The sequence below is a fragment of the Sinohyriopsis cumingii genome, chromosome 18, assembly GCF_028554795.1.
Source record: "Sinohyriopsis cumingii isolate HCF-2022 chromosome 18, ASM2855479v2, whole genome shotgun sequence".
NCBI lineage: Eukaryota > Metazoa > Mollusca > Bivalvia > Unionida > Unionidae > Sinohyriopsis > Sinohyriopsis cumingii.
The window spans coordinates 33967446-34111624 of record NC_142978.1 but is presented as its reverse complement, the minus strand read 5'-3'; the positions used below and the strand labels follow the sequence as shown (position 1 = coordinate 34111624).

General features: G+C 37.0%; 2 protein-coding genes across 3 annotated transcripts; one reads left to right on the top strand and one right to left on the bottom strand.

Moving 5' to 3' along the window:
- Positions 1 to 3716: 3716 nt before the first annotated feature.
- On the bottom strand, positions 3717 to 25334 carry LOC149776358 (uncharacterized). Its single transcript, XM_089941294.1, has 9 exons — positions 25251 to 25334; positions 23124 to 23279; positions 13078 to 13270; positions 9726 to 9854; positions 8627 to 8752; positions 7968 to 8087; positions 5946 to 6157; positions 4845 to 5079; positions 3717 to 3814 (listed from the first exon to the last, which is right to left on the bottom strand). The coding sequence occupies exons 1-9, from the start codon at positions 25332 to 25334 to the stop codon at positions 3717 to 3719; spliced, it is 1353 nt and encodes a 450-aa protein (XP_089797420.1).
- A 66861-nt stretch (positions 25335 to 92195) lies between these two features.
- LOC149776357 (uncharacterized) lies at positions 92196 to 141052 on the top strand. Of its 2 annotated transcripts, none has more exons than XM_089942894.1 (6): positions 92196 to 92295; positions 102862 to 103325; positions 110158 to 114277; positions 118751 to 119079; positions 131951 to 132058; positions 133152 to 141052. In XM_089942894.1, exons 2-6 carry the CDS (start codon positions 103041 to 103043, stop codon positions 133266 to 133268), a joined length of 4959 nt encoding a protein of 1652 aa, XP_089799020.1. In that variant the 5' UTR covers positions 92196 to 92295; positions 102862 to 103040; the 3' UTR covers positions 133269 to 141052. The 2 variants fall into 2 exon arrangements, with proteins under 2 accessions (XP_089799020.1, XP_089799021.1); XM_089942895.1 differs by having other exon boundaries at positions 131951 to 132116; positions 133152 to 133281.
- Positions 141053 to 144179: the final 3127 nt, after the last annotated feature.

Below are 144179 nucleotides of genomic sequence, written 5' to 3'. Positions count from 1 at the left end.
TACGTATTTACGTGTGTCTGCTACAGAGGTAAATATCTAAAAATCTAGATGGTTGAGGGGTGATGAAAAGTATGCTGATTTGTAACAGTAGTGAACTTTATTCATGCTTAAGGTACATACTGATTTTTTTAGCTGCCTTGTCACAGGAAAATATTCAAAATAGTTATTTCCTGTCAAAAATTAATGAAAATTTATGGGGTTGTTGGCAGTGTTGGTTCAGTATAAAAAACGTCAATTGCATCAGGAATTAACCTGATTGGTGCAGTCGAAATCTCACATGTATGCTTTCTACAAAAATCATTAGTTTATTTTTATTTGTATCTTCAGTGTAAAATTATTCTCATTTTTCTGCAATAGGTCATTGTTGGATGAAAATTCACCAGAAAAACTGTCCAGTGAGACCTGAGAACAATTCCTGATTTCAAAGAATTCAACATACTGATTCAAACGCTGTTATGGCCTAGATCAAATGCGAATTGTCTCGTTTTGTTTAGCGGCCAGTGGCAAATCAGCAGGTTAACAATTTTTGCTGAGATTCTTTGGTTTAAGTCCTGCTTCATTACTGTTTGTTTATAATTATTTATTTAATGGAGGGAGTTAGTTTAAATTAAACAAAAGTGACTTGTTCTTGAATTACGTAGATAAATTGTTTTTCCCATTCCGTATTCCATTTGGCTAATGCGCAATCCTTATAAATGGAAGCCCGGTTCAAATCATAGGACCTAGATTTCTAAGCATGTCCTCTTTGAAGCCTTAGAATATTCCTTTCAGGAGGAGTACAGTTCAAAACATAAAAAGAATATCTACTCTGCATGATACTTTTACAATCCACCTTTCTTTTATTGTATGCTGTAAGTAAATTTTTTGATAAAGGTGCCTAATAATTCCCGTACCATGTTTACTTCTAAGTACACTATTTTGCATTGATTCTATATTACAATAAATCTGAAAACAATTAATCTGACGACAACCTGACACATTTTTGACGTTTTTGAGATATTGATGAGTTTAATCCACCCAGCCATTTTCCCCTTCAGCAGTGACCAAAGTTTTCGGCTGGGTGTTGTTTTGGAATGCAATTATGAGCGAAGGCTTTGAAACCAGTGACCAATAAAAGCAGTGATTCAAAGGCAATATCCATTTGATGCGTGCATGAAGTTAAGTAGCATGACGGAACTATACAGTCTAGCATTATATCTTTCGACATGTATTTGTAATTTCCTCTTATTTGAACCAAGTTTCACCTGAACTTGACCTTTCTTTGTCGCTTATAGTGATGGCACAGTGACGTTGATGTGAATGTTCGTGCTGACTCCACAGTTCAAATAAAATATCAATCAGTCACAATGTTTGGACTATTGACCACACCGTGCAAAATTTAATGGAAAGCTGAACCAATACTTTTAAATGTCCATGACCTTGTTTTTCGGGGGGGGGGGGGTGTTTACAGGGAGCAGACCCCTGTATTTATATGGTAATGCAGATCGCCTTTTGTAATCTTTGTACGACTGGAACTTGTAGTGGAAACAAAATTGAAAGAAACATAAACAAACACTTTATGATCAGACATCGTTGATCATACCTGAAAATTACAGAGTTTATAAATATATAAGGACAGGGCTACTGTATTCTACATTCGACTTACGAATGATCTCTCTGTAAGGTATTGGAATATTTTGTCTATATAGAAACTTTCACAGAAAACATGCTAGATTTCCAATCACCTTGACTTTAATTGAAAAATAAGTAGAAGGGTGGGGATGCATAGGTATGAAATATTGGTGCTAAGAAACCCAGAGCTCCAATTATGGATAACTATCATATAACTGTTTTGGACATATGATCGTTCTGAACAACTCTGAACACAGACTTTCAAATGACATTACTTGTTCATGTGTTCAGAAGGAGAGTAACGATGCGTAAATATGGAAACATATTGCTTACTGATTTTAATCCATATGCCTTACACTGTTTTACATCCATGGTGATAAACACACATGCAGACCACAATTGTAACAATTTTTGTCGACACAAACACCAGTGCTATCTACTAAGTCTATATGCTGACGCAAGCAAGACAACAAAATATTAAAGGCAATCGTTGTATTTTGGGGTTTTTTGTTGTTTTTTTTTTAAAGCACACACAAACCTAAATATTTTATTTTGAACAAAAACAATTAAAGTTTTAAATAGGAATACAGGTCATAATAAGCATTTTAACATTAAAACTGGAGATAATAAATGAACGTGTTTAAAAATGTTCAACAGCGGAGAGGTGCCGATCCAAAACTATGTTCCATCTTGACAGGTTCTCTTTCTGGGTGGAAAATGCCAGCTAAAGTGGAAGCGTTGCAAATGTTAGTACTAGATCAGAGCGACCTGGACGTCTAAACTTTCGGTGGAATACCCCAAAAGGCCCTTGTCAAATCGAACAGAAGATTTAATGTGAATTCATCATGTGAACTGGTGTAGATGAACTATCTCGTTCATACATGCAGACTTCGGTACTTTTCCCTTACGTAAGCAAGGCGGTAATGAAAAGCATAATGATAGTAGTCCGTCGACCAACGATTTAACTAGATCTTTTGTAACCCTTACTTTGGAGCATTTCAGTTATTTGTACAGGCCCTCGCTTTGTGAAGATACTTCGGAATCATACGAGAGTCAAACTGAACAAGACTAAATAGAGAAGGCAAGAAAACACAAGACTGAGTATCCTAGATATACCATTAACTGACCTAAATGTTGTTCACTAAGAATATTCTTACTTGTGTGGCAATATTTAGCTTACGATATGGACTTAGTATACATTTTAGGGAAACCCTCTTTGTTAATTGGTAAACAAACGAGATTTAAAACTGTACAACTCTGTCTGAGCATTCGTCCGCAATGCCGAAGATTTCTATTTACACAGCCAGTCCAAGAGGACGTAACTATGTTCCGCCCTAATAATGTACGTTTCTCTGTCTTATTGCAAGCACTCATGGATTCGTCTTCTCTCATACCACTCACCCAGTATCAGACCTAAAGTCTGTGACAATAAGCCTTCTGGAATCTCAGGAGGCACACAAGAAAATGATTGAATTTAAGATCTTCAAACATCCTCTACAGAATCGTATATACTTACAAGAAGCTTTGATTTGATTTAATATAGAAAACACAACAATTTAATATCAATAAAACTACAAAACTAATCATGAATACAAGACGTCTGGGGGCAGCAAACGCATTTTGAAATGCAAAAAGTATAAACTGATTGATACCACACGAAGAAACATATTCGATATCAGTTAGGAAAAAAACATCTTTCTCTTTTGTTTCCAGCAGTAATCAGTCTTCCATTATGCAGATGCGTTCATTGTTCGAAATAATCTATATAAACCGGAATAACTAGCCAGCTCTGATCCTGTTGTCGCTGACAGATCAAGACTTTCACGCTTATAATCATCCGAAAAAGGACAATGCTAGTTAGTTATTTATCTATGTGAAAAAAGTCTCGATGGAAAGAAGGACACGTTGTTTTAAGTATTTCGTTTAGTTCTGGTTCAGATGCTGCAACCTTTGAGCTCTTGCACGTGACAAAACAAAAACGACGAGAACTGAAGCAATAACGAATATTTCTAAACCAAAAAACATTTAGAAGAAGGCTGTGGTTGTTTGTTTTATGTTGGTGTGTTTGTTTCTTTCCTTTTTGTTTTTGTTTTACAAAGTACAATTCAAAGAGCAGCTGTCCTAATCAACATTGTATCATTTTTCGACATTGTCAAGACAACTGAGTCGAGTGTGTTCTCAAAGGTGATTGAGCTACGGGTACCTTGTACAATAAAAGTCATTAACAAAGTTGTAGAGGTATTCAAAAGGTGTCAACTCTCATTCCCGTTCGAAGCCGTTCGCATTGTAAAGACATCACACAAGTCAGCCATTCTCACTGAGTATTTACACAAAGTACACAAGACCAGACTTATTTCCATATGAATTAGGATGTTTCCAATGTTAAAACACATGCGAATGCAGATTAACAGATGTCAACATTACATACAGAAAAATAATCATAACGAAACATTTACGATGTAAAATAATACTCAGGAAAATGTGTCGAAGAAGGAAGAGAATACTTTGAGGCCTTCCAATGATCCATTTTCTGAAGGTATATGACTTTTGTCTACAAATCTCATCTTCTGTGAACTTTAAAAAATGTCCCTGTAATACACTTATCATATCTTGCCTCGTATTCTCGAAACTTTTAAACAAGAAACCTCCAGCATAAACCCCAAAAATCAGATGTATTACTTGGGGTGCACGTATATTGTCAAAATGTATCAGTCTAGTAGAGAAACCCAAATTATGACAAATTTGAAACTTATACGATTTTAACTTTTTTTCTAAAATAAAGTTATAGACTATCGCTATTTTGGACGTTGAGCCTGGGCTTTAACTTCTTGCTCAGATTGTTCTTTGATCTGGGATTAGGAGATTTTCACTTGATCTGCGATTAGGTGATTTTCACTTGATCTGGGATTAGGAGATTTTCACTTGATCTGGGATTAGGAGATTTTCACTTGATCTGGGATTAGGAGATTTTCATTAGAAACCATACAAAACTTCATCTTAAGTTACTTACTTGTACTGTCACTCTTATGCAACTCACAAATCGAACTTTAATTAATGCTCGGATGACTCTACTCGAGTGTCACTATTAGGATAGTGTCAATCTTAGTTAACTGAAATTCCAGATTGGTCTTTGTACATCGTAATGATATCCAGAACCTTTTTAGTGCTACTTGTAGGTATTTATCAGAGTAAGTTTAAGTTGCACATACTTTTAGTTAACTTGTTTTACTTACCTTTCCAGATCGTAAACAGAACCTGTGCCGTCTTTGAATACTGTGATTTGTTTCCATGGCCCCAATCTTCGGTTACCGCAATCAAATAAGTATTATTGGCAACAGGGTGCCAAACTCGGATCTCTTTTTCAGAGTAAGCATAAACCAGTCCGCCAAAAGAATTTAGCGTATCTAACATGACAGCTCCGCCTCCGTTAAAAATGAAACCTTCATTTTCTCCGTCAAGAGCCCTTGCCTGTGATTTTTATAATAAAACAATATAGAAAATTTCTTGGTAAATTATAAACTGAACTTAAATATTTGTTGCAGTGCATCGCTAGATCAGTTTTAAAAAGTTGCAATACGTTTAAAAGGTAACTTTTTTGTTTTATTTCATTTGCAAGTTAAGGAAATTAGTAAAAACATGCATGCAATATTGTTGCATTCAAAATTTAATTTCACAAAACTTACAATCAGGAGCAGATATGCCACGAAATATACCCTCCACCTTCGTAATATTGTGCTCATCAGAACATGCCACTTTTTGTTTGCCGGCAACTGACAGTAACGAAAATAACTGGAACATGCATTCACTTACCTCACTTTCCTTCCTACAACCGTATGATACGGTATTTTAGCCTAGATATTATTTGTTTATTTGTTTATATTTTCTTTTCTTTTCTTCTTCTTCTTTATTTGTGTGTTGGTATGTTTGCTATTTTTTTCTTTCACTTTTAGTCGAGTTTTGCTATATCTCGTGCAAGGGACATGCATATTCCTCAGTTAAATAGAGGGTAAGTATAACAACGCTAGCATTTTATATCTGTGTGAGTGTTCAAACCACACCGACCAATTTACACCAAAACAAAGTCGTCCATAAACGAAGAGCATGAAGATAACAACAAAGTTGAGTAAACTTCTGTATAGATTCTTTCACTGGTTTTTTTATACTATTGTCACACACCCCCCCCCCCTCCGTCATACCTTTTCTATTCTGAAAGTGATGGATGAAGAACTAAGATTCAAAAAGTCGGAGATAAAAGAGTGGCAGAAAGTGGAGGCTAAAGGACGGTCCCACGCACGAGAGAGAGAGAGAGAGAGAGAGAGAGAGAGAGATATTACCTGTACGGATATAATATCCTCATCTAAGTCAAATAAGAAGGGGAAGGTCAGGTTATGATTTTGCAGACAGGTGATACTTGTACTATGCATACTAGGCGTTTTATGGAACGAGAAGTTAGACAGCGATAGCCAGGCCGTCGCTCGGACATACGCAGATTTGCTTGAGGTTAGGCTGCCATCTCCCCATCCATCATCTCCGCTCATAATGGAAACTGTTATTGAAACGTATTAAGAATATGCAAAGCTTTATAAGAAAGGGTTGTAACCTAAAATTGAAATAATGCAATTGTGTGATTATTTGCAACTGACGGAGAACATTTATAACCTAATAATTTTAAAATACGTTTTGTTAGGTAATATGTCAAAAACCTCTCATGACATATCACTTGTTGGAACCATCAAAAGAAAACGAAAAACGACTAACCGACGAATCAATAATTGGGAAGGAAGATTTAAACCGGCGACGATCTTCTAAAATACAGAGATGGGAACATTCTTGAAGTACACCGCTGGTTCGCACATTCAACCCAGATATAGGCTCGAGTTGGTCGAATAGTACGAAAACACATGCTGGAGATTGTGCAAGAAAGGAAGATTATCCCTAACAAAGCTGTCATTACCTATAGCAAACATAAAACTCTAAAACACACTTGAAAAAGCTCAAGAAACGTCTTGAGTAATATACAAATATAGCGCGAGCTGGAACAGTCAACCATAGTAAACCAGGAAGGAAGGAAGGAAGTAGCAGAATAGTTTTATCATCTGTCCCCAATTTAAACATAATTGTCATAACTGGTACAGCTCACAATCTAAGCTAGAAGCTCGCCACCAGAAGATAAAAGCAGGATTTTCGCAATTTGCCCATAAGAACGTCCAAACCTTCAGTTTCGAATCAAGAAGCGCAAAAGTGTAATGCATAACAGTTAAAAAGACATAACCTTGACATCTGCTGGATTTTTATAAAAGATTTTTGCTGGGACAATGGCATTCCGGTATAAAATTTATGAGGTTACGTATTTCTCATCAAGCACTCGATGCCCCACATTTTTTCCTATAGCCTCTTTCGGTAACCTTATTTTACGGCCTTTCTTTTCGAGCTCTTTAGTATTTTGAGGTTGCAAGAGAAGCATTTTTTCGTATAAGTCTCTAAATTTCACACGAATATAATAAAGATTCATCTAAAAGAATTTTAGTTCTACCATACGACACAACTTAATAATAATAATAATAATAATATAGAGGATATTTACTTTTCCTGCGTTAATCACGGATATATTTCACCGTGTGGTACCAAAAACATGATATGAAATATAATAGTTTTTTGTTTCCACAAATGAAATATATCCGGTAGTAAAGTAGGAAAAGAACTTCTTTATTAAATACTAAAGTTTCTCAAGAATCGAAGTTTTGAAGTTTAAAATCATTGTTCCGTACAACATGCTAAGCCCCACCTCCTTTTCTTCAATTCACCTCACTTTCATAGCCGGTTTATATCATTATACTTGACATAAAAAAAGCGGCAGCATTGGGTTGATCTAATCTATCGCAGTAAATTACATTTTTAACAATTTATATATTTTTTACCCTATTTAAAAATAATGTAAGTCCGATTCAGTAATGCATCACAGCGGGGTTTGTTTTGGTCGTTACTGTAAATGAAGTAAGCGAACATAACTTCAGAGAGACGCGAAGGGCGTCTGGTCAAAGGTCTTTATTAAAGATTAATTTCCCAGGACTGTAGTGTAAAGAAGTTTATATTTATTTGTTCTAGGTCACAAAGGACTGGCTTTTGTCACTGCCGGTACAACTGTTGTGGGAACGTACAATCAAGTTCGCATGGCATGATGGGAAGTCTTGTATTTTCACACGTTTAAATATAAGCATATAGTTTCCACGTATGAAAATATAAGGATATATATTTCACATGTGAAAATATAGGAATGAAATAAAAAAGAAAAAAAAATATTTCGCTAATAAGTTTATATATTTCACACTTAAGTATTTACTAAAAGGCGATATTACCTTTGGGTATAATAGCTGAAGGTGCCCAGATGTGAACGCTGGCGTCATTATAGGCAAACAATACACCACCCCACCGCATGATACTATTCGCCAAATAACTCGGTACTGACATAGAATATCCTGAAATATACGATATAACTAAGCTTTAATTGGCTCTAAATTAGATAGATTTTAAACGGAAGAGTTTTAGTGAATTTCTTTTTAAGGGATAACCCTCTTTTGTGTTCATTCATACTTAAGTTACAATAAAACCAAACGAAATAAAGCTCCAAAGTGCTAAAATGTTTTGTTCAATTACTATCACAAACATGAACTAATGACCAAACGGGTCTCGTTAGTTTAATTACACCTTTCTAAAACGGTGCGTGGATGATCAAAATCTTGATCTGTGATCATTTGTCACATCATGTCACGTCATGCCATGTTACGATCTGATTGTTTGTTTGTTTCTGCTTTGACTTGTTCTGACACTATATTGGATCTTCGATATCCAAACTTTATCAATGCAAACACATCTGTGCTGTTATCAACAAGATAAAAAAAAGTGCATCAGGTCACAACGTTGTCAACGTTTTCAGTCTATGCATCAACTAATTAACTAATCACACTTTCAGAAAATATCACCCCATGTTCATCCATTTTGGAACCGAAATTCTAACCTTGTCCTTCTCCAACATAGCTCTTCAAGGTTCCATCGTCCCCTCGTACCTGTACAACAACGTGACCAGGCTCCACCCCCAGCATATGATCTAACACTTTGAATGTTGACGTGGATGGGGATGTTGCTGTAAGTGAATTATCATCGGTTATCTCAATACAGAAAATTTTGTTACAATGTCTTTATAAATAAAGAAGAAGTAAAACCACTAGCATCTTGCTATAGCTTATAAAATATATATAGAAAATATTACGGATCGGACCTACTCCAATATTTTCTCACATAAATGTGGCGAGGCTGCTATAATCCAACATTTCTGAATTGTAAACTTCTCAGGTAAAAGTTCTCCGATATTTTCTTCGAGCCTCGATCTCTGGAAACTCTATTTCCAGCAAAACAAGATAACATTGTATTTAATTCACTAAAATTAGCCAGATCAGCAGCAAGAAAAGCTTATAAATATCAGTAATACTACTTTTTACAATCCTCCTTCGTTTTCGAGTAATGTACATGAGTGAAAACCTAACTAGCAGTACACGGCGCACCACTGCCGTCAATTAAACAGTGACGATCACGAGGAGTAACGGGAAGTATATGGCGTACCACTGCTGTCAATTTAGCAGTGAGAACATTACTGTATATGTATTGTAATTTGTTTCTTACTTATTTAAGTGATTATACTGCTGGAAGTACTCATTGCGCCGTCCAGCACCCAAACGTTTTGGGGTGCTGGTTTTCGCTTATTTTGTTTTTCACCATGCTCATGTTTGGGTTTTAACTGCACAGCGGTGAAGGCTTAAGCAGGTTGGGCAACCAGGCTAGTATAAAAGGTCGTGCATTTGTGGCAATAGGAAAATTCAGAAGAAAGGCAAAGACTCCATTTGGATGCCAGTGTAATCCTCGCCCCTTAGAGGAAAATGGACAGAAAGTGGGAACTATAGGTACAAAACAAATGAAGCGATATTACGCATTAGCAGGAATCAAAATAATTTCACGTTTAGCCTTAGAAAATACCATGCATATATTTGTGACAAATTTAAAGTTTTTTTTGAGAAAAACTAATGAAATTGATATGTTCATATTGTGTATTAGGAACATACATCCAGAGGACATGAATATCCACACAGAACTGAAATCTGGAGCTGGAAGGTCGTCTGGGTGCCACACACGCACTCTGACGTAAGCCGTTGAGCTGAACTCTTGGTTTTGTGGAGTCCAGTTGTCTCTGCCTGAAAAGAGTATTAATACTGTATGTTAAAACCTTCCATTACTTTGTATGTTTCACTCTTTCGAAAGGTTTGTAAGGTTCCATATAGAACAAATCGGACGATTTATTCATGGATTCAATGGGAGACCCATCTCCATTGTTTTGCTGTAGGTTTTCTTTTTTTTTGGTGGGGTAAGTCTTCGAAAACGTGCGATTAAAGATCGTTTACAAAGAAAGCATCTATTAACAATATGGCTGCCATTGCGGCCATCTTGAAAATGGTGTCATCCATATTCCTTCTGTATGGTAGTATCAACATGTGGTTTCACTACATGGTTTCTGGTTGGTCTTAAATGAAAATAGTGCTAATCTGGCACATTGTGATCGCAACATTTTCTGAAAGAATTGTCGTATTAACATGAGGTTTTCAATAAAAGACTTCATATGAGTAACAATGGTGCCACTCAGGTTATTATCCACAATTTCGCATTTTACAGAGTGGTGAATTTCTAAGTAAACAGTGAATTACGACATTTGAACAATATATTCTTGTCTTATTTGCAGTATGATCCAGAAATGCTTATGTTGACGTCAATCAGTCCTGTTTAGGCATTGGAATATCTACCAGATGCTGTAGATATCTAATTTAGCATGATTACCGCCAAGTACGAATGCCAAACTTTACGCTCAGAGTGAATGCCTGGTTTTGAAAAGCAAAGGTATGTATCAATTTTGCTTTAGATGAAATCATACGTTTAGCTGGAGAGGTTTTCTTCAAATTTTGCATAGATAAAGGCAAATTCAGGTGCTTAAACATCCATAGGAATGTAGATGAAGGCAAATTGGCTTGTCAGAACAGAGACATGGCACATGTACCGAATCTTGGCTATTTTCGAAGATGGATTTAAAAGCGTGCGAAATAAATTTGACCTAGAAATACAATCAAAAAATAAGCTAGATAGAGAATTTTATTTTGGATCGTAAAAATGAAAAAGGTCCCCGTATTTGGCAGTTTTCTCCGCAATGATAGAACATCATGCACACTACATACACCAGATCTTGTTACGTCTACTTTCTAGATTTTACCATTAACCGAGTATGTGATTATTATCCTGACATTATCAATGACAAGCATTATAATTATTTGTTACTACAGTTAGTATGTTGGAGTTTCTCAAGAATATAAGAGATGATTTCAATACTAAGCGGTTAAAATGTTAAAAAGCCCGAGTGTCAGTCCTATCGACGGACTCTTGTTCGTGCGTTGTACGATTATAGTGACAATGTACAAGAGTCTATCAAAACTTTCACCAAGAATGGCAAAACCAATGCAAAACTTAAGAATAACCCATTCTTCTACAGACGTACCAACATACATCCGTACATACGTACGTACATCCGTACATACATACATACATACATACATACATACATAAATACATACATACATACATACATACATACATACATTGCTATGCTGTCCTGAGAAAGTAAACATTTGAGCTGCCAACCATAACTGCTTGATAGAAACGCATGTCAAATTATTATTTTCAAAGAGAAATTTATATGCCCGTACTTCACAGATTATATGCTGTCTGAGATCTGACGGAAGAACTGATTATCTTGGGCACAGTATATTAAGGCATACACTTTGAAAATAATGTGAATTTAAACTGACGACCTTAGTCGAACTTCTTTAGTCTTAAAATTCCTGAGAGGAAGTGGCCCCGAGGACGCCTATAAAGAATATTGCTTTCCTCGTTAAACAAGAAAAGGGGACCAGGTGCCTGTCTTGTAAGAAAAGACAGGGTTTAATGCTAGGACACACAATTTCTGAAAGAGAAAAACATTAAGGTACGCAATTTTAATTTCCCACATAATTTTCTATTTTTGATTGTTTTTTATGCAAATGTGTTTGATATGATTAGGATTCATATTATCTATCGTTTATTCAATTTCATGGAAATCTGTTGATGCTAGAGTTGTTATGCAATGGATATCTTTAATTTTACAGTTACTAGTTTATTGATATAATCGACGATTGCATGCCATCCAAGTTTATATAAGTGTCGGGGTTCTATGAAATAATTTCCTTTTCCACTGATTATCGTGAGTTAACGATATTCGCATATTTATATCTGATTTTGTAATGTTTAAATAATCTTGTAAGTTAGGGATTGCTGTGACCTAGAATTTTGTGAATTTTATGGTATCGTGGGTAAAGAGATACGGCATCTTGAGAGATACCGCTAAAGCGTTAATTATGGCCTGTCGCTGTAAAGCGAGGGTAATGTTCTATCGGATTAGTTTAGAAATTATGCAGTGTGGATAACTAGTATGCTTCTGGTTAACGTAAATGAGGGAATTTTATGTACATGTAGAAAGTGGTACACAGAGATTTAGGGGGTAATTTTGACCTTTAAGGAACAGCTTTCTTGGGAGAGACGAGACGGTCCGAAGACAGAAGTCCGGAAAAGGAAGTGACAAGATCAGAATAAAGGACTTGGAAGTCCAGGAAGGGGTGAAGCGTAGAGATTAGGAAGGCTCGAGGAAACATGAAGAAGTTGATACATGTTCAAAGGAGAAAGGTGATGCAATCAGTCGTGAACATTGCGCTCTTTTCACCACTCGGTATTATCATGAAATAAATCCAAATTAGACACTGCTATTAAATTCTGTTGACATAATTTAGACTGAATTCGAATTGCCGCTATTAATTTGTTTTGATTAAATTTGTTACTTTTCTTGTCTAAGAGGAGGCTCATATTGTATTTTTTCTTCGCAATATTCTTGCTCACTTCTCTGTTGAAATTCTATCTTCCACTCCCATTGGGCTATAATATCGAGGGAGGTCATCCTCTAGATAACGCCAGCCTAATCCAATTAACCACCCCTCTTGACATGAGGGCGACGTTACAAATATATTGTATCAAATTACATTGTTGGGATTTCATCTGATGATCGATTGGTCAAGGTTTGCTCACGCGATTTTCAATTTCAATATCATATGTATCATATTTTATCGAGTCGCTATATTTTTAACCAGCCGTGAGTTATCCATATTACATGATGCAATATCAGATGTAAATAACAAACTATAGTATTTTTCTCAACAGTTATAAGTGTGGATTGTTGTTTTGTAAGAAATGGTAATAACTGAGTCACCGCTTTTTACTTAAAGTAAACATTTTCTGACTTATTTCATCGTAGGCATTTTGAATGTAACTGTGTCTTATATATTTTACCTGTAAAAATTATTCCTGATTCAGCAGCTACAGCATTTCCAGTTAAACGTTCGTTGTTCGCTCCGTAAAGCACGACGTGAGTTTCGTTGTAAAAGCACAAAACACCTCCCCTTTTGGTTTGCATGTCATTATCATTATGGCTAGAACCAACACCCGGAAATACGAATCCTTTATTCACATCGGATGATTTTACCTTAATTTTAGAACAAGGAAAAGTTAGTAACACTTTTATAAGAGTGTAATGGCAACATCAAAAGTGAACATTAACATTCATGTGTGTATGGTAACAACGGTCGGGCAATATAAAGACAGTGTCATATTCTAAACCATCCACTATGAAAAATTAGACTACATAACATCAGCTATCAAAATAACACTGCATAACATCTCCTATCAAAATAACACTGCATAACATCAACAATTATAAATTGTCAACTCATTAGAGATTTAAAACAACCAATTTAGCAAACAGATTTGCACGGAAATACAGATCCTAGTATAATTAACCCCTTTTGAGGCACACCAAACCCTTATTTTAACTACCTGAATATCAATACACTTTTATAATGTATTTGTATAACTAAGCAAAGACCTGGAAGTTCTTACGCTTACAACATTTTCAATGCGTGCATGACATGATTCGAGAACCGAGACAAAACCTAATGTTACACTACCTAAAGATTTTGCTGATTTCAATTTTCCTGATCCTTAAGCCTTAAATGTATCACCATGTTAGGTGGATTTTCCATGACGTAATCAGACATTGTTTTGTTGTCTTGTTTACTAGAACCGTCTCAGCTGATGCGGTGAATGACTCCACATAAGTATATCGAATTATTCGAAGAGAAACCTTTATTAATATTGAGAGAATGTTCCTTAAGAACATAATACGAAGCTGAATTAGGGTCTGACACTTAACGGTTTCACGATGGATAACGACCGAATTTTCATATCGAAATACCCGAATGTGCAAACTGTGTTATAGGGGACTGACCATTTAATTTTGACTGGGGCCTGGACTTTTATAAAATTACCGACCATCAAAAAGTTTTAAACAATATTCTGGTTTTCATTTATAACAGCAAAAAAAGCATAAAGAAGAACCTGTTTTGTTGTTTATAAAAATATACTGAGGTAAAAGAAAATCCAGTCTAGAAAGAACATCTCAGCCAATTCCACCCCACCCCCCAAAAATGAAATGGTCGGTTCATAAACCTTAAGCCTTACGTGGACACTAATTGACAGGAAGAACATCAAAAAATATCAATTTTGATATGGTGGAAAAATTTAAATTTAGCGTTAAATAGGAGAGAATCTAAAATGAACTATTTCTGCAATATCAGTAGTTGTATGGGTCGATTGGGGGTCGTAACATAAGTATATATGCGCCCGTCGGTTAACATGTGGGTCCAATATGGGGTCACACGGGAAATCCTGAGTTAAAATGGTCCATTGGTTTACCATTGGGATGGTATTATGGGATCAAAAGTTCTTAAAGGGTCATACTTGTTATGTCTCAAAAGTGTTTATTGATTCAAAAACATGTATGGGGTCAAAAGTGTTTATGGAGTCAAAATTATGTATGGTCAAACGTTTTATAGAGACAAACGGGAATGGTAATTTTAAAAGTTTAATCTACAATCAAGTACATTACATATGCTATCCAAAAACACCATATATTCAATTCAGCACCTTCTTGTCGATCACTATCTAAGTATACACCCTACCAACGAAAAGGATAGGAAGTGAGAATTTCCATTATTTCAAGCAAACATACAAGTATATTAAAAACAAGACAGAGTAGCATTAAAAGAAGGGGATGAAATAGGCACACACTTTCATACATATATACTATCACACACAAGAGCAGAAAGTGTTTGTAGACACATCACAACATCCTTACAAACATTCTAATACAAGAGAATGGATAAAGGGTTTTTTATTTTTATGTTGTCAACACCATAGACATATATAAACACATACATGCACAAAACATACATAATAAAAACTTTGTTTGGCAATTAAGGTTAATATCTCTTTCTTCGTGATCTGGGTGGCCATTTTCAGTTGGGCGTAAACCAAAATTAGTAAACACACCATACCGCTTCACTGTTCTTCTCCTCAAACGTCTTCGCATGGCAGGTCGATACACCAATACTCTATAGACACCCTTGCCTCTCCACATAAATTGTTCACTTCCATATCAGTATCGCTGTGTCCATAATCTTGGTGATGGCCCATGATGCCTAATACAGTGGTATACATGTTGACGTGGTCTTTAGAATAGGTGCAACAATGCAAAGATGCACTTTTATATAGAGCCTAAGACCAGATCAAAACTATTTAAATGTTCCACCAATCAAAACGCCCGTTACAAAATCGAGGAAGGACGTGAGGTCTGTCTTATAATCAGAAACCAGCGGACGCGTGAAGTGTCATTCAGCAAATCGTCGCACTAGCGTTCTTTCCGTTTACCATTGCGGCACAGTTTGAGTACCATATCTATGGCTGAAACAACGAAGACGACATATTGGGGTGCACTTGCTGCGGATATCTCATACTCGGAGTAATAGTCCCATGATTAATACTACTAATGCAGCTGTAATAAGTAAAATTCTTCCTGAAGAAGATTACTCTAATCTATTTTTGCCTGCCACGAGAGCGCTAGTTTCACTTCCTTCTCTGCCATTACGATTGATGGGTGATTTCAGATAGAGACAGAAGGAAGAATTGGAGCTATTTTTGCAACGATAAGCATAATTATTTAGTCAACAACAGCAAAAGGAGGAAAGAAGAAGATAAAAAGATGAGGAAAACTTTAAAATACGAAGGATAGAAGAAAGTGAAAACAAAATTATCTGTGCTACAAAACCTTTTCGCGGAGTAAAAGTATGAGACAAATGTATCAGACTTCCTGAGCTAAATCCAATAAAATAAGACCTTCACGTCTCAAGAGTTTTAAGAGTTCTATCACTGCGTCAACGCTCACCACCACTGAGACGCCATCAGCAGTTTGAACTTCCCCTACCAAAACTGCAACATCAACAGGAGAAGCAGTATGACTCAAAAGAAACGCCCAAAAGTCTTTTTCAGGGCCACCTATATCTCTTAGAAAATAGATACTACTCAATGATTGCCAAATCACGTTAAACGTCAGTCGCTTTCTCCGCGCTTTGATGGTGCACATGTATGAGTGTGTGTTTAATTATGTATCAATAGTAATTTTATACAATGAAGACAAAGTAACAGAACTCTCCTTCTCCTGCTTCTCTTGCATGTTCTATTTTACCTTAGGACATTGTGAAGACCAATGTCCTTTTTTTCCTGACAATGATAACAGGTATCTTTATCTTTGTCTCTCTTTGCTCCTGTCTTTCCTTTGCTTTGTCATTGTTGACATTCTGGAGCATGTCCGACTCATGAGACATATAGCAGACATATTGACTTTTATTTCGAGAGGAGTCGTTCGTGGTTTTATCTGAAGTATATTTTTATTGGTTCTCTGTAAGTCTCTGACCAGAAGAGATATCAGTTTTGAGTCTTCCATATTGTTCTTAAAGTATGAACGCTGAATAAATGATATACTCGTAGGGTGTGCGGGTTAGAATCAAGATGAAACGATCACACTAATCCAGCGATAAACCAGAAAAAGAAACCAAAGGACGACATCGATTATTAGCGTCACCTCTTACGCTAACTGAAGTGTTAGTCCAAGTACATGCCCGTGATTCTGAAGATGAAATGAGTTAGACTGAACCAACACCCTCAACTACTGCAACAAGACCAAGAGAGTCCAGATTCATCAAAATAGAAAGTCGTTCGTAAGCGCCAAACAATTGTTAACACAGTCGAGAGAGACACAAAGACTCACTTGCAGAAAATTCTGAACCACTGCTTATACTTACACGGTAAGATTTAAGGAGTTCAAGTTTGAAGTTCAACACAAGAAAGCAGCACGTTTTCTAACAGATTTGTGTGATTCGTTGTTAGAGACACTGAAACGATAATGCCAAGCCAAAGAGGTCGATCATTTGAGGCTCTCCATTACTCACGATAGTCTGAAGTCACTGTCTTGATCGAGTTTAGCACACCGGCAGAATTTGATACCGTCCAAAGTGATCAAGAGAATTCAGAACGTTAAACGATACAGTGACGAGATTAATATGACCAATGTAAAGGATACTCTTCACATGACCCAATTTTGTCTGCTAAAGGTAGCTGAGCACGCATAAAAGTGTTATTATTGGACACAATTCGCTGTTCAAAATACAATATCGTCCAAATTAACAACTCCCAATAACAGATATGTTTAGCCTGTGTCATCGTCTTGGGGCTAACCTATGAGAAAAGAATGAGACCACAGAGCGGTAAAAAATATGGGAGAGCATACGACAATCAGGCCGAGCCAAACAATAAAATGAAATTGAACATTTTTGATTTTTTTTCCAAAAGACACATTGTGTGCCATTAATAAAATGCAAAACCTTCAAGACGTGTTGACACCTCGTCATGCCTTAACAGTGTACCCTCAAGCTGCTCGCGGAGCTCGCGTGATTCGAGGACCTCATTTTCCAGATGGAATTTACATTCACGTGTATCGTCATCAAAAGCATTTCAATTAGAAATGTGACCAAGAATTTACTAGTCAGGAACAACGCATTATTTGTGGAGAGAGATGTCGGGGCTGTTTAGCGTCCAAACCAAGCATGACTGAAGGTTGTTGTTGTAGTTGTAGGGTTTAACGCCATTTTTCAGCACACGATAGGCTATACATGGCGGCCAGTATTAATGGTGGAGGAAGAACCCGGGAAAACCTCGGAAAGAACCACCAACCCACGAGAAGCTACTGGCAAGCTTTCTCACGGACCCACATTGGTCGAATCCGAGACTCGAACCCACGCAGACAGGTGAGATGGCAGTGATCGGTAACGGAGAACGCTTTAGACCACTCGGCCACTCGGGACCCCCATGACTGAAGGAAAGGGCCGAAATCATTGCTCTTTTTCAATGCGAACCTTCGTCAGTCCCACTTGTTTGGAGCAACATCGCATGAAACAAGATAACCAACATAAAAGTGATTGCTAATTATTGGCATTGGGTTCCATTGCTAGACATCTTATTTGAACAAAAAACTAAAAGGTAGGGGTTGATAAAGGAAAAAAGATGCCGTTTTTGTGACAAAACCTTGGACTTTGAACATCATTGCTAGTCGGGGACACCTTGCTCTCATCGATTTTGCCAAATGAATTTTAAATTCTAACGTCAACACTTGGAAAAAGAGGACATCCAGCGTTTAGTGGACTGCCATCGATATTCCACAGTCATAGCTCAGAATTTCTCTGGATACGACGGACAATTTCTTCTTAAATATTCTACACAACAATGCACCGAATGTCTCGCAGTCACCATGAACGGAGCAACACTCATTACATGAAATTACGATAAATGCAGTTTAAAGATTCCATGGTTTTTAGCCGTGCTTTTGATGACATTGCCTAAAACGTTTTGAATGACAGAAATAGCCGAAAGTTATCTTCCACACTTTTTGAATACGGAAGCTACTCAACGCGTTTTACTCCTGAACTTGGATGAAATTCGCTAGTACGTCCCTGACTATATGAAGACTTGAAAAATTATACACTTTTTATGCTTAGTACCTCACTCATGAAACCCTGTTGACTTTCAAGAAAAAATGCTACAATAGTGCCTATCCAATGTAGACATTGTACGCCATTACTATGGAAAATTTCGACAATTATTTCTGAATATCGGGTGTATCGATCCTTTGAAGGAAGCTTCTACCGTCTCGAAAGAGTGTACATTAGTGTACCAAAAGAAGTTCATGCCCGAGAACAAATTAATCATCATACCACTTCATTCTTATCTCTATGCCAGCCGACGATATTGTGCTAAAGCTTTGTTTTGGCTGCATTACTTGAGTGACATTGAAGTCAAATGGATACAACATGCTATAAAGAACGGAGAAAGAAAATTATAAACCTTTCTATGAATGGCTGGGATTTAGAAATTAACCCAGGTTGTCTACCAATTCCAGGGATGCTTACTTATCTGCTGCACCACGTGTTTCCTACCACTAAATCTGAAAAGTCCTTTCTCGTAGTTCGTCATAGAAGACTTGTAAGAACAAACAAACAACGACGCCTGAGATTAGAAAGGCAAGAATACCAAGAGTATAAATGTTGCAACACGAGTTTCGAAATGAAATCATTGCAGTGTACATGACATAAACTGTCCATTTAAAATTATATTCTTTAAGAAGATTGAGACCTTTACTCTGATACCGACAGTTTCATGTACATCCGTGGCCGTCATACCCATCATCTAAAATTCGATGGTGGCTGTTTAGGTGTATGTACAGAAAAGCACCTATAAGACACTATCACTAGAGGTACCCCAAGAACTACCAATAAACATATTGAGACCGACTTGGATAAAATTCATGCCAGATACAAAGTCAAAGGACAGTCAACTTTCGATTGAGTCAAATAGTCAACTTTGACGTCTTGATTGTAGTTTAACAGTCCGACAGGTCGTGCAGCCTATATGCGATAACTTTAAGAGCAAAACTTGATTTGCACGAAACAATAAGTAGAATGATTTCTTGAAACAAATACATGTGGTATTTTCAAGTTTAACATATATGAGATCTTTTTAAGTCACAATGACATAATAATAGGGTTTCATTTAATGGTAGATTAGTTTTGATTGCTCCATAACAAAATATATACACAGTACTCCAAAATGGGGAGAACATGTTGTAGATGTGTAAATAGACCATCCTTGATCAACTTTTTCCCAATTTTAAGGTACCTATTGTGTTTACATGATATGATGAGTTTGTTACGTTTCAAATCACACTGTTTAATTTTGCTTTGGTGGTGAATGGAAACATTTTAAAGGATTAATTCAGAGCATCACACAACCTCTACACAGATCCTCTTTTTGTCCTCAAAGGGTAAATAACAGAGGAAAGCACCTCCTGTTCTTTTATGCGTTTTGAACTAATTACGTAAATAGTACATTGCTTATACATTTTTGAAAACTATAATAAGTTTTCTATTGTGCGGTATCACTATAAAACACAATGTCAAGAGGTGTTGGACTAAATTGTTTGTTCATAGAACTAAAATTTAAGAACCCCTGGATCAGGCATGGGAAAGGGGTAACCTTTTAGCATGCAGAACCTAGCATTTCATAAACGTAGTACTTACTTTTGTGTCAATGAATTTAAGTTTCAAGCCACAATGTTTAATTTTGCTTTTGGATAATTTTTATTAACATGAACGCAATACATCACACAATCTCTACACAGATTCTTCAAGTTGTCTTGAGATGCGAAACAGTGGAGAAAAACCGCTTCGTGTTATATTTTATGCATTTTTAACTATTTACATGAATATTATATTGCATTAAGTTTGTGAATACTAGAATAAATTTCCTATTGTGTGTTATCATTTTAAAACACAAATTCAATAGTTTATATTAATAAAACCATTTTCTACCAAGGTAGTCCTAACCACAACCGAAAAGTCTATGAGGTCCGAAATCCTTTGACTACAGTTCGAGCCGTTAGTGCACAGGCATGTGCTCCTTGCCAAGGAAATATTGATTATGTGAACAATGAAAATGCTGCGAATAGGGAAATTAACAGTACAGCATTACCCTAGCGGAACAGGCAATGGCAAAGAACTAAAAACTCTGTTCATTGATGCATATATTCATTAGGCATCTGTGTTTTTAATTTTTAATATATATTTTTATAAAAATCTATTGTATTGTTTTCGTAATTGTTTTCGATACCATCTATCCTCTATATCTTCCCACATTTATACTTTGCTTGACAATCTTTCTAATTCTTGAAATGTGTATGTGTGCTACATGATATTGTTTGACATATAGAGATATTGTTCCCTTTCTCTTTCCCCCTCTCTGTCCCTCAAGTTGTACATGTTGTATGGTTCATACAAACATGGAAAACCCTTGCATCTGATCGTTTACCTTAATACTTAAAATCAAAGTGACTTTACTTTTGAAAAGAATGAAATACTTTGAATTTACTAAAGGAAATACAAATCAGATGAAATGAGTTTTTTTTGGCTGCATTTTAGTGATAATTACTTACAATTTTTTTTCTACCTTCTTTTATTTTTACCTATTTATGAATACGATAAATAAATTTTCATGGATAATGTTCAATTTAGTTATAAAAAGCACACTCCTTGAACAATTTGAAAAGTCCTAAACTTAAAAGTCCCAGCAAAACAACTCTTGGGCGGTAGAAAACTTAAATTGTTTTAACCAACTGGGGTGAATTTCTTATGTATATCTAATTACTATGAGTTTTTTTCTTTGCATATCCATGAAGTGTATGATGTTATTCATAGATAACTGGAATAAACATCCAACATATCCTCAACTGGAGTCAGTTCCTTCATGTGTTTTAATTTTGCAAAAAGGGTGAAAAATATTTATTTTAACACAAAACTTACTAGTATATGTATGTAAGCACAAAACTTACTAGTATATAAAATAAAGAGAAATTGTTGTTTCATTTTATTATTTCACGATTGTATCTTACGTGAAGAAATATATTTTAGACTGGAGAGTATTTCAAGAAAATTAAATGAAAATGATGTATAGTCGCAAAGTTCGTTGGGTAACGTTCCGATTAAGGCAAATTATTATTTCTGTAAACAGTTATATGTTTTTGCTTTGAGTGGTCCTCGTAAAAAATTTGAATCAGTTGCAATCGCTTTTTTTAATTTGTTCCTTACAAGACGGTCTATGTCGTTTCTTCTTATAGTTAGAAAAAGATCAATAACGTTCTCACTTGCTTTCGCTGGGCTCGTAATCAGTAAAATCCCCCACAATAGCTCGAGATCGAGGTCATTCCACGAAAGGAAGCCTGAGTGAAACTATGTCTCGCGAGAGAATAATTAAAAATACACGGATATTTGCATTTTCTCTACATTAATAGTGCTAGCGATGGAAAAAATGATGCCCGCGCAAGACTGCATTGGAAGAGAAAGTCAGAAGATTGTGTCATCCAGATTGGATGATAGTGTGGAAGGAGGGGTAGGAAAAGGTAGACTGTGTGACCAATTTAGCCCAGTTCTAGGCACGTGGTCTTCACCAAAACAAGAAGAAATGGGGACAAGGATGTGCGCAACTACTGAGGAGAGTGGTGGCTAAAGAACAAACATGGCCCTTTTCAGAAGCTTTTGTAAATGACTATGTTGTTGACAAACTAAAACATTAAACTCCCTTCATCATGTATATTGTGATACTGTGTTTGTATGTATGTAAGAGTATAATAGTGTGTCATAACACTTTTTCCATTGTTTGTGATAGTATGTTTGTATGTTAGTGTCTATGTCTATTTCATCTCTCTTTTTTTCATCCAACCTCTTTTTGTGTGATAGTATGTTTGTATGTTTGTCTGAAAGTACGTGTATCTACATTTCTTATCCTATTCGTTGGATTCTAGGAAGGATGGGTGTTCGGATGGTAATGAAAGAGGGGATCCAGGATTGTATATGTGATGTGTTTGAATACTAGATGCGATGTGTTGGAATGTATATCAAAATTGTATTAGCACCATTCACGCTTGTTCCGATTAAAAGGTTTGGCCCCTCTGTTACGTCTAGGGCTAGACATCACTATAAACTGCCACACCGCATACATCGTAGCGATATGACTGAAAAATTGTTAAAGCTACGTTAAAAATCCAAATCACACACACACAAGCATAGGATTTCCGGTGGATCCCCATACCGGCCCCAACATGTTAACTGACGGGTGCCTATATAAATATTATATGACCCCCCCCCAGCGGCCCATACAACTACTTATGTCAACACTATTCTATTATCTCCTAAGCACACTATAATTATAATGAACAATACAATAAACTGCATGCAATAATATGGAAACATACACACATACATACATAGATACATACATACATCCATACATACATACATACATACATACATACATACATACATACATACATACATACATACCTGTACTTCAGCTTTAGCTGGCAGGACCATAAAGTTGTGAGAGAAAGTTCGTTTTAAGGTAGATCGATTGTTTGAATCCATAAATACGTAATCGCTTATAAATCTAGGAGGCGACAAAGCAACTGCATCTGGTGGAAACAATAAAAAATAGATACACTGTAAAACAAACAAAAAAGAATCATTTTTTTTTATTTGCTTTGGCGAAAAATGTTAAAAGCATTTCTGAATAAACTGCGTGACCTGCAGGGCTATCGGTATTGTAATGACCATGGATAGAGTCACAATGACTCGAATACTATGTTAAGTCTTTGCTTCTATTAAGTTTGTTTTTTATAAATATGATACACTTGAATAGGAATTATAATATTAACTTACGAAGCATAGCAATTATAATTATCTCTAATGTATATGGACTGGAAAAACTAGCAGACTATCATGGCAACCGATCTTAACATATGTAGCCTATTTTCGATGGTAGAGATTCTTTCGATAAAACGTCTTTGAAAGTCTGTCACAAAGTTGTCAGAGTGTACTGTTTAGCTTATCCGCTACACATATTATCCTGTTGTGCATTTACTATTTGTTATTTATGTAACATACCTACAAAATCATGCCGAGTAAAGTCCGTGTATAGCCTTGTATCACGATGTCCGCCATTTTGAATTAGCATGAGTTTCGTATTTAGAGATTCTATATTTTCGCATTTGCAATTATTCTCCCTAATGATAGTAGGGTAATGCTAAGAATGTAATTTGCATGTTTTAGTGGCAACATCATTGCAATACCGTTGTATCGATGTATGCAATTCACGTTTTGATACGACAATTGCGGTCATCTGCATCAAGTGCAGAACTCGCGTCTATATGAATCGATTCACTTATTCTAGGCTTAAGTTATCATCATAAAGTTTAATTTCACATAAACTTGAGCTCATAAAATGTTCTTGTTCGTTTCATAGACAAGCCCTACAGTATTAAAATAATTATTGTTATGTAATTTATGTGTTTGTCATGTTGACATTGTAACCATGCAAACCTGTATTGTTTACAATGCAATCCACGGCACACCATACAAGACACAGATTGGTTACATCTCTTGCCGAACTTTCAGCGATTGGTTGAATTGTCTCACGTGGTGTCTGCGGAAGGTTATAAATAGGGGAGCGCTGTCATAGTTGGTCAGACAACTGACGGGTAGAGTCGGCGCCAAAATTTAAAGTGACAGAGAAAGCAAAGTGTCGCGTTAGTATCTTTAAAAATAGCACTACAATATCAATATAAACAAGAATAATAGATTTATTCCAACAAAAATAGATTGTAACAGTTGTCTCCCACCACACCTGACAGCCTCTCCCCTCCAGCTTGTTACATTAGAATTACATAATATGGTTGTACACAATAACTATAGCTCTTATTTATTTATTTATTTGTTTATTTATTTATTTATTTATTTATTTATTTATTTTTACAATTCATGAAACATTGTCAAATTGTTCTCGATTTTATGTTGATGATATAACCCTTCTTCCATCGCCCTAACCCCAAGCTTTTGATCTTTTCTAACATAACACTCTCTGTTCCTATGTACAAATATATGTAGCACCCTTAAGGACCAAAAAGGACCTTACATAATTATGAACTGGTTTAACCGGTGGAAAAAATATCACTAATAGTACACAATGACTTTAGGTTAATGGTACTGATTTTAAATGAAAACTAGTATTTAAATATTCAGGAGCAATCTGTTTTACGAAAAAAAAAGTATTTATGTCGAAATAAAATAGTCAGTTTGATAGTGTGCATTACGGGCAAAAGATCACGTCATTGAAATAGTATTCGGCTATTGCAATTAATTCTTTTGTTGAATGAAGACTAAGCACAATGCAGCGAGCGTTGCATCTGTCATACACATTGAACCTTGCGTACAATGCATGTAGTTAATATCACGATGCCAGTACTAGATATCACTAAAAACTGTTACATTGCAGGTATCGTTGCGATATGACTGAAAAATTGTTAAAGCTACGTTAAAACTCCAAATCACACACACAACTCACGATGCCAGGTAATGCCACATTGGTCTTCTTGCAGTGAACCCGGTCCTTTGACAGTCACATTTCACGCATACCTGTAAACCAGGGGTCTCAAACTCAAACCATTCTGAGGGCCGCATGAGACCATTTTCGACGGCACCACCTTTGTTTTCTCTCATGAAAACTATGGAAGCCAATCATTTTGCGGGCCACACGATACTGTTTGGCGGGCCGCGTGTTTGAAAACCATGCTGTAAACCGATAGCTATTAAACTTTCCATATTGAGAGTACACTTGTAGTCGGTACTAACAACAGGATAAAAGAATTCCTAAATATTCCTGAAATAATAATATATAATGACTTGTTTGCTTCCATACATTTCCCTCTTTTTCATCTCATTTTTCGCCGCCTATACTTCTCTAAGCACTAATCCACCAAATTTTTTATCTACAGATAGTATCATTCATTTGTTCTTATTACCCGTCTTAAGATAAAAGATGATGAATAGTACTTGTCATTAGCTACTTATTCTAAATAAGCCTTATATGTATTCATAAATGGAATACATATTGAAATTTCTTGTAAGTATGCGAGTTGTGGTATGCGTTTCTGCTAGTATGTGAGAAGAAAAATTAATAAAACTAAAAATTTTAACAAAATCACAAACTTATCAGGGTAAAATATCTGATCAGTTGCATATTTTACAAGATGGTACATCGTTAAGTTCTGTTGGGTGTCACGACTGTCACTAATCGTGAACGTTAACCTAAGTATAGCCCAACATGCGTAATTACTGTGCATATGACACGAATACATGTATATATATCCACTTGCGTTTCTTGATTGGATTCTACGGTGTGTCGAATAAGCCACGTATAGGGACTAATTAACCCGTATTGGTACAATTAGTTATGTTAGTATTATGTTATATTAGTAGTGATTAGTATGTTGTATTAGTAGTATATTAGTATGTTATATTAGTAGTTATTTAGAGAAATGTTTCAGTATTTGTGATAACTTGTTTTTATGTTGTGTTTTGTATTACATTTGAACACTGGACAATTAGTATGTTTCCGGATTAACGGCAAATCAGCACAATTCTAGCGATACACGTTAGATTTGATGATATGCAGATGAATTAGTTGTGTGCCAAAACCAGGGGATATAGGTAGTAGTAGTAGTAGTAGTAGTAGTAGTAGTAGTAGTAGTAGCAGTAGTAGTAGTAGTAGTAGTAGTAGAAGGATGAACAGAATGAAAAAAGGTATTGATATGTCTCATTATTATTTTAAGGCGATTATGGCACACACCCAAGGACCTGTATTTCCGGTAAAATATTATATAAAAGGAAGCTAATCATTGGTCTAATCATACATAGCTATACTGAATTGGAGACTTCACTCATATAGTGATATTGAATTATTGATTCGAAAATGGAACATATCTAACTCGTGGCGTCCAGATGATGACCGACTAAGAACTATTTCCAGTTCAAGACTCTAGTTTTTATTGTCAAAGAGCCGCCACGCATGACCCGCCCGTCCCAGTCCATCTAAGGATCCCTTAAAATCCTTCCTAGTCCCTGCAGACACGGTGTCCCGGATTGGTCCCTCACACCGATTAAACCAACACCTTCCTCAAAGACAACGTTACCATTCCTTGACAGCATGTACATTGTCTGAATAAGAATCTTTAAGTTCACAAAAATAAATTATAGAAGTTAATAATTAATTATGGTGTTAACATCTATAACTGTTTTGTCACAGAAAAGCTTAATATAACTTTACAACTTTGAATATCTCACTGTTTCCAACCAATTCTTTGAAAAGTACGCAACATCAAATCTCAAATATAAATCTACTTTTTCTCTGAATAATTCATGATCCATTTCCTCTACATTCCTACTGCCACCGTAAAAGTCGATTTTAACATCCATTGTCATAATCATAAAAGAAATGATTCAGATTCGAAAGAACTATGTTAAAAGACATGGTTAAAAGTTGAGCTGCACATACATTACCGGACATGTTCTTATGACCCGATGGCCTCAAACATGGGGCAAGACCCTAGGGCAGTAATATCACATAAAATAAGTATATGATTTTGCTATTTACTTCAGATAGGTTGTAAACTAGATTTAATAGCAAACAAACAAAACAAAAACAAGAAAGAAAAAAGATAATATAACTCAAAATGATCATACTTTCTGATAATAGAAACGCTGCTCGTCACTTCCACGATTTATCTCTCTTGCATAGTCAGATTAGGTATATGCATGTGTTTATGTGCAGAGAATAGGAATATGCATGTGTGTATGTGTAGAGATTAGGTATATGCGTGTGTGTATGCGTAGAGATTAGGTATATGCATGTGTGTGTGTGTGTGTAGAAAATAGGTATATGCATGTGTGTATGTGTAGAGATTAGGTACATGCGTGTGTTTATGTGTAGAGATTGGGTATATGCATGTGTGTATGTGTAGAGATTAGGTATATGCATGTGTGTATGTGTAGAGATTCACGGCAAATCAGCAAAATTCTAGCTAAATAAGTCCGATAAGATAATATGCAGATGAATGAGTCGGGGACCAAAAGCATTAAAGGTTTGTGGAAATTGATGTTAGCAGTAGTAGTAGTTGTGGTGGAAGGAGAATAAGAATGAAGAAGGTTATTGATATTATTATTATTATTATTATTATTATTGCTTTCAAGCATGTTTTGCTTTTGTTATCAGCCGCAACGTTTAGTTTAAAAATGTAAAAGACGATTGAAAATTACTTACGAGATCCAAGTTGCTGTACTCATTAGCAACACGTTGAAACCAAAAAGCCCTATCACCTTCTTTATGTAGCAGTAAATTCGACACAACTGTATAATTCTGCGACATACGTTCTAATTGACAGTATGTTTAACTAATTATGTTTTGTCACTTTACTACATTTATCAATTTTGTACATGACTGTAAATTTCTATACAATTGAGCTTTATGTGCTGCAATATAAATATTTTCTTTTATAAAGTTTTTGATTTAAAATAGAGATCATGGCAATCTCCCAATGGCCTATCTTTTAAGTAAGATATTGTCTAAAAGTGAGTTAATTTTCGATCTACACTCTGCAACACCACGCAATTTTAATTGATATTTTTGCGTATTATGATTAAAGAAATATCTGTAACAGAATGAAGTCGGGATGGTAATGGATTTAGTGAAAACAGGGAACGTAATTTCGTAAATGAGACGTTTATTTATAATGTAACTGAACGATAAATGAATAATACAAGTCCAGCCACAGATTTAACAGAATGATGGTCACCGAGTTAAACAACCGAGATAAGGAAATCAGGTCGTTCCTAACAGGAACTAATCATATCAGGTAATTTTAAAGAGTAGTCAAACAAAACTCAACGTATATTGAGCTGATAAACAATAATGATTGATCGATTAGCATACATGATGAATGTTTAGAATTTAAACACAAATATTTATAAATGTAAACTCTGTCACCTAAGGTATCAATGTATAGGATTTATACACTGCCGCCATGAACAATGTAATATTTTGTCACCAAGGGTGGTCAAGATATGAAATGTAGAATATGAATAATATGTCATCCACAGGAAGGACATGCGTACTTTTCATTTTCTCTCAGATAGTGATATTGAATTGCTGATTTCCCTCATGTAGTGATATTGAGCAATATAACATATGTTACTCGTGGCGTCCAGTTGACGAGCACGAACTATTTCCGGTGCCACTGCTTTCATTGAATTTTCAAGGGGCCACCACACATGACCCGCCCATTCCAGTCTGATGAAAGATCCATCAACAGCCTCCCTAATCCCTGCTGACCAGTTGATCCTGCATCTGTGTGGTCCTTAACCGCGAGTAAACAAATACCTTTGTCCGAGCCAACGCCACCATTTCGTGACAACATCTAACTATTCTAAATAGCACTTTACTTTCACAACTGTGATTCCGGAATTTTTTTATTAAGTTGTTCAATCGACAACTGTTTTGTTACAGCAGAAGACCGCGCATGCGCATTGTAACCTTACAGCTGTTAATATCTCTGTTTCCAACCAATTGTCGAAAAATACACCACATCAACTGTCAGATATAATTCCACATTTTCTTTGGATAACCATAATAAATTTCCTCAAAATTCCTTCTTCCCACCGTAAAAGTCGATTGCAACAGTCAGTGTTATAATAGAAATGATTCAGACTCGACAAGAACTATGTTGAAAGAAACACATGGTATGGTTAAAACATGGGCTGTACATACATCAAGGGGCATAACCCTATTACCCCATGGACCCAAACATAAGGCAAAACGCAAGGGCAGGAACACCACATGAAGTAAGGTTAATATATTATGTTGTTTCGTGTTCCAGATAGGGTGTAAACTGGATATAAAAAAACAGACAACAAAAAATTAAGAGAAAAAAAAAACGATATAACCCAAAAGTATCATATTTTGCATAATCCCTGACCAAGTTATGAGTAAGTACATGATGATGTCAAATTCATCATATAAACTGAAATGAATACGACTTTGTAATAATCTATACCCGCGCATGAGTGGTATCCAGCTGCAAACTGCACAAACTCCGATCTGTCCTAACAGTTCTGGGTCTATGCAGTTTGTTAAGAATAATCAGTAGAATAAACAACATAGACCCTGATCTGCCGATATATTTTGTGATTGCAGATCTATTTTGTTTTCAGTTGGGCACAACTTATAAGCAAGTAGAGACAGTAATCAGGAAGTGTCTTACTTGTTGACACCATTGCCGAAAACAGAGATATAACTCCGAAGTATGGGATCATATAATATTCCAACTACAAAAGTATTTACTTAAATATTAGAAAAAGAAAGCATTATACCCAAAACGGGATCCTATTTCTGGACCCCACGACCATTTTCAGGACGTAATATGGGGGGGGGGGGACATATAATAGAGAACGTGGAATTTGAAATCATATCACATTTATAGTGAAGTGGACAGAAATTTATGAAAAGTTAAGAGATTAAATCAAAATTTTAATCTGAGGGTGTCTTATATTGACCTCATGGCCCTGTCCACTGATTTGAAGCATACGCAGTAGTAAAATCCATATGACCATTTTCTAATGATGTTGTATTCAAAACATGAAGTTAATTGGCTAAGGAAATATAAGTAAAGAAAACATGTTTAGCAAAAGCCTTTTACAAAAATGTGCCAGCATTATAATTATTTACCCCACAGCGGCACCCAAGAGCAGAACCAAGGGGCAAGAGGAACAATGAATAAAACCGCGCATGTCACGATATTATACCCCATATATGACGTGAATCCGGTAACGTTTTACTAGAGAAGAAATCCTGAAAAACAAAACTTTAAACATGCCTTCAGCACGCAATAACTGACAACCCAAACGCATAATACACCTTCTGGAGGTATATAAATCATATTATTATTATTATTATTATTATCATTTACTACCGCCCAGTTTTTAATCTCCCATTCATATAAAAAATCTTAGAAAAGGTTGTTCTATGCCAGCTTGTATCTCATCTGAATTCAAACAGTCTTTTTAGCAATGTACAATCTGCATATCGCCCTTGCCACAGTACAGAAACTACTATTCTAAAAGTAGTTAATGACATTCTCTCTGCCTTGGATAGCGGAAAGAGTACAGTCCTCACCCTCTTTGATTTATCTGCAGCATTGGACACAATAGACCATGATATATTACTTCACCGTCTCCAGCATGTATTTGGCATTCATTATGCTGCTTTACTTGGTTCAAGTCCTACTTGGTCAACAGGATACAACTTGTATCTGCAAACGGAATACACTCCAGCCCAGTTGATCTATGTCGTGGTGTTCCACAGGTGTCTGTTCTTGGACCTGTTCTCTTCATTCTGTACACTCAGTCGCTCTCAAGTGTCATAGATCATCATCCAGTGTCTCACCAATTGTACGCTGATGACACCCAAATTTACAAATCTAGCCACCCAACTGAAGTTGATGCTACCATCCAAGGTGTAGAGAGGTGCATTTCTGATGTGAAATCATGGATGACATGTAACAAGCTGCAGATGAATGATGATAAAACTGAGGCCATTCTGATCACAACACAAAGACTTTCTCATTCACATCCTTTACAATAAATATCAGCAACACCAACATTAAATTCACACAATCAGTACGAAACCTAGGTATTACACTGGACAGTACTCTCACATTGCATCAACATGTCATGAACATATGCAAGGCTGCGTATCTTGAGCTGAAACGCATCAGCTCAATTAGCAAATATCTTTCAGTTGATGCCACTAAAACACTTGTGTGTTCATTAGTACTTTCAAGACATAATATTGTAACTAAATTATGTCTGGTTCATCTCAATATCTACTCCAGAAACTTCAAAAAGTTCAAAACACAGCTGCCCGGATCATACTTAGAGTACCACGATCAGAGCACACCTCCCCGCTGCTCTGTACCCTACACTGGCTATCCATTCGATCCAGAATCAAACACAAAATTTGTTCTCTGTGCTATGTTTCACTGTCGGATTCTAGTCCAACATACCTATCCGACTTCACCAATGTGTACACACCAGCAAGATACTTACGCTCCTCTTCTGACAGTCGTATACTCGTTATTCCCACTATGAAAACAAAGTCATATGGACAGAGTTCTTTTGCATACCAGGGCCGAGCAACGTGGAATGAATTACCCACAAAACTTAGACACAAAGGCACAGTAATCACATTCAAGAGTGCTCTCAAAACTCACTTATTTCGACTGCAAGAACAAACTTAAAGACTGAATAATGTTTCCTACCTTAATATTGTCAGCATGTTTTTTAATGTTTTCTAATTTCGTGGTGTTTGGTTTTGTAATCATATCATTATATGTTTTTTATCTTATAGGTGTTGTCTAATGTTGTAAAGCGCCGAGAGCTTCTAAAGATTAGGAGTTATACAAAGTCCTCATTATTATTATTATTATTATTATTATTATTATTATTATTATTATTTTCAAGCTTAATCTACTTTTCAGCCAGAATCTTTAGTTTACAAATGTAAAAGACAACTGAAAATACCTACGTTTGATAAGCGAAATACACAAAATCCAGGACGTTGTACTCATTAACAACACGCTGAAACCAAAAAGCCGGATCATCTTCTTTGTGTAGCATTCAATTCTGCAAAATTGTATACGACTGCAACATACGTTCTACCTTGGCGGTGTGTTTAACTGATAATGTTTTGTCACTTTGCTAAAGTTATCGACATTTTAAGAGTCTGTAAATTTCAAAGCAATGGAGCTTTATGTTTTGTACATTCAATCAAAAATTTATAGAGTTTCTGGTTTCAGAATGTGACTGTGGCAATCTCCCAAGGGCCATGCCTTTGAGTATGATATATTTTTAAATTGAGTTATTCCTTGATCTACACTTCTGCAGCCTCGCGAAAATCGTTTTTGATATTTCTTGCGTAATACGAATAAACATGTATCTGTAAGAGAATGAAGCCGAGCTGGAGTTGGATTTAGCGAAAAGATTGAAAGCAATAAATGTGATTTTTAAATTTAAAGTATTTGAATGATAAATGACTAATAAAATCAAACATGGATTTAACAGAATGATGAGCACTGAGTTAAATAACCGAGATACACATTCTTCGATTGCAGCTCGGGATCTGTGTTGTTTTCAGTTGGGCACAATTTATAAGCGAGTATAGAGAGACATCAAATTAAGTGTCGTACTTGTTGACACCATTGCCGAAAACAGAGATATAACTCCTCGGCATAAGCGATATAGAGTTAAAGGGAAGTATGGGATCATATAATATTCCAACTAACACCGTAGTTACTTAAATATTAGAAAAAGAAAATATTACCAAAATGGGATCCTACTTCCGGACACCAAGACCATTTTCAGGACGTAACCCGGTTGGGGTGAGGGTGCGGAACATATTATATGAAGAACGTGGAATCTCAGATTGTATAATATTCCAAATGTATAGTGAAGTGGATTGAAATTTCTTAATACCTAAGAGCTTAAATAAAAGTTTAATCAGAAGGTGTCTTATATTGACCTCCTTGCCCTTCCCAAAATTTGATGCATGCGTAGTAGTAAAATCATAATATCAGCGTCTTACGATTTTGTATTCTAAAGATACATTTAGTTGGTTTTAGAAAATATAAGTAAAGAAGAAAAGTTTATCAAAAACCTTTTACAAAAATGTACCAGCATTATAATTATTGACCAACAACCCTACTCAAGGGCAGAATCCAGGAACAAGAGTGATACTGAAAGACGGCGCATGTCACGATATTACACTCCAACTTAGGTGTAAATCCGGTAAGGTTTTACGAAACAAGAACTGCTGTGGGTGGGGTCCAGGGTTAATGCTTTCAAATCGTACCGCCTCCAGCTTAAGGTGGATCGATTGGCTAAATCAAAGTCAAAATCGTAATGAGAGTAATATTTATGAACACACAAATGAACGTTTTAAGTCAAATTTTGAGCCTTTATGAAATGATAAGTTATTTGCAGCATACTGTTTTGGTTAGAATGCACCAATAATGTTTTTTTTAAATTAAACATATCATGAATACTTATTCTCGTTTACCATATATATGTATGTATGTAAATATGTATGTATGTATGCATGCATGTATGTTTGGACGGATGGGTGGATGGATGGATGGATGTATGGATGGATGCATTCATGGATGGATGGACGTCCATACGTATGCACGTGAGTGTACGTATACAACACGTACGTATGTATGTATGTATCCACGTACCTACGTACGTATACATGTACGTACGTATTTATGCACGTAAGTTTAACGGCACTTCAGCAAAGAAATGGGTATATGGTCTCAATTAAAAACTAAAGTTCTAAAAATATAAATATGAGGAATTGCCAAAATAATTTCAAAGATAAACCCTTCCAAACATGTGAGCATGAAGTTCAACAAGATAAGATATAACAAAATAAAGATGTTAAACTTTTTAAAGGTATATAAAATAAAAAATCCTTCAAATATATGGTCACATTTTATATATAGCAACTGTAATCCCTGAAAATTCAAAGACTTTCTTGTGTGGAACATGATTTTAAAGAATTTTTGTTGAGTTCGAATCAAAATATTCTGTTTCGGAAGGTGAAAGTAGACACAATCGACAAGAATGTGTTCGCTCCGGTGGCCTAGTGGTTAGAGCGTCTGCCTCGGATGCGGAAGGTCGCAGGTTCAAACCCCGGCCGAGTCATACCAAAGATTTATAAAAATGATAACTGCAGCTGCCTCGCATGGCGCTCAGCATTAAGAGGTTAGTGGTATGACTGGTTGGCCTGGTGTCAGGATAATGTGACTGGGTGGGACATGATTCTACATGTCTGAACCAGTAATAGATGTCACTATACGCTGCCACACTGCAGACATCGTAGCGATATGACTGAAAAATTGTTAAAGCTACGTTAAAAATCCAAATCACACACAAGCACACTCATGCATACAAGAATGTGTTACATTGTCAGTGGACAATGGCTCAGTGTGCACTCTGATCGAGGTTCACCCTTCAGAGGACATGCATTAGTCAGATATGTTCGTCTAATACGCGGTAGACAATTGCTACATCATCTCTGTCATTTGGTATAGACATGATATGCTCACCTTCAATAAAAGGTTTTCATTCCATGTGTTTTGCCAAGTATGAAGAAATGGCTAATTTGTATCACATTTAAGGTCAGCATATGGAATCTTCCATTTGGAAACGGTTGACTGCAGGACAGCTTTGTCTGCTTTATCTAACCATTCATTACCATTAATACCAATATGACTAGGCAACCAACAGTATTCACACACACACACACACACACACACACACACACTCTCTCTCTCTCTCTCTCTCTCTCTCTCTCTCTCTCTCTCTCTCTCTCTTGTAAAACCTACAAAACGGGGACATATGATTTTTACCATCAAAACGGGGACATTTTTATTTTAACAATTTATGAGTGATAAAGATCTATTTTAATATGCATTTGATACATACATGTCATTTCTAATTGATTTGTGGTTGATTTCCAAGAAACACTGCATGAGAATCTTTACCATCAGAACGGGGACACACATATACGCAGTGCTGGAAATTATACAATCGAATAGGGGACGTACAATAAGTATGTATTTTGGTTCTAAATAGAAATCAATTCAATCTAAATAATGCAGTAATCTCACCTGATACACATAGTTCCCTTCCATATTAATAAACTAAATTAAAATTATCATGTTGAATCTTTATATAATGTGTATTGTATATATAAGTAAAAATGGTGTTCATGAGTTTGAAGAAGTTGAATTGTCAGAATTGTGTAAACATACAGAGAATGTGTACCTTTTTCTAATAATCAAAGATCTGCATGTCAATCTCCAGTTAAACTAATTTTATTGGAAGATTACGGTTTAGAAATTAAAATGTCCCACACAATTACACACTTTTAACTTTGGTGTACAAAATATTGCCATTTTAGTGCAATGCCTTTCATTAATAAGCCAATGCATGATAAGATCTCTTCAATATGAAACACACCAAAAGTTTATTTTGTATGATGACATCGTTTAGTTTTAGTGAGCTCAGGTCAGAGCCACATGTGTCCCTGAGCCAAACAGTCCCTATTAAAATCTAATTGTATGGATTGATTGTGTGACGCCATGTGCAGTATTCATGATAGTGACAGGTCAATTGTACAATTGAATGATCGAGAAGGGACTGTCCCGTTATCTGGAGACGCCTTTTATTCTTACTATGATTGTAAATATGATGTAGAGTTACAGACAAAATGAGGCTTAAAATCATGATTGACTAACTTAAGGTAACGTAGGAAAAATAGTTCCAGGCATTTGGTGTTTGAGTTGTGATTTGTATTTTATGGTAGTTAAGTATCGGCGCTACGTTACCGAAATGTACTAAGGAGAAACAATGCATTTGTGAGGTAGGCAGGCAATTGTGAAGTTGTGATGTAAATGTGTAGTTCTGATATTGGTGGTCATGCAGTAATTAGAGGAAAATTATTCTAGTTTGTTTCATTCGTTCACTAAAGAGACCTCTTCTATGTAACATTATTAATGTTCTGCCTTTCGCTTAGTGAAGTCAGTTGTAACTTGAAAGTTGCATGTTTGTGGTCATTGATTGATTAGAGAAAAATTGACGACTGTTATCATCGAGTCCTGAAAAAAAGGGAAAACAAGGGACGTACGGCCAGAAAGAAATGAAGCTAGCAAGAAGGAAGAACGACACAGAAATAACGAAGCTGAGAGAGAGAGAGAGAGAGAGAGAGAGAGAGAGAGAGAGAGAGAGGGGGGGTATAAAAAGGTACTGACTAAACGAGAACAGAATGTGACTTATTTGATAATTTACCTCTGAGTCAAACGAAATTTATCTGATTGTTTTCTTTCACATTATTTATACTTCAGCCAGCATGCACATTTATTATACATCGAGAAACACTAAATTTTAGTATAAAAGCTTGTATTTTCAGCGTCGTACAATGGTGCCATGAACAAGAATTTACAAAAGTTATTTTTATTTCCTTCTGGCTCAATCTTAACTTCTTGGATTTAACTCTAATGCGATTAATTGTAGGAAAGAAATGTTATTATGTTTTGGTTACCATGTAGACTGTTCGTTATTATGCTTCTAACCACATTTGAATGAACTAGAATCAATGTTGATATTTTTCAGCGTATTTCTTATCCAGATTTGCATGGCTCAGAGTTAAATAGGAGATAAATATAAAAACTCAGATGAATTGCTAAAATATCTTGTCCATCGTAAAAACCGTGCATAATATCTGCATGAAACATTTTATTCAGTTTTCTTGGTTCCCGATCTAATTTGGCGAAATGTGTTACAAACGTTGGACTACCCATTAATAAACATGTGTATCGCTATTGCTCTCTGTGTTAAAATAGAAAATATATTATATATATTTGTCTATGTTTATGTAAATGATTTAGATCCTGTTAGCTCTTCTTTATGCTATCTTCGGTCAGTAATTCAGAAGCGATATGCGCAAGCCGCCAGCACAACAGTGTGAATTTTTACCGCGTAAATGGGGACGCAGTTTTCCGACTGATACACACTAGGTTTTGAGTCGAGTGGGACGTGTGTATTATTGTGTATAGCATGATGTGAAAAAATACCAACAAAATGGGGACATACTCAGATACGCTTATTTTAAGGTTTGTATCATTAAATAAGACCTTGGCATTCCATTGAAGCCGAAATTACAAAACGGGGACGCCCCCGTTTCGAGGTGTATCCCCGGTCTGTTGGTGTGTATTCATACTGATGTCCCCGTTTCGCGCCTTTTACAAACACACACACACTTATATATATATATATATATATATATATATATATATATATATATATATATATATATATATATATATATATATGTATGTATATATATTGTCATGTACCAATGGGACCTATATAACACATATAACACTAAGCGAGCACTGCATCTAGACCAGAAATAATAGTCGTTTAATTCTCATTGACCATTTTGCGCATCGTAACTTATTAAATTATCAAAAATGGTTCATACACCTGTCAAAGTACGGGTACTAATACTGAGTTGAATTTCGGTTCACTAAACAGATGGCGCCATTGAGTCGCTGAACTCATTATCTGTATGAGTACTGAACAACCGGGTTATAACAGGGACAGTTAGTTTCAAATGTTAAGTACACAATGAAATGTTTGATTGTTAATAATTGAAAAGTTGCCATACATACAAATTATTCAAAGTTATCTATTGTCTAACAGTACTGTCTTTTTGCAAAAACGTCACGCGTACGAAGAGTTATATCTCTACTATCAATAAGCACATTCAGTTAGTTATGAAAATTTAAAGGCCACATTTGTAATCCTTTGAACTGGTCTTCGACGGATAGCAGCATGTTTCATATGAGATGGTATAACTTTGCTAACAACCTGTATCAATTCCAAAGTGTAAAGGCATATGTGTATTGAGATACTAGGATGGATGCATAATCAATCTCCAAGGATCTCGTTGTTTTGTTTATTGACGCAGCCATACAAGGCAATGTTATTGTCACGTTACCAAGCCCCAGCTATAGAAACATGTATAAGCTATACTCTACCTGTATTGGGAATATTACCGCGGCCTTGTGTTTAATCTCTAAACATTGTCACGGGGTTAGTGTTTAACTCTTATGCAAGGTTACCATAACCAGCCGGAGACCGGAAAACTTGAGTTGGCAGAGGCGACCGGTGGCGTCACTTAACAAAGGCTTGCCATTATGACACCTATATGTTAAAGTTTAGTTCAAGGATCAAAAGGAAAGTCCATGGGGTGAACGAGACGTGTTCTAATCCGTCCCCATGTTGACAGACAGCGAGAGGGACATTGTCCTCTAAGTTTTTTTTGATCGGATCACAGCGATATCCAATCAAAAATTTAGATAGAAGGCGTGATTAAAATTCAGACCCGAATAATACCTTCCGAACTCGTAAGAGTAACTCAGCATTCACCTGGAAGGATTGCAGATCAATAGGAATTACTCCAAGAAAGAAGTCACTCGTAATCTGGCGGCAGAACTTATAGATTCTAAGGAAAGACAAATCTTCTAAAAGGTCAATAAGTTGTTTGCTCGATTTTGTAGAATAGTACGGCATCATAATTGTTATTATTTGTAGTATGTATCTAGAATTACTTTTATAGTGTTTCATTTAAATGTATATTTGAGACATTGGCTTGAGCTTTACGTAGATAATTATTAGTTGCGATACGGAATTATGCGGATTGTTAGACTGTGGTCAGAATTAATTTTGTAATTCATTATTACGTTGATTCGTAGTAAACCAGTACATTTATTAATGCGTTATGTTAGAATTTACACATGCTTGAATTGTGAATGTGGAAACATGGTTGAAGTATATAAAATTAGTTACTATGTACGTATGCATAAATCAGAACATGGATATTTGAAGATTTGTGTACTTTGCATGAGTTGTAAAATAAATAAATGCGTCTGATTATTGTGATATTGTTTAGTATAACGGGATTAGGAATATGTACTGATGTGATGGAATTTATTGATATATGTATAAGAAATAATTAATACCGTACTGTATTATGACGTTTCATTTACCATACAAGAAAGTATTTGGTATCTCTATGTGAACGAATGCGTGACCGAAGAAATTTAATAGCCGTTATATGATGATAGGCTGTGTGTAATGTGAGATGAGAGGGCTAAAGAAAAAGATTGTACCGTCCTTGTATTTTCACACGAAGCTTTCTAGGGAACAGAAAACATCCGGTTCCATTGGGTCTCAGGTCTTCAAGTTGGAGACGGAATTGAGACTGTATCCGAGACAGAAGTGTAGTCGTGACAGAGAAAGTGGAGGAGGAGGAGAATGAGTCTAGAGAAAGTCGAGGAGGAGGAGAAGGAATTTGGAGAAAGGAAGGGGAGGAGGAGGAGAAGGAGTTGGGAGAAATACGAGAGAGAAAGGATACAACAGATGAGTAGAAATACAAGGACAGGTGGAAATCAATCTCACACTGCTAATAAAGTGATGCAATAGGCTTATTGAAAGGTCAAGCGGAAAGAGTGTAATTGGAAATTTGAGTCATTTGATTATTGAATTGTTATTAGATTGTTATTCATTAAATTTCAACCTTTTTTGTATATTTTACCATCTAACCGTCCGTATTGCTGACTGGGGGCCTGGAGCTTTACATCAATCTTTCACTAACTCTAAGTTCCAAGAAAACATTGTCTGGGTGGGACTTATACAATAGTTTAAATAAAATATTGAGAGCACCCCACCCAACCATATACTTCGTCACAATTGTCTTTTTTATTTCTCAACAGAAGTAAATTTCTCATCTGTCAAACCAGTAACACTTTTCACCCTAGTTTTGGTGACATAATATTGATGAAACCATATACTGAATCCAAAACGATCTTCTCAGTTTTCTCCATTGATGAATCTAGGTTGTTTTAGACTGTTCATCGACACACTGTAACAAAAATAAATCATGGCAACTTGTTTTACAAAAATTGCGGTAATAAATTTAAACTGCATATGAGACCCACTGGACTCTATACACCGACCTTTGTCTATCCAAGCTATTAGGTAAAATATTCACACCCATCTGGATTATAAGCATGGTCTGCAGGCAGTTGGCATTTCCGTTATGTTCATAGGCACCCGCCAGGAAAGGGCGAGAGATGAATTAATATATTATAGTCTAATCATTAGCGAATCTCACATTTGCTCTTATATCCAGAATACTTCAAATCATTTGAAGTCTTCGATATGCATCCCACTATATTTTATATCAAAATTGACAAATCAGAAACAATAATAATAACACTTAAATGGGAGAAACATGTAAAAGTTTCAGAATTGGAATTGTAAGTAGATACTGCAAGAAAAGACCCATGAATCTTTATTTAGCAAAGCAGTATAATAAAACGTACACGTCTGAGAAAAAGTAGTCCCTTTTTTGAAATTTAACAGCTTGTAGAATATTACCGCCAAACATCATATCTGATACTGTGTTCTGTATTTTTACCTAATATTGTTCAAGTTTGAGTAACAACATATTCTTGTTGATGAGCGTTAGTAAACATATATATTTTTGTGTGTTCTTCTTTGTGCAGACGTGTGTGTGTGTGAGAGAGAGAGAGAGAGAGAGAGAGAGAGACAGACAGACAGACAGATGGTTTAGGTATATTTATTAATACAGACTCTGCAAATTTAGAACTTAAGAGTCAGGACTTTTTGACAATTAAGAAACAATAAAAATTCTGTGACAGGTGGTGTTACATGGAATCTGTAAAATCATGTCATTTGAAACGTTGGAATGTCAGTGCATGCTAAATAAATAAATACAAAATAAATAAATAACAAAATAAATAAATAATTAATAACATTAGCAGCAACAACAACAAATACGAGAAGAAAATAAACAATTGGCATTATTATTCGACCCTTTAAGGTGTAGGTCAAAATTGCTTAGCGCTCCATTTTTAGATATATCGCACGCACTCTACCACAGTTCCTACATCTGAAAATGGTTCCATACCTCAACAGAAGCATATGAAACTTGTTTGGAAGAATACGTGCAGGTATGTAAAGGAAACTAGCTCCATATAACGATAACGACCTACTGGTTTAACGGCTCTTAAATAAAAATGTTGCTGCAGAACCTGATTGAATCAATTAGATAAATCAGATCAATCAGATCAATCAGATCAATCATATCAATCAGATCAATCAGATAAATCAGATTAATCAGATCAATCATATCCTCTCAAAAAGTATTCAAGCGGTTTCTGTTATTTAAACACTTTTTTGAAAATATAAATGAACATTTAAACTATTTCGTGAGATTTGCAAGAATTAATTCGTGAATACGCGACTATAGATGATGAGTCGTAGGAGGAGTCAACTAAAATAGATCAAGGTGATAGAGAGAAATATGATGAAACAATACTAAGGCACAATATGTTATCTATTCTTGGGACCTATAGTTATACAAAAAGGGAGAGCCTGGATTGGGCAGTGGTAATACACAACTCAAATGTGTTCGATAAGCTGATCTTCAGTACAAAGAATTTGTTGTAAAATCGACGATAATTGAAATAACAGTTTTAACTTAAACTTGATATTCCATACATTCAAAGTAATCTTGCATAACTATTAATAACCTTTTGGTGTACTAAAGGAAAAACAGAAGTATCCTCTATTTAGTACCAGTACATGTTTTTGACCATGCCTAATTAGTAATTCTATAAAAATTGCTTTAAGTTATATGCAGTAATTTGATGAAATATGGACTCGTTTCTGACATTATTGTTCTTTCATATACTAAGAAAAATTTAAAACACCACAAGGTATTTAGGTTTTTTCGTCTATATTGAAGTCTAAGTCGTCAAAACGCTGATATGTTGTCTGTTTAATACACCGTCTACTTTGTAATAACTTTCTATGGCAGGCACACACACACATATACACACACATACATGTACATGATAACATGTTTTGTTACATGGCTATGAAAGAAATTTATGTAGAATGAATATATATATATATATATATATATATATATATATATATATATATATATATATATATATATATATATATATATATATATATATACAATTGAAAATGAGCTCCCTTAACTTGTATATGCATCTTTTTAAGAAACTTGGACGACCATCTGCTGACTGTGTTACAAAGAAAACGTGTAGTTCATTGTTTTTTAAAAAAAAAAAAGCAGAGTAACGATTCCGACTTCTAAGGACAAAATTCACATTTGCTGGTCTGTTTTGTCTGAATTCTCTTCGGTACTTCACCAATGCTCTTCTCGTACTACATATCGTCCTCAGTCAAAGAGTACCGAAAAGTAACATTGAAAGCAGAGACGAAGAAGCAATTCTCTAGTGTTAAGTACTCTTCTGGAATATGGTGTTTCAAAAAGTAAATACTTGCATACAGTGCCAGATCAAGGCCATCCAAGGCCCTAAGCACTGAAAATATTATGGAGCCCCTAACAGCTCACACAAAATGTAAAATTCTATAAAACAATATTAAAGGCTAAAAAAGGTGGGAAAATACCAGTTTTGCCATTATTCCAAATCAGAAATACACACACATGCAGATCGAAATGGTAATATATAATTAATCAGTTTTTTATCATCAGCAATTAATTTGATTTTTTTTTTTCTTGTGTCCCCTCTTCGGCCTCTGCTCTAAGCACGTGCTTATTGTGCTTGTTGGGTTATCCGGCCCTGCTTGCATGTTGGCCTAAAACAGTTTGCCTCATCAAAGTATTGACCTGAATATGAGAAAGAAAATCAAAAACATCCAGGGTCAGAGTTTACAGGTGAAGAAATTTAAGACCAAGGCAAGGTAGCATTGAGCAGCAACCATGAAGATCTAATTAAAGCTGGAAGGTCGGCCGGGTAACCGACACATATTCTGACTTAAGCAGTGGTGTGGAACTCTTTGTTCATTATGATCCACAGGTTTTCATCTTAGATGACAAAATAAGTTATTGTACATATGTGGTGATTATTCATAAAATCTTTTCAATACGTCAATAATATTCGGGTTAATTATTTGCTAATTCTGCATAAATTGTGGCTCGAAATGCAATAAGGCAACAATCGGTAACTATCTCGTACTGCTAACTCGTTTGTGGTACAATCGACTAAGGTCGCTATTTCATTGTCATCATAGCCGATGGTGTTATTAAGCGATAAACGTCATATGCGCCGATCGAATAAGTAATAGACTGACTTATCGTAGATGTTTCGCCTAGTCACTAACGTATCTGCTTCTTCCAAAGTATCATGTCTTTTTTTTTCTTTGGTGCGGTTACTGGTTATGAGTGGCATATTGCATTTATACTAGAAAAAAAAAAACATTGCTAAAGTCACTGAAGAAAACCTTGTTATAATTAGTCAAAAACAAAAGTATTTAAAATATAGCAAGATAAATTTATGCATATTATATTGGTACAACTGTCCAACTGTCTGAGTACAGAAGACGAGAACTCAGAGAAGCAAGCAGTACAGAGGTTGCATAACAACTATCCGTTAGACTGCTGTCAAACTAGTCATCGGCCCAGTTGGATCACCGATAGACAGTATTTGACGGGCAGTTGTCGATAAGTGAATTCATGGCCTACGTCTCTATATGGAGACAACGTTGATAATTGGTACGTATTGCCGAGCAGGGAACTTCCGGAAGATCGTGGATTTCATTTACGCCCTAGATGTATCCATGGTATAATTCCCTACAGCAAGTAACTTAACCTCGCGTGATCTTGGTAAACGTGTTGAACCTCGGATCATTATGATAACGATAGAACTTTGATAACCCAGAGACATATGCTGACCAAAGAGTAAAACACTGGCCTCCTGACCCGTGTCAATATATCTATATATAACTATTTTAATTGAAACATTTTAACTTTATCATTTTCAAGCCTTCTTAATCAAATGAAGTTGCGAATTGCTGATATTATTATGGAATTTTAACATATTGTGGAAAACGCTATCTACGTATGTATATAAGTACCGTACATACGAAGGTTTGTGTCTGTGTTTACTTTTGTTAATATGCATGGATATATCTTACGAACTGGTTTAAATGTATATATTTTTGTTATAGTTAATTGCTGTTTAATTATATGTAGTCCGTAGAATGGCTCCAGTGAGCTAAAATGTTTCTTATTATGTAAATGCAGACCAAATCTAACTAAAAAAAATTATGTCTTGGTCCAACGATACGGTAGATTTGTCTGTAACTCTTCCTTCACGAAATTCCATTGCTGATTGAAATTAACGATTACTTGCAATGGTTAGCAGGTCTGCGTTGTAGTATCGGGTCAGCAAAGTTTAGTGATCAGCAAATGGCTGCTCTCAGCAGAATGATCAGCGTTTTTGCACGACCAAAAAGGACAACTGCCGGAGGTTAACTTCGGGTTCAAATTCTGAATCAACCAGAATGTATTCCTGTTTGATCATTGTCTGGGAGAGTCTACACCGTCTAATTTATCCCAATAATGTTAATTAATTATGATGGTCTTTTTTCGAAATAAATATCCGCAGGTTAGTATAATTGTCTTGGGAGAGGTTGGTCAATTCTGGCCTATACAGGGTTTGGGGCGATTTCACATACGTATCACTCGAAAATCACATAAAGGTATGTCTTCTTCGTAATACACATTTAACAGTTATTGGACTCTTTTACTGAATGCGCAATGGATACTTGTATGCAAATATTTAATGCTGCATCCACTAGACTCAACTAAAATTTGATAAAAAATGAAATACATAAGTGACTTCAAAAAGGTTCATATTTTTAGATAGTTATCATAAAACAAAACAAAAGAATACCATTCACTGGACGATCTTGACCAGACAAATAGATGGAAGTTCATAGCAAAATAAGTTTATGCACTCCAACCTCAAATTTATACATGCATTTTTCACGTCCTAATGTCATTTTTGACACCAAGTGATGCTCACAATCTAAGAGAAATCCGTTTTCCTAGGTAACAAATTTGAAAATATTATGTACTAAACAGCTTGATGAAACTAAAAATACTTGCCATCCAAACAGTTTTTGAGATATTATATTTGCATTGAGCCCACGTGTCTTCTGCTATAGGTAGCTGGCTCTTCTTCTATCGGTATTTCACTATCCCTTATGCGACGTAATTACGATAGGTATATAGGACTCATATCAATTTCAGAAACAAGACAAACCCGCAACACCTAGGTGAAAAATATGTCCATATCTTTACTTACTAAACAATAGATGCTGAAAGAGTTCTGCCATAGAATCAATCTCATTAAAATCAAAGCTCCACTTTCCTACATGAAGATCTGACAGCGATCGCTTAGGAATCATGTTCTGTTGAGCTTTGTTATTACCATAATCATTAATTGTATTAGCCAATCAGACGAAGTGTAATATTTTTGCGTTTTTGGAGACTGAGCAGTATGGCTGATGAGCATCAATGTGTGCCGAACGATTTGATTCACTTTCAGATTTCTAAAAGCTGCATTTCCGTTGGTTAATTAAATTGTCACTAGAACAAGGCCACAATGCGGTCGCTGTGAGATCTACACGTAGGACAGTGTAGATCTAATTTTAATCTGGTTGACCATAGCCTTAAGTTAGAAATTATTTTATTTTAAATTGTATTTATTACCCCAGACATATTTATGGTGCCAAGGATGGACCTTGGCTCACCATTAACAGTCTATACGTCAGTACAAGTATGACATATTGATAAGAACCGGATCAAAGTAACAAGCTTAAAGCATGACTAGTATAAATGTGCCCAGAGATTATTCGGAGAGCGAGAATGGGATAGAGAGAGAAAGAAAGGAAGGGAGAACAACAGAAAGACCAAAATATTTGATTAGAGAAAGTATATTGACTTCTACAATGACGAATTTTATTTTTAACAAGAGAAATGTAAACTGGATCTTTTAATACAGAGCTACTGAATTTCTAAAAATTTTCCCTTTTCAGTTTCTCAAAAAGCCAAAATGATTTTTACAAGGGAATGGCCCGTTCTTTTGCCAGGTTATATCATAGTTTCTTCCACCATTGTAAAAATATTTTTTGAAATAAGAAAAATGTCTTGCCTGGCTTTCTAAACTGAGTTGCTTTTTATCCAGGTGTATCTTTTTGTACCAATACTTCTCTATCCGCAAGTCAATCCAGTTATATTGTATAACACATAAAGCACCAGCTCTCTTGCCCAGGGGTTGTTTAACATATTATACATGGAGGATCACCATTATCTAATGATGTAATATTGAATTTATGAAACAAGTTGATTAATATCCACCGCCATGGCTGGACATTATTCAACGAGCGTCATAAATTCAATATTAAATCATTACTCATCTGAGATTATATTTATCACATAGTTTTCATTTTAATGGAAATAGGAGTGAAAGAAGAAGAAATAAATAGAATATTTGACTTAAACAACATACTTGATCAGTACAGAATGCAAGTTCAGTATGATGCTACATAGTTTTAGTTCGGTTAATGAAATGTTGAACACCGAGAGATGCACTATCTGTGTCACCTTTAAGTATTCGAATTTTTGGATATGTGAAGGGATGATTATAGATGCAGCTATTCCAGATTTACAGCAATGTATTTATGATTTGATATTTGCATCATTCGATTTGGAACAGTAAACTATTGTAGACATAGACAAATTCGGAATTGCATCACATGATAAGAGCTATTTTATGGTGTAAATATGATGTGGTTGGGAAACGTTCTTACAGTTTGGAAATTGATTTATTTCTACATTCTTCTATGAACAGAAATCGGTTTATTTATTCCTTTAAATTAACATTGAAACCACTCGTGTATTTAGAGTGGATTCCATGCTACAGTATATCCCCAACACTTTCCAGACGCACTCCATCAATTGACTAATTCGCTTTGCTTTATTTGTTGTTCTTGTTTTTTGTTTGGGGTTTAACGCCATTTTTTCAAGGATTGATACATGGCTTAAGAGAGGGGTAAATGGACCATATTCAGACAGACCTGCCCCTTTTTTCCACAATTCCCTTTGGGCAGTGGATTCGGAAAATGATCACCAAAATGTTAGTAGTAATTGCAAAAACAAAAAGTTCCAGTAGGCGGTAATGAATGAATGAATAATAATAATAATAATAATAAAAAATAAGAGAATAACAACAGTGATAATACTAGCGAAATAGTATTAGTGTTACTCTTCAAAAAAAATTTTCTTCTATCATATATGTTCTGCTAAAATATGTAAGTAGTTAACCTCTAACAACAAGAGCACAAATAATAATAATAATAATAATAATAATAATAATAATAAAAATAATAATATTATTATTATTATCCACTCACTTTCAAAGTATGGGGATAGGGCGATACGGTCCTCCTGTCCGTACTTACTCTACGTCTATGCGTACGGGTCATACGTGTGTAATGTCAAGGTAAGACACATGAAACTCTACGTCTATGCGTACGGTCATACGTGTGTAATGTCAAGGTAAGACACATGAAACTCTACGTCTATGCGTACGGTCATACGTGTGTAATTTCAAGGTAAGACACATGAAACTCTACGTCTATGCGTACGGTCATACGTGTGTAATGTCAAGGTAAGACACATGAAACTCTACGTCTATGCGTACGGTCATGCGTGTGTAATGTCAAGGTAAGACACATGAAACTCTACGTCTATGCGTATGGTCATACGTGTGTAATGTCAAGGTAAGACACATGAAACTTACGTCAATGATAGTGCTATGGTCGTAAAGATTGTGGATATCACTCCTTGGGGATGGAACTAGTTGACATTTTCAATAACTCCTGAGTCATATGTCATACATGTACAGTAACTGGCATATATAATCAGTGACCCAAACGTCACCCTGTTGTATAATCTGATCCTTTCCCCAGGAACTTGGGCTTCGGTCACTACAACGAAGCTATTAAGAGTACCACCTCTATAATCACCTGTAACCGTATGTTTGCGTACTGAGCATTAAGAGATAAATTTGGCCAGGTGAATTAAAACGTGTTTTATTAACTCGAAATACTACATTCTGATTTGCCTTGCTTATTCCTTACATCCTTCATGTCATGAATTGCCCCTTTAGCGGACCCTTTCTATACATGCCACCTTTCAATATGCGAACCACACTGATGACGAGTATGCAGAGACTTGACCGTATTAAAATATTACCGAATAATATAGGTATTTTATGTGCAAAATCTCCACCACACCATATACTATGTTCCAAAGAAAGTATATGGAAAAACGCAACTAGGAGAAGGCACCCAGTTTCTGAATGACCCTGGCAAGAAGTGATTGCATAATTTAGAAAGTTTTTTACACACCATATTCATTACACCGGGGTCACAGGTAACATAGTTATCAGCATGCTTGGCTCTAACAGTAAAATTTCACACATAAATACAAGTATGAATTTGTAGGTAAATTTTATGCACCTCTTGTTACGTCTTAATTTTTGTTTTTATATTGCTGCCACAAGTAGTGTCAAAATTATTTTCTTCACAGGGTCACGGATTACTTGTGTCTGCCAACCAGCTATCTCTCTGAGCGTACGAACACCTCCAAAAACAATAACTACTTTGGTATTGTGAACTTTGCTGGTAAACAGAACTGAGTTGCCTCCCTGTAATAATATGTAAAATTTGTGCATGGGGTGGGGGTGGGGAAATGGTGAGGTTTTCTTGCTCTTGCATTTTTTTTTGGCTGAGCTTATTAACATTCGAGAGATGGTATATTTTTTACCCGATCAAGCTTAATAAATATGCTAATATCATAAAGCATTCGGGTCATATCGACTGTGTTTGCCGGAAATTTCTTCGCATAAAAGAAACTACAATCTGTTCTGACCTCGTTGACCATTTCTACTTTTAGATTGACCGTAGAATTTACCTAGAAATTGCAAATGAAAAAAAAAATAATAATAGTGCTATGCATTTGTAACTTCCCTGGGTTTTCTCAGGTGTTTGGTCAAACGTTCAAAATCAAACTTGCAAAGTATCCTTTTCGAAGTCAAATGCCTCACCATTTTCAACCGATGTACAACGAACCGTTGTTACACGCTATTTGTTAGCTGGCATTACATATTAAGGGAAGTAACTCGTGAAATCCAATCGCTGTTGCTGGCGTAAAACACTGAAATATCGGATCAATCCGCCAAGATGTTGCTAAGTTAACATATAGCAACCGTGGCTTGCAAAAATGAACGCAACGCAGGGGGGTATTCGAAGTAAGGAGACATGGTAATAATGACAGCTTTTGGCTTTCGTCCGAAGTAAGATCCTTGTGATTGGCCTTAAATATTCATGAAGATTTAAAGTGAGTTTTATTTAGTATGTGATCTTGCATCTGATTAACTGAGCGTTTGATCACCTTAGACATATTATATTGGAATGATTCAGAGCTAGCTTGATAAAAAGACTACAATGATCAAGCTTTGAGCTGGGTGTGATTATGAATGATTATGAATGTGATTCGCGACTGTTCAAGACGCTATTCTGCATTTGAGAGTCTATGCTGGTCTACATATCAGCAACTATATTTCTGATCTGATTTTGATCAAACTTGCGAATTAGTCAATTAGTCATATATTATCAAGATGGCGGATGAGTTTGATCGTGAGCAAGATTGAGGCATATTTTAATAGGTGGCCAAGTGGTTGGAGCGTCCGTCTCGGAAGCGTCAGGTCGTGGGTTCGAACCCCGGCCGAGTCATGCCAAAGACTTACAAAAATGGTACTAACAGCTGCCTCGTTAGGCGCTCTGCATTAAGAGGTTAGTTTTAGGACTGGTCGGCCTGGTGTAAGGATAATGTGACTGGGTGGGACATCATGCTGCATGTCTGCGGCATGATACCCCAGCGCTATACATCACTATGAACTGCCACACTGCAGACATCGTAGCGATATAACTAAAAAATTGTTAAAGCTACGTTAAAAATCCTAATCACACACACACGGATATCTTTACAAGTCTCTTCAGATCGGAGTTGGTCATTTACGCTGGCAACAGTTCAGTCAGTAAAAGGTCAGACTATCAAATAAAACGTTGCCGGTCGAGTCCAACTACATAGAAAATATTTACTTTGATAACTGAATAGACGTCGATGTCCAAGTTTGAAACATGAAAATGAAAGTGAATGGGATGATGTAAGGTCGATATAAATTATAAATACGAGACACGCATAATCTTTGAGTTTGTATTTGACTTTCAACGACCTCTGAGCTTATAGTATGTCGTTTTGGCACACTAGGGTCTCATCTAGGATAACATGAATCCTTGTAATTAGCTTGACCGTAAGAACGTCATAAATAGAAGATCTCAAATGGGTAATGATTTTATATTGAATTTATGAATCGAGTTCAATAATGAACAGATTTTCTGAGCCTTGGCGATCAAAAGCTGGGCACTATTCAACGAGTCATAGATTTAATATTAAATCTTTACCCATTTCAGATTATATTTATCACCTTGTTTCTATTTTAATGGAAATAGTCCAGAGTGAAAGAAGAAGGCTCAGATGCTGATTGTTCCATTTGTTGCGTGTAAAAATAGTCTCTCGCTCTAGTCCAATGTTTTGCGCAGTTCTATAACCTGTAACATTTAAAAGTAGGGTTTTTATTTTACAAATTATAATTCAGCGAATTACTGTCCTTCCAAGTAAAAAGAACATTTGACTCAAACATCGTTCGTCAACACAGAATATATATATATATATATATATATATATATATATATATATATATATATATATATATATATATATATATATATATATATATATATATATATATATATATATATATATATATATATTTGTTCTGACGGTGTTACATAATTTGACTCAGGTTAGATGATCAATGTTTGCAGCTAAAGTGTGTCGGTTTTACTACTAAGAGTTCCAGTTGTCGGATATTCACGTGAAGAGATGATTACTTGATTCAGAACTTCCAGATTTACTGTGACATATTTGCGAACGGATGTTTGCTTTATTTCTGTTGGAATAGTGGACTACAGTAAATATAAATAAATTTTATTTAGATTCAGAATTACATAAAATAATAAGAAACATCAGATAGCTGAAGCTATTTTAGCGCGTAAAAATGTTGTGGTTGGATAACGTTCTGTCAGTTGGAGACCGGGTCATACCCACACTCTTCTGTGGAAAGAAGTAAGGATTTTTTACCCCATAAATTAACATTTAAACCACTCTCGTGCATTCCATGTTATATGTATAATCCACACCCTCCTCCCACGCGCACTATCAATTGACCAATACCATAAGTGTTATTTATCGTTGTTTTTCTTGCTCTCGTTTGTGGTCTAACACCATTTACAGCACATGATATGCAATAGATGGTATAACCAAACCATGCAGGGTAAATTCGCAAAAATTCAGTCGGACGTAACCTTTTTCTCCCAATTCCCTTTGGGCAACCGATTCGAACATAGCCGCCAAAATGTTGATAGTAATAGTAACAACAAAAACTTCCTGAAGACGGGGAAAACTAAATTTTTTCCACAATTACAGCCAATCAGATTCACATCAAGTGATAATTTAACAAGTTAACATATCCAAAATATTCAACTTAATGCATTACACGTAAAACGCACCAAGTATGTGATAAGTAACAATAAACAATTAGTAGCGTGCACATAATCTCAATGATTCTAATTCAAAGGCACAACTCGAACGGATATATCTTTTTTATATTGAAAAATTATAATGGTATACAAGGGAGAAACATTCTGAGATCGACGCTCAAATTATTTTGAACGAATTCAAAAGATGTATACGTTTTCGAACACAAATACGAACATATTGATAAATTAAAAAAACTTACAAATGATCGTAGAGCAGCAACGAAGCAGGCCTGATCAAGCATATGAGCATAAAAAGATTAAAAAATTATTTGTTATTATGCATGAAAACTGACGTCGACTAACTCACCTAGTACGTCTGAAATGAGTGAATAATCTGATGATATTAACAGCGAATATTCTACAAGTAATACAAACCTCAAAGAGCAATTCTATTAGATAACTGCTTTTGGTATTTATAAAAAAAAATGCCATATACATTTACTAATCAAAATTATATATTTTACGTAATGATACACGACGATGCAAGAGTAGAGCAATTCAGTCATTTGAGGATTTTCTTAAACACTAATATCAAATATAAGAAACCGAAGACCATAGCTGATATAAACAATCACATCGGCACAATAAATATTATTCGGTACGTACCTCAGTCTGGCAAAACTTGTGTTGACATCATACTCAGTAATGAGCCATTTCTGAAAGATATTTTCTCTAATGCCGCAGGGGAATTTCTCAAAAAGGACATTGAAATAGGCACAGTAAACTATTTGAAAACGGCTCATTCAACCATACGTGTTTGTGTCAAATACCACCGGAGGCTTATAACGAGATAAATCGGCAACAACTGGATAAATATACTGTGTTCTCGCCTCGCTAGATAAACAATTACGTATATTAAAAGTTAAATGGCATTGAAACGCAATAACAGGAAAGGTGTATACATGGGAAAATATTAACTATGTGGCAGAACATGTCATACTGTAAAACAAATGTGCTCGCGTATCGTGTTGGCACAGGTGCTCGACGATGTCTTAATGTGGTACTGGAGTCAAACACGTAATCAACAATGCCGACCATGTAGATCTGTTTGTGAGTATAGTCGTGTGCCGTCAACTATTCGCTGAGCCTGTGATTGCGCAAACATCTTTGACCTGTGTACAAACGCCCGTAGTGGTCCAGGAAACAGACATGGGAATAAATGAAATAATAGCTAGGACTGAAGCCATTGCAGTTTTTGATATTGGTAGAGTATAAATTAGAGAACAATTTTCCTTCGATAAGCATGCCAACTATGCATCAGTTCAAGCAAATAGCAAAACAGCGTGGAATACGAATACCAAACCATATGCAAAGAGCTGACACAATTTAATTATTTAGACTCATAGTGGCACTGGATCAATTTGTTATCATAGATAATTCACCAAAGGATGCTACTGCAACAACTGCTATACAACAACTGAAACATTTTGTACCTGAGCGTAATATACGAATACCAAAAGGTGCACGAAACGCTGACATTCTTGCATTATTATGTGTGCTTGAGGATGAACAAAACCGTCGGCGGGAGGCTGAATAAAACCGTATTCCTATTGTATCTGCCATTGCTTCCGATACTGGTGATCATGTTCGTGAACGCGGTCGTCGTCGCCATATTACACCTGCTAGTGCCGTGCTGAGGCCGCTGTTTAAGTTCAAAAGAGTCTAACGTTCCGAATGAATTTCAGATCCTCGAATGCACTGGTCTGCTAACAGTCCTGATGTATCAAAATGATATTGTCCAGAATTCTTTGTAATAATTCGCAATAGTCCCAGAATAATATTTTAGTACAATGAGCAATGTGCTGTTCCAATGAATAATCTAACCAAACGTTTCCTCTCGTATACTATCTAAACACAACGTAAAATACGTCTACAGAATTGAAGTTAGAAGAAGAACACAAGAAATAATAACGAAATATTGTCCAGTCCTAGCTGCTTATTTATATACAGGCATAAGATGTGAAAAACACATTTTACTAATACAGCTACGTGAAATATTTCAAATCTCCCATATCGTAAATGTACTCACATGACTTAACCCATCCAGTGGGAAATACATTCATTCTTCTAAGAACCCACTTAATCGACCTGACCAAAGGTAAACAACTCCAAACTCGTAAACAAGTATTATATTATTATTATTATTATTATTAGTAGTAGTAGTAGTAGTAGTAGTAGTAGTAGTAGTAGTTGTTGTTGTTGTTGTTGTAGTAGTAGTAGTAGTAGTAGTAGTATGGATGTAAGCATCTACAGAAGAACTTATGTATAGATCCTCTGCAATCTACACTCTTAATATATTAAAATGGAATTTATACCCGTATTCAAAATTTAGCTATAGACAATTACTATAAATTTATAGTCATGAATACAATTTACAACAATAACATATATGCATAACATAGTGGAGAATTAGAAAATCACTTGGCAATTATCCTACACACATTAAAATCAAACAAGTACACTCGACAACTGTTATCAAATATGATTCCTAGAATTATGTCGGTGATACAGTGCCCTGATACCTCAGAAGTTAAAGAGGATAGTCTTCTTAATGCGCATTTAGTTCGGCAGCATGGTCGTGGCAAAGGATTGATTTTAAATCACAACATCAGATTCACAGCGGTGCACGTACAATCCTGAACTGTAAGGACACAAAAGATATCAGTTATAAAATCGACAAAGGAAGTGAAAAGATGCTCGAGACATTCGAAAAATACAAATATACAGGATCAGGATGGGCTCTTAACAGATGAAACCAAGCTGAGATACATATTTCCCCATATCAATGGCTTCATGGATCGAGTCGTAGTGCAACGCCAAAGTCTGTTCCGCCGTGGTTAGTGATAAATCTAAAAAGCATGGATGACATATTTTTAAATGGGCGATTTTGTCGACTATATATCCGGCTTGTGACAATCTAGACCAGCCTCGAAATTACAGGTGTCACCTAAGTGAACTTAATTTGGGCAAATATAGAATTTCCCGTGCAGGTTACTTAGGCATCACTGAACAATTTGAAATTTAACCCGAGTATCGCTGGCAATGTGTTTCCTTGGGTTAAAGGCTTTTATCAGCATGCACGATTCCCACATGAACGCGAACGAACTCAGACCTATTTGTTGTTGTTGAGTGATAGGACTGGTTCAGACTCGTTGTTTCGTTACGTATGAATAAAAGGTTGCTTAACCAACACAGTAAAAAATTTCCTTGCAAACTCTGGATGCTTGACATTTGACACCCTCAAGCTGCTGAACGTCATTACTTTTATTGCCAGGGGCTCAGTGTAAAATCTCAGTGGACAATAATGCTAGAACATGGTAAAGAAAACAATTGAAGTTTGCAGCAATGCAACGAAAAATGAAAGTGCCCGATATCATCAGGGAGGATTTCGAATATCCCAACGCTCCAGTGGAAGGCGCGTTCACGTCCTATTACTATAATACAAATATAACAAAAGTTGCTAACCAAGCTCCGGGTGAGTTTCGTTATACAACAGTTTGGAGTGAAGGGAAAACTGAGCCATTAATGTTGTATCGTGGTCGAGACTCGGTTTCAGTTTATCTTAAATCACTTGAAGTTATGGCCAAATCGATCCGGTAACACTCTGTTCGCACGTAGACATAATTATGCCCAGTGAAAATATCCGTTAGCTTTTCTCAGCCAGTTATTGATGGATCTGTGAAGGAGCTTTTAGATCCACCAATGACAAAATACGTGGTCACGGTCACATCATTGGCGAGTATAGAGGAGTTCCACACAACGTATGTAATTTACAATTCCGATTTTGCCCAAACAAAACAAACATTCCTGTAGTGTTTCATAATCTGCGCGATTATAATGGCCATTTAATAGTACAAAAAGCAGCATCACTCTCAAAGGCACCAATAAATGTTATCCCAAAGAACATGGAAAAATACATGACGTTTTGACTCGGACAATTATAGTTGATCGATTCGTTTCAATTTCTGAAATCGTCCTTGGACAAATTTTACAGTAATATAGTGGCAGAAAACATCAAAATCACCAATAGAAATTGTATCACTAACACTGACCTTTAATAAGGAAAGGTGTGTAGCGGTATGAGTACACGAACGATTGTGACAATCTTGCTGAAACTCAGTTACCAGTCTCAGGACCAAACATAATTATGTATTTACACGTACGAAATCTGCAGTTATACTTGCGACTGGTGGTAATGAGTGTTAAGTAAAGTCCACCGAATGATTGTCTTTGGACGAAGCGCTTAGATGGCCCCATACATTCAGGTGAATACGGATTTGCTCACAGTCGCCACGAACGATTTTGAAAAGGATTTCTTTAATCTCATTAACAATTCTGTATTTGGAAAAACAATGGAGAATTTTCGAAAACGAATTCGAGTCGACATTGTTCGTGATAGTGAATAAGATACACTTTGAAATGATTATCACTGACCCGGCATTTGAATCCCAGAAGATCTCTGATGGTGGTCTTATTGACGTTCATAGTAATAAAAAGCAAAACTAAGGTTGACAAAACCTATGTTGTTTGATCAGTAATTGACTAGTAAAAGCTGTTCATGTGCGAGTTTATTACGACAAGATCAAACCGTTTTGCCATGATCGTGTTAAGATGCTTTGTACCGAAACTGGCTCACTGTTAATGCATATAACCACCGATGACATTTATTCAGATATTGCAAATGAACTCGCGAATGAATTTGACAACAACGATTATCCGAAAGAACAGTCGCTATTTAGCACCAATAAAAAGGTTGTTGGTAAACTGAAAGACTAATATATAGGTAAACAAATCAAAGAATATGTGTGACTGCGCTCTAAGATGTAATCGATCTTGGTAGTGAAAGGAGGCGTGTAATTAATGTTTGAATAGATCTCAGGGATGAAATTATGTGGAGTGACTTCGGGAATGAAGTGAGTTAACACACACGATAAATCTGATACGGTCTCTGAAAGATCACATGAGTGTATACCGATCAACCAAACTACGTTTGTCACCGTTTGATACAAAGAGATGGATATTACCTAACGCTATTACCACTTACACCTTTGGGCATCATGATGTCGTTAATCAACTTACGATTGATGCACACTATGAATAGCAAACGTGTTGAAACAACTCTTGGTGGTAGTTCCGTATTCGCTGCAACAACTGGCAATTCCTATCTCACAGATGCTTGGCTGGGAGGCTTTGCTGCTCGTTCGTTGAAAGGCTTAAAGTAGTAACCTTTTTATTTGTCTTGGAATATCTATCCGTTTAGAGACTGTAAATATATCGACGGACTATATCGGGTCAGTAGCAACAAAATTTCCCACATTTCAACAATTCAGGTGCATACAGATACTGAAACAATTGTTTCGTAGTGGTTCTAACGGTGGTGTTTGAGAAATCATTTTCTGAGTAACCGTAACAGTCTTTTCGCGCATCACATTAACTGGTTTTAATCACATTACAACTGTGATCTCATTATTCAATGCAGCTATAACTAAGGGAAAACGTGTTACCATTGGTGAGATCGCTATTGAAAATGTCATCACTTCGAGATCTGATTAATAATTCCTGCGAATGCTGATTACCGAATAACCGTACCGCAAAGTGGTATTAAATTGTTCCAGAGTAGCTTGGTCACAATGTATATTGACATGTCCAACATGAACTAGTACTTAATGTTTTGTCAGCAGCTCAGCAACAGATCCGATAAATTCTTTACCAGTATCCACTTGTAATAATCGTGGTTATAGTAATGGCGCGCGTGCGTAAATGTGCGCAGCGTCCACATGCACGATCATGTAGAAGAAAAAAAAGATATCAACCAGTTGAACCTCATTTGGTATTTTGATATCAAAACCACCCACGTAAAAATTTATCTTGGAACTGGTAATTAAATTTGCTACAGTGTTTGTTTGGCAAAGAATGCTCGAACAGCACGATGAGTGGCATTTTCCGCGCTTGCTAAATTTTCCACAGCTTCTTCAGTTTTCAATACCTACGAGAACTGTAGTGTATGTTTGATAATATCCGGCTTTTTTATTCACGTTTGTTTGTATCATTCTTTTTTACTTTTTAATGGTCACCACACAAAATAATCTTGGCTTTCATGCCTCCTTTGATGATTCATCTAGCATTTCATTCCCCGGCACCTGGTCTCAAAATTCCATTCAAGCCATCGATTAGATCCGTTACAGCATGCTGACGCACCCGGATATAGTTCGATGTTGTATAAACAAGATCATGTCAGTCACAAACAACAGCAACACGATTTAAGGATTATTCACCGGTGTTTGATTGGTTGTTAAAATTAAGTCGTATATCAAGCCGTGTTCCAGGCCCTAAGCAATTGTATCCGGGTATATGTTTTCGCAAGGTTATTTATTTACTCCAAGATGTTCCTGTTTTTGTTTGTTTGTTTGTTTGTTTTTGTTAATTCAGCAGCACCATCGCCGCCGGTACCATTTTTTTCAACCTGTGTTTGCTCCCACCGATTGAACTGGATGTTCCTATGAACGTGAACTTGTTTATTCACATATAACACAAGTTCACTTAATCGCTGCTCGTCCAACTGGAGTTGGATTTGCAGTACAAGTATTTATGCACAAAATCTGACGACATGCATATGTTTTAGAGCAACTGTATTTTTCAATGGCATCAATAATTAGAACATTTGACGTCGTTAAGCTTCTCGCTTAGGAAAAGCTGAGACCACTCAGTCTCAAAGTCAGTTTGCGCGCTAATTACTGACCCTGTTGAATCAGAAAAAAATAGTTGTTGTTGAATATGTTTAAGATGGTTGATATGGAATCAGATGTACCTGATTTCGCTGTCGGCTGATGATCAAGGGTATTGTGATATCCTGAAAGACTTTAAAGAAGCGCTGAGTGACAAAGCGTTCACGCTAATCAAAGTGTCGTTGAGTGACAGATCCGAGACAAATTCGTCGTCCAACATTGATTTATTTTACACTATTGATGAAGCGCCTACCATTGATGATTTGGAATCAAGTGATTATAATATGATTGTGTACAATGATGTGATACTTGAACACCAAATAAATCCTGCAAAACGATTTTAACGAGGTCGACACAAAACACGTAACTAAAGTAATCAGAGACAACTGTAAAATGTTGGTGATATTTCGTAGTATTGAGGTAAATAGTCTCTCAAACATTCATTGGCATTGATGTGCTGCAGACCACTAATGGAATGAGTTTCATGACATAATTGCGGAGACCACCAAAGACCTATATAGTTTTCTCACTCTTGATTTGACTGGCGGACCCGAACTAAAATGTCATGCGAGTTCGGACGCAAGCGTTTGACAAAGCTCTTTAACAATCATGGTAATCATATAAAATGTCAAAACTCCATAGCACAGTATAGCTACAGACACGACAAAGCTGCTCTCAAGCATCTGGAATGTCCTGGTAGGAACACGAGTGTACGCGAACGCATTAAAAATATGTTACAGTCAAGACATACGGCACGAGACGAATTCTTAGCGGGTTTTGAAGAAAAAAACTTTGCAACGCAGATTAAACCAGGAAAAATAAATTTCGGCAACAGCAGCAAAACTTGCAGTTGAGACTGCAATTACTGTATAGCCTGCTATAGAAACAGAAGAGGATGTTAGGGAAATAGTGAAATGTGTTTTAAATATGCAATAGCCACTTATTATAAAAACAAAGCCAAAGACCCAACAGAAAACAAACGGCTGCGGCCATGTTAAAACCCAAATGAAAACAATCTGAAAGAAAGAAACGCAATGCATTTAGCCGGACAGAAGCATACACCACAGATGAAATAGCTAACACAACAACTGGGTAAGAAAGACAATCAGAACCAGAACATTCTAATATACCACCACCTCAATTCTTTACTGATAAAGTTCGGAAGGTGATTTGTAATAAGTCTATACGCATCGCCGTTAACAGATATGTTAATTTGAAAAAAAAAAGTATTGCGTAATCGATCTAATAAAAGAAATAAAAAGACATCGAGACAGTATGGCTTAACATGGTATTTAAGAAGATTGCGGGAAAGCAAAAGACCAGCGGCGAGAAGTAGGAAGGATTTCCAACTATCACCGAAAATTTTATTTTCTGACACGTTGGCCCAAACAAAAAAAAATGCGTTTGTCGACTGCGTTACCCTAACAACCTTGCTGATCGATTAGAAAAACTTATGTGATCTATTGGTGCAGGTAACAATGTAATAAAAGTCATTAATGAGGCCGCATCGATTTGTCAGCGATTTTTCAATAATGACATCATGAACCTAAAAACACGTCACGTATAAATGCTTGAATTTATTGAAGACATCATTGACCTTTATCTTTGCACTGATGATGAATTCTGACACACTAAGCGTGTTGACTGAAATTACTGCTGAAATGCAGCTTGTTGTTGCCAACGTAACTCTGGGGGTTACCTCGAAGATTACAATCTCATCAATGAAACCAGAACTGTATATGATTTTTCTACACCTAATACCGCTAATGAGTCGCGCACACTCGGAATTGCATCTGCGTTATTTCGTGTTTATTGGAGTTTGCCTAATATTCGATCGTGGCCATTTGGAGGATTTCAAACAAATAATTCGTTTGTGTTTCCTTCAGACAGTGACATCGTCTGGAACATTGTTGGACTTCCCACTCGTGCATATGAGACTGATTCAATCAATGAAGAGATCCCGGGAAGAAAGAAACTGGTGACCCAGTGCGATTAGCATATGCGAACATGATCGTACACTTAGCTCTGACATCTCAATCCAATATCTAATGTACTCGGTTAATATTGCACAACCATCATTGGTTGTCCTGAAGATATTGATACGATTCAAGAGGACCAATGAATTTTATGTGCGACACATGACGGGCCAGTTACAATATAGCGCCTGATATTGTCAGGATCACCAATCAATAATATGGTTAATCGGACCTGAGACGAAATCAGTGGTAGTTATGGAGTCTCAGCTTTAATAATTGGAGCATCGCACAGTCATATATTGTTTGGGTATGCCCCTACTGAGGCCCTGTGTGATCTAATATCGATTACTCTAATGCCCGTGTATCTTCCATTAACAAAGCCCTGGTTGACAAACTTTCGTTTTACATTAGTTGATCAAGACGGGCACATATTAGAACTGCATGCTCAAACACTGACGATAGAGATACACCTGATATTTAAATATAATGACAATTATGCGTGCACATGTAAACCCAGAACATGTTGTCAGCGCAAAAAAAAAAACCAGTTTATATGACGTTTAAGGAGATGGCCCTGGTGATACTGTCCAACGATTGTTCACCTACGCACCAAAGGTGCTCACGGGATTTTTTCACGCGCTTCATCGATCGCTATGCATATTGCAATGCGAGTCGTTGATAGCATCAAAAATGTTGCAGAGGATTGGTTGAAAATTCTGGGATTGCAAGCGGTTCAATCAATTCTATATCGATTACGGCAATTAGTTACTCGACAACCAAAGGCGATTCCAGTTATATTACCACCAGCAGCAACAATGACAGCCCCGGTTTGTAAAATCGTTAATGAAGACGCTTAACAACTGTCAGATTCGGTGATTGACAGTCTAGCGGTGGGATATAGATTACTATTGTCTCGCAAAAGGTATAAAATACGAATATAAGGTATAAGGGAAAGTAAAGTGTCACCATTGCACAATTTAAATATGTTTCTGATCCCGCGTTTGACATAGACGCACCTGTGTTGTGCGATTGAAGCAAGCAAACTGTCAATATTGCTCGCATGAAGCTGGGCAAGGGCCAATAGAATTTCAGGTTGATGACACATCTCGATATTTTATTTCGTGTGAAGCATCCTTGGAAGTACAAGTGAGGCTTATACAAGACGATAATGTTGGAAACTGTGCTAACAACATAGTAGAATTTGTCAACGATAACATGGGTTCTTTTTAAAAAGCTCACATTATCTCATTGATGGAAAGAAATCAAAGCAATTCTCGTCACCGTTGGCGTCCTACAAAAATTCTCGGACTCGCCCGTTAAAATGACGATTACGCAAGGCCCATCAGTATGTTCGTCAAAGACAACAAGCGAACGTACTCATAATATCAAATACACCACTGACGCTGGCAGCGTCGATCCGAGCAATCAAAATTTTTCAACGTCTGATTTGCACAGCGTTGAACCCAGTTTAATGTCCACGGGGATTCCACTCTCACACTTATTCAAGTTTTGCAGAGGCTTTCTTGCAGTTATTTATTTGGTTCAACACATAGTCGTGTTAAATCGTAAGGGTTATGCCAATTATGCAATTCACCTTGATGGTGCCCTTGTCAATGACTGTAAAGTTATGTTATCTAAGTTTACACTTTGGGTGCCATCAGTGCCTATATCTGTTACTACAGACGCTTGTTGAACATCATTTATGCTGTCTGGCGGAACATCTATAATTTCATTTCTCGCGATGACTACAGGCACTAAACAAATTCTCGTGGCAAATAAGCACTCTGTAGAGAATTAGGGCACCATGCCACGTGTTTGTAACATTTAAAAGAGTAGATAATCTAAACAGTCAACTGGAAAGTCCTATGATATTTATAAAAGGATCAGAGGCGGAGGTATCGCTGAGGCTAAACGACCACCAAAAACCCACCGAAAGCATTTGCTCGACTTTGGCAACCATCAGGTCGCTCTTGTATATATATCATCGACTGTTAAAATGCCTGCACCAAGACCAAAATGTCGATAATTTCTTGCAGATTTCTCAATACGACTTTAGTATATTGTACCCGATTTATAACTTTAACCTCGAGCATCTAGACCTGGTGAAATAGTCCTAAGTAGAACTGTACTTCAAAGCACGTGTATGAAGAAAACTTGTTGACCCCGAGGATAGATGCATTGCTGTGATCCTTTGTAACAAAACATACGATTCATGGCATTAATGGCTGAAGGAGGATTAGAGATGCACCTGTAGTAAATTTATAATTGAAGCTGTTACTTTCAAAAACAATAATGTCCTATCTTAATATGAAGATTAGCTTCAGCTAAAACCAGCTGAGATTTTTTTTAAACGCAATAAAAAGACAATTGTGGGTTCATATTGAAATTTCTCCAACAAAAGTAATTCATATTGTTCCAATTTAATTGACACAAACAGAACCTAATGACGCCAAAACAAAACAATACCTCGTTGACTCAAAATTAACTAAACCATAGGTGACACATATGCGACATACCGTTGGAATATGTATATGTCTTGCAGACATTTCACTGTTGTTATCAGCAGCGGCCCCATTGGATGCCACAATAATGATGTCGGATCAGCAACAGGAATGGCGTTGAAGAAGGCTGTCGGGGTTCGCATATGCATAAAAAGGAAAAGGGTCTTCAACTACCCAGGCGTAGGAACCAGTGGGTCCCGAGCAGATGTGGTCTTCAGTTGTGGCACTGCCGCTGACACGTCCATTTACCAATTTCGATTTACGAGCAATTACAAATTCAGTCAAGCATAACTGATGTGTCTTTATGCGGGATGAACTTGAATCATTGATTCTACGTACAAGAAAACCGCCGTCGTTAATCTGGATTCATCTCCAGGACCTGGAACGGTCGCATAGGTGATAACATTCAATCATGTTTTGTTTTTTGACTCGTATGGACTTGCACCATCAGTAGTGAATGGGGTGAGATTAGCGACAATGGGAATTACCATTAAAAACACCCCCTGGGTAAGATTAGCGACAATGGAAATTTAACATTAACCACCCTGGGTAAGATTAGCGACAATGGAAATTTAACATGGGCAAAAAACCCTGGGCAAGATTAGCGACAATGGAATTTAACATTGGAGAAAGGAAAAAAAAAAGGAAATATCCATTTTAGCGACAAAGGCATTCGAACAATGGAAAAAAATATCGATTCTAGGGACAAAGGCAATTGAACATGGGGAATAGAGTTTGGGTCTGTCTAGGGACAAGGGGAATTGAACATGGGAATAGAGTTTGGGTTTGTCTAGGGACAAAGGGGAATTGAACATGTTAGAAAAAAAACTACTTTTGGGACAGGGGAATTGAACATGGGATTTTTTTTAAAAAAATTTAAAAAAGGGGTAGGCAATCGAAAGGTTATCTCTTTTCGAGAAATGTGGGTGGCCCTGAAAAGGGCCTTTGGGTTTATGTCAATATTAATATTAACATAGACGGCATCTGTCACATCTTCTTCTTCTTAAACTCCTTCTAACTGCAGGTCCATACACAAGTACCCTCTTGAGGCATCCTTGTCTTTCTATGTAAACTCTTCTCATCCATAGACTAGTATCTGTTCTATCAACAACAGTCCACTTGGACCGCACATACATGAGCATGTCCGTCCTAAACATCATTGAAAACACAAGGGTGGATGATTCAACTGTGGTCCACATCGTGAGGCGACGAGAACAGGTGAATCAATGCAGTGAACTGCGCTTATTTATAGGTAGGGGAAGGATTGAAACGGATTGAGTTCATTCACCAATCCGAACACGCGTTACAAAATTCAGTCAGTCCGCATCCAATCCGAAGAGAGCAGTCTGTGACGTCATGTGGTCTATATAGATTCGCTAGCGTCTGTGTGCTGTCAATCTATGCGACAGTGATTCAACATGACGGAAACTCAGAAAACGATCCATTGGGGTGCACCAGCAGTGGAGACCGCCCAAGGGAACCCGGACTTACTTTAAGAAGAGGTACATTAGGATTTTGTGGATTTTCTTACCTCGCAAGAATTTGTTCCGGAACCTTCGTCTCATTCTTCATTACCGCAAGTGGAGAATTTTAGACTGAGACAGAAAGAAGAATTGGAGAAATTTATGCAACGACAAAAGGAAGCGGAACAAGCTTTTCTCCTACAGCAACAGCAAAAGCAACAAGAAGAGGTAAGAAAAAAACAACAACAAAAAGAAGTAGCAGCAAAGAAACAAGAGGGTGAAAATCAAACGGCCACGGTACTGTTGGACATTTTAGCGGAGTTAAGAAGTCTGAAACAAATGCATCAGACTTCTTCATCACGACCGAAGAGAATACGACCTTCCCGAGCTAAACACGTCAACCCTGTGACTAAGCCTATCGTACCACCCTTAGTGATTTCAACCCAATCATCATCATCAGAAGTAGGCCTCGGCCGTGGCAAAGGCTTAAGGCAGTTAAAGTTGATTGCTTAAACTCACCCCTACACCAAAAAAGGCCCTTTTCAGGGCCACCCACTTCTCTCGAAAAGAGATAGCCTTTCAATTTGCCAATAACTCAAAAATCAACAACAAAAAAAACATTTTACCCTTATAGTACATGTCTGTGTATGAGTGAGTGAGTGTAGCTTCTTATTTAAAATCAAAACTCAAAGACACTTACCTTATATAATTGATGTATTCTTTTCTCCATAGTTACAATCCAATTCACAATCCACAACAGAACACTTTATAAATTACATTCACTTCTTCTGTTTCTTTTTTTACTCTCTCTTTTTCTCAATTTCTTCACTGTCACAGTCTTTTCCTCCTCTTCCTCCTCACTTTCTTCCCTTCTTCTTTTCTTCTCCAGTTTCTTTTTCTTCACCTGGCTTTCTTCCTCTGAAGAATCTCTCTCTTCTTCTGAAGAATCCCTCTTTTCTTCCGACTCCTCTTGTTTCTATATTGGGCAATCTGGAGACCAGTCCTTTTTCTTGACAATAATAACAGGTATCTTGACTTTTGTCTTTTCTAGCCCCTGTTTTTGTTCTTTTTTGACGGTCTGGACACTCTGAAGACCAATGCCCTTTCTTCTGACAGATATAGCAAGTATCTTGACTTTTATCTCGAAAGGATGGAGAGTAGTCCGTCGGCTGGTCTGAAGAGAATTTTCTAATGACCCCTCGCAAAGCTCTGATGAAACGTTCCATCTGGGTAGTCTCTTCCATCGTTGTGCTCGGCTTGAGAGTGAAATGAATAGTGAAAGGACAAGACACACACCCTTTTTATATACGCTGGTTTGCCATGACTATAAATTAGTCTATGGTGTTTAAACTTGAGTCATTTGACGTTTTGCACTCAAGATGAAACGATCCTATTCATTCGAGAAGAAAGAAGAAGAAAGTAAGAGGCAGAAACGTGATCTATCGCCTCGTACCAGAGCTGAAGTCTTGGCACAAATTCATGCCAGTGATTTTGAAGAGGACATGAGTGAACCAGAATCCGAACCCTCTAAACAAAGTTCACCACCCTTAGTCAACCCTGAAAAGTACTATTCCATTCGAGAGACAGAAAAGCGCTCCTCTAGAAAATTTAGAACCACGGCTTAGACCTACACAGTGAAGTTTAAAGATTTCAAGTCCCACGTACCGTTGGAGAAAGCAGAAGGGTTTATCACCGAGATGTGGGATTCTTTGCTCACCGCACTCAAGCGACAATGTCAACCCAAAGAAGACGATCGCTTGACACTATCCATAGATCACGACAGCTTGAAATCCCCTGTTTAGATCGAGTTTAGCAGACCCGCAGAACTAACCCCTTCCAAAGTCATGGACAAGATTCAACACGTACAACAATCTAATGACCAGTTTGACATCACCGATGGTAAAGCCACACTGAAAATGGCCCACGTCTCTCCTCCTCAAGGGACCGGACAACGCAATAAGGTGTTATTGGTGAATGACCTTCGCAACACCAAAAAGAGTTTCGTCCAAATTCACAATTCTCAAGACCAGATGTGTTTAGCACGAGCCGTCATTGTGGGACGAACGTATGCCAACAAGAACGACACGGTAGAATGGAAAAGAGCCTGGAAAACTATTCAACGATCCGACCGAGCCAAACAACGAAACGAAGCAGAACTCCTGTTACAACAAGCCGGACTGTCCAAAGACACACCCTGTGGCATTCCTGAGATGCAGAAACTGCAAGATGTCCTAGCTCCACGCTACACCTTGAAAGTGCACCATCAAGAAATGCGCGGACCTCTGTTGTTTCGAGGGAAAGGCTTTAAGGACGGAAAATACTTTCATGTCTATTATCACGATGACCATTTCGATACCATTACCACTATCACTGGATTCCTGGGATACAGTTATTACTGTGAGAAATGTGACTATGGCTATAACAATCGAGAGCAACACAAACATTGCGGATGGAAATGCCCAGGATGTTTGGCCTCTCCACCCTGTCTGAGCGAAGGACAAGAAAGAGTGCATTGTCCTGCTTGTCTGCGCACGTTTGTCAGCCCTGCCTGTTACCAACAACATCTGAAGACGCAAGGTTCACAGCAGAAATGTGCTTGTCAACTGCTGAGATTGTGCCCTACGTGTCGACAAGGCCTACGTACCAACAGTACCAAGACACACGTATGTTCAGGAAAAAAAAAATGTCACATTTGTCACCACATCGTGAACCTGCAACACGAATGCTACGTGCAAAAATACCAACCCCCACCAGAGAAAGAGGACGGTCACAAGAAGAAAGGCAATTTCATCTTTTTCGATTTCGAATGCATGCAAGAGACTGGCATTCACATTCCTAATTTCTGCGTGGCTCATCGAGCGTGCGAGAAGTGCATTCAAGAACCTATTTTCAGTCATTGCCCTCACTGCAGCAAGATTCCCGGAGGGCGTGAAAAAATCTTTCGAGAACCGAACACGTTAGCCGATTTTGCCCTATGGGTCTTAGACCCCATCGACAAGACGTGGAGCCAAGAGGACATCGAACGTTACGGAGATTGTCATCGTCATGCCACAGCGATGGCTCACAATTTCTCCGGATACGATGGACAGTTTGTTCTCAGATACTATACGGAACAAGCCACCGAACGTCCTAAAGTCACTTTCAACGGAGCCAAAATCATTTTCATACAAGTGGGACAAGTGCAGTTTAAAGATTCGATGAGTTACTTGGCCATGCCTTTGAGTCGAATGCCTAAAACGTTTGGAATGACAGAAATGGCTAAAGGGTACTTTCCTCACTTTTTCAATACGGAAGCCAATCAACACGCCGTTCTACCCCATTTGCCTGAGGCTGACTATTACGACCCCGACAACATGCGTACCGAACAACGAGAAGCTTTCTACGCTTGCTACCAGACTCACGACTCCGACCCTTTCGACTTTCAGGAAGAAATGCTAAAGTATTGTCGTTCTGACGTGGACATTTTACGGCGTTGCTGTGGAAAATTTCGAGAACTGTTCATGGAACACGGAGGGGTCGATCCTTTGAAAGAAGCTTGAACCATTGCCAAAGCGTGTTCCTTAGTGTATCGACAACGATTCATTCCTGAAAACACCGTGGCTGTCATCAGTCCTCAAACGACCCACTTTGTCAAACGTCAATACTCGGTCAAAGCCCTACGTTGGTTACATTACTTGTGCGACAAGGAAAACAAATGGATTCAGCATGCCCGCAACGGAGGAGGCGAAAAGACCATCGTAACGTATGGCTGGGACTTAGAAAACCCCAAGATCGTGTACGAGTTTAACGGTTGCTTATTTCACGGATGTCCCGTCTGTTACCCTGATAGTAGCACTAAAAATCAGTTTTTACAACGAACCATGGAAGACTTGTACCAGGACACTTGTCAGCGACGCCTGAAGTTAGAACAGCAAGGATACCAAGTGGTGGAAATGTGGGAACACGAGTATGATCACCGTATGAAAACCGATCCCGAGTTTAAACGTGCCGTGGAAAGTTACAAGCTGATGGACCCACTAAACCCGAGGGATAGTTTGTACGGAGGAAGGACCAATGCCACCTGTTTGTTGTACCAAGCCGACGAAGAGAAAGGAGAAGAAATCAAATACTTGGACGTGTGTTCGCTGTATCCTTACGTGTACAAATATTGTCCCTTTCCTGCAGGGCACCCACAATTGTTCACGGAACACATCGACCTGAAAAACATTCGACAATACGAAGGCTTGATCAAGTGTAAAGTTTTGCCTCCCACGAACCTATACCATCCCGTCTTACCTCACCATTGTCAAGGCAAACTGATGTTTCCATTGTGCCGTACTTGTGCCGAAACGTGCAACCAAGACCAACCTTGTCAGCATACCCAGGAAGAACGGGCCTTGACGGGAACCTGAGTCAGCGTAGAATTGTTCAAAGCTCTGGACATGGGATACCAACTGTTAGAAGTGTACGAAATTTGCCACTTTCCCAAGACACAACAATACCACAAGGGTGACCACAGTCAGAAAGGCATTTTCGCCGACTACGTGGATGCCTTTTTGAAACTGAAGCAAGAAGCCAGCGGCTATCCTTCCTGGTGTCACACTTCCGAAGACGAAAAGACATTCAAAGAGAAATACTATGAACAAGAAGGCATCTCTTTAGACCACATCGAGAAAAACGAAGGCAGGCGGTCGTTTGCCAAAGTGATGTTAAATTGCTTGTGGGGTAAAATGGCACAACGACCGTGTTTACCCAAGACGGAATATTTGACAGAACCTTCCCGCTACTTTCAGATGATTCACGACAAAACCAAATACATGAAACACGTGGACGTCGTTTGAGAGGATTTGATCTTGGTCAATTACGAAGAAGATCTGGACTTTGTACAAGACTACCCTTTTCGAAATGTCATCATTGCGGCTTACGTGACAGCTCATGCTCGCTTAAAATTGTACGAAGCTTCAGAACTGTTAGGGGAACGTGTCCTGTACTTTGACACGGACAGTTGCATTTACATCCATCACCCGAGTCAACAGCACCCTGACATCGAAGGAGACCGTTTAGGAGCCTGGACAGACGAACATCCCGACGACAAGATTCTAAGTTTCGTCAGTGGTGGTCCCAAACATTACGGCTACGAATACCGGGACCCACAAGGAGAATTGCATACGACGTGTAAAGTGAAAGGATTGACTCTGAATTATCGTACCAGTCGTGTGGTCAACTTTGGGGTATTGAAAGAAGCCTTGCAATCGGGATAGGATGCAAACTTTAAAGTGACCACCTATCAACCGAACAAAATTGTACGTTTACCCACTGACCACATCGTCAGTCGACCCTTGGAAAAAGTCTATCAAATCGTGTACCAGAAGCGAGTGCGACTTCCCAATCATTTCACCTTACCGTATGGACACGTCGGTATTGGTCTGTATATAAAAAGGAACCCTAGGCAAGACCAATAGTTCATTGTGACTACCAAGACCGAGCGAACAAGATGAATACTTTCAGAGAAACACAGAACAACTTTAGACAGGCACAATTCAAGTGTGGGGCTTCTGAAGTGGAATGCGATTGTGAGCCTTGCGACTTTTCAATCTGTGTTAGTGACGGTGCCAGAAGAACCCGTCACCCAGGACAGGACTGTCGTGGACAGTCCTGAAAGACCCTTTCGGGAGGACACTTGTGTGACCTTACCCCCTATAGAACTTGTCAGAACATTACCCAAAACATGTTGTACAGACACTTGTGTTTATTCCACGTTAATGGTTATCATGTGCCTTTTATCCTTGTACTTAAGCCTTTGGCTTTTATGTATTTTTTTTTTTTGTCTTTCGTATTCATGTTTGAAACATTCAATAAACGTGTTCTGAAAAAAGTATATAAACTCTCGTCTTGTTTGTTTTCGTGTCACAAGTGACATTCCAGACACTATGGCTACCTCTGCTGTCTCTCCCTCTTCCTCTACTGTCAAAGTCATCGACGAACACTTAGATCGTGGCAGTTGGGAGGCTTTGTATCTTCGCCATCCCTTTAACATGCTCATTGCTGGACCTAGCGGTTCTGGCAAAACCGAATTCGTCAAACGTTTGATCGAACATAAACATCATTTGATCGATCGACCTCCTCAGCGGATAGTGTGGTGTTACAAAGAGTGGCAATCGGCGTACAGCCTCTTGCGAGAAAGTCAAGGCGATTCCATCGTGTTTGTGGAAGGCATTCCTAAAGAAGACGACGGCATCGTCTCTGACTCCCGTCAAACCCATTTGGTCATTTTCGACGACATGTTAGGAGAAGACGAAGAAGAAATTAAACTGTGGTTCACGCGCAAAGGGCATCACCGTAATGCCAGTGTCGTTTACATCACCCAAAATTTGTTTCAACAAAGTAAAGCCCATCGCACCATCAGTCTCAATGCGCATTACGTGGTCTTGTTTAAAAGCCCTCGAGATAAATCGCAAGTGCAAGTCTTAGCCAAACAGTTAGGAACACCTTGGCTGACTCAGGCGTACTAGCATGTCACTCAAACTCCACACGCCTATTTACTCGTCGATTTGAAACCTACGACCCCCGAGGATTTGCGATTTCGTACCCACTTGTTTCACCACTGGTGCCAAGACGGAGGGCCTGTCCTGTACACGTGTCCGTCCTCGACTTAATTTCACTCCACATAAAAAATCTATAAAAACCTCAGACCCTTTTCGTCAGTCTCACACACATTTTGAACATGACGTCCCTTCAGCCGCATCTTCCCGTCAAATTGATTCGTGCCTTGTATGGCATCAGTCGATAAAAAAATCCACAAATACGAGCTCGTGTCTTAGAAGCTAGTCTCAAAGAAGTCTTACGATGGTTCACGGTGACGGCACGTCAATTACTCCAAGGGATCATTCAGATTCCTCATCAAACCAAACGCTTTTTTGATCGAAACAAAGTCGCTTTGGTCCAACTGGCCGATCCCCGCATCGACACTCAAACCAAAAAACAAATCATTTTGAAACCTGGAGGAAGCGGTACTCTAGGAGGGGTCATCATTCGCTCTCTCTTAAGATGGGATCCTAATGCCCCCAAACTTCTCCCCAAGAAAAAAGTCAAACGAAGCTCCAAGACTAAGAAAAAGACCAGGTCCCCAAGGAGAACTTCTCCAGTGCCGGTACTCTCCTCTTACCAGACACCACCACCCCGGAAAAAGAAAAGAAGCCCCCAGAAAAAGAAAAGTCCACAGAAGAAAACTAGTCGCAAGAGAGGCACTTCTTCGGCCATGACGCAACCTTACACTCGCAAACCACGACCTGCCACGGCTGTGACTGCGTCTCCGGCAGCCTCACGTTCATCCACTTCTCCGTTGATGACACCAAGAACTGAAGAGTACTTGGAGACGTTGATCACACCAAGAACATCTCCGTTGATGACCCCAAAAAGAACTTCCCCAGTGGCAGGACCCTCCAATTTAGAGGCAGTGGCTGCTGCTCACAAAGTACCTTCTCCCAAAATCAAAGTTCAAGAAAGATCGGGCATGTTACAAAGTTTACTGGATTTGTCCAAGCAAGAACTGGCTCGATTTAGTCCGTTACGTACCCCTGCACGACGTGTCATGCCTGTCCTCAAACGACGTAAAGACAATCAGTGGCGACGCGTTCCAGTATAAAAAAGGTCTGTGACCAAGTAGGGGTATCAGTGTTTTTGGTGCTGAAGACTCAAAGATGTCACCCTCCAGAAGACATCCCTCTTCTAAACAGCCCCAAGGAAAGAAAAGAAAAGGTCTGCCTCCTCGTTTAGTTAAACATGGGGACATGTTATCTGTCCTGTCCAAAGCTTCTCCACCCCTACGAAAAAAACTCATTCAATCGGCCTCCAAAGAGGTCATCGATACCGTGTGCGAATGTTGTTTGAACGACTTGAAAGGCAGGATCCCTTTGTCCAAACACCAGAAACAATGCTTAGGTAAACATCGTCACGTTCTTCGCCAAATGGTTCAAAAGAAAATTCCCATTCGTCAAAAGAAGAAGATGTTGGTCCAACGTGGAGGCATTTTACCCCTCTTGTTAGGTCCCTTACTGAAAGGAATCTTGGGAACCATGCTGGGAGGACTGGTGGGAGCAAGATAAAAAGGTCCTCTGAAGTCCCAAGATCTCAGAATCGACCCCTGACAACCCCATTGAAGGACGAAAACTAGCTTTAGTGCCTTACAAACGATGGATGGAATACCATAGGTGGCAAGAACAACGCACCCCGCATTTACCTCCCAATCCCCATTTGAGCGAGATGTCCCAGTTGCAACACGAATTGCAGTCCTTGATGGATCGCCAAGATTTGTCCGAAACAGAAAAATCGCAAAAGTACGGTCAACTCTTGCAACGACTGCAACTCTTTCACCAGAAAGCTTTAGACGAAACAGCTCTACCCACTCTGAAAGATTTTAAGACCTTGATGAAAAGTCCAGCACCATCACCAGTACCAGTACCAGTACCACCACTACCAGTGACCAAGACAGAAAAAGGAGAAGAAGAAGAAGAAGGGTTTCAAACTCCACCAGAAAAAGTACGCAAGTTAACAACACCACCTACCTCCAGAATTGGATGGATTCAAAAGATGATGGCCACCCCTTCTTCATCACAAGAGAAAAAGAAAGTGAAGACAGAAGTGAAGACAGAAGTGAAACAAGAACCGATATCCCCCGCTCAGACATCCTCCTCTTCAACACCTATTGCCGGTCGCACACGCAAATCATTGCAATCCAAGAAAATACCCCAAGAGAAAAAGAGTAGCATCCTCCAAGAGTGGGTGTCTTATTAACACACAAACACAAAAAAAATGGAAAAAGTCTTAGCCAGCATTTACTACGATCCCTTTCATCCTGCAGGTTACGCAGGAGTTCAAAAATTGTATCGTGCTGCCAAAACTCCATTGAAAAGTCTCCGTTTACCTCAAGTGCAACGATGGTTACAAGAATAAGCTACCTACACTTTACACAAACCCATTCGACGCAAGTTTGCCAGAAGTCGCACCCGAGTGGAAGGCATCGATCATCAATGGCAAGCCGATTTAGCCGATGTCTCTCATTTGGCCAGCTACAATCGTGGCTACAAATATTTGTTTTGTGTCATCGACGTCTTTTTCAAATTTGCCCGGGTCGTGCCCTTGACTTCCAAATCGAGCAGCGAGTTCGTGCGAGCCCTGCAACGAGTGTTGAAACAAAGTGGCCGTCACCCTCTTCGATGGCAAACGGACAAAGGTACCTAATTTCTGAACCAAGCTTTCCAAAAAGAATTAAAGAAACGTGACATTCATTTTTTTACCACCGAGAATCCCGAAACCAAAGCCAGCATCGTGGAACGTTTTCAACGCACTTTGAAAGAACGCATGTGGAAATATTTTACGCATCACCACACTCTGAAGTACATCGACATCTTACCGCACCTGGTGCAAGCGTACAACCAATCTTACCATCGAAGCATCGGACGTTCCCCGCAAGAAGTGACTCCCGAGAACGAAGTGCTGGTGTTTCAGCGTCTGTTTGGTACGTCCCCGACGTGGGCTGTCCCCAAGAAAAGTGGAGAGTTGACCGTAGGAGATTGGGTGCGCATTGGCAAAACCAAACGCACTTTCGATAAAGGTTACTTACCTAACTGGACGACCGAATTGTTTCGTGTCACTGGACGAGTGCATGGCCGTCATCCTGTCGTCTATAAATTGGAAGACATGAACGGAGAAGTGCTCAAAGGAACGTTTTATTTGCCCGAGTTACAACGTGTCACCAAAAAAGAAGACGACGTGTACGACATCGAAAGCATTCTCGAACGCAGAACTCGTAAAGTGGGCAAACGACGTGTCAAAGAAGTCAAGGTACGTTGGAAAGGATATCCACCCAGTTTTGATTCTTGGATCGACGCTTCGCAAGTCATCGACTATAAAAAGAAGTGACCATCATGCCCTTTCACACAGACGCAGCTACGTCGACCACTCCTTCACCTAGTTCTTCTCTGCAAGATTTACAAAAACAACCCTTGTGGGTGTGGTGCGGAGAACGTGTGCCTAAAACGCAAATCGTCTTTTTCTGCCAAATCTTCGTGGTGTATTGTGTCATCGGGGCAGCCATTGCCAATTTGAGTTTGCAACAAGGAGACAAACAATTGTGGACCATTTTATTGAGCAGTTGCATCGGTTACCTGCTTCCCAATCCCTCCCTGAAATTCTCCTCGAACGGAAACCACGGGAACCTTGTGTCCAGTGCCAGCGCCAGTCACCACTCCAACCACAACCAGAACCCCATTTTGAGCGGAGACACGCCTCTGACGTCCAGTAACCTCTTGGACAGCCACAGAACTCTGGAATTATGAGTCACCAAAACCAATTTTTCTTAACCTTACCCAGTGACAGTTCCATGGAGGTGTTTCCCCACAACACGTTGTGCTGTTACACGGCCAAATTACCTCAGGCCATCCCTTTAGATCACGAAGCCCATTGGGAAGTGGCTTTGGTAGAAATGATTCACCCAACACAAATCAAAAACATCACTGAAACTCAAAACACTTTTGACGTTGAAATTCTGGACCCAACAGTGCAGCAAACCATGACGACCACTTCTCAACATAAATCACTTCCCAAGACCCCAATACCCCGCAGCAGCAGTGACACTTCTCCTCCTTTTTACATTTATCACTTTAAAATTAATTCAGGCCATTATTTTAGTGGTCAACATCTGGTGGAGGCCATCGCTGACAAAATCTATGCAGCCTCTGACAAAGTTCTGACCGGACTAAAAAAACGTGTCACCATGGAGTACCACAAACTGTCTCACCGTCTACTCATCAGATTTGAAAGTGAGGAAAAAAGTATACGTATTAAATTTTGCCCTGAATTGTATGACATTTTGGGTGGAGACCTCAATATGGTCACGGATAAGCAGACCAAAAAGATTCACATAGCAGATATTGACAACAACGGGCATTTTGCGAGGTATTTTCGTTTCCCGGTAGAACTGAACCAGGGACTGAATTTGATCTTCGTGTACTCCGATGTGGTGGAGTACAACGTGGTGGGACACACCTCTGTGCCGTTACTGCGTGTCATTCCTTTCAAAGTAAATTCTGCCACGGCCACTGACGAGGAAGGTGGAAACACTTATCACGTCTACAGCAATTTGTCCATCCTCACTATTTGCCTGTCAGCAAGTCGTATTTGGACACGGTCAACATTGCTATAAAAGGAGATTTGGGACAAAATATTCCATTCACCAAAGGAAAAGTCACGGTGAAACTCCATTTTCGAAAACGGTTCTCTCACGACTCGTAAGTCATGTATCCAGTGTACCGAGGGGTTGCTCGACAGCGAGGACACGGTTTAGGAGATATGTTAAAATCGGCCTTTCGTTCGATGGCTCCGGTGTCGAAACCGACGGTGACACGCGGATTGCACGCCTTGAAAGATGCGGCACTGACGCAAGGCAAATAATTTCTCCAAAATGTCATCATCGACAAACAAAACCCTAAAGAAGCTTTCATGAGGGCAGGTAAAAATGTCTTGCTGCAAACCGGTAAAGACCTTTTGGGCCAACGAGACACACCTATAAATGCCCTGCACGCTACCGAGTCAAGCATTCAGCAAGGACAAGGCAGAAAGAGACGACGAAGAAAACACCCTTTCACCAGACTTCAAGCTAGAAAGGCAAAGAAAAGAAGAACCGTTCGAGACTTAGACGTTTTCGATTATTGAAACACAGCAACAAAAAAAAAATGATGCACCGAGAGTCATGCGCCTGTTCCAAGTCGGAACTGGATCTGTTTGCCATGCCCCCCAATGAATCCCAATGGGTGGAATTTCATCCCGTCTCCTCATTGACGGATTCCGCTCCCATCGAGTTTGAAATCAAGGGACAGCCCGAAGATTACATCGATCTGAATAGCAGTTACTTGTACTTGAAAGTCAAAGTTCTAGATAAGGGAGGAGATTCTATAAGCGGCGAAGAGAAAGTAGCTCCCGTCAACAATTTCATGCATTCCTTGTTCAGCTCAGTGGACTTGTACTTGAATAATAAACTGGTCAGCATCAGCATGGATACTTACCCTTACCGTGCCTACCTGGAAAATCTTTTGACGTACGGAATAGATGCCAAGAACACCCATCTCAATGCTTGCGTGCTATGGGAACCTGACGAAGCGGGCGATTTTGATAAAACAGGTATTAGTGAAGACCAAAAAAAAAAGCAGACACCAATGAGGGATTTGTAGAACGAAGAAACAAAATATTAAATGGAAAGAGTTTAGAACTGATGGATCGTTTGCATTTGGACATGTGGTTGCAAGAGAAATATTTGCTGAACGGTGTAAATGTCCGCTTGAGACTGAATCTTAGCAGTGCCGCTTTCCATTTGTTGGCTGATGCTGATGCTACTACTGGTGGCAATCCCAAAAGCAAAATCGAGGAGGCCAAACTCTGCGTACGACGCGTGGAAGTGTTACCTAAAGTGGGAAACGACATCAGTCAGACGTTGAGCAGAACGACCGCCAAGTATCTCATACGACGTGTGGAAGTGAAAACGTTCACCATTCCCGCTAACCAACAATCAGTGATCGAAGATCATCTGTTTCAAGGACAGTTACCCAAACGTTTAATCCTTGGTATGGTCCTGAATTCAGCCTTCAACGGAGCCTTCACTCAAAATCCTTTCAACTTTCAACACTTCGACGTGAAGAAAATCGAAGTCAGTCGCGATGGCAAGGTCTTGTGTACCCGACCTTTCGAACCTAACTTTGACAAGAAGAATTACTTGAGGTCGTACTTGTCCCTGTACGAAGCCACCGGACAGTTAGGAACCAACACCAGTCACGGCATTACGTACGAAGATTACGCAGAAGGCTATGCTTTGTGGGCTTTCGATTTCACTCCAGACCAGGGCAGCGACGAGGGACATTTCCACCCTATAAAATCTGGCCAGATTCGTGTGGAACTTCAGTTTACAGAACCACTGAAAGAGACAGTGAACGTCATCCTGTATGCAGAATTCGATAATACCATAGAAATCAACAGTTTGAGAGAAGTCATTCTAGACTATTAGAAGCTATGGAAGACTGTTCTCCCTCTTTACTTAGTGGAGAAGCTTTGAAGATGGAATGTGAGGAGACCGTGGAAGGAGAATCCCATCACAAAGACCTAAAGGACATCGTGATCAAGTCGAGATGTCCAGAACAAGAACAGCAATTGGTCTCCTACTGTGCTACATACCTGGCAGACACAATTACGATATGGATGAAGCATGATTACTATGGATGTCAAAACATCAAACAAGAAGAAAAATTCAACGAATATCTGGACGAAGCTTGGAGTCTGTTTAAAAAAGACGTGTTACGTTGGTGGTATAAAGACTTGCGTGAACATTTCTGTCCTCCATTAACGACTCGAGACATCCATTACATCAATGCCCTCTTTGACAAATTCAAAGAGAAAGTCGAGATCGAAATTGATCACTTATTATCAGCAAAAGAACATTTAGTGACTTATTTTGATCGTGATTTTTCTAGAAAGGATGAGAAAGTAAATCGTTGATTTTGTGACTAGTATGCTTATTTTGTTGTCTTCAGCTAGGAAACGTAGTGTCCATCCATGACTCAGTGACTTGCAACAGTGGAAATCACAATTTCATTCACAATGTTGCCAACCCTGTTCAAAGTAGAGTGTAAATTGAAAAAAATGTTTGTCATTTGAAAAAAATGTTTGATGTTATATTGTTGGATTATTGTTAAAAAATGTTAGAGTTCTTGGTTAATGTTAAGTGATTTTGAATTAAAAAAATGTTGTGTTTTGAAAAAAATGCCTTTGTCTTATGTTTGGCTATAAGAATGTTGATTCATGCTCTTTGACTTCTTACTATCCCTCTCATGACACTCATTGAACGTTGCGGCTCGAATACCGTAGAGGGATGTTTTCCTTCACGTCCGCGCTTTGACTTTAAGACCCGGGGAAGTTTCCAGTCTTACCATCCATTGTCGACTCATCCTCCTACGAAGATGTGCTCCAAACTAGCTAAGCTAAACGAAGCCTACGTGAATTTGCATAAGGTCAGACACAGTCTGATACCGAAGCCAGAGGAGAAAGAGAATGTGAGAATGTTAAAAGTCACTGAAGACCTGATAGAAGAGCTCTTCAGAGAAGAAGTGAACAGGGAGAAAGAAGAATGGACAGAGAAGTACAGACTTCAGAGACAGCAGTAACAGCAACAACAACAACAGCAGCAGCAACAGCAGCAGGAACCTGAACCTGAGGGAGGCTTTGTCGATTGTCGTATCGACACCAAAGAGTTCTTCTTCTCTTTCCGAAGAAGCAGACCTATCGCCAGAAAGTCTATCCTCAGAGGACATCGCATTCTTAGAAACTAAAAGATTGCCATAGCAAACAAAAAAAAAAAGAAAAAAACAGCCCTTTCAGGGCTACCCAATACTATAGAAAAGAAATAACCATCAATTTGCCAATGTGTGTAGGTAGAGTAGTGTGAATATAAACACTGACTCTTTTTTTAATAGTGCGAGTGTATGTGTTTGTGTGTTTGTGTTTGTAACATCACACGTACGTTGGTGTGGATAGTAGATTAAGATCATGTTTTTGACTGTTTGAGGTGTGGGGAGAGTAGATTTAGGGGTTTGATTGGATTGCTTTGCGTATGTGGATAGTATATTGAAGTGATTAATGAAATTTTTTTAGAATAGGAATGGGTAGTATAAAAAAGTGAGTGAGTGTTTCTTTTAGGTCCGCGCGTTGTTTGGTCATGATCTAGGTAAGATCAATTTTATGTTTTTAGGGGGATGTTTTCCTTCACGTCCACGCTTTCACTATAAATTGAAACTCGCTGGACAGTCTAGCTACCCTTGTTGATTGATCAACAATAAAAATGAGTAGCAGACTTGAAAAACTTTTTGAACTCCAGATGCACCTGGAATATGCCAGATGCCTCCTGAACGAGCTGGCTGCGGAGGCCCTTGTGGAAGAAGCCAGGATAGAACAGGAGGAGGAAGAGAGAAAAATGAAAGAAGAGGAGGAAAGAAAGAGAGAGATCAGGTGTCACCCTATGATGAACCCTGTGTGCAAGGTGACACCTAAGGCAAGAACATCTCCCCAACCTGTAGCTACACCACATTTACAACAGGAGGTAAGGATGCCAATTCATCCTAGAATAAGAAATAGAAGAAGAGAAAGGGAAGTCTTCACTATTCCAGAGACAGAAGATTTGAATAGTGAAGCCACTCAACCCGCCTCTGCGCTTACAGCAACAAGGGTGAATTGGCAAGGAGACTGGAGTCGAAGATGTGTGTGTGGTGCCAGACCAGGAAGGTGCCAGCATTAGATAGGTGCATCTGGAGTTAAAAAACAGCCCTTTTCAGGGCTACCCCAATCTCTAGAAAAGATAACAATCGATTTGCCAATGTGTGTAGGTAGAGTAGTGTGAATATAAACACTGACTCTTTTTTTTCTTTTGTGTGTGTGTGTGTGTGTGTGTGTGTGTGTGTGTGTGTGTGTGTGTGTGTTTGCAAGCGCTCACGTATGGTTGTGTGGATAGTAGATTTGGGTTTGTTTATTGTTTCTTAGCGTATGTGGAGAGTATAGTTTGGGTTTTGTAACCGCTCACGTACGATTGTGTGGATAGTAGATTATGGATTTTGTTTATTGTTTCTTAGCGTATGTGGAGAGTATAGTTTGGGTTTTGTAACCGCTCACGTACGATTGTGTGGATAGTAGATTATGGATTTTGTTTTAATGATTTGCGTGTGTAAATAGTAGATTTGGGGTTTGTTTATTGCTTCTTAGCGTATGTGGAGAGTATAGTTTGGGTTTTGTAACCGCTCACGTACGATTGTGTGGATAGTAGATTATGGATTTTGTTTTAATGATTTGCGTGTGTAAATAGTAGATTTGGGGTTTGTTTATTGTTTCTTAGCGTATGTGGAGAGTATAGTCTGGGTTTTGTAACCGATCACGTGCGATTGTGTGGATAGTAGATTTGGGGTTAGTTTATTGCTGATTCACTTATGTATAATAGTATATTATATGAAATGAAAAAGTAGGGTGATGTTTTCCTTCACGTCCGCGCTTTCACTATAAGAATCCACAGTATTCGTCGTTCAAATCATTCTACAAAGAATAAAAAAGAAGATGGCTTCGAACCAGCTCGATAAAATGAAAACATTGCAAGACGTCCTGGACAATTTAGGTATGATGGAGTAAATGTTAGTGAGGTTAAACGAGGATCACTATTCTTATAGCCCACATAAAGTGAAGATGGAGATTAACAACTTAAGAAAAGTAAAGGAAATGATAAGTGCTGTGATGAAAGAAATAAAAGAGGAGAAGGAGGATGAAGAGGAAAGGATAAGGATGAGAGTATGGAACGAAAAAATTGAAAAGGAAGAAGAAAATGAGAAGAGGAAGAAAGAAGAGGAGGAGAAGCAGAAAGAAGATAAAAAGAAGGAAGAAAAGAAAGAAAAGAAGAGAAAGAGTGTAGGAGAGAAAACAAGAAGTTGGTGGAGAAATAGAAGAAATTAGAAGAAGAAGAAAACCAAAGGCCCTTTTCAGGGCCACCCACATTTCTCGAAAAGAGATAGCCTTTCGATTGCCTACCCCTTTTTTAAATTTTTTTTTTAAAAAAAAATCCCATGTTCAATTCCCCTTGTCCCTAAAGTAGTTTTTTTTTTTCTAACATGTTCAATTCCCCTTTGTCCCTAGACAAACCCAAACTCTATTCCCATGTTCAATTCCCCTTGCCCCTAGACAGACCTAAATTCTATTCCCCATGTTCAATTGCCTTTGTCCCTAGAATCGATATTTTTTTCCATTGTTCGAATGCCTTTGTCGCTAAAATGGATATTTCCTTTTTTTCCTTTCTCCAATGTTAAATTCCATTGTCGCTAATCTTACCCAGGGTTTTTTGCCCATGTTAAATTTCCATTGTCGCTAATCTTACCCAGGGTGGTTAATGTTAAATTTCCATTGTCGCTAATCTTACCCAGGAGGTGTTTTTAATGCTAATTCCCACTGTCGCTAATCTCACCCCATTCACTACTACCATCACATGAAATTGCTGATTATTTAACCAGGGGCGCTAGCGCCGACATCGACCACTGGTATATCAAACTATGCCAATATAAACCCGTTTAGATGGGATAATATGTGATCATCTTGTTGTGGAAAAGTTGCACCCACTTGTGGGAAGCAAAGCTTTCTCAACACCAAACCCGAAAACACATCTTAAATTACGTTTAAACTCATACGAACATGCCTATTGATATGTACGGCCATTCAATCACTCGACGACAAGGAGCTAATGTTGATCTGCACAGGTATGCCCCCAAATTTGAATTGACTGAGTTGGCCACCCTGGTTGTTGATGGTGTCGACCCTTTTCAAAAGAGTACAAACGTCAAACGTGGACATTCAGGAGGTTATTATCAGGCTGAGAGGAGCTCTTTCAAAGAACCTGGTTGAGACCACTGAAAACGGTAAGATCGGAAATGACGGTGTGTCGATGGCTTATGTCGAAGAGTACATCATGGTGCTAATGATACGACAAAACAATACGTGGATGAACAAATCGCTAAAATGCGCGCGCACCACAACGTGTAATAAGTTCATGTATCCAAAGTCAATGAATACTAATCAAAGAAAGAGAGGAAAACACTAACTTAATGAACTTATCAAATAGTCAGCTCATTTTCCATTCTCTTAACAATGGGTTTGATGTACATAAATATCACATTTTAAAAGTGCACGAATCCGGATTCTACCTGTTTTATCGGATCTAAATGTGGGCGGGCTCGAATGATAACGTTAATAAAAGATCAGCGGCATCTTGGCTTTTTGTTGCGAAAGTGACCAAAAAGGCTTTGGATCGGGTGACAGCGGATGCTAACATTGATAGTAATATTGTTACACTTGTCAATGAATAACTGCTTCAAAGCAGTGTTACCAGACCCTCGTATACAGTAAAATTAATCTTCTGACGTGTCGAATACACATTAACCATTAGGACCACCAACTCGAAGCAAACTTAAAGGAATCGCATTAGCACCTTACAATACCCAATCATTGACTACACCACCAGGTGCGAAAACACTACGGGACTGTTTCTACAATGACGAAGTGGAATTTACAACTGCATTCACTCCAGTTACCTTTACCAATGAATGTGTTATACCAACATTGATTCAGCTGAAACAAAAAGGTCTCAACTGTTATTCAGCAATGACGACGACAAGAACGATCGTTTAAAACAATATTCAGTGGTGTATTCGGTATGCTATTTCAATGACAAGGGTATTAGACTCCGGAACGCACAATCGCCGGAAATTTAGATGCTTCCCAAGCAGACATTTTCTATGATTTTATGACAGTTATGCCAGTAATAAAAGGGTAAGTGGTTAGAAGTGCGTGTAAATGTTGCATCATGCTAACGTCAGCCTTCGAAGCTATTTTATTACACAGTTACATTATTAAATAGAAGAACTATGATGGGCGTTAAATGGTACCGACGTGAAAAAATAGTCGAATTTAACTGAAAAATGAAATCAAAAAGAGAACCGCGTTACTTGTAGAATAGAAACGTGCATGCCTGCCACTAACGCAATTTGTAGACTCGCCATTTCAGTTGTTGTTGTATGATTTAACGCCATTGTCAGCACAAGATAGGCTATACATTGGGGCCAGTATAAATGGTGGAGGAAGAACCAGGGAAAACCCAGGAAAGAACCACGGACCCACGAGAAGCTACTGGCAAGCTTTCTCGCATACCCACATTGGCCGAACCCGAGACTAAGACACACTCAAAAAGAAGTGAGATCACAATGATCCGTGACGGTGAGCGCTTTACACCATTCGGGAACTCGGGTACCCAGCCATGGCAGTGACTGTTGTTCTGGGTGTGGTTGGAATCGTGGGAACAACAACAGCAACCATAATAAATACACCAATCGGAATTCTTGTTGGGGCTATAGCGTTAGTAACCGGTGTGCGGGTGGTGCTTTTAAAATAATGTCGGTACAGCTACATTCACAAATATGAATTTATTCAGAACTGCTTGCAGCAGCACAAAGTAGATTCAATACAATTAGCAAACTGTATTATGTGACCTTCGGGGATAAAATAATTAGCATGGCCGAGTTCGAGACTGTGATGGCGGAAATGAAAAATCGCTAAAAACTCTGTGCACAGATAAGGAACCGTGTGGTATCGGATTTACAGACAATAAAGGTCTAGTAAAACAATCACAGAGGCGTTTTACCGGTTACTGATCTATGTCATTGTCTCTATCTTTTATGACTCTAGCCATTTTTGCAACTTCGTTTTCGTTGATTATTAATCCACGAGTTACACATAATATGTGCCTCTTTTGCTAAAATGAACAAAAGTCATGGGGGACAGAAGGTCGTTACCTATATAAATAAAATAATACGGCAAAACAATGTCACACTTTTACAGACTTTGCTTACACCAAGGGTCCAGTCTGTAACTATTAGAAAACTTCGTGACGGAAATAACTTCCAAACGCTCTCTCCCCAGAACAAAACATTTATGAAAATTTATTTCTACTAGAGACTATTACGGATTTGATTCTCTGTTTATGGATAAGGGAAAAATCGTCCATGTATTCTTTCTAGTTACAATTAAATGTGAGCTAATGCAAGATTTTATATACAAGATTTCGATTCGTGTGTACCTCACTAAACGATGATCTCTTCAAAAAAATCATTTGTCATTAAATAACGATTGTTTCTATAGTGAACCAGCAAGGCTAGAACATTTATTTGACTGTACCAAATATATTATTAAGAATAGTACAATACGAGCATTGTTCCATAATGAAGACATATGTTCGCTGCTAATGGATAACTCCTTGCAATATTTTGAAGCCGATGAGGAGCTATTTACCTCGGTCCATACATTCATGATAGCAACTGCGAGATTTGTATAAACCCGGTATCTCTTTGCAATTCCTTGACAAGGTTCTGGTACGGACTTCGAGTTAAAATAATAACTCCCTGATTTCTAGTCCATATCCGTAGTCTCATACTTTATCTATTAACATGTAACAATATGTTTTTGCTATCAGTTCTTGTTTATTACTGCCTAACACTAATACAATATGTTATGTAAATTATCTTCGAATATTTCATTAGCTTTATCAGGGTTTTTTTTTAACCCTCGACATATTTTCTTTCATTACATGCATCAGAGAGAGAGAGAGAGGTGAATAAGTTTATACTTATACGGCAGTCCTTAATAACATTTAATATTTCATGTACATTTATGTCTGCAGATATATAGTGTCTTAATCGGATAAATAGTCCTATAAATTTACAGTAGATGCCGCCGTTGTGACAAAAATTGTGCACGTGCAATTTATTATGAAATCTTGAGAAACATGGTAACATTGTTTGTTAAGGAGTGAAATACGTACCGATTTCTAAGCAATTATATCAAAATTTTCATCATTCAAATTTTACCAAAGGCGCACAACTTACATAACGTATACATTTGAAAGGTTAAACAGACATATCTAAATTTAACATCCCAAACGATGGTTTGTAGTGGACAAAAAATTTATTAGTATCTTTGGGAACGAATGGGGTTTACCCCATGTTTCTTTGTTGCCGCATTTTGCCGCGAGTTACAAATTATAAAACAGGTAGATCTCCCCGAAAAATTGTTTTTCTTACTAGCTGAAATTCTAGCAAACGTTTATACATGGTAAAAATTATTTCAGCAACCTTCATAACTCAAAGCCACCAGGCATTTTCTAAAACAATTTTATAATTCTATAAAGGCATCCATTCTACATGATACAACAATAGTACAAATGATGTGAAAAAGACTCGGTAAAAACAAACAAAAAATGTTAAACTTATAATATGTAAAATTCATAATTGTGAATGCTAAAAGAGTACATGTATTAATTAAATCTTTATACTGAGTTTGACTCCACTGCTGCACTATGTTGCAAAAATACAACACATAAACACCAAATATTACAAGGTTCTTTAGATTCTGTTTTGTTCCTTTGGTTTTCTTTGCTAATAATAATGCACTGTTCATGTTTATTATTTTATTGTTTAAAAACTGTTAATATCCATTCATGAGACTTTTTACGGAATGTACGCACTGCAGTTACATCTTGCACGTGCTACACTTGAATCTAGGAGCTAAACTATGTGCGCGATGTTATATATCAGAACAAGGACTACTCACATTATTATACGCAGGGGTGAAAGGTACTTTGATTTAAAAAGTATAATAGCTTCTTATTCAACTTCCAAAATTCATGAATATTTCCAAAATGATCTTCTCAAATGCCTCACGTATATTCAACCGTAATATACAGAAGGACGATATACTAATTACATTATTTATTCAGGTATTTCTCATCGAAGTAGGTAATCACGTTATATTCGTAAAATAAACTATTCAGTTTTGTAAAAGATGTGCCATCGTACAGTGCAGTCACTGTCTGCTGTTAAAACTCGTTTATAAACCGAGTCCAATTGCTACAACAAAAAAAAAACCCATATGCTGTGATCTGTCATTGCATTATGCACATTTAGATCTGGGTCTGTGGTGTTTGTTCACTGACTACTCGTTACATTCATCAGAGAACCAGATCTTCTGGCGAATTATGCGACGGTTTATCTGGTTCTATGCAGTTTGCAACTGAACTCGATTTATTAGCGAATACATTACGTAGATAACAAAGTTTTAAGAAATACTCACTGGTGACATGTTGTTTTTCTTGTTTCAGCTTGATAATAATGTGTGTGTGTGTGTGTGTGTGTGTGTGTGTGTGTGTGTGTTTGTGTGTGTGTGTGTGTGTGTGTGTGTGTGATTTGGATTTTTTAACGTAGCTTTAACTCTTTTTCAGTCGATTCGCTTCGGTATCTGTGATATGACAGTTTATAGTGATGTCTAGCACTGGGGCATCATGCCTCAGACATGTAGCAATCCTGTCCGACCAGTCACATTGTCCTGACACCAGGCCAACCACTCCTAGCACTAATTATTAATGCTGATCGCATAGCGACGCAGCTGCTAGTACCATTTTTATAAGTCTTTCGAACCAGCGACCTCATGCATCCGAGGCGGACGCTCTAACCACTTTAGGCAACCGGAGTGGTTTTAAAATAAGATTCATCGGCTCACGTATAGAAAGGACAAGCTACTTAATCGGACACAATACTCTAATCTGCTTTTTAAACAAAAATGTAAATAAACAGAAACGAAGAACTTTCTTGCTGTTTAGCGCTTTTCTATCAAATTTTGCATGCAGTAAATGATTTTGAGTGACATAGAAGGTGGGGGGTTCTTTCTGGTAGTACAATTTTGTATGTGCACTCTCTTACTTGGTTCTTTGTATTATTCAAATGAAAGTACCGATAAGGCAGTGTTGAGAGATTTCTAAGGCAGTTTTTATTCACGTAAAAAGTGACTTGTGAAGCAGTGTTGAGGGATTTGTGACCTAATTTTACGTATGAGCTACATAAAAATCAATGTTGACACGCTGTTTAGTAATTTCTGTCGCTTGTACTGTATGTACACGGGAGACATAAACACTACCAGTGACATTTTTTGCGTAATTTCTGACCCCGTTTTATGCAAGAGCAATATAACTAACGCATTCTAATGCAGTGCTGAGCAAAATTTGACCTAGTTTTTTATGCGTGAATCATGGAATGAGCATGAATCATCGGGGCCTGTACTTAAGCATATGTTTTAGTTTTTAAATTACGATGAAGCGAAACTGAATTATTTCTGTCCTAAATATATGCAAAACTTAATATCAATGCAAAATACATATTTTCAGTCATTTTTATTTATACTTTTTATGGGCGTCAACGAATATAAGACCACATAGGTCATAACGGTCTTACTGGAGGTCATTTTGTTCAGTATTCCCATTCTGAATACATGACGTTTTAGTCTCAAAGACTACCGTGTATTATAATGTTTTCTTAATAAGATTTTGTTTTAATAAGTTGAAGGTATTGATTAAAACTGAAGTGAAAATTTGGCAAAACCGAGTAAAGAAAGCTCTTTTACATGCTATTTTGATGCACTGTGTGAATTGTATTGTATATTTCACAGCTGTTTCAATCGGTCATGTGTTCAGTTCGAAACATGTAGGCAAGAAACCCCTTCGCCACTATTTATTATGCGACTTTCCTTTCCAAATGTTGCCTACCTCATTGAACATAACTCAGGGTGGGATTCAGTCATTGAATATTTAATTCAGCGATGTAATATTTTTCAGCCATATTTTATTAAGTCAGTCACATAATGTTTATTTCAGCCAGATAATATTAAATTCAGCCATATAATGTTAAATTCAGCCAGATAATATTAAATTCAACCATATAATGTTAAATTCAGCCATTTAATATTAAATTCAGCCATATACTACAAAAGCAAGGACTGTACTGTAAAGCAAATACAACCTTTTGTGAACAGAATCTTTTGAGAAATTATCATATTTGTAACTGGAAAAAATAGATGTTCTATTTGTGGAAATTTAGTTTTTTTACATGCTTGACTTTGCAACACTTCTTGTTTCAATTAGCACCTGACTCCTTTAGTGAGGAATTGAAACCACGTGATTCAAGCAAATGTGGACCAATAGGGAGAAAAAAAAGCCGCAAATAAGATATTTTCTCTACACAGAAGTTTGCATTATGAATGGGTCTATACTGAAAAATATGAGTTTGATTATTCGCATCTGAAAATTTTAAATTATTGACTTCTTAATATCTTGGTATTTCTACCTGTTTGCTAATTCAGCTCGCATTATAAGTCTGTGGCAAAAACATATCCATAACTGAAGTTTAGTTATTATAACAAACAGGCGTAAAAATGTAACTTTATCAAGGCAACAGAGAAGATAAGCGTCTGACCGAGTTGCTAACTTCAGGTATTGCAAATTAATAACGGTTGAATTGTTCCACTTACGTTCCTTTGTTTCGTTATGTGATAAATAAAATGTCACATTTATATTATATTTGCATAAAAGGAATGAAGTTGTGTTTAATTAAATATTTTGCTCTCCACTGCTTGCAAAAGATAGGAATGACACAATACAGCTGCGCTCATAAATTTCATATGAAATTAACACTGGTGTCAGATCACCTATTTCTTAGCTTGTTAAAAAAAGGGCTGGATTAAGGGATGGGTGGGCACAAGGGGGCTCGTGCCCCCTCCTCAATCACAGCCCCCCCCCCCATTTGTTGAGATGGATAAAAGTGCATGTATTTAAATAAAACATATATAGGTATAAACCTTCTAATACTTAGCCTGATATAACTATAATAATTTTCACAGATGTAAATGAACGTTTAACGACTCCTTTCAGATCTATAAGCCACCCCACCCCCACCCCGCCATGTTAAGCGCCCCGGGCCTCCCAAAGCCTTAACCCGGCCCTGGTTAGAATTGTAAAGCCATGTCTTGAGAAGTAATATTGATTTGAAGTTAACATAAACGAGCCTCAAGACCAACATACCAGATCGAAATTGTATCAAGACAAAGAGCTAACCGAAAGAAAAGTAATTTTAAGACAGATCTTCTCATTATTTTGATTATTTCATTAATTAGTGTCCCTCGGATTCGAAATCATTTTTGTCCTTATGTAAATTGACCGATATCATAGTCAAAGCACATGAAAACGTGTCATCTTCGATCCTCCTTTAGACGCCATTGAGACTCTCTAATTCCTTATGTGGTGCATTAGTATGTAATCTATTACTCTGTGTTGCACAATATTATAATCTGTTCTTAAATCCTTACCTTCTAGCTGACTGTGATACGTCATCACATTTTGGATACATATAGATGCACAATAGACTTTTCCTTTAATGTAAACACTGTCATTATCGTGCATTTAGCAAGGGGGGGGGGGCGGGCTGGAGTTTCCGGATACCCCGGTCACTTCCCCTCCCAAAAAAGCCAACGTAAGCACACAAACTTAGACACTTGTCGCTTGAAATTTTACCATCATTTTCTTCTTACGAATGTTTATTGGGTGTTATGCACTCTGTAAGTAAATAAACACATAGACGTTTTTGATTTGGTGCCCTTTAGAGGAAAGTCAGAGCCCTTTTGAAATTTTGGACTTCCCACCACTTGACCTGATCCGACCCTATGACCCTTGACCCTCGCCAATCTTTAAACTATATACACAAAACGACAGCACAGATCGACGTTAAATATTAAACACAAGACACCGCAGTCGAATGTCATGCGATAACAGACCACCACGCCAAACACCAAATCAAAAAACACATGATAACACACAGAACACAACAGCAAACACCAACGAACACAACAACACACAGCAGTCACACACGACCAACACCACAGAGCACACCACACACATGCAAACACTCAAGGCACTAAACATCCACTCAAAACATCAGTGTACACACACACACACACACACGACGACTATACATGAATGTCAGTATATGTTGTTGTTTCGTTGTAGATGGGTTTAACGCCATTTATTAGCAGATGATTGTCTATACATGGTAGCCAGTATATATTTTGCGTAGGAAGAACTCGGGAATACTCCGAGAAGAACCACCGACGCACGGGACTCTATCTCACACATCCACGCTGGTCCAGCCGACGCTCGAACGCACGCTAAAAGAGGTGAGATATGCAAGTGATACATAACGGTGAGCACATAAGACTACTCGCCCCCGCCAAATACATAGACGACACCACTCACCCACACAAAACATCACACACACACACACACACACACACACACACACACACACACTGTATCTTAGAAACTTTACGATATATTTTACACAGAGTATAATATATTTTGCATTCTTTATGAGCTATAAATATTCCCAAATCGTCGTGATTTTCGGATTCTCCAAACATTTTGCATTAATAAACTCTTAAATAGGAGCATCTGAAGTGTAGGGTAGGGGTTGTGCCCTGTCATTATGCATGTATATGTTAACACTGTATGTAATCCATTCATGTAAACTGCTCTCTCCATTGAACTTTTTAAAATAGAAATTATACATTGTGGTGGGGATATGTATTTTTAGAATAAAAACATCTTTTTTTAATAAGTAGTTACACAAAATTATATATGTACGTATATTTGTATGCACGGATCACTGCCATCTCACCTCTGTCTGCATGGGTTCGAGTCTCGGATTTGGCCAATGTGGATATGTGAGAAAGCTTGCCAGTAGCTTCTCGAGGGTCGGTGGTTCTTTCCGGGGATTTCCCGGGTTCTTCCTCCACCATTAATACTGGCCGCCATGTATAGCCTATCGTGTGCTGAAAAATGGCGTTAAACCCTACAACAACAACAATATTTGTATGCATGTCCGATTGCTTAAGCTAATTGTAATATTATTGTTTATAGTCAGTAAAATAGATCCCATGAGCTAAAGTTTCTTATTATTTTAAAGTTTGTCTCTGTCTATTATTTTTATTCTGACAGCAATAATGCATTTCATGTAGTACAGTGTATATACAGTTCTTAAAATGCATCAAAAATCTTAATCTAGCAAAGACTGAAATAGCAACGCATTCATTGGAAACATCTTGTGTTTTATTATCCGTTTGATACATAAATATTACCTTGACATTTGGTTTTTAAAAAAATGTCATACCATAAACCGAAACGAGAATTCACTTTAGATGAAAGTTGTATCGTTTCCTAGAGGAAAGATCTCCACAATGCTAACTTTAATATAAACACGATATGATGCGAGAAAACTCAAGGTCAGACTATCTTTGTTGGTTAATATGTCAGTACCTTGGCAGTATTAACGTCAAATCTAGGTTAGTATGTCAGTATCTTGGCAGTATTAACGTCCAATCTAGGTTAGTATGTCAGTATATTGGCAGTATTAACGTCTAATCTAGGTTAGTATGTCAGTATATTGGCAGTATTAACGTCAAATCTAGGTTAATAGTTTAGGACCTTGACAGCAATTACGTAAAATGTAGGTTAATATGTCAGGACGTTGGCAATTTTAACGTCAGAAATTTAGTATTTTTCTTAATATGAAACGTATATTGACCGTATGTATTGCTCCACTGCCATCAGCTATTGGGATTTTAATCATTGAAATGGAGCTGGCAGTTTCTTGCTACCTACTGCGTCAAGTTCGGATCTTGCACATACGAAGAATTCCATCATTGTGTTTGAAACTGATAAATAACTGAGGCATGCATATGGGGCGAATGTCATGCATCATTAAACACACACGCATGCACAAATAAAACGTCACTTAAAATGTTCCAGAAAACATGCTGAGAAGGATGTTTTTATTCTAGCCTGTAGTAATGCGACAACCTTATCCACACAAAAAGATTTAGATCCCTATATGAATTGTACAAAGATTAAATTAAGAGATTGCCACCAAGAAACCATTGACTTCTAACACTGCTGACTCACGGTATTTTACTATACAAATTAATTATCCTTGTGTGAAATATAACGAATAAATCTAATTTTAGCTTTTACGCTAACTCCATTGGGGTTTGTTTTTGTCCATGCCGTAAGCGGCTACAGGTAGATCTATTTTTAGAAGAAAACAAGTTCAAGCAGACACTTGCTAAGCGAGCCGACAAGAGGAACTAAAATTGGAATGAAATGCCTACAACGTGTTCAAACCAAAATCCCACGTTTGCAAGTCTCAAAATAGGTAAGGGAATTTGTATTAGTAATATTTGTTGCTGAAATTTCACATATAACGAAACTGTAGTTATTTGACTGTTTAATCATTGGTTTGACCCAATTATGGCACCTGCGAAACGTAAATGATAGACCCACAGTCGCTATGGTATTTTACGTTACTTGAGTTCTGTTTGTTTCTACAACAGAGTGAGCTCATACAGAGATTGAAATTAGTATCTGTTTATACAGTTTAACTTCCTGCTTTAAGAATAAAGTTTATGCAGCTAATGTACAATGTATTAATACTTGCGTTGCAAGGCAACATAAATTTCCTGCTTTGTGAATAATCTGTCTTTACATTTATCGATTGCTGTTTGCGGTAGTCAGTGATAAAAATAGTAACATGTTTACGAACGGCATAGAACAACGGGAACGTTAGCATTCATGGTCATGTAAATGGAGCTACTCCAAATAGGTGTGCCGTGTTAACAATGAACATCGGTAAATAGAAGGATCTAGCTAGCTATCAACATAATGATATCGACGAGGGCAAACGTTGCAGGTTGCTGCTTGTATAAATATATAATAAAAAAAGGTGTACATGTATCCGGGTTACTGGATAGGTCAAACTATGTAGGTACAGATATACATTGGGTCTAAGTATATCCTTGCAGATATATGCATTTATATGGCTCAAAGGGCATCAGTAGTTAATGTTTGTTGGCACATAAATTTACATCAATTTGTATTGGGTCTTTGTATTATAGTCGGCTTCTGTTCCTGTTAATTCGGAAACAAAATGTACGCGACTTGGATTAGCAGCGCTGTGTACTTGTCTTCTGTACAGATACTCAATCCGGATTTGAATATATCCCCCAGTTTATTTTCCTGTATTGTGTGATAGAGTTGAGGTTGACACTGTCTTATAAGTACAGTGTACAGTGTAAATCGAGTATTTACGAGGCCCTTAACAGGGAAATTGTATACTGATACAACTTTTAATAGGAAATAGACACATCTGTTTGAGTCAGTTTGCACTAACATAATAAGAAACATTAGTTAATTGGAGCAGTTTTATTGACTATAAACAATAAAACAATTTAACTCTAAGAATCATTAATATCTACATACATACATATGCACACATACATACATACATACATACATACATACAGTACAATAGTCCCCTTTATTATTTCTTAATTTGAAGAATATATAAAGCAGGCAGCAAATACATGGAAGCATGAAAACAAATACCTAGGATTTTGTTTAAAGTAACTGAAAACTTCAGACCTAAAAGGAAGTCAGAGCTGGGCAACATGGGCCAAAAATTGAAATCATCAGTCCTTTTACATATGGGACCAGGAGAGCAGTCTTACAGAAGAAATATTAAAATGTCAGAGGTCACAGTCACAGTGACACAATTCACATTGCAAAATGAAGTTAAAGCTAAATCACTGTACAGGACCCATGTGGCAGAGCTAAAATTAACCAATATATATGTGGTATCTATAAAATAGGTAAGAAAGAAAGTGTAAGCAATGTAAGCCATATTAATAGCAAATTAAAGTTATAAGTAATTTTTGTTAAAGTTTAAAACTAAAGCACTTAAAATGCATCAGATTATGGAAGCAGCAGCTTCTATACTTGTGCTTATTAATGGAACATTTGCAGAATATTCTACTAGATGAGCTTCTTAAGAGGTTATTAAAATCTGAGGTTTTCAAGAGGTTATTAAAATCTGAGGTTTTCAAGAGGTTATTAAAATCTGAGGTTTTCAAGAGGTTATTAAAATCTGAGGTTTAAAATTTGTTTGAAAAAGAATTTAGTGTTTAGCTGCCTGTAATATTATCTTGCATTTGTAGATAAATTATGTTTTAGAAGTATTAAAAAATTGAATGATTGTTCATGAAGTTAACATATATACTCGCTTATAAGTTTAGCCCAACTGCAAACATCACAAACCCAGATCTGCATTGCATAATGCATTGGCAGATCTGGGTCTTTGCACTTGGTTAGGAGTGATCAGTTGAACAAACAACATAACATAAACCCAGATCTGCTTGCTCATTATGCTACTGCAGATCAAGGTCTTTGTTTGCAGTTTGATGCAACTTATAAAGGAATATAGATGGTATGGTATTCCTTGTCAACAGTACCAATGCATCACTGGTCTCCTACTGGTATATCACGATAATCATTGCCTTGTCTTTCACCCCAGAGTGCCGAGTGGCCTAGTGGTCTAAAGCACTTACTGTTCAGGATCACTGCCATCTCACCTCTGTCTGCCAGTAGCTTTTCATGGGTTGGTGGTTCTTCCCAGGGTCTTCCCTGGGTTCTTCCTCCACTAGTTATACTGGCCTCCATGTATAGCCCATCTCATGCTGAATAATGGTGTTAAACCCTATAACAACAACAATCTTTCACCTCTTTTGCATTTAGTGAATATGGGGACATGCCAGTCTTTGCCAGCAGCAAATGTAAGACACATATTGCCCTTCTGTCTTTATAATCAGTTGATACAGTTTTAAAGGGAATATCTTCTATTGGCAGCAGTAGATGATCACTGATAGGTTGCCATCAGACATTGTACATAAATTTACCCATCCAAGATTGTATACAAAGTCTCATCTTTGAGTGCATAAACAAATCTGGATGAAGCTACAAACTTTTCAAGGGACAAGTAATTGTTTGTATAGAAGTGGACATGGGACCAAGACAATTAAATGGTCAGTCCTTGTACACAAAGGACCAGGAGAACAGTCTTGCAGAGGACAGATCAAAATGTCAGAGGTCAAGGTCATGGGATGAAATGTTTAAAGTCTTTGGGGAAAATTGATTAAAAGTTTTAAAAGTGGGACATCCTCTGATTTCCATTGGTTTTGCTATGATATTTGTCTTGTCTGCAACAAATGTTGTTAGAGTTGTTGTTTTGGGTTTAATACCATATTTCAGCACATGATAGGCTATTCTTGGCTCCCAGTTTAACAGGTGGAGGAACCCAGAGAAGGCTAATGGCAAGTTTGCAGAGCCAGAGACTGGAACCCATGTGGACAGAGGTCAGAAGGCAGTCATTAGTAAAGGCATGTACTTTGGACCACTAAGTTATCTAGTGACCCTGAAACAAATGATAAAAAAGACATCATAGATAAACTCCAGTACCATTATTTGCCCATATATGACAATGTATCTTCTCTTTTTTTACGTGTAAACTTTTGTTGGAGTGTTTATTATTCATTAATGAGGTCCTTCTCTCAAGTATAATTGGCTTTGGAGTCATGTTACTTTGCATTATGGGAAAAATGTTTAAGGTCAACCAGTGCATACCTTGCCCATGTCTACTGACAATTTGGTAAATCAACTTCCATTTCACTGCACAGAAATTTCATGATGTGAGCACAGTTAAGAAACTTGATAATGATGTACCACCACAGATAATCTTCGACTTTTTAAAAGAATGCAGTTGATATAACAAAGTCTGACCCAGTATTTTAAGAATTCTATTGATCTTGTTCATTTTGGGTGAGCTATATTAGTTAACTTGTAGTGCAACGGATTTGTAATCCATGGGTGATGGGTTTGAAACCACTCAGGCCAGCTCAGGTCAGCTGACATTCGGAGTCTTTCAGCTCCCATTTTCTTGGCATCAGTAATGTGTTAAAAGTGCTGTGTAAACCAACAATAACAAAACACTAATCCTTGTTTCTTGCATTTTATGTCCTTTTTTTTTAAACATATTCACCTTTTATCTCAGGGGACATACATACATACATACATACATGATCAATAGATTATGCATTGTACTTGCAAGATTTATGCTGCTCATGCTTCTGCACTACCACTGCACTTCTCCTCTATTCAAAGTTTATTGCCCCATTATGGATGAGACTGCATTAATGGTGGAGCCATCTTGTTCGAGATCTTTTGAAGAGTCAGGGTCAATGTTCAGATGTTTGAATGATGGCTTGAGGGAATCTTAGAAGCATTTCTTCTGACCACCCTGAGATCACTTTCCCTTCCTCAGTTCAGCATGGAAGGTCTGTGGTACAGTAGTTAACTTGCTCTTCTTACATCCTGGTAACACAGCTTGCCCGTCTTGTCAGCAAAGTGTGAATGCTTCAAATGCCTGCTTGTGTGATAACCTCCCTATCTGGGACCCTGTCCTGCAATCTTATCCATGGGGGCCCCGAGTGGTCTAAAGCGCTCTCCGTTACGGATCACTGCCATCTCACCTCAGTCTGCGTGGGTTTGAGTCTTGGATTTGGCAAATGTGGGTATGTGAGAAAGCTTGCCAGTAGCTTCTCGTGGGTCGGTGGTTCTTTCCGGGGTTTTCGTAGGTTCTTCCTCCACCATTAATACTGGCTGCCATGTATAGCCTATCGTGTGCTGAAAAATGGCATTAAACCCCACAACAACAACAACAACAACAACAACAACAACAACCATCTTATGCTCATCATTTTCCTTTTGCAGCACATACAAAAATTGTTCATCTACTTGGCATGGTGTCTGTAGACCATCCAGGTTTTGCACGCATACATAGGGATTTAAAAAAATTTAAAAGTTAGCTTGCCTTGGGCAAGCTGACTGGAAAATTGAATTTGTCCTTGGAAAATTTGAGCTTGCCCCAAACATAATTGTCAACGTGAATAAAACAATAAGATAAAATATGGTATATTTTAATGAAATGTTTTATATTTATTGAAGCTTTTGTTTCCTTTGAATCTCTGTTGGCACTTTACAACCATATACTGATAAAGTTGTGAAAATATACATATAAATAATAAATGTAGATTAGAAAGAGATTGAATGCACATATAGATGGAAGAGCAAAAGCAAACATGTACATGTATTTAGACAGATAAAGGGATACGTTGAAAAGATTTTGGAAATAGTTACATTTTCAAGAGACAGAATTAAAGCAGGACTATGCAATGGTTTATTTATACTCACAACTCAAGGATTTGTGAACACTTATGTTATCCATTTACATAACAATTATCATGTAGTCACCTTCAAATCAGTGACAGGCATCAAAATATCTAAGAAGCTGACTTTTGAGAAGGCTTTGAGAACTTGTATCTTTGTCCATTTAGTTGTTAGTTGAGCAGTTTGTATCGAATCTCCTGTAATTGTTATGTAAATGGCATATAGATGTCACTTGTGGGCGCAGCATTTTCCTAAAATCAATCGTGTTTTGAATGTGATCCTCCTGCTAGTTAATCATTTCTAACGAGTGGCTTTTATTTCCATACAGACGTCAAAGAAATCTCACGAGTTGCATTTTTAGTGACATGCATCAAAACAGTCTATGAAATGCCAGTTATTTATTGAATCAGCAGTATGACAAACTGCCTGAGTGTAACTTAGGGCTAGAAAAGTCAGTGAATCCCTGCTACTTACAAATATTACAGTTACAAGGTAATTAATAAGTTTATATATATATATATATATATATATATATATATATATATATATATATATATATATGTGTGAAGGTGTTGATATTATGCCTTGTGTGTGTCCCAAGATCAGGTAAGTGGATTTGTAAATCTTTGATACAGTTGGGTCTGCAGCACAATGACTTGCAGTTTTGTTTGCAGATTGATACCTCCCAGCTCCCACATATTTGCACTTTCTAAGTCTGCCAAAGGTCACACTTGCATATTAGTTCTCTGGCATTGGTTTCATCATCGATGAGGACTGCACATGACAGCATACTGCTGAGATAGGAGAACTTGTCCATTTCTGGTGATGGCTTTCTTGGTGCAGGTTGGTTTATGACCTTTGTCTTCTTGATTCAGAGACTGAAATGGTCCGTGCTCTGTAGCATGTCAGACTCAGGAGATGGTTACTTACTGTAACTTTGCTTGTAGTCTACTCAGATAGATGAGATGTCAGTCCCAGTGTCATAGTCATGTACAGTCATGGAAGTCAGATTAGAACTGGGTACCACAGATAATGTTGTACATCCTGTTTTTATTATTATGAACATACCATGTATACCACTCAAGGACCAGCAGTTTAGTTTTCTAGAGCTAGGATTCTTTTAATTTCCAGCTCTCCCATTGCTGAAAACTATCTTGTTCTGATTTATAGCAAGATAACATTACATTATTTATACGATATTTTACAAAAGGAATTATCTTGAGATAAAGGAAATAGAACATGACAGCCTGAAGGAAAATTGCAGCCCCCCCCCCCCCCCCCAGATTTCAGAATCAGTATCTTACAGTAGACAAATTTGCCAGGTGTGAATAAACTAACTAAAGCTGGGTGAGTACACTTAGTTGATACCCAGCAAAACAGGTTGACACATGAGGACCTGTTGATAAAAATAGGAATTATTGACACTGAGGCCTGTAATTTACTAGCTGTGCTATTATTAATGGAATAGAATAGGGAACTTGGAGCAGGATGTCAACACCCTGTGAAGATATATATTATAGAAGGCCAGTAACATACCTGACTATGAAAGGAGAAACTATTTAGTGGACTACAAAAATTACATAAAAATAAAAGAAAAAGCAAACTGGTTTCTTGAAAATCTTTGGCTCATTCTTGGTCATAACAAAGGAATACATGAACTTAGCAAATTAAAATACATATGGAAATAATTAGATTGAAGGTGCACATAAGTGAAGGTGCAATCGATTGAGATAAGGAGTGTTAGGGAATTGTTATATTATGCTGACCTGTAGCTGTTCTAACATCAAGCTTGTTGAACTAATTTAGAATGAATTCAAGACTTACTTTAGGTAATTAGAAACACTCTTCTTTGCTACGTTTCAAGGAAATCAGTGGAGAACCTTTAATGAGCTGTGGGATCCACAATTTTTTTGTTTATAGTCACAATGTAATTATTGAGTGCATTTGCAGTTTCAAGAGGTTTTGCTGAATATCAACAGTGTGTTCTTATTGTGGTTCAGATTTACAAACAAATCTGTCATAATTCTATATAATAAACAACAAACAAACTTTAACGCCCTAATCCCATGGTTAGTGCAACAACAGGAAAAAAGGTTTTATATGCCAGATCATTTTAATACTACTGTATATTGAAAGATATTAGTTCTAAACAATTTCTTTTGGGTGCATTTTGTTTATTTCTTTTGTTTCTACCATGCAAGGATCAATCGTGTAGTGTACAGGCTATCAAAGTAGAAGTGATTGTACTAAGATTTTGGTGATTATGGTACCTTCTACTCTGATAAACCACATCATTTCTATTCTACCCATCCTACCTATCTCTACGAGATAAATGTATCATGTTTCCCTATTAGTGATCACTATACTATATGTGCAACTTGTAAGCAACAGAGCGCAAAGAAAAACAATTTACACTCCTATATGCAATACAGATATTTTAAAAACTATTGCAAAACATTAACTCAATATCTTTCCCTAACACTGACCCAGATTATGACATGTCAATCTGGAACCACTGTTTGCTTACTATCCTAAATCAACACACTCACATACGCATCAAAAGAATTAAATGATAAAACAACCAGAATGGTATGCTAATGAAATTGCAGAGGCACAACACAAATGAAGCTGCTTACTATCATAAATATAAAATGCTTTACAAACTATTATTTGTGGTGGAGCAAAGTCAAATCACTTATTGTAAAATGCAAGCACTCCTTTTTCAAAAAAGCCATCACCTGAAACTCCAACAACAGATCCATCTGGAATCACTTGCAAAATCTAACTTAAATGAAACCTGCACTTTTAGCTCCATGTGATATTGTAGTTGATGGCACTATTTATGCTGATGAGCTCGATATTGCAAACCAACTGAATGATTATTCTACTAATATTTCCCAAACCCTTGACAGGTCTAATCTTACAGAGCCTAAATTAGACAAACTTACTAAATTTGTGAATGAAAGAGTACCTGATATGTTGGTTTCAACAATCCCTTAATAACAATAGATGACACTTTTGATAGTCTCAATAAACTTGACACAAACAAAACAGCTGGTCTAAATGGAATTCACCCCAAAAATCTGAAAATGTCAGCTTTATCAATATCAGAGTTGTTGATAGAAATAATTAACTGTAGTATCCCTTCCTTTAAATTCCCAGAGTCATTGAAGTTAGCAAAAGTATTCACAATTTATAAGGGAAATGAAAAGACTCACACATCCAATAATTGACCTACATCTGTTCTATCTGTACTTTCAAAATTTTTTGAAAAACATGTCTGCAAGCATATTTTCAGATATCATGGCAAGTCCAACTCCTCCATAAATCACAATTAGGTTTTCGACAGAATCATTCATGTCAAACTGCATTGACAAGACTTATAGACCAATGGCTACTAGCAGTAGAATGAGGGGAACTTACTGGTGCAATCTTCATCGATTTTAAAAAAGCATTTGACCAATCAGTGCTCATTAAAAAAACTTTCAGCCTTCAGATTTTCTCCAGACTCAGTTGCCTGGTTCACGTCATATCTCACTAACAGACACCAGGTTGTTTCTATGGGTAAAAATACTTCTAAACCAAGTCATGTCTTATGTGGTGTTCCTCAAGGATCTATATTAGGGCCTTCTTTTTCTACTATTTATTAATGACATAGCCTTGTATCCAGTGCACTCTAACACAGATCTTTTCTCTGACGACTCTACATTGCATTTATCTGGCAAATCTATAGACTCCATTAAAAATAAATTATGATGTGCTATGTTGTCAAAATAAAGTGAACAAAGTGAAAAGGAATTTGGTCATTTTTTTCTTATATTGGTCTGGCAAATTTAATGTTTTGAAATGAAATTAAACTAACTGAATATTAAATTGATATAGAAAAGGAAATGTAATCTCTGATTTCTTCTAGCTGCAAGCAAAAATAAAGAATGGCAAGGTAAAGTGCTTAAGAATTGTTATAGTTGTACAGTAACATCAGACAAAATGACAATTGTCACTTTTCTTATTTGCCATTGTTTTTCATTCTATAACTATTTTACTAAATATTTCACAATGATTAAGCATTAGAGATCTTATTTGTATATTGGCAACTGCACAGTGCACTAATAATGTTCAGAAATATTGCCAGGAAAATAAGTATTGTCGTTGGAACTCCTGGACTGCAACTTTAAATACCCTTTTAGCAGCTTAGAATTTTCACTAAAAGACTTCTTATGATACCTAGTTGGTTGAAAATGAAAATGTTTCCAGTCTGACTCCCAATATGGCCACCACAATGACCATCCGGAAAATGTTATTATTGATGCTCTCCTACATGGCTGGTCATATTAATGTTGCACTTACAACAGAAGACTTCTTATGACAAATGGTTTGTCCTAAATGGAAATGGTGCATAAGATGTCAAAAACATAATGTTATTATTACTCCTTCAAAGTGAAATGTCATATCAACATGGGGTTTTCACCAGAAGACTTCTCATAATGTCTTCTTGGCACGAAATTAAAATGGTGCTAATCTTATGTATGGCCGTCTTAAAAATCTTGCTATTTTTCTTAAATGGAAAGTCATTTTGACATAGGGTTTTCATCAGAAGAATTCTTATGGTATCTATTTGTTCTTATTGAAAATGATGCAGATTGGTCTTTAATATGGCCACTATGGTGACTGTCTTAAAATGTTGTTTCTGCTCATCCCAAAATAATGGTTATGTCAGTATGGAGTATTAAGCAGTTAACTTCTGGCATCTTGTTGGTCCTAAATGAAAATGGACCCAACTGTACAGCCACTATAGCTTCCTTGATGTCTATCTTGCTGTCACAACTCGCTGTGAATGAATAGTTATATTGATGTGAGGTTTTCACTAAAATTTTAAAATGATGTCTGCACATACATGGTCCTAAAGAAAATATTGCCATTTTGATGCCCAATATGTCCACCACAACAGCTGCTTTGAAAATCTTGTTAATGCAGAGGAATATCAGAAATGCAGTTAAATCGAAGAAATGATCTGATCTTGAATTCTTGAAGTTCTTTTTACCCAGTAGAGCATCAGTTCCTTCAGGGGACTCTTGTTTGTTTTAGCAGCAGCTTTCCTTCCATCTGGCAAGTTTTTGCCCAAGAGGGATATGGGATTATTATATGTATTCTAGGTGTTACATCAGATATGGTAAGTATACTCTATACCTTCTGTTTTGTCTGGTAATCAACATTATAAATATTTGTACTTGTGACTAATGAATGAAAGAACCTCAACACCAACATTCCAAAAGTACTGTATATACTCACTTACAAATTGAGTCCAACTGCAAACATCGTAGATCTTGATTTGCCACTGAATAATGTCTCAACAGATCAGAGCCTGTGTTGTTTATTGTAATGATGATTCCTAACAAACTGCATAGACCTTGATCAGCTGATAGATTGTAAAACAGCAGATCTGAGTGTGCATTTTGCAGTTGGACTCAACCTATAACTAAGTATATTTGGTAACTGAATATATTACAAACATTCTAACTTGTAGTTTTTATTTATTTGCTTCACTATGTGACAGATTTTTCAGATGTAGTTCTTGTAGTGATCAAGAAACTTACCATTAAGAAATTCTTCACCAATATATTTGGATAACTATCAACACTTCAGTTATTGTTTGTTTTTTTTGCAGGTCATATTGTACTATGCAGAAAGGATTATTTATTCAGGTCCATTCTCGTGTGATGTGTGGTGGTCTTGAGAAGTCTGCATTGGTGTTTGGTATGTTGGATGAACTATAAACCAAGTGATGGGCTTTTTAAAGAACAGGTTTCAGAAGCCAAATTTTTCATGTGTTCATGACAACCTCCCATGGCAGCAACCTCAATGGAAGACAATGAGTCTCAGGGGAAGAGTGCGTCCAGCACCACTAAAATACTAGCCAAGGTCAGAGGTTACAGTCGAGAGCATAATGCGATGGATCAGAGAGTAGATATTGAAGATTCTGTATTGGACCTGTCCAAATCAGTATTAGACTTGTCTAAAAAGTCAGCAGTAAAGCAGGAATGGACCAACATTGAAGAACAAGAAGTGCCACTTGATTTATCTACCAAAGAGATCAAAGGAAACTCTTGGCCCGACCATTCAGCTTTTCTTGTAAGTCAGATCATATGCAGTGTTGATTTTTATGCCATGTTCCCCCCAATCCCTCACAACACATTAAGGCAGGGGCAGTATGGCGTTCATTACATCCAGTATGTATGCCCAGCTTGTGTGCAAATAGTCCAATGCTTTTGATGAGTTGTCCCTAGGTAATTTGTGCATATTATTTTGTCATCATGCTTCTGTATCTTGTTTTCCTTAGTGAATTTATGTACACTTGTGCTGTCTGTGATAATTCTTGTGTGGATAAATAATTCTCATGTTTTTATGAATTGTTTAAAACCTGGAAAATATTATTGACATTAAGTGTATTTTTTATGTCATCATGTTCTGATTTTTTAGCTCTCTTCTGGCATGAAGGCTTTCAAAATTTTACAAGTGAGTCAGATTGCTATTCACCATCAAGTATGGCTACCATTATTAAACTTTAAACGCCTTCATCCTAAATAAAAATGAAGCTGATCTGACACCAATATGATCATCATAGCAGCCATCTTGAAAAACTTCTTATTGCTATTCTTCCTTCATTAAAGGTGGATTTATATCTAGCCCAGGATGAAATTGCAGACTGTCTTTGCATAAGACATAATGGGGATGGGTGTGAGGATGTGTGGATAGATGGGGATGAGACAGGAGGACATGATAGGAATTTTTTTATGTAGGAACATAATATCTGGCTGCAGATTGTAGGTATTACATGACCGATAAGGGTCTATTTGAGGACGTGCCTTTTAGATACCGCTTTTTAAAAATATATTTGCAAGACATTTTCAGTCCCAACCATTAATAATTCATTAAATCCTATAAATATTTTTTTTAAATCCCCTATTCTGTAACCCAGTTTTAAGATGGAACATATGTTATGATGTCGCCCATTCATCTTGCATCCATCAATCCAGCAGTTTGTTTGCTACCGATTTTGCATCTGAACAATAACTCGTGTTGTCCATCATCTTTGCTTTCCAAACTTTGTGAATGGTTGCATTCAGAATTAAAGGTCAAAGGTATTGTGACTAAAAGGAAACATTTTTTTTCAAATACGTTACCCAATCATAATACCTTAGGATAAATACTTCTACTTCGCAAATCCATCAATCAAAGGCTGAAATCTTTTAGGGTTAGAATTTTAAAGAAAAAGAATTTCCCTGACTTTCCTCACTGGTTATACTGGCTGTTTAAAAAAGACCTTGTAAATCATAGGTATAGTTCAAAGAACCTTTAATTCCCTTTACTTTGGTATATGATTAATGGGTGTAATGTGTGTTATAGGGTATACATTTTGGCCTCACTCCAGATGTGTACCTTTCAAAAAGTTCTAGCTCCAGTTGGTCATTTTCACTTCCTGAACTTAAGAGATAACTTGTATAAAAAAGAGCCGATAACTTTTTTTTACATTTTATATATTTGGTAATTCATTCATTGCACGTTCAGAAGCTGGTATTGCCTAGTCCGACAAAATTCATTTTCCCTATTTTAATAGCTGCTACGGATAGTGTACTTTTAGACTAATTCAGGCTGATTTTTTTTAGCACAAGGGAGCAGTCATTTTAGTTAGCAGTGTGCTTAAATCATGTACAGTTTCCAAAAGTACAATATCCCAAGAAATATCATCTACATTACATTATTGTAACATAGAGGTATGCCAATATTCTCTACATTGTGCATGTTTTAAATACAAACAACTTCACCTTACATACGGCACTCTCTCAAAAGTACATAATAACTGGTTAGCTCCCCCTTAGCTAAAAAGCTAAATTCTGTCTGCCCACTTGAAGTGGCAGTTAGAGTGATCTTCCCTTGATACAGGGATAGTTGCCAAATCCCATGAATACTTCAGTTACTACTTCCATTCTTGCTGAGTAGCACACTTTTCTACCTTAAAGCAAGTTAGGAATGTCTTTTTTTAAAAGAAAGTATTCTCCATCTATAAATTTCCAACTTTTCTCTCTTTCTTTGACAACAAAGTTCTGTCCTTTTAGCATTATCACTTAGCTGTCTTCACAGACTTGTGCACCTTTGATATATACCTGCATGGTTCCTACTGTGTCCCCTCATATTGGCATAATTGTATTTAAATATGTGCAGGTCTTGTGCATGATATAGAAAACTTGCATAATATTGCTGTATAGTTTCTGCTGCAGATGGAAACATACACATAAGTTTTCTATACAGTGTAGTCATAGCAACCACTTCATAGTTGCTCTAAGTGGTGGCCTTTCATACAGGTAACTTTTATTAGAATTGATATTTTACTGTCCACTTATACAGAAAAGTATTAATAACAATGTTCCAATACTCTACCTGTATTGGTGGTCACAGATGCCTTTTGAATTTAACTGTCATAGTGTGTAGATTCGCACATACATGTATTTGAGTTCATAGAGCAGGACAGGTGTCACACTATACCTGTGTGTGTGTGTATATATATATATATATATATATATATATATATATATATATATATATATGTCTGCTCTGTTTTGTCTTAGATTTAGCTCATGGGCAAGACCAAGCATAAGCTTTGTAAACATTCTAAACATAGGAAACAAACACGCTACATGACATGTGTAGCTTGCTCCTGTTCCCAATCTTTAAATACATGTCAGATGTGTATATTATGGGCAGAAAGTCAATAGGCTGTAGTACTGGTGGTACTAAATGGAGAGGCTCAGAAGCGCACCTTGAGGGATGAAGATGTCATCAGTTTGTATGCTGATGTCATGGCATGGATTGACTAGGTTATTCATGGGTATCACACTCTTCATGATTTATCAACCATGAAGCAATCCAAGCTATCATGGTCAGCATGAGCCCTGACTCCTCCCTCAGTGTTGAGTCAGGATTAACCTTGGCATAACTAGTTTACCGTTTACTGCATCATGTCTCAAAACCTAGTCTGCTTCATCACCTGCCATTGAGCAAGATCAAAATAAAAACAAACAACCTCAGTTACTGTCTCACACTTCAGATGTATGGACTGGCTACAGGGATCAAATATTTTGTACCCAATCTCATCTTAATGAACTTGACAATGCCATGCGAACTATGATGGCCATGTTCCACCATGACAAGACCCTGCAATATGACTCTGATCACAATGGGTCAATGCCACAGCCAATCATCAATTGCCAGCCAACAGTCTTTTGTCCAGTTTGCTAAACCCACATAATACAGGCACTCAGATGCCTCTTACACAGTGCTTTTTCAGCTTTTATCTCTGAGATCTTTTCTTATCCCAAAAGGCCCAACTCAGCCTGGTAGGACCTATAGCCATGGTGCAACAGGTTACTTTCCCAACTTGTTTGACAGCTTCATAAGAATGCGACTTCTTCTTGATTGTCGAGGCAAACATTTTACATTTTGAAGGAGTCTATTTTCCTGTCAGGGTATCTAGAAATTGTCTCACAAACCTTAGGGAACAGAGATGGCCTCTCCTGAGTAAGGGGTTGTAACTCCCTTCACCTCTTACCTAAATTCCTTAGGCAATATGATTGGGTAATATATTTAAAGAAAGAAAAAAAACTTTCTAGCAAAATGTTTCTTCAATAATACTTACTTGGTCATTATACACATACACCCTCCCAGCCTCCCTCCAGCTACATCCATATAGAGCATGCCTCCCAGTCCATCCGTAATTGAAGTATTCACTGGATTTGGTGCCAGTCCCTGTGTTAAGGTGAGGTCACTCTAACTGCCAGCTAGGTCAGCAGATAACTTTAGGCTTTTAAGTTAAAGGTTTTAGGCTGGGAGAGCTAGATTTGTGAATTTGTAGTAATTCCCCATAGTCATTATGATTATATATGAGTGTTATTTAAGAAATATATTTTACTAGAAAAAATTGATTTTCTGCACTAAATATATTGCTGTGCATCTCAGACCTGGATCAAGTGTTCAGGATGGCTTGCACATGGGAAAAGGAAGAGGTTAATTTAAGCGCAATTTAAGAAATAACCTGAGTGAATTAAGACACATAGTTTATATATTCAGTGTATCCCCCAAGGGTGTAAAATTGAGGGTACAGAAAACCCCTAGGTGTCAAAACTGGGGGTCAAATAAAAAATGTGGGGGTCAAAAATGTACTGACAAATTTTCATACGACTCGTACTTTTTCAGCTCGTACTTTTTCAGCTTGAAATAGGATATTGCAACTTGCACAACATATCTCTCTCTCTCTCTTTCTCTAAACATACAAATACACCAACATGCACAATTAACAAACAAATGCATTGTCCGTTCAAAGAATAATTTTATTAGTTCATTTTTCTTTTAAAGTCGTACTTTTAACAGTCCCCTCAACAATATTATAGCCCAACACATTACATATAAGCCAATACAAAAAGCCAAATAAATCTTTTTAACCAAATGGGAGTTAATTTACTGCCTTTCATCAAATGTGTACTATTATAGGTTTCATTGTACTTTGTCCTAGAACACATTTATCCAAATATCAAGGAGGATACTGATTCATCTTCTTTCTAATAAGTTACACTTGAACTTTAAGATCTTTCTTTTATCGCAGTAAAAGTTAAAAACCAACAAAATCTGCAATGACCCGCTGACTTTGTAATCCAAATAATGCATTTGTCTCTGCACGTTTACTGATTTCTATGTTGTGAAATAATGTCTTAGGTTATAATGTGTTATCCAGATATCTTATGGCGAACGAGGGCCTATTTTTAAAAATTCTAAAATCCTGTCACAAAAGGATTATTCACTTTTGCAGTCTTTGCAATCACGTGATCAGAAGTCACACCGGTAATCATAATGAATATTCCAGTCAAGGGAATAATTTTCTCCATTTTTCATTAAAGTTAGATCCACAGTTACTCTTTTGTGTTCTGCTTCTTTCACTTTCTTCGCTAATGTTTTTAGTGCATGATGTTTTAATCTGGCGATCACTTTCAAGTGCAACGAGGCTTGATGTTAAATATCTAGAACAGCTTGCTGAGCTCAATGGAAATTGCGAGAAGCTCACGAGATATGGGGAAGCTACTCGTCATAACATTGCCTATGCTAGTCTGGTTCATTATTTTATATGTTCCCTGCATTGCACTTTGCTATATGAATAGAGGAGCGCAAGGCAGGGAGCAAACAAAGCAGGGAACCAGTCAATGCCTATACGCGAAGTATATACGATGCTGTCCATCGTCCAATGCATTGGGTATTAAATAAATCATGATCATATTATGAAAATCCTTTGCGTCAAAAAAATGCACGGTAACAAAATGTGTGCATCAATTTTCTCCAGCGTGCATCCCTGATGCACAAATGTGCGTAAAGGGAAAAACTGTATATTAAAGTTTCAGTTAATGACCACTTATGTTGAGCAAAGTTTTTGGTGGGATTGTGTTTGAGCTATTGAAGAGTCCTGTTGATTGGTGGCTCAGAAGTTGAAAGGCCAAGGTCATGATCATGAAACAAAGACAAATTATTTTTGCAGAGTGACCTTGTTCTTGAGTATGTGAGCAAATTTTGTGGATGGCTTGCACATGCATATAAGATAATAAAGAAACCAATATTTTACATCAAAAGGTCAGAGGTCACAGTGTGATAAGAAAACAATGATTTGTGCAAATTAAGTTTAGTTCAAAATTGCACACTTTGACCAAAGATTGAACACATTGAGACCTTTTGGTCAATAAGCTTAGTCAACCATACCCTGTAAGTATGTACATAGAAGAGTATTAAATATGGGGCAGGCACATATTGTGCTATTCATGGTACCCGAATATTTCAATTAGATCTTTTAAAAATGCGCGTTTCCAGTTTATCCCTCATGGTTAATTTTTGGTAAAAAAAAGTCTATATATATATATATATATATATATATATATATATATATATATATATATATATATATATATATATTCATTAAAACCAGTGCCATAAGAAACACACAGGTTTGGGGAAGGGTTGCTTAGAGGAGGGGTCGGGTGTTCCACTTTAACTTATCAGTTAATGAATAACCCTATAGCATGCATGCAGCTGTGATAGTCAGATTCTGTTACTTTATGCTATATATTATCATCCAGCTTTCAACAGTGGTCACCACCTTTTAACATCCAGAAACCTTTAATTTCCAGCCACCTTTCATTTCCAGCCATTGTTGTAGCTTTTTTCATCAAGAATATCCTATTCCTTGTTTATCTTACACCCCTTGACTTAACACTCATCCAAAATCTGGTTGCAGAGGTTGCACATTAATAGTGTATGGCATTTTTGTTGAACAGTGTACATATGCACTACAATTGGAACATACTGATCTCTTTCCATTGTAAGACCAATGACTTCAGCTCTCGAGAAAAGAATTAAAGGTGATCATGTGATACTTTCCAGATTGGCAGATTTTGGCAGGTAAACAGCTGGTTAAATATGCAGACAAATAGATACTCATAATGAAAAATGGGTATTGTAAAATAGTATTGTTGTCTCATCAATTCATGCAATATCTCCCACTTTAAATTATTACAGTAATGTTATTCCTATAACTTTAGAATAATAAAAAACGAAACCATACAGTTTCCACAGCATCAGACTGTTACTTATGTTGCTATTAGTGATGATAACATCATCAAGTGATGTAAGGTTATCGTGACAAAAAGTCATGGGCTCGAAGAAAGTTCAGTATGGCCTGTTTACATCTGGTTGTCTTACAAGCAATATAAAAGCCAGAGACATTCTGATTGCTCTCCCCTTCTCTTTTTTAACCCAAAATTCTGTATCTTTGACTTGCTGTCTTTCCTTTTAATTTTCTTTGTAACACACAAAAATACGCACACAAATACATATCAGGTTTGATAAGGAATGTTTTTTTATCATGTTTCAGACTGAGCAAGAGTGTGCATTAGATCTCTCCAGACCTTTTCAGAGCACATCAGGTCATCACCAGGATCCCAGCGTCCCAGTGACATCCAACAACCAAACAGTAGTATCTGTTGGAAAGGGGACTCTTTCTTTTGGCATATGCTTAAACAAGCAGACTCAGCCTTTCAGCAAGTATCAGCAATACCCATATCTAGCACAGAGTCTTACCTTAGATGAATCAGTCTCTGATCGGTATGGGATGACACAAACTGTAGCACAGTCATTTGAACAGTTTGTAAACCAGTCAAGTGCTGATCAGTACAGGGTGACACAAACTGCAGATAAGTCATTTGAACAATTTGTAAATCAGTCAAGTACTGATCACTATGGGATAACTCAGACTGTGACCCAGTATGAAGGTCGACCTGAATTGGGATCACCAGGTCCACCATTGCTACTTCCTGTAAGTAGGGCCCCACCTCCTTTGATACCTGTGCCCCCTTTCAGGAACAGCTTTGATCTGTTAAATCTGAGTCCCCCAAACCTAGTAAATATTGATTCTCAGAGTCCAGCTATAAGAGTTAGTGGTAGTTCTGGGCAGATCTCTAGGCCTGAAAGCAGAGGAGATATTGAATGTGAGAGACAGACTGCTTCATGTCTATTTGGTGAGATCCCTACTGCCCCAATTTCTCAAATCAAAGAACTTCTTACCAAAAAATTGCAAAGGAATAAGTCTTTGGGAGAGGAACTTGAACGTAGAAAAGAGACTTCTTTGAATAAAAATAATAATGCGGTGTTATCATTCCAAAGGATTGACCAGAGATCAGTACCAGAGATGGATAATAGCTGTTCCATTACTTCTCCAAATATAACTGATGGAAATGAATGTAATAAAAATGATGCCATTGATAGCAGTTTTCAAACTACATCTAGTTCAGATAATATGGAAAACAAGACTGTTTTAACCAAACATGTTTCTGATAGTTCAAACAAGCTTCAAAATCATGGACATCTTGAAGATACTGAGAAGTCTTTGTGTTCACAGATGGATTTGGAAGAAGAAACCAAAAAAGTTGAAGAAGTGGCTTCAGTGCTTCTCAGTTTTACTAACAGACATCAAATAAGTCTAAAAAGGGATTCAGAAAATGCCCCATTGGAAGGGGATGTCATTCATAGGAATGAGGAATCGAGTTTTCAAAAGGATATAGTATATCCTAGCAGTTGTGAAGTAGCCAATGATGTAGCCATGAGTGATAGTTGCAGTCCTACTAATGCTAAAAGGAGAAAGACCCTCACTAAAGATGAAAATGACAATGTACAGAGTGAATTGACAGCAAGTATAAATCATAGTGAATCGGAAGGAAAAGTGGTTATGTCGTTACGATGCAAATTATGCCAAAAGAAGTTTCGAACTCGCAGAAAAGTTAGTTTTAGTGAAGATGCAAAGAAAAACTTTAATTGTAAAACCTGCCATAATAAATGCAAAGAGGAGGAAAGTAAAACCTCAGAGACTAAAATGGTTGAAAATTACTCTCCAGGCAGCTTTTCTTGTGAAATATGCAAAAAGTCTTTGAATACTGCACAACAGCTTTTTATTCACAAGGCTTCACATTTGTCAAAAAAAAACAAAATGAGCAGACCTCGGTATCCTGCAGAAAAGGTTAAGTGTTCCGAATGTTCACGTCTGTTTTCTTCAGCATATCAGTTACGTTTGCATATGACGACCCACAGAAAAGTAGTTGATACCAGCGAGGTCCAGCTAGTCCCTACAACAAACTCGAAGCCAAAAGAGAATAGTTCTCGAAGGCAATACAACTACAAGAACACATGCCATGTTTGCGGTCAAAGATTTCGATTAAAAAGAACATTAAATGTTCACATGGGGTCTCACACTGAGAAGGAGAAAACAGATATAGAAAAACAAAATAGTTTGATTTCAGAATTATTGTCTCAGTACACAGGCCAAGGAAAAGAGACAAAACATGGACTCAATTCAAAAGTGATTACAGTGGTTACAAGGGACTCTGAAATGGCATCTCCAGATAAGCAAGAACTCAAACCAAATGCTGGGAAAAAAAATGAAAACCGTGGTACAGAAAATGGTATTGAAAAGAGTCTTTCACAGAAGCATGCAAAAACAAAATCTTTTGTAAGAAAGAAAAGAATCTTGATGAAAAATGCTGCCAGCAGTAGTAATAATGATCTTTATTCTGAGAAAGAAAAATTCCAGTGTGACACCTGTTCAGAAATATTTGCACGAAAGCTGGATTTAATAATTCATGCATCTGCTCATAAATCTATTGGTCCATACCTGTGTGAGATATGTGGTAAGTCTTTTCAGCGAAGGGGCAATTTAGAGGTCCATCTTAGGCTACATTCGGAAACTCTTGCATACAGATGTCACTTATGTGGAAAGAAATTTGCAAGCAAAGCCTTTCAGATTCGACACATGCTTTGGCATAAATTGCCATCTAATCCAAAGAAATCATTCGAGGGCAGACAAAGTTTATCTCATAGAACGTCAAAGTTGAAAGATTTTGACAATGATGTTGAGGATGGAGAAAAAACTAATACAGCTGATGATATAGTTGATCTTGAGCCAAAATCAGAGCAGCAAGAAATTGCCCTGAAACATGTAATGTCGGAACCAAAAGTGTCAATTGCTAATGACATTAAGGAGTCACTGGATGATAGCGAAGATATTAAACAAAAATTGGAACCAAAGAGACGCAATTCTCGATTGACAGATCAGTCAAAAAAGTCACCAAGCACACACCCTTACCGATGTGAAAAATGTTGTAATAGATTTACCCATAGAAGTAGCCTACTGCGACACAAAAAATCTCACTGTTTAGGTTTTCGATCTCCGAGTCCATTGGAAGTTGAGTCAGATGATTCGGACGAATTAATGAAAGAAGTGTTTCCTACAAATCACAACCAGCCTGCTGAGGGGGAGAAAGATGTTCAACCAATAGGAAACCAGTCTGAATGTTTAAATCTTCATGAGCCAGTGCAAGAAGAATCACGAGGTTCACCCAGTGATCTCCTGAGGTTTATTTCTCAGTTTAACAAGCTAGAAGGTTCATTATCAGATAGAAAGGTGACTTCCATACAAGAACAGCATTCAAGTGTCAAAGTAGAAAACCAAAGTGAACTTAGTTCTGTTGATGCTAAAAGTGAAAATTGTAGTATGCTAAATGGAAAAAAATGTGAAGAACTGTTAAAAGTCTTGACAAGTAAAGAGGTGGGAAGTGTTGAGATTAGTGAGGCACATGATTTAAACCAGCAGCCAGATTATACTGGTAATATTGTTTCCATAGCAACAGTGGCAAAAGTTTGTTCATCACAGTCATCTCCTAGCCTTCAGTCAGTTGGTACTGGCAATGAATTTCTCTCAAAGCTGAGTGTTTTGAGTTCTGTTTGCAGCAGTATAGTTACAGCTGAACAAAGTTTATTTGAAGCAAAAACTCAAATCGTTGAAGCCAGAGAAGTAGATGTATCTATTCGGCAAATTTTACCAAGCTTCCTGGATAATCAAGACATTCAGGAAGAACGCATAAGAATTCCAACTGTTGTATTTGAAATTTCAAAAACATCAGAAAAGAATAAACAAAAGAATGTGAAGGAAATATCTAACAAAAATAACGTGAGTGTAGAAACTGAAAAAGAAGTGCAAGAGGAAGTTCAGAAAGAGCAAACCAAGTTGGATGTTGTGGAAGCAAACAAAGAAAGAAAATCACAGTCTGGTTCCAGTCCTTCAGATATATCTAGTTCGCAGACTGGAGACAATACTCTTCCCAGCTTGCCAAATTTGACTGAACTTAGTGATAGTATTATCAAACTTACTACAGTACCTCAGACAGAAGAAAATATGCCTAAATTACCTCCCTTGCTGAATGTTTTTAAATGCCAACTCTGTGCAAAGCTTCTGTTTGACTATGAACTTCAGGTTCATTTGAGTACTCACAGAGAAGAGTGTGATAATGATTCATGCATAAAAGCAGACTACATTCCTAATCCAGGTACATCCCAATGGAGTTTACCCATGACCAAGGAGATCAAAGATGAGAAACAGAATCAAGAATATATGGAAGATAGTGAAAGTAGAGGAGATTCAACAGAAACAGTCATTCCAGCCAGACGTAAGTTGTAATGTCTGCACTGCATAGGTAGATAGTGAGATATAGGCACATCACTTTCAGATTTTGTTGTTGTCATGGTCAACAATTTTAAGATTTGTATTGTATTAAGTCACATGGTATACATCATCAGGACTTTCATGGGTGAAATCAGTGTTCCATGGTCCCCTTGTTTACTCATTTCTAATTTATCTTCTCTTGGAAATTCATGCATTTGCTTCCACCTGAAAAAAAATAGAATTTTGACTAGAGCAGTCTACACATTTTCTGAGAGATAGAGAAATTTCTGCAGGTCAGACATGATCTGTGTTTAGATAAATATAGTTTTTTACCATGAATGACCTTTCAATTTGTTCGGTACATATGGAGCATCCTTGGTCTAACTTTAAATTGTGGCTGAAGTGTAAATAATCAAATGATAATTTCCGTATTGATTAAGGTGAGTACAACAGAATCTTTTTCAATGGCAATTTTTTTTAAATTCAGCACTTTATGGGCATTTTATTGTGTATATAACATAATAAGTCATTGATATCCCCATCCTCAACTGTCAGAAAAGTTTAGAAAATTTTACTTTTAGAAAGCTTATCAAATTATAAGATATATCATCCCTGTCACCAAAGTTATCAGAGGGACAAAGGCTTGTCAGAGGAGAAATACATCTCCGAAATATAAAAGATTACATCCTTTAACAACATTTGGCAATTCCACAGTACCTACTGAAAAAGCACATTTATGTTTTGAACTTAGGTCAGTGCAAAATTAAGACCATTTATGATCTGTCTTGTGAGGTTGTACCATACTGTAATTATTTTAGTTCTTTTAACAAATGAAAATTACGAGTATGGCGTTATGTATAGATCTGGCTATTCAAATTTCATGTCATTTTAGGAATTGGCAGCAGTCCCCCACCCTCTTAATTTATGTATTATAAATCATATGAGAATCTGTCCACAGATGTCATGGTTTGTTTCATTGCATAGCAACACAGATAGGTTATTAGTGCTGAAGTAATTAATCACCAGGTGTCGCTCAAACACATCGTGATACATATTGACCGCAGACCAGTGCTATTGACGGCAAAGGTGTCAGCATCATGTGATTTACAGATGTACGGATGCTCCGGTCTAATGTTGTCACCTATACAACTGCCATTAAATGTCATATTTAAATTGAAATCCTCACAGCTGAAACATTCTCATTCATTTGTCATAAATGTTTCACTGCACTGAAAAAATATAAAACTAAATATCATTGGGTAAGTGTCAAGATCAGATAACTTGTTTTTATATAACGAGTAGGCAGTGGTTATCTCTGCACTAGTGATGGGCCATAGGGATTAATGCCAACTCAGGCCGATCTGATGGTAGGATTTGAACCCACATCTTTTTAGTTGGAAGCAAAGCATGCTGACCACTAAGTCAATGACTGTATATCAAGGGTTATTTTAACTGAATCATGAGTGATCTGAATTGCTGTGTGAAACATCCTTCTGCCCAGGATGAGTTCAGGTGATCATGGAATGCTTATTGTTTCTTGACATATCAACACATTTTGGATGGTATTTGTGCCCCATGAACACATTGGTAGAAAAGTTTCGTTAAAAAGAAAAAAGAGACACTTAACAATTTTATTAATTGTTGATATATAGGTGATTAGTGTTGTCTGTTGTAAAACTGGCATTAAATTGCACCTTCCCTGATTACAGTATGCTCTATTGCCTTGATTACTGTATACTCTATTGCCCTGATTACAGTACACTCTATTGCCCTGATTACAGTATGCTCTATTGCCCTGATTACAGTATGCTCTATTGCCCTGATTACAGTACACTCTATTGCCCTGATTAAAGTATGCTCTATTGCCTTGATTACAGTATGCTCCTTTGCCCTGATTACAGTTATGCTCATTTGCCCTGATTGCAGTATGCTCTATTGCCCTGATTAAAGTATGCTCTATTGCCCTGATTACAGTATGCAGTATTGCCCTGATTACAGTATGCTCTATTGCCTTGATTACAGTATACTCTATTGCCCTGATTACTGTATACTCTATTGCCCTGATTACTGTATACTCTATTGCCCTGATTACAGTACACTCTATTGCCCTGATTACAGTATGCTCTATTGCCCTGATTACAGTACACTCTATTGCCTTGATTAAAGTATGCTCTATTGCCCTGATTACAGTATGCTCTATTGCCTTGATTACAGTATGCTCCTTTGCCCTGATTACAGTTATGCTCATTTGCCCTGATTATAGTATGCTCTATTGCCCTGATTAAACTATGCTCTATTGCCCTGATTACAGTATGCTCTATTGCCCTGATTACAGTATGCTGTATTGCCCTGATTACAGTATGCTCTATTGCCTTGATTACAGTATGCTCTATTGCCCTGATTACAGTATGCTCCTTTGCCCTGTTTACATTTATGCTCATTTGTCCTGATTACAGTATGCTCTATTGCCCTGATTACAGTACACTCTATTGCCCAGATTACAGTACACTCTATTGCCCTGGTTACAGTATGCTCTATTGCCCAGAATGTGCATCCTGTTGTCCAGGAAGTGCACTGTTGTCCAGTAATAAAATTTCCCCTTGTCCTTGAAAGTAGTATCCTGCCTAAGTTTTCCTCATAGGGAAACTGCACACTTCAGTGTTTAATTGTCAAGGACAATACTGGCCTTTGAGATGTCCAAGATATAGGAAACAGGAGTAGGATTTTTTAAAAAAACATTGTCTTTAAGCAAGATATATCATTAACCTATGCAGTTTGTCATATTAATTAAACTGCCTGGTGGCCCCAATTTCCATTGGCTGCCCCAGATTTTTATTGTTGAAATATCCCAATCAGAAATTAGAAACTCCTGCTTACCAGAATTTAAATTTTCCCTCATTCCTTTCATATCCATAACATTTTACTGGATATAAGCCATAATTTTTAATCATACAAATAGATTCCTTTGCTTTTTATTTAGGAATAATATTCAGATTCTCCAATGTATATACATCATTGTAGAGATGACAAGCAAGCACACAGGTTCCTCCATTTTTATGAATGTAACAATGGATATGCATTCCTTCCTTGTTGTTTATTATATAAGTTGAGTCAAACTACAAACAACAGAGATCCAGATCTGTTGTAGCATAATTTGCCTATAGATCAGGGTCTTTTGTTCATTCTACTGATAACACTTAAAAAACTGCACAGACCCAGATGTGCTAGTGCATTGTGGGATGGCAGATCTGGGTCTGTGCAGCAGTTGGAGTCATCTTATAAGCAAGTATAAACAGTAATTACAATTTTATGGGGGGAACAAGCATGTTTCATAGAAGACTGTACATGTTGGTCATTATTACTATAACATAAATTTTGGTACGTGTACTTTCAATGACTTCAGTTGAATACACTTCCTGAAATATTTCTGCCACGGTATGCTTTTGTCACTTAGTCTAGTTGAAATGATCTGTGACATTTTTGACAAACTGAATCATGCTGTTTATGATTATGACATTCTGTTGAATTCATTTTGTTTGAAAAATGTGGTTTGTGGCTTTGTGGGTTTTAATGCCTTTTTTTAGTGCATGATAGGTTCTACATGGTGGTGAGTATATTTGGTGGAGGAAAAACCCAGGAAAACCCTGGAGAGAGTCACTGACCAATGGGAAGCTAAAATTTGCAAGCTTTCTCACATACCCACATTGGCTGAACTGAGACTCAAACCCATCCGGAGGAGCTGAGATGTCAGTAACATGTTAAGGCCATCGCTTAGCCACCCTGTTTGAAAAGGAAATCTGGTTTAATAACATGTTAAGGCCAGCACTTGGCCACCCTGTTTGAAAAAGAAATCTAGTTTTTTATAATGGCCTGTTATCTGGTTTGTTGACCAGGCTCTGTTTGGTAAGTCAGCGACAAACGGTTCCTACTTGTACCATATGAATATAGAGCACTTTTATTTCCAGTAACAGCGGTTTGTGGTTTTATTGCTTAAACACCATTTTCAGCACATGATACGCTATATGGTGGCCGGTATATTTTCTGGAGGAAGAACCTTGGAAAACTCCATGAATAACTACTGACCCACTGGAAGCTACTGGTAGACTTTCTCATGTACTCACATCTTCCAAGCCAAGACTAGAACCATGTGGACAGGGGTGAGATGTCAATGATCTGTAAAGGGAAGCACCTTAGACCACTTGGACAACTAGGGAAACAATAGCACATATAAGTAAAAAAAATAATTATTGTAATAAGTTTGTATTACAGCATGAAGACATTCTTGAAATTTTAATCAATATTTAAAGCAGATTCAAATGAAGCTTGTTACCACTGCACTCTTCAGACTCCATTGTTATCAAAACTATTGCAAACTAATTGTCTTAAAAGGCAGTTGCTAGGCTTTAGGTATTGATTCCTATAGAAATTAATTGGATATTTAAATCCAGTTATCAGTAATGTTTTTTTCTGGATGCAGGAATTCAAAGACGTCATACCTTTGATCAGATTCCTACAGAAAATGAAGTGAATGAAACGGACTTGAGGAGACCTGGACATGAGTTGCGGCGATCACTGTCAAATTTAAGCCAGATATCCACTGATGACACAGATACAACATATGGCAGATCTTCCGACTACTCAAGTAGCGATGTTTCAAGTGAGCCGTTCTCCACACCAAACACACCCACTTCCTCGATTCCTTTGGCCAAATTAAGGGAGGAATTACGCAATAAAATATGGGCAAGGCGAAAGTCTCAGGGACTAGAAGAACTGAAAATAGAATTCAAACTACCGGAACATGCAGAGGTATGAATGAATTTGTATCCATTGTCTCTCCAGCATTAGCAGGATAAAGAGACCCAATAGAATAATTTATAGGCATTGGTTGAAATGGGGAATCCCACATACTGGTTCAGAATTCATAAACCAGAACAAAGATTTGAGTTCCTGGTCCCCTACCAGAGCATGTCATGGATATTGTTTCCCTCATTTCTTACCAGTAAATAACTTAAAGAGAAAAAAGAGATGAGCTATCATTGATGTGGATATCACTTTAGAAAAGCATAGTATTTTCGAAAAAGTTTTAAATCATTAGAAAGAGCTTTAAAAGTTATGCAGCAAGAAAGAATTTACTGTAAAAAATAAATACTATTTATAAGCCAGCAAAATTTGCTCTTTTTATATCAGAACTGCAGGAAACATTGCAGATGTGGATGATTTCATAAGCATAGCATTATCCAGTGTTGGATGCATGGTTTATACAGCCATTGGAAAAAGCTGTTTGAATGGTACCAAAATTCCCCTTGAGTTGTGATCCTCTCAGGGCATAGTGATGTAAAATTGGCCTGGTGTACCTGTCCAAACGTTATAAGAGTTAAATAATGGAGGCAGGATCAATGGTGGCTCAGAAGTTCAGTGCCAGACTAGTGACCAAAAGGGTGCTGGTTCAGATCTAACCATTGGATCAATCCAAGTGACTAATGTGGTTCATCCACTGGCAAGGCACTTTACTCCAATTGCCTTTACACTTTAAAAACTGCTTGCGCTACTGTACCATAAAACACCAAAACTGGATGTTGAATTGTTTCTGAGGAAATACAAAATGTTTAAACTGAATATAAATTGTATTTGTATAAGTATTTTCGAAAAAAGATGAAAACATAAATACAATGGGATAAAATTGAATGGAATAAAGACACCTGGCCAGATCGAGTATTGTCACTTTATTGAAATGGCACCATTATGTGTTTTCTGTTATTATTGTACCATTGTATGTAGTGATAAAGTAGATGGAATAAGTTCATTTTCTGTAAGAAAAAAATAGTTCTTGAAAAAATGTATAAACAAAGTCAATCCCACAGGGCTTTCTGACATGGACAAAGTGTATTATACATATTAACACATTAACCCCTAGCGACGACTTTACTGGGCAGGAGGTAGTAGCCTACTGCCGAGCTCTGTAGCGTCATGGTCATGTATGATACACTGAAGTGGGTGGTATTATATAAAGGTAGACAGATGTAGCTCTACAATGATACCAGATAATCTGGAATATCTAGTTGCACTACAAAATACAGATAGAAAAACCTCATTTTTGGGACCCGACTTTTTTTTATGCAAAATTTGCACATGGTCGGAATCTGATTTTGTGTCCGGATTTTAGACTTTTTGGTCTCATATCTAAGGCAAACCGGTATGAACTGCAAACAGACAGATGAGCCTTTGCAAAAAGTAAGATAAGATGGGCATTTGGAATAAAGAGTGGTCTCCATACAAAAATAATGGCTCCATTTAGCAAAAACAATAAAAAAGAAGAAAAAAAAAAGAAGTCCAACTTTTACCCATCTGCTCATGCGCGAGTCAAATAGCCAATGAAAAATGATGTTTCTAACACAACTAGGCAGTATGTTATTGAAAGATAACTGGGGATTTGGTGTTTTCGAGTCTATTCAGAAATAGCTTTAAATATGTGTTTCCTACTCGATTTTCAGGCAAAAATGACAAAAAGCTCCAGGGGTTAATGTGTTAAAGACCTTTCCGTTGACCTAAGGGGTTAGAGCATCTACCCCAGATGTGGAGGTTGTGGTTTCAAACCCTGGCTGAGTCGTACCAAAAACTTACAAAAATGGTATTAGCAGCTGCCTCCCTTTGAACTCTGCATTTAAAGAAGTTGGTGCTAGCTATAGGGCAGTTAGAATCAACTTATAGATAAGTACAGATGGTAAAATTGCTGGAATGTTATTTACACCAAAACTGGTCTGTGCCATGTTTCTAGTATGTTGAGTGATTACAGTTTCCCTTGCTACAGATATATGTGTGCAAAGCCAGTATATTTTGGAGTAATGTCCTTGGCTAGGACTTTTTTTATAGCTGAGGCGATAGCTCATTCTATGTAATAAACACCGATATTAGATACTGTTAATAGTATTTTATTTGAATTTCCTAAGCAGAGTTTTGTCTATAGGATCCCCATGCATGTACCATAGATCAGAATATTGGGTCTTGTTGACTCTGAACACAGCTGTATTAAAAATCAATCGGGTCATATAGGTGTTAAGAACAGAATATTTCAGTAACAGGTGACATTTTTTTTAGAATCAGATAACACATAGCTTTTATAGGCAGTTATTCACTTTATTTGGATCCTCATACTGTGCATCCATGTTCCTTTGGAAGGTCTTTTTTTTTTACATGCCCAGAGAATTGCATATGGCAGAATCATTGTTAGACTATGGGACATATTTTGGATGAGGTCAGCCTAAATGTATGATTTAAAAAAATCAATGTCACCAAGTAACCATATGTGATAAAATACTTTTATTTCCTTTTTTAAAAGTTGATGGTTTCTTTGACACTTAATCAGCAAATATTAGTGTCTGTATGGAATACGATTATGCTGTTCATGTCATCTGATTGTGAACATGGCTTGTCGTCTGATTGTGAACATGGCTTGTCATCTGATTGTGAACAGGGCTTGTCGTCTGATTGTGAACATGGCTTGTCCTCTGATTGTGAACATGGCTTGTCATCTGATTGTGAACATGACTTGTCATCTGATTGTGAACATGGCTTGTCGTCTGATTGTGAACATGGCTTGTCATCTGATTGTGAACATGGCTTGTCATCTGATTGTGAACATGACTTGTCATCTGACTGTGAACATGGCATGTCGTCTGATTGTGAACATGGCTTGTCATCTGATTGTGAACATGACTTGTCATCTGATTGTGAACATGGTTTGTCGTCTGATTGTGAACATGTTCTATTTAAAGCTATAGGGCAGGAAATTTAGAGAATTATTTTTTCAGTTGATATTTGAATACCCTGTTAATAGTATTCAGTTCAATAGTCTGTTATTAATGAATGACTTGAAATACATTTTGAAGCTTTATTGCAGTCTATATATTCTTTTGCTAACATATGTACATGTAATAAGTTTTCCTTTTCTGTACAAATTTTCCTCTGAAACAATTTTTTCATGTGAAAACATGGGTCTTTCATCTTGAAGTACCTGCTTTTAGAGTCAACTGTGTTTTTCTTCTGCATCAAGTCATAGAGTCTCCTTACTCGTACAACATCGAGTGCTGAGGAATAAAACACAGAATTATGCGGTACTATATTACATTTTTTGGTTGTAAAATCAATTAGTTGAGACCGTTGTGATTGTTTTATATTTTTTATCTGGAAAAGAAATGATTACAAATTATCATCTTCATGTGGTGGAAAGAAGATAAAAACACTTCCATGGACCTTAAAGTGTTACATAGTTTTGTAGTCCTGAATTGTTCTAAGAAAATGAATGAAATTTGCACTCTGCTTTTAAATTGCTTGTATTTTGGAACTTTATTATAAGCATCATGTCACTTATGTAATGTTATCATATTTAGACTAACATATACAAATACAGGTAAAAATGCAAATTACCCTTGTATTTATTTCATCAGGTGTTTTTTCTTTCTTTTTAATGAAAATGTTGAACCTGTCTTTAAAACACATTATTCTGTTCTGTTGATATGAAATAAATATTTGGGCTAAAAGTTTTGCCACAGGGTTGAGCATCCAGTTTTTGGTTCTTAGGCGTAGGGCTGATCCACTAGTTAGAGTAGAGCATGCTGCTAGAGTTTCCCTGATAGTATCGACACCTTGATACATGAGGTTCTTAAAGGCTGGCCTACACAGGGCCACCTGCTGGCCTACACAGGGCTGATAAGAAAAAACAGCATCAACTCTGCCTGGGGTTTTCACTTTACTGGCCTGTGTCACTTCCTGCTGCCACAGTTCCATCTTCAGTACCATTTGCACTTGACATGTATAGGTGTCACTGATGATTTCATATGTAGTTGTGCGGGTTGCACTGGTAGTTCCAGTGACATACTCTTAAGTTTTTTTATATTTTTACTCAGTCTTTTTTTAACATTCCAGTATGTGTTCATGCCAGCGGCATTTGGCGCTTGTACTGAGCTGTTATCGCTGCTTATGTTCATCATTGAGGCATGGATGAGCAGATCATCTTTAAAATCTCTCACCATGTGGTCATGGTGATCAGTGGGCTGAAAGTGGCTCACATCTGTGCACAGGCCAAGCAAAGTTGACCCAAGCAAAGCAGTCATCCTGTCTCCCAGTTTTAGCCTCATTTATGGCATAGATTTTTTCAGCCTCGTCATTGCTCATTGCCTCAAGGTTCTCAAAGGTATGATGCCAATTAATATAAAAATATTCTTTTGCCACTTCAGAAACCACTTCTGAGACTGGCAGTTCTGTTGTCCCAATGGTTTCCACTGCAGCTGTTGTTCCAGCACCAGTTGTAAGCCATCATGGCTTGGCTGCCAACACATCCAGAAGCCCCTTGTGATCAAGGTCACACATAGCTTATGCCATCCTGGGTTTTATATGTTTTCAGTATGGTTCTCTGATCACCTGATTTCAAGTAATATGTAGCCTATGGTCATAGGGGTTATGGTGTGGCTGGCAAAGTATAAATATAAAGCCACCACAGCATATCCCATGACAGAAGGCCACTGAGAGTCTGCATGTAAGGGGCTTGCCAAAGCTTGAATTTTTAAGAAATTCATGGGTTTTTAAGAAATGCATAGGTTTCTGCTTGATGCCAGGCCTCATTTATGTAATTTTGTCTTGGCATGTCTCTAAATGAGTCTTCATTGTGCAGTAGAACAGGATTATCCATAAGATCTGCTTTGGAAAATCACAGGCAACAGCATATAATTTTGTGTTATGACCTACATATTGATGCCAGCATGGCAGCTGACATGAGCAAGCTTAGTCGAGGCTGTTTCCTTTTGCCAGACACCAAAAAAAAGGCATAGTCATTGAGCAGAAATAGAGTGGTGATTTCCTCAGACATTTAAGCACTGAGATCATAACCCTTAGAGTTAACCAGAAATACTCATTGTTATTACCATGTTGTTGTTGTTCTTGCGGGGTTTAACGCCAATTTTCAGCACAGGATAGGCTATACATGGTGGCCAGTATTAATGGTGGAGAAAGAACCCAGGAAAAACACTGGAAAGAACCAATGACCCATGAGAAGCTACTGGCAAGCTTTCTCACATACCAACATTGGCTGAATCCAAAACTCGAACCCATGCAGACAGAGGTGAAATGGCAGTGATCCGTAACAGAGAGCGCTTTCGGCCACTCAGGGCCCCATTTTTATAATGAGCCTATTTCCTATTGTATGTCTTGTTGAGCTGTATAGTAGCGCAGGTGATGACTACAAAATCATAGTGCTACCTAAATGCTGCTTCAAGCAGATTACAGGCATACACACTCTTGCCATAGCGGCAGTGACCAAATATGGTGCAGGGCAGCTGCTAGTTTTCAAAAGACTAAATTTTGACTTGATCAGTTTTTCAACATGCCAATATGCAGTCTTCCTGCACCTGCACTGCCTGAAAGAGGGGGCCATAGGAATAGCTGGCTACCATGCAGATGACAGAAACTAGCCATTTTTATGTTGAAGAAGCATCTATGATGATATATATGTACATGGTCCTGTTATGACCCCTTGGTCTTAAACTATGAAACATAAACCAAAAAGTTTAGCAAAATCAACAGAAATTTTTTTTCTCAAAGTTACAAAGTGAATATTTAAGAGACATTTACAGTATTGTGAATCAAGTCACAAATAATCCTAAATGCCCCATCACAAGTCCAAAAGTATAGAATGTTCTGAAAAATTTCCAGTTGACTTGAATGTCCTGATGTACCAATAGTGATGCATGTGATGATGTACCAGTAGTCTTGAATGTATTGGTGTGCCACAATAATACAATCCAGCATGTCTTTGAATGAGTTTTTGATAGTCCCAAGAGTGTTATAGTCAGAAAAGCCAATGAGCACTTTGAAGTTCCAATGAATAATTTTAAATAAATAATTCTTCTAGAATTATATCTGAACACATACCAACTCTGATCATAGATTCCCAATTACTGATATGAAATAGAAATGAATAATAGTTTATCAAACCTCATTATATATAAATCCCATTTGACCTGCGATAAAATAGATTATTATGGAATTCCCAAATTTCCCATGGAAATACCATCAAAATTGTCAACAAGTTCATTTCCAAAACATTCTGAGCTCATAAACAAGGTTAGGCCTTGAATTCAAATTTTAGTAAATATCTTATTTACTATTCATAATCATGACAAAAATCAGTTTAACACCATGCTCAATCAAAAAGGTCAAGTTATAAATTAAAATTAAATTGAATATAAATTAAATATACATAAAATGTTCAACACACCTGCTGCATGCTGCTCCGGTGGCCTAGTGGTTAGAGCATCCTCCTTGGATGCAGAAGGTCATGGGTTTGATCCCTGGCCTAGTCATACCAAAGACTTATTTAAAAAATGATACTAACTGCTGCCTCGCTTGGTGCTTAGTATTAAGAGGTAGTGTTAGGACTGGTTGACCTGGTGTCAGGATCATGTGACTGGGTGGGTTATCATGCTACATGCCCCAGTGCTAGACATCACTATAAACTGTTACACTGCAGACATTGTAGCGATATGACTGAAATTTAGCTACATTAAAATTCCAAATCACACACACACAAACACACCTGCTGCCTGGGATGTCTTTCTGAGTTGCAGTAATATGCCTTCACTTGCATTTTCATTGTGCCTTCCTGACCTGTAGAGTATGTAGTCTTCCAAAAACTTGTACTGATGAGAAGGGCAAACTGGTTTTAGTAAAGAGAATGCACCATAATCAGTGTCTGGTAGCTTCACATCCTTGATAATCTCCCTTGATATTACTTATAGGGCTTCTTCCCACTGCTGGTGTTGTGCCAGTAAATGGTTATTGATCTCTATTGGGACACCTTGTTCATAAAGGGGTTGTAGAAAGAATCAAAACTGTATGAGAAATCAGCATTGCATGCTACACCCACAAAATGCACAACTATGGCAGCTTTTTGCTGGCATGTTTAGGATGATATTCATGCACTGTCACTCTTGTTTGGCACAACCATGCAGTGGCTATGTTTATGGGAACCAGTGTGGTAGTGATTGTTATAGTGTCAGCAATGAATAATTTCACCAACTTTGGGTTGCATGCTGGTTTCTATGGCTGGAAATTTCATTAGCTAACAGCTTTCCCTGGAGGCCAAATAAAGTGCAGTGAAATCTGCATATTCACTGAGATTAATCTTGACACAAAATTGCGGGTCACATCTCTGAGGATGAGTTTCAGTTGATCCCCCGCCCCCAAGCAAATTTATGGCCATGATACTTTACTATGGCCACTGATGATCATTTATGGAAAACCCAAAGCACATGAGGAGATCTTAAAAAAAATCTTGTTGGAAATTCATAATAAGTTATGTGGTGTTAGTTAGAACAACAGCTTTACTGCTTTTCAAAGCTTGAGGTCTACCCCCAGCATGCCTTTGCCTTAAGATATGCTTTTTATTGATAGAAATAATGTGGTATCAAAGTATTAACTTTAGCTGCCTCATGAGCTATCAGTCTTATTAAATATGGCCTGTATTTGCAGTTGAACATGACGAACTATCAATATTGCTGTTAACATTTTAATTCAGGTTGTTGTGTATATAACCAGCCTAACCACAGCTGCTATAACTAAGATGCCAAAGGCATGATGGCATCAATAAAATCAGTATACCATTTATGTAATGATTATAGAATGTCATCTTTAAAGTTATAAACAAAATAATTATCTGTTGTCTTGTTAGTCTTGTGGTGGCGAGACTGTACTCTCGATATACTTCTACTAGGTTCTTGGAAAACGATATGTGTATACTGAGTAGGCATTTATAAGTTCTTATCATTCCTCACCTTGGTGGCCTAGTGGTTAAAGTGTCTGCCACAGGTGCGGAAGGTTGCTGGTTTGAACCCTGGCTGAGACATACCAAAAGGCTTATAAAAATCATACTAACAGCTGCCTCGCTATGGTGTCAGGATAATGTGACTGGGTGGAAGATGATGCTAGATGTCAATGGCATGATGCCCCAGTGCTAGAGATCACTATAAACTGTCACACTACAGACATTAGAGTGATATGATTGAAAACTTGTTAAAGTTATGTTAAAAATCCAAATCACACACACACAAACTTTTGGGCAATGTGTGCATTTTGCACAGCATATAAACATTCCTTCATGCCCATATGAGCTGCAAACATCTAGATGGTGTGCCCGCATGTTACAAATCAGAACGTTCTGAAATATCTTGTGTTTTGGACTTAAACTCAGTACCCATGGTGTATGTTATACCTTATTATCCATAGTTGTTTAAATGAGCCAGAGTGTGGGGTGATGGTCTCTAAACTTCAAAAGACTAGACCCACCTGGGGGATGGAGAGATGGAGATATGGGTGGGTTCAAACTGGCATATTAATCTGCCATGAGATCCCTACCTTTGGGACAAGGCCCTTGAGCCCAAGCATTTATTTTATTTCTGCTAGCGGCTTGGCTATATACATGTATTTACATTGCAATTTTATATTCAAGTTGTGAAAATCACAGGTGTAGAATAGGTAACAGTTAATGAACATCCAGTGTAGAAACACCACAAATAAGTTTACACACTCAGAAGTCTGTAATCAGTATTTATTTATTCACAATACTTTGCAGTTATTTATTCTAGTACATGCCATCTCATGGTCATCTCGTGTTTGCTTATGAGTTTACATAAATGTGCAGTCGGTCGTCTGCTGGTTGCATTATTTTGTTTAAGTGTTGGATGCTTAGAATATTAAGATTTTTTTCTGCAATTTTGGGGGCTAAAATATGGGATTGATGTCAAATATTTGGCGGCATGGTAAAAATTTAAATCCAATTTATGCTTCAAACTGATGGCCATAACTATTTCAAAAACATTTCAATTTGTCAGGTTTGATAAACTTAATTTTCTTATATGGTTGTTGTCAGTCGAGTCTGTTCCTTTTGTTCTCTGATCTAAACGAAGATCTTTTTGATCTATGATCAAATGGAAGAAATTTTCATAAACTAGTAACCTTAAATGGTCAATAGGTTTGGAATTGTTTATTTCTTCATTTAATTTCCAACTACTGCTGAACAGATTTGCCATCTATCAGCATGTACTTTGGACTTGTATTTAACATCATTTGCCAGCTCAAAATCAAGTACTGGTATTTCCAGTAAACCTTGCCCAGCTCCAGTAATCATCTCATCTAATTATAAGCTTTAAAATCATTGCCATCACAGCTGTCATCATCCAATATTTGCCAAATGAAGAAATCTTCACTTAAGATGATGATTTCATTCAAGACTAGTTCTTAAAAATAAATATTGTAAATGGATGGAGGGGTCTGCAGTTTTAGGAAAGGAGCATAATTACTATTTTTTTAAATAAAGAGAAAATGTAGGATTGCAAGTCAGTTTGACTGCTGAACTAAATTGCCATGTTACTGTTTGCAGCTAATACTGACTGCCAAGTATAGCCTATCTTGTGCTGAAAAATGGCGTTTATCCCTACAACAACTGTTTGCAGCTGGTAAAATAGCTGCTTGATGCAGCTATTTTACCAGCTGCAAACAGTTGTTGTAGGGATAAACGCCATTTTTCTTACTAATGTTTCTTATTATGAAATTTAATTCCAACTCTAAATAAATTTTGCTGATGTCTGCTGAATATGATTCATGATGTGTGTTGGACATTCGAGTTTTCTACGTAGCACATATTTTAACCAAACATTTGTAAAACTACTTTTGCTAAATGCACGGCTAAAATGCAACAGAATGCTTGTTCCAGGGCTTAATGTACCAGTCAGATTTAGTTTCTCAAACCAGTCAAGTTCAAGTGCACTCAGTTGCATGAACAGTTGCTTATTTGAAAAATGGCATATGCTGTGAAAAGCACTACTGGATCTATATGTATGGTGCAAATCAGTCACTTTAATGGTTAATGAGAATCAACCCTAATTCACCGATGGTTGTAAATGGACACTCTACAATTGAACAGTGTGATTGCATATACAGATTGTAATTTTATATGAGTGATACAAATTTTATTGTATTCTGTAGTAGCCACAGGGATGTTCTTTCTATTATATATTTCTAATGCCAAACAATTGTAATATAAGGTATGGTTCTGTCTTTGCAAATCAGCATAAAACTATTTTCATCGTGTGTTTCCATCACTAACCCTTCCAGTTCTAAATACAGCAAATATTGAACTTGGCCCAAGTAGTGGTTTTTAACCTTTTTGGGTGGTGATCCAAATTGGGTTTGTGGTTTTGGTCTTGCCATCCATCAAATCCTATTAAAAAACAAACACATGGGTTGGAAGTTTCAACTTATACAGTTGATCTTGGTGACCCAGTTTTGGGTCATGTCTCATGGGTTAAGAACCATTGCCCTAAATGTACATTATCATTACTTGTTTAGTTGCAGAGACAAAATGTACTTTGTATTGCATGTTGATCAATTATTTTCCTTGTTCAAAATTGTAGTGCACAGTCTTGAATAAAGTGAGAGATGTGTTGTAGATCTAATCTGTTTCACATGGCAGCTACTGTAGACCCTCTATACAGTAATCTCAGCATGCATGTTTGTGTCATCACTTTGTATGATGGGGATTTTGTCATGTGAATTAACAACAGTTGCTACAACAGTTGCATACTAATGTGAATAAGGCTGTTACAGAAACGTATTTGTCCATAATACAAATATTTGATAAATCAGACTAGATTGTGTTTGTCATCATACATCAAAATTGTCTGAAAATAAACACTTCTTTGAATTATTTCAGCTGTGAATAAATGTGTCTGATAAAGTAAAGCTACGTTTAATTTTCGTATTTTTCTCATTGTTTGTGACCATGTAAACTGTTGCTTTGATAAAACTACCTCAGTGACTGTTGCATTGTACTGTATGTTGATTTGAGAATATGCTATTGATTTTGTGTTGAGAAGTGATACTGATGCAGATTCAGATATATATAATTTTTTTTTCTTTCACATGTTTGAAATAACTTAATTTGCTTCTGGTAGGTGTAAATTACCAGACAGTTTTAAATATTGATTTTATATGTCTGATTCAAAAATTATGTTGACAAACAGTACCTGCAATAAAATCCAACCATTTTGTTTAAAATTGTTGTAGACCACGTGCATAAAACAACATGAAACTTGAAGAGATTTCAGCTTTAATAAGGAAAACATTTAGAATGTCTCATGTTGCTTCAAGACTGAGGGGCTAGTTTAATTTGTATAAATAGTGTATATTCTAGTCACATTAATGTTCTCCATTCTGTACCTCTCACATGGCTGCCAAGTGCGTCATCATCACACATTAAATATGAAAATTGCACCATATTTTTAAACACAAAGGTATATCTTGACCAAGTATATGAAGCCCTTTTTTTAAAACTTTTTGACATTTTCTGAGGCCGTTAGATCACTCCCTAATTCTTTGTACAGAAAGCACCTACTGCTCCTTTTTTCTTGTCCAGCTGCTCTTGAATTCAGTTATTTTGCAGATGTCAGCCAGCTGAGTGATTTCAGCCCCAATTGGGCCTCTTGCTAGCTCACCTGGCAATAAGGTCAAGTGGACCATTGGTTTATTTACAACTTTTTTTCGTAACATTTCTTAAAACTCAGCACATAATTTTTAAGAATTCTTGCATCAAGTCCTTTGAAACATTTTTGGTGGATATGGACGAATTATTTAATGTGGTGGTCATTACCATAAAACTTGAAATGGCTTCATCATAAAAACCACTCATCAGAATTTGACTTGGACAAAATTCACCATGGCATTGCTGGCTGTCAGATTTTTATAAATGATTTCAATTCACCTTGAAATATAACTACCATTACTGAAAATAGAAATACACTGACATGATGTCTTATAAAAACCAGTAAACAGAATTTGACAGAATGTGTCCTGGTAGAAGGGCTTTCAGTTTTATACAAATGATGCTGATCTGTTAAACATGGCCACTGTTACTAATAATAGAAATAACTTGGACTTATTAGAACTGCTGAACAGAATTTGACCAAATGTGACAAAGAATTATAGCATGAATGTTTTTCATGCTTCTTCAAACAATGGTAATTCACTTTGGTCAGCATTGCTGAAAATAGAAAATCCTTTAATTAAATCACAACAGAACTTGACCAATTTGACAGAAAGCATCTTGGCCTTGAGCCCATTCAAATTGATGCTGATTTGCAATCAAACATGGCCACCATTACTATAAAAAGGATCAACCTTCTCAAAAACCACTCAACAGAACTTAATCAAATTTGACAGAAAGGATCCTATGCATAAAGTTCTTTTAATTTTATACAGAGGATATCTATATGTTATATATTTGGTTGATGTTATTAAAAATGGGGAAAAAAATTAATAAGTTATTTAAAAACCCACCAAATATGTTTTCCCAAAAGCCCTTTAGATTTATGCAAATGATACCTGATATATGGCCACAATCCTAAAAGTAAAATCAAACGTTTTAACTTTATCATGAAGAGATTTTTAAGAAAATTTGACCTTCATGGACATAGAGTGCTCAGGCACTGAGTTATATAAGTGTTAGACAAGTGATATTGAAGTGCCATTAAAAATAGATGAATTATAAAAACTAGAGAAACTTTCAAATAATTCTTTTCATGACTTTATGTTATGCAATCTACAGCACTTCGGCTTTTTCTCTCTTATACAGCTGTCAGAGGAGGAGAAGTCCCGTCAGAATGCAAGGCGAGAAAGTAACCGACAGGCAGCCCAGAGAAGTCGAATGCGTAGAAGATTTATCCTAGATAGTCTTATGACTGTACGTCATACTGTTTCTTGTATCCAGCACTTACAATCAATGAGTTTCTCCTAAAATGGTATTGTATGCACTCAAGTTTTGCAAACTCAGGGTATCATGGGCATGTAATTCATTATTAAGTTTGGGGTGTTCAGGCATTCTAGGTTTCAAAACTATCTTGTCAATTTATGAAAAATGAAGACAAATACACAATAGTATATACTATTTATAGTTGTTTTAGGCAGTTCCAACTAAAAGCTGCATAAAGTCTGATCTGCTGGTGCATTATTGTGTAACAAATAACATGAACCCTGATCTGCTAGTGCATTATTGTGTAACAAATAACATAAACCCTGCTCTGCTGGTACATTATAGTGTAACAAATAACATAAACCCTGATCTTCTGGTGCATTATAGTGTAACAAATAACATAAACCCTGATCTTCTGGTGCATTATAGTGTAAGAAATAACATAAACCTGGATCTGCTGGTGCATTATAGTGTAAGAAATAACATAAACCCTGATCTTCTGGTACATTATAGTGTAAGAAATAACATAAACCCGGATCTGCTGGTGCATTATAGTGTAATAAATAACATAAACCCGGATCTGCTGGTGCATTATAGTGTAACAAATAACATAAATCCAGATCTGCTGGTGCATTATGTGACAGCAGATCATGGTTTATGGTATTTACAGTTAAATCTGACATATGCAAGTATATACTGTGCATTTGTCTAGATGGATTGATTAACCAAAGACATTGTGGCCAGCACCATATTTATTGATAACACCAAATATATTTTACATTGACTCTCATTTTTTATATAATGTAAAACTTTATCAACTCTCATTTCTTATATAATATCAGACTTTATCAAAAGGTAAAAATTGGTGAATTGAATTAATGTAACTATTTTTTTGCATCATCCGAAAGCTTTAGTATGATAGTTTGTGTAAGAAATGATTATTTGTATTGCATACAGCTTATAAAGTTTGATATCTTATAAAAGCATCAAAGAATGTGCTTGAACATTTTTCATGTCTTGTGTATATGAAAGATATTATATTTTGTAGGAAATTAATTTACTGTTTTTCTGCTATTTATTACAGGAGCTACGACAGGCAGAAATGGTTAATCAACAGCTCAAGTCCGAAGTCTTAAGTTTAGAGGATAAAAAGGTTTCACTTGTGAATATACTGCAGACTCATGAGTGTGTCAGGAAATGACAGTGAATATACTGCAGACTCATGAGTGTGTCAAGAAATGATAGTGAATATACTGCAGACTCATGAGTGTGTCAGGAAATGACAGTGAATATACTGCAGGCTCATGAGTGTGTCAAGAAATGACAGTGAATATACTGCACTCATGAGTGTGTCAAGAAATGACAGTGAATATACTGCAGACTCATGAGTGTGTCAAGAAATGACAGTGAATATACTGCAGGCTCATGAGTGTGTCAAGAAATGACAGTGAATATACTGCACTCATGAGTGTGTCAAGAAATGACAAGCCAGTGAATAGTAGAGTATCATTCAGTGATAAACACTGATTGCAGCAGAAATGTTCCAGAATTTTCTTTTCTTTTGCATTAATTAGTTTTCTTTGTTAAAGGTTAAGGTAGTCTACTTTGGTAAAATCAGTGCTTTCTGCACAGATTAAAATAATGTTATTTTTACATTATGATGTCATTGATGTGACATCACTTTAGTCCCTAAGTGTATCATAGTGCTATGTGATCTGAAGGAGAAGGAATGTGAAAATTATATGGTTCCAACATTTTCTCTCATTAAATGATGAAAAAGGAAGAATGCTTTTACAATTTTAACACTCACAATAAGAATAAATTATAGCGTCATCAAGAAGTATACAAGACCTTTGGAAATCTCCAGTGTAGATCTCAACAGAGTCATTGTTGATCGACAATATGCAAGAAATAAACCTGTCAGCACTGTTTTAGATCTCTTGAATCTCTTGTTATGGCCACTCTTACTTGTGGAACTGATTCATTGATGTTAGATTTACACAATCCTGTATCTACTTTATATTCAGTTTATGCTCTCTTGGCTTCTTTAGTACATGTATCCGCATCAAGAATGTTTATGTTGTGTGTACTGTACCATACAAGGATTGTAATTGGAATCGGTATGTGTATAAGAGCCATATGAACAGTTCCTTTATCTTCAGGCTACAATGTGTCATAAGTCTGGCATACTAGAATTTTTAAAAATTCTAAATCGTAGAGTTTTCAAAAACCGTAAAATAACTGAACAGATTTGTAGCTATGTGAACAATAGTTTTATCTTTTTCGTGCATCTTACAGACCCTGACTCTAACTTGTCATCGTACATTTTGGTTGCTATGCAAATACTTCCCATCAGGCACTTTAAATATTTGTAGACTTCCTCATTCCATCGATGCATCATCTACTTTAGACTGGGAATATTCACCGTGCTATCTCTACAGACTGTAATAGGATAACAAGATAGCCACCTACCTGCAGTGAGTCAACAATTAACCAACCATCTGAACACAATTTATTTTTATACACACCAATTCGATCATGTTCATGTCACGTGTTGGAGAAAGGAACATATATATTTGGTATCATGTAATGGCATGTATTAAAACAAGCATATGGTGTATCTCATTTAACAGTACAAGAAATTCACACATTCATCTCTTCTTGGACATTAACTTTGAAAAGAATGCAAAACTGTCACAAGCACATGATAGGACCTGAACAATGATTTAAGATTTTACTGTGAGGAATCGAACATAATGATATTATGGACTGCCTAACTAATTCATCGATTTTCTCTCAGGGTTTTCTGAAATTAAATAAATGTTTCTTGCAACATCCTTTGTTCAGTGAATGGTGTATAGAGAGTCTGTTAAGAAACGTGACAGTGATACACACCAGCATGAGGCTTCAAATCGCCACTATAACAGATAAAAGTTTGAACAGTACTGTTTAATAACTGAATAGATTGACTAACTTGGCTGATTTTTTAATTGTTTCAATGTCATTTATGTTCACAATTTTCTTTTAAATACTACAAGTGTCTGATCTTACTGTCTGGTCTGACACATGGACAGGATGAGTTCAGGGGGATGAAAAATTACAATGTTGATAAATGTTGGAAACCCTTACAACTATAAGCAAAATCTCCAACAGCTGCTGCAGAAATGTTACTACTTGTGTATCACAAGTATGTGCAAATAAAATGTATAAATGGCTTACATGTATGTCTGAATAATACCCTCAAATCTGCTCTACCAATATATTATATATTGTAATATTCCAAAATTGGTAGAGTTAAAAAATTATTAGTTTTGCTTGTTTTAAAAAAGTATAATTAGGAGCTTTTACAAATGTGCAAAATTGCAACAAACTTGTTAGAGGTTGGGAAACCACACTGAGCTACAATAAATATTAATAAATAAAAAGTCACTGAAAGTTTGTTAAATGATGCAATCTGTTCATGGGATGTGAAACTTGGTAGAATGCTCAACTTGTAATCCATGGATTGTGGATTCAAAATCCTCCCAGGCCAGCCCATATCAGCTGCCTCAGTGCATCCTTGGCAAAGCACATAGCTCCCATTTCCTTGGCATATTATAGTCAATCATGAGTTAAACCAACCAACAAGATAATATTTAGCTCACCTTTACATGAAGTACAGGAGAGCTTTTTCTATGGCCCAGGTGTCTAAGGGTGTAGACACCAGGTTAAGGTTTGTTTTCAGATTTTGATTACGGCTCATATGAAGGGATAATGCATTTCAATTTCACATTTTAATTCCTTTGAGAGGACACAAATGATTCCTATTATGATCCACAGTCAGTGGGAACTGGGCATTTAGTATTAAAATTACCTGTCTCCATCTGTTCATCTCTCAATCATACCTTGATTTAGTAGTGCATTAATATAGATGAATTTTTTTAGGCACTTGCAGGATCTCGCAGTTTAGTGTGTGTAACCAGCTGGGAGAGAATTAAGCTGTCATGCATAAGTTGGTCAGTGTGACCTACATTTAATGCTTCAGTGTCTTTTACCTTGCTCATATGGTCAATTGGTCAGGCAGCTTTGAGTGTATTATGTGGCTTTATCTTGGAATCCATTGTGTTGAGTACCTTGATCATCAAATCCAAAGTAGGGCACTGACATATTTTTTAAACATCAAATACTTTTGATTACATTTTGCTTTTTGGTCAGCTTAAGTATTCTTATTGTTGGGGTTATGTACTTTTGGTTACTTAGTAGCATTTATGACACCATCCTTCCAAAAGTAGGTTACTGACCTATATTATTTGCTTAACTGACATTTCTCAGAATTGTTTTGGATTATTGTGTTTTGCAGTATTTACAGATATATTCATGCCTGATTATTGAGCACATAGAAAAGTAATAAGATAAACCCCTAATTAATGAGTACTGGGAATCTATTAACACATTTACCTTCCTTCTGCTATGTGCTTAAGTACAAAATGGATCATTAATTGAGTCCCAAAAGGCAACCTATGATATCAGCAGGATTTAAGGGTGTTAAATCTTTATAATAAAAAAGGTTAAAAGATAACTGCTTAGCAAACTAGGACAGTACTTAATTAGAAATTAGAAACATTTGGTCTTCATCAAATGTGACTGGTTGGCACTGGTGTTGTTGTTGTTGTTATGGGGTTTAACATTTTTCAGCATTTTTTAAACATCAAGATAGGCACTGATGTAAAGGCAAGCTTTGTTTATTGATGGATCTTATTTCAGGATCCATTTATCTAGTTGTATATTAATGCCCATTTTTGTTTTGCATTTGCCGGTGATAACTGTATTAATTTGTTAATAGTGCTATATTGAAACTATATATTCTGAATTTTTAATATATTTAGTTTTATTTCTTTTTGTGATTTAAAATTATTGTCATAAAATTATAAGCTGTACTGTTTTATTTGTTTTATTGTACAGAATGCAGCCCAATATTTATTCCAGAAAAGGACAGTGTTTACATATGTATTGCTTGAACCAAATATATTTTGATGAATTTTTATTTACAATCTATGTACATTTTTTATATGTGTGTGTAATTAAACATTTTGAGCCTTATATACAGTTTCACTATTTCTTCAACAAGTCAGCTTAATCAGACCTAGTAGGCCATTGGGTAGAGTGTTGGACTTGTAATACAAGGGACATAAGTTTGATACCAACACAGGCCAGCCTGGGTTTTCTGCTTCAATGTGTTCTTCAGAAAGGCACTTCACTCCTATTTCATCAGCGTGATATAAACCAAAAATGTGTTAAAAATGACATTAAAACCAACCAATAAAAAAATCAGCCAGCTTGAAACTTTGAATTTACCAATTGATATCTCTCAATCAACAACTGTTGATCTGTGATTCCAGTTAACTTCTGACCAATTATACTGCGAGTCCACTGACAGTTCTTAATTATTACCTGTCTACCTCTTGTTTGTTTAAGCTGCCAATTACTGAACTCGGATACTATGTCATTTCTGCTCATATAACATCTTGCAATCATCGTTTCTTTTTTTGTGGCCAATTTTGACAAAGTTTCTGGTAGTGACTCAGCAGTCTTGTTAAAGTGTATACTCAACTTTTAATAATACGTTACAGAAGTTGGTATGCTAATGAGTAGGCAGAGCATTGTCAAATAGGTCAGTTGCTTTTTAATTAGCCAGAATGCCAGGAATCATCAGCCATACTACAGCCACCTCTTGTATCCAACCAATATTTTATTTGTCATGCAATCAGTTGTCATATAAATGTACCATCCTTTCTTTCCCCAAAGTGATTGACTGATTGGTGGTTTACAGCAAATCAGCACATGAAAGGTTATTGTAACTGTACCAGGGCAACTGGAGTTACCCAATGACATGCCATGACAGGCACCTTTAACCTGTTATTGGTAGGAGTTACCACAAATATCCATCTCCTTTACTTTGATTAGTGTTATATTATATCATAGGTAGCTGTTAAAGGAAGAATGTAATATACTTCTGTCATTTATTTAATTCTCATTTTTGCTTTAATTTTACTTGTGTGTGTAATTATTCATCTTCGCTAGCCAAGGTTCCAATAACCCGATCTACACCTTGGTATATCGAACAGACATTTATGTGCTCAGGTTTGTAAATTTCATTGGATGTGGTGGCAAACCACCACATCAGTCAAAATTAAGTTGTTCAAATTTGAACACTGTTCCTAGTGACTGAGTCAAGGTGAACACACAACTTGAATAGACCAATAAATAAAAAAGTTTCCACTGCAAGTCCATGTTTACACAAATACCTTTCACTCAAATACACCTGTAATGGCTTCCATCTGGTACATAGTTATACTTTCGATGTTAAACTTACAATGTATCCTTTTTAGGTCAATTGCCTCCACTGTTTTTGGCTGATGTACAATGCACAAAGCTATTGGTTAGTTGGCATAACATACTAAGGGAGGCAACACATGAAATCCAATAGATGTTGCTAGGACAAAGCACCAGTATAGTTGTTCGATATGCCAAGGTCTAGATAGGGTTATCAGAACCTTGGCTAATGAAGATGATAATGATTATTTACAAGGCAGTAGGGACATATGTTTTAATACATGTCTTTTTCTGATATGTAAGGATTCAAAATTCCTTGTGGTAAATACCAAGTTGCAACTGCCACATTGAACCAGGATCATTACAGTTGTATCATATTCAACCAGGAGAGCATGCACTATACTGTACTACACTGATAGCAACCACTAAGTTAAGTTGTATTGAACTGGGAGTATGCAGTATATTGCATTACACTGATAGCACACACTAAGTTATATTTAGCTGGGAGAGTATGCTGTATTGCATTACATTGATAGCACAGTCTAAGTTATATTTAGCTGGGAGAGTATGCTGTATTGCATTACATTGATAGCACAGTCTAAGTTATATTTAGCTGGGAGAGTATGCAGTATATTGCATTACACTGATAGCCGACTCTAAGCTAAGTTATATTGAACTAGAGGAGTATGTAGCATAATGCATTACATTAATAGAACACGCTAAACTAAGTTATATCAACCGGAAGAGTATTATATTGCATTACACTGATATAACACACTAAGCTAAGTTGTATTCAACCAGGAGAGCATATTGCATTACACAGACAGAACACACAAAGTTATATTCTACCTGGAGAGTATGCAATATAACACACACTATGTTACCGGTAAGTTATATTCAACCAGAAGAGTACACAGTATATCACATTACATTGATAGTACACTATCACATTACACTGATAGCACACACTAAGCTGCATTTTGATTATTATGCAGCATTGCAGCATATCATGGCACATGCAATATATGTAACTATTTGATGTCATGATCACAAACAAATGTTTACCACATAAAGTTTGCTTAAGGTTAAATTTGTTTCTTGTAAGATAGTTCAACAGATTTACATAAGTTCTATGAAGATTATATCAATTTGAAGGAGTTTGAAGAAATAAACAGAAAAAGTTTAAATATTTTGTCTTAATCATGAATTCCTGAACTGACCATTGGAGATGAAAAGGGCATGTATTATGTAATAGTGTCTCTTACATGATTAGATTATTCTGGCTAGTTTCATTTGCTTTTGTGAAGATTGCTGTAGTTTTATTTGTGAATATATGTAGGTGTTTGTCCTTAATATGAACTAATTGTACAAGTAATTTGTAACAATATGCTGACTAATCATTTAAAATTAACAATATTACATGGTTCAATGCTGAATTGAATATTTAGCTAAAATTATAAATAAAGTCTCTTGGAATAATTGGTCTTGAAGATAAAGTGAAATTTCCAAATTATGCAGATAAAAAATAATGACTTCAAAGAACCTTTTTATATGAAGTTCCCTCAGATTTGTCTCCTTGTCATATCAATGAAGGATCATATAGTGTGTCATTCCCATATCATCAACATCATTCACAAAAATTAAATTTCTGCTCAATAGGTGTTGAAGGACTCGTGGATTGAAACCAAATTTGGTACGAGGCTTTACATTAGACACTTCTAGGTCAACTCTCATTGTTTTCCAAAAAACATCTTTAGAGTAATGAGCCATGTTTGACTTTGAAATTTGTCCTTCAATTGCATCATTTATGGCAGGGGCAGCTGTTTTTTATGGACACATTTATAGTTTTCCTTGTTTCTGTCAGTGAAACAAAATGAATAAGTAGATAGGTTGAAATACTTGAAATACATTGCATATTGCCAACACCTACAGGTGATAATTAATATGAAGCTTTAATTCATTGTGACTAGTTAAGTCATGAGTATTTAAAATCAATTTGGTTTTGCAAGAACGTTAAGCATTCCTATTCACTTGTATATATATCAGTTATTCTCAATTAGAAATCAAACTGCAAACAACAAAGATCTGATCTGCTGAGGCATAATGTGCCTGCAGATCAAGGCCTATTTTATTTATTATTTATTCTACTGATTACTCCCAACAAATGGCACATTATGCAATTGCAAATCTGGGTCTGTGCAGTTTCTTAGCACAGTTCTCATATAAAACATTTTTAGTTGGATTGAGTGTGGCTTTAATATTTAAGCTTAATTTATGATTATGAACATGATTATACACACAATAAATCAAATGGGGGAAATGCCATGTACTAACAAAGGAAGCTATAAAGAAGCCCTTTTCAGATTATGCCACTTGAATAATCATCTCCCTTGAAATGACTGTGCATCAGTTCATTCAGAAATATTGGAATTGAATTGATTTTATGAAAATGCTTTATGTGTGTCAAGATTCATTTGCATAGTGATATAACTGTTGAAATAGAAGTAAAAGGTATAAATTCTATGAAGTGCAACAACTATAGCACCTGATATGGTTGCATTTTAGAGTCCCCACAACATCTGAGTTTAATTATGTACTGTAAATCTAATGATTAATAACAATATTTTTTATACTTGCTTTCATGTTTTATTCAATAAAGAGATTTTAAAACAATGATTTTATGTTTTTTTATTCTAATCAACACTACTTGTTGAAACTTACGTTCATCAGTTAACTTTGTTGTGCCATGAGTCACAAATTCACATAACAGATGAAAATAATTAAAATTTGATGATCAAAGGCCAGTACTCATTTGCAAACGGGAAGCCAACACACACAAGTTACAAAGGCATGTCATTGTATGTAAGCCAGCTTACATACGACCAGCATCAAACTGTTGAATGGCTGCTAAGGTATAGTCAAGTCCACAAGTAACAGCTCCCAAAAATGATCAGCTGGAGTCCATCAAAGGGATTGGCATTCTACTGGAAGAAAATACTTTTGAAGGAATTTGTGAAAGTTGCATTGTTTCATTTTTTTCTGCTGAGTATCAAAACATATTATGATGAATGCTAACGCAAAAGGGTTTATAAAAATCTATTACATCCCTGAAGATAATCTGAAATAAAAATTTCAGCTGTGACATTTGAACCCAAGTTCATCAAAACCAGAGCATGCTCCAACATGCCAAGTTTGAAATTGATATACAGTCTTTGTCTCATTTATCATGTTCATATGCAGTTGTAGTATGACCTTAGTGTTTCAAGTAGAATGCTGTTTATTATAGCACTCCCTCACTATAAGACCCTGGATTAAAAGGTACATCACTTTATACTGAATACAGCATTCTCTCTCATCAAGACCCTGCATCATGAGGTACATCACCTGATACTGAATACAGTAATCCCTCATTTAAAGACCCTGCATCAAACAAGGTATATCACCTGACAGTGAATACATCATTCCCTCATTTAAAGACCCTGCATCAAACAAGGTATATCACCTGATACTGAATACACCATTCCCTCATTTAAAGACCCTGCATCAAACAAGGTATATCACCTGATACTGAATACATAATTTCCTCACTTCAAGACCCTGCATCAAACAATATACATCAGCTAATACTGAATATAGCACTCCCTCACTATAAGACCCAGCATCATAAGGTACATCACCTGGTATTGAATGCAGCATACCCTTACTATAAGACCCTGCATAAAGTATGTCACCTGTAAATTCAGCACTCCCTCACAAAGTCCCTGCATCAAAAGTACTGAATACATGTACAATACTCCCTCTCTGTGACACCCTGTATTAAAAGGTACATAGTCTGGTACTGAATACATCAATCCCTCACTATAAGATCCTGCATAAAAAAACAAATCACCTGGTACTTAATACAGCACTTCCTCTTGGTCCCTGCATCAAAAAGTACATCACCTGGTACTAAATATGCCACTCCATCACTATACCACCCTGTATTAAAAGGTACATCAAAATGGTACTTGACACAGCACTCTCACTAGAAGACCGTTTTAAAAGGTACATCACCTGTCATCACCATCCACAGCAGCAGCAGCATTTCCAGCATTAGAAACATCAGTTGCTTCCTGGTATCACTAACAGTAATTTCACAAAGAGTATCCTCAATTGTTTGCATCAACAATTGCAACAGTGTCAATATCAGAATTAACATAATCGAAGAAATCTGCATCATTACCAGGCCCAAGTAGGTGTAACACATTATGTACTATAGCAAGAGAAGATTGACTATGCATTCATTGCTATATTTTTGCTCACTATAACTGCCTTTAAACAGTTTAAAACACTTTTTTTCTTTTTCTTACATGAATTTTCAGCCCTTTTCACAAGTCAGAATTTAAAATGAATACAAGGGATTTACTTTTTGTTTAATTAGTCAAAATAGTTATTGTTGTTGTTGTAGGGTTTAACGCCATTTTTCAGCACATGATAGGCTATACATGGCAGCCAGTATTATTGGTGTATGTAAAACCCCGGAAAGAACCACCGACCCATGAGAAGCTACTGGCAAGCTTTCTCACATACCCATATTGGCTGAATCCGAGACTCGAACCCACGCAGACAGAGGTGAGATGGCAATGATCCGTAACAGAAAGCGCTTTAGACCACTCGGGGCCCCTCAAAATAGTTATAAAACTATAGTTAAAGGATATGTCCTAATTATTTAATAAAAAAATTACAAATGAAAAACATTTATTTTCATTCTTTAAACACACTGAACCAGCAACCCCCACAATTCTAAAGCACCAACTGTAAATGAGTCTTATCATGCCTTTCTTATCAGGCATCTTTTATAGATGTTATTATTTATTATACTTTTGTTACCTGGCACCTTTGTTCTTATGTCTGCCTTACTATTATCTGCCTTTGGTGCTTCAGGTGATAATCAGATGAACCATACGAATCAAATGCTATAACCATTTAAACATTGTAGCATAGAAACAATGTACCAAAGCCTCCCATAGCGTCTATCAGAATCAACGCAGATATGGGGGTTTGATTTATCACACTAAAAGCCTTTAATTAGGAATTTGGCCACGGAAATTAAACTCAGACATTTCAACATAGAAAACATTGCATCTAGGAACGTAATATAAACAGTCTTTATTCTGTATTGTGCATGCTAGTGTTTGTTGCAGCCATACTGGATTATAGAGTCGCACCATTTTTAGTTCATTCATTTTCCCCATGATTTTATTTCTTTCCACTTGAAATGGGAGATTGGGTTTGGATTAGTTTTGATTGCATCTAAACATCTGAGAGATTTCAATTGATGGATATATAAGTATACAAAAGTTGTTTTCTGATTTGCTATTTTGTCAGTACATGTTTAGCAGGGTGAAAATTTAACCTCTTTTTTTGTTTTTCACTTTGCTTATTGGATCAGTGATTTCGCTTTAAATATAAAAGTTTACCTAATTTTTGCAAACATTCACCTGTTCGTGTGCAGTTTCAGACTGGTCAGCCTTAGGTTTAATGACAATAAGTCGACAATATGGACACAAACACCACTCCCAAAACCAGACTCATAACTTATATTTTGGAGGCTTATTTTTTCATGTGTGTAAAAAGTAAACATTATTTGGTATCAGTGTACAACTACACCTTTCTCCTTTGCTGTAATACCAGTTGCTTTTCTGCAGGATGAATGATGCTGACATCACAGAGCTCAGTCCTTGTTTTGGGCTTAATGTCATTTTTCAGCACAGGATAGGTACATGGCAGCCAGCATAACTGGTAAAGGAAGTACCCACAA

Excerpts from the sequence above, each read along its gene's own strand:
- LOC149776358 (XM_089941294.1), bottom strand. The coding sequence starts at position 25,334 with ATGAGAGAAAACAAAGGTGGTGCCGTCGAAAATGGTCTCATGCGGCCC. Across the intron at positions 9,855-13,077 it reads ATCAGGAATAATTTTTACAG|GCAGAGACAACTGGACTCCA; the intron begins GTAAAATATATA and ends TACTCTTTTCAG. Across the intron at positions 6,158-7,967 it reads TTCAGCTATTATACCCAAAG|TTTCCATTATGAGCGGAGAT; the intron begins GTAATATCGCCT and ends TTTCAATAACAG.
- LOC149776357 (XM_089942894.1), top strand. The coding sequence starts at position 103,041 with ATGGCAGCAACCTCAATGGAAGACAATGAGTCTCAGGGGAAGAGTGCG. Across the intron at positions 103,326-110,157 it reads CCGACCATTCAGCTTTTCTT|ACTGAGCAAGAGTGTGCATT; the intron begins GTAAGTCAGATC and ends ATCATGTTTCAG. Across the intron at positions 132,059-133,151 it reads TCCTAGATAGTCTTATGACT|GAGCTACGACAGGCAGAAAT; the intron begins GTACGTCATACT and ends TATTTATTACAG.